The sequence below is a fragment of the Squalius cephalus genome, assembly GCF_949319135.1.
Source record: "Squalius cephalus genome assembly, chromosome: 14".
Taxonomy (NCBI): domain Eukaryota; kingdom Metazoa; phylum Chordata; class Actinopteri; order Cypriniformes; family Leuciscidae; genus Squalius; species Squalius cephalus.
Genome location: NC_137135.1, coordinates 6,991,833 through 7,127,266, shown reverse-complemented (window position 1 = coordinate 7,127,266; position 135,434 = coordinate 6,991,833). Strand labels below are relative to the sequence as shown.

Genomic DNA, 135,434 nt, shown 5'->3' with positions numbered 1-135,434 from the left:
TGGGAATTTCAGTGGAGATCGAGGGAATAGATTGGAGCCCCGCCCACACTCCTGCCTCTGTGAGTGAGTTGCTGTTGGACTCTATGAACAGTTGTTTTAATTTTGGAGAGGATATTTCACTACCCCCCTGTTCCCACCCGAATCTTCAGATCAACTCATCCCGCCCAAGCTCCCTCTCCCACCTATCTCTCCCTCGCTCGGCTCCACCAGGGACTATAGGGCTTATGGCTCTATTGGGCTCCCTCGGCCTACCGGCTTCGCCTCGGTCAGATGTTGCCCTGCCTACGCCACGGACCTACGCGTACCTGCGCTCCGTCTCTCTGTCTCTCTATGGCTCCGTCTGGCTTTGCCCAACCTACGGTTCTGCCTCAGGCCTCAGTCGCTCCGGTTCCACCTCAGCCCTCCCATAACCCGGTTCCACATTGGGGAGTTATCGCTGCAGCTTCGTCGCATCCTACTAAGCATACAGTGTCGTTCAGGTACAACAGCTCTCCATCTGTGCCTAGGGCTCCACCACCATCAGCTCTGTCAACATTTATTGTCGCCATTGCCTCGTCAAGGGAATCCTGCCATGGCTACTCCCTCCATCAAAGCTTCCGTGGGTTTCCATCCTGGCTGGACTCTGGGGTTCCACCTGGCTTCCCCTGCGCCAGGCTTCTCCCTGGCTCCTCCCACCATCTACACCACCTTGGTTTCGTCAGTTGTCACCTCACCTGGATTCCCATCCTCCACCAGAGCCTCCTCCTTCCTCTGTCGGTGAGAGGTCACACCTCTTTGGGAGGGGGCATACTGTCACGATTCTATTATATTTGGACTTTGTTTGCTGTTTTCCCACCTTAGTTTGTCACCATAATTACTGACTTGATTTCGTCCTTTTGTTTGGCTATTCGTCATTAATTATCTTGTTTGATCTGTGTATTTAAGTCATTGTGTTTAATTTGAGTTTTGTCTGGTCTCTTTTATACTACAGTTGTTACCTTGCCTGCCTTAAGTGTATTTTACCCGTGGATAGCATTAAAGACTGTTTGCATTTAATTCTTCATCGTCATGCTTCTTCCTGCAACCGTGGGTGACAAGTGTAGTCGAGGTGAAACAATATTGCTTTCTATGAAGTCTGCTTGCTAGATCTTTTAGACCTCTTCATCTTCATTGATCTATATTTGAGTGGCCATGGAAAGTACTTCAATATTGGGGACATTTGTGCAATATGTTTTACATTGCAATTTAAATGACAGCATATTGAGCAGGTATGCTGCAGCATGGCCTATTTGTTGCATCCAATCAACTAACAGGGTTTTATCATATGCCGGCCTTCTTGATTGTGTAATAACATTTCTTCTCCGCAGGGTACCCCACCCTAACTAGAACCAGATGAGGTGTATCATGTCATACTTGGAGAAGAACGAATCGAACATGACAAAAGTGGGTGGGTATTTTATATTTCTGATACAAAGAAGCAGGAACACATTTCTAAAGGGATATTCTCATGAAAATAAAGGTCTGCAGCTGTTGTGCAGATTGAAAAAGTGTTATGTTGGTAATGGGGTGATAAGCAAAAAGGAGAGCAAACTCCTGTAAGGATACTGCTATTAGGATATGTATGAGAGAGTGTATGAGACACTCTTATACTGATACAGGCAGTATAACTCTGAATACATGTTTCTTTCTTTCTTTTTTTTTCATGAAAACAATAGCAATAAATTGCATCACATATTACACAATTTGCAACTCAACAATATGATGGGGGGATGAGGGGGATCATTTTGAATATTGTCAAAAATCAAATTGTGAACTACTAAACAGTGGGCATAACCCCTTCTGCAGCAGCATATAGAGCCCATGTGCCATGAGTCAGAGAACACCTCTGATGGCTTGATTGGTCTCATGAATTTGAGTCTGACCACAATTCCCACATTTTAACAGCCTGGCATACGGCCACATTTATTACATTTGTGTGTACTTCAAAGTTCATTTGGATTCCTGAGCCTCTAGTACCCGTATTGCCTCAGTCATGCATTAGAGTCATGTGCAATACTAAAACAGGCCATAAACTTAAAGGCAGTCGTTATGTTTCATATATTTTCGGGTGTTTTCTGTTCAACATAAGCTTAATAATGTCTTTGATGGACATCAAGGCTGTAGTTTTGAGGCCAGCTGTATTTAAAGGACCACTGTGTGTTGCACAGCGTGTTCTGTTGCTTTTACATGTTTTAACTGTTAGCACTTCTTTCAGTTGGTTGGGAGAATATCAGCACATACTGTATGTGTGTTTAAAAGAACAGTTCACTCATAAATAATAATTCTGTCAAAACATGTACATTAGGTTTTCAGAAAACGAGTAGCTATGTATGATTATGTGTTTCCATGGCACCACTAGCTCCCAGTCTGATCAGCTGACAAGCAAAGATAAGACCAGGGGTCTCATTTATAACTGTGCGTAGGATCCTTACTAAAAGTGTACGTGCGCCCGAAAGCCAAAAATGGCGTACGCCAAAAAATATTCAGACTTATAAAACCGTTCGTACGCCAGAATTCACTTTATAAATCCCAGTCAGAGGAGGATTGTGCGCACATGCGTCTCCACCCCGAAATAACCATATATGGAGCTTACAACGCCTAGTTTTACTATGCATATCCTCATCTGCATATCATTTGCATATGATTATTCATCCACGTGATAACATTTAACGGTACAAGACATTAGGAAAATATGAAATACGGATGTGCCGTCACATTACATTAATGCAAATCATGTAGTAGCCTATCCTTGCCTTGTTTTTGAATACATAAATCAAATAGTGTAAAATACAATTTAAAGAGAACGTTTTTCTCAATCTTTTCCACTGGCCAAATTGTATTTTTAATTGATTTATATTTTTAATGGAAACAGACAGGCCTTGTGCATTATTTGCACGAAACTATTTTCTCAGACAAACTGGTATTACCATGATAAGCAATTATCTCTGTGGTTAAAACATTAAAGCAGCAAGCCAGAGGAAAAGTGTTCAAAAACATCGCATCCACAACAAATATTTCTATTGACTGAATATAAAAAATGTTGTAACTTGGTGAGTGACATTATATTTGTATTATCTTTCTGTATATGAATAATTTTCTTTAGATTTTCTGTCTAAAAGTGACCAAAAAGACATTTAACTCCCGCTCACCATCAGTGTCGCCAAACTGCTCCATCTCCAAAACGTTCGTACGCATGGGTCATAGTTTGCGTGCAGGTGCGCAAATTTTCCCGTCAAGTTTGTTTTTATAAATCACAACTTATGCGTCTGAAGTGGTGTACTCCTCTTTCAGGGCCTGTTTTGTGCGTACGCAACGGTTAAAAATGAGGCCCCAGAAAACCACATTAAGCTGGTTTGTGCTATTTGCTTCAAAGGAGTTGTTTAACAGAATGTTCAAGCTGGTGTTTTCCATACGATGAAAATGGATGATAACTATGACAGTAAAGTGTTACTCACCGGATATTTAATTTCTTAGCTGCCGCAATACATAAGCAGCATAATAAAACATTCCCTGATCCACATTCATCTATTTCGGATAAAGCTGAATGTGCTTTTAGCAAACACATTTTATCCATCCACTTCTATTCCTCTACTCTTAAAATCACATACAGTATGTACATAAACATGGAGATAGGCTATATCTTGAAATGTATTATATTATATAGCAAATCTCAGACTGCTTTATTACTATGTAAATAAAATAAAAAAATTTAATAAAAATAGATTTTTAAGACATGTGGGTAAGAAAGCAAGAGAGAATCCATCTTTGGCTATAACTTTATGTCTCACATGACCCAGGAAAGTGCTGGATTATACAGAATCAAACCATCAAGCTAATGATGAATCTAGCTATGATAACCCACCTGTTTCCCACATTTGCCAGAGATTATATGATTTTTTCCCCTACTGAAGTCTGTTAAAAATATTAGAGTTATTTCCACAGTTTTTGGAGGAGTTTATAGTGGCAGTCTGGGAATCACCATAAGTTCAGCCACCAGCTAATTTTCTACAAAACTCAGTTAGCTCTTAGCATGATTTCATCAATGTGTTGCCCCACTAACCCTGTGGCTTTCCATTTGAAGAGTTATTACTGATGTGTTCATCGCAGATGTATTCCCTCGAGAACTAAAGGAGTTGCACTGTCTCATGCAACATGATGGTTCATGTTGGAATTTATTGTTTGCATCGAATAACTAAAGGATATGCTGGGGTTTGACTATGACCAAGGAATAGCTTTACCTGCTAATAACAAATACTAAGTCTGCAACTTGTGTCATTGGTCTTAATGGTGACACCTGACACACAAACCTACTGTACACATTCACATACAAGAGACTTTCTTAGTGAAACAAACATTATAGCCATCAGACCACAAAGTCCTGGGACGAACTCCAGCTGGGTAGGGACGATGGAAGAGTGGATGCCAGGTGGGTGCTGGAGCTAAGAGAACAGTCCAGAGTATGCAGAGGGTCCAAGAGCGAACACACAGAGGGGGTCACAGCCAGGCAGGGGGATGTTATCAGAAATCAGGCTGAGCAGTCAATGAGTAGAAGAGGCTTAGGAAAGACAGGATGATTCAGGATGATGCTGGGAAGTTACAGTAGATACCAGGTAGGGCAGACATAAATAGAGGTGACACCAGCAAGTGGAACCTCAAGCTGGGCTGAAATGGACAGGCCAGGATGGAGATAAAACAAGTGAAAAAAAAAATAAAAAAAAATAAATACTGGGCAGGGTTCTGTAACAATAGACATGACAGGATAAAACAGAGCATGACTTGACTGGGCAGAGCGCTGAACCAATAGACACAACACGACAGGGTGAGCCAACACACATCAGATAACTAGAATAGCTAAGTGGTACACTTTAAAACATAAAATAATACATCATTTCCATTCAACTTTTGGCCAGAAACAATAAAATAATGGCAAAAAAAAGTTTAGCTTTTAACACCTTTTACATGACACTGTTTCTTTTTCTTAGCCATTGATTGAAAAAAAAAAAAAAAAAAAAAACCTCAGTTGCCAGAAAAAAAAAAAAAAAAAAAAAACACTTTTAGTAAAAAAAAAAATTCAGTCCTCATGATGTTCTCTTGTATACTTTCCTTATGTGGGCTTCTAGGTCGCTAGCACCTTTATTTAGCCTAACACTGACACGTACGTGTGCCAGCTTTGCAGATCATGCATTCTGCTTCACAAGTATCCCGACCGAGACGAAAACACAGGAATTTCCTCTATAAATCGTTTGTGAATTTACCGGGTTTTTTTTTTTTGTTTTTGTTTTTTTACGCTGATCAGGAGCCACGTGCCACTGTTGATAAGCAAGCCGTGGTGCTGTGGGTAATGATTGAGATGCAGTTTGACCAATGTTTGCGTTACATACATGACCGACCGGCCAATGGTGGCGTGCGAGGAGGCGGGACCTAAAGCACTTGTTTAGCATTCATGCAAACACTACATTCAGATTCATCAATCGGAATGAATTCGGTCCGATTGAAACAAAAGGTGTGCATGCAAACATAATGAATGGCGACTGTAGAAAGCAAAAGTCAAATCCCGATCTAGAAATCCCGGCCGGACACATTTTTTTAGGTCCAAAAAGAGGACGCATGGTCACCCTAACATATTTTTACTCCAAAGTCGTTTTATAGCGTCAATCCAGTGTTTGAAATAACTTCCTTCTGTGAACTGCTGTGGCTTCTTATCACAAAATGAGGCAGAAATTATATTATTTTATAGTATTCTATAAAGTTATAAATGTTATGTCAATTAGCAATGCATTATAATTATACATTATCCTTATGCAAAATACACAAGATGGCTTGAAGAACACAGATAAACCATATACCGTTGCAATCATGTTTTAATTCTCTTCATGTTTCAAAAGTCAAAACATTTCGATCTTTTTTTTATTCAGCTACAGCGATAGCTGCATGCCTTAGCATATCAGGGATTTCATGGGCTGAATCCGAAATTGCCCCCTATACCCTCAAATAGGGCGTTATTTGAGGGGACAGCCAATATTGAGTGCATTCATTCAATCCCACATTGCACTACATTAACGAGTGTACAACCGATGTACGCCCAACGGCTGTCCGAATTCACTCACTCGTTTTCATTCACTCCTTTAAAGGGTAACTAAACCCTAAACCAACTTTTTTTAGTTAATGATCTGTAAGAATGGGGCTTTATTAGTGCTGTTCATTGATTCGAGTAACTTTTTTGACATTTTGGTATAAAGTGTTTTAATTCTACAATATATGGTGTATAAACGTCTGAGTGCTGCCCTCTTCAGGTTGAACGGTGGCTGCTGCAGTTGAATTTTCCTATTGGATGTTTGCGGTACTACGTGACGTAAGCAGGTTCCAGCTCACCACGCCCTTGGTACGAGCTAGCGTATATTTATCTGTATTTAGTACAGTGGTCAGGAGTGTATGTAGGTGTAGTGTTGCTGGTTGCAACAGCACTGCTGGACTCAGTGCCGTCGCAGGTGGGGTGCGAGGCCCTGTGCGAACTTGAAATGCGAGGCCCTGCTCTTTGATGTGGATGCTCAGTTGCGCATGAATAACAGTCACACGGATGGATGTAGCTGTTCTAGTTCTATTGCACGCATAATCTCGCTGCAATACGTTTTATCAAGTAGAATAAAAAGCTATGACTTTTTGCTATTTATTTCAGAGGGAAAAAAATGGTCCAGTGGTAGAACTTTCCCCTATCGTGTCAGAAGTTCTTGGTTCTAGTCTGCCCTTGTATAGTATTTTTTTTATCGTATAGTTTTTTCCCTCATCAAAACCGATTATGTTCATCAGTGGTTGTATATCAAGCAGGGACACATCTGTGTGCATTATGTTTGGTGATTTCACCAGAACGAATAGAGTATCCGCAACGGATTGAAGCGAGCGTCTGAGTGAAGACAGTGCGGTGTGTGCGCGAGCCACACGAGAAAACACTGTATCCGCGCCACTGATCACAGCGGCAACGAGCTCTTTGATCTGATTAAAAAAACATTTCAGCGCTAGATTGTTTCTTTTTTAATAAATGAACGAAATGAATGCTCTGCCAGTTAACTGGAGATGTTTTATTTGTAGAATTGTTATATTCGTGCTGCGAGATGTTTTAAAAAGTGGTGGGGACAAAACAAACCAAAAAAAATGTAAAAAAACAAAAACAAAAACAAAAAAACAGCAGGATTGCGAGGCCCCCTAGTGGCGCGAGGCCCTGTGCGGTTGCACAGTTCGCACAGTGTATGCGACGGCTCTGGCTGGACTGCATAGCTTTCCAGCAGACTTGGAAATTAGGCGCCAGTGGTTGCATACACTTGGCCTGTAGGACCGTGAGTGTGAAACCTGCATTTTACGCGGGATTGCTTCTCCAACGCAATAGAGGTGGAAATAGGCTTCTCCACACAGCTCGCGCTGAAAAGCGACGCAATGCCAAACGCTGCTCCTCTTGCATGGACTCCACCACCGCAGCGGCGTCTTGATGTGAGTGATCATATATTTGAATCACAATTTATGGTTAGGCTAAAGTTAATCCTCTGGGGTCGGCAAACGCGCCGGCGCATTTTGCTGGATTTTTTCACATAGCGGCAAAATATGAATACGCCTATATAGAGAGCGCGCGCTATTGACATCAACTCGATAAAACTCATCAGATGCATGTACTTTACGTAGTCTTGCGACCCTGTGAGTCACTCTCCATTTTAGAGAGTCTGACAGCAGGTCTCAGGTGCACGCCCCCCCGCTCACGGTTCGTCCCCTCTATCTCCGCTGGGGTCTGCCCTCTTTTCTAGCATTTTTCAAATATTGCCAGTGGGTGGAGTCAGGCTCTGACCAGGGGTTTAGTTACCCTTTAAAGGAGAACTCCGGTCAATTTTAACATTGAGCTAATTTTTTTGTACATTTGGAGTGCTGTCAATACAGAGAACAACGACAAAAATCGGTGTTGCCTACACCGTGTTATCCTCTTTTTAAAATTTGCTCCCTGTCGACTTCAATGGGGCAAGTTTTAAACCTGCTTTTAGCCTCTTAACATCCTTGTGTCATTACAAGTGCACAGGTCATGTGAGTGATTCCTTCGGAGTGAACGCGGGTCAATCTGACTGCAGTAGATGTGAAAGATATGAATAAAAATGATGTTTATTCAGCCAGAGCACATACCTGTATTTACATCCTGTTTTCGATTGTCGATTGTCGAGTTCACGCGCATGATCATAGGTACTAAACCAATGCGCGTGAACTCGACAATCGATTACTATGGACTGACCGAAAACAGGATGTAAATACAGGTATGAGCGCTGGCTAAATAAATATCATTTTTATTCATATCTTTCACATCTACTGCAGTCAGATTGACCCGCGTTCACTCCGAAGGAATCACTCACATGACCTGTGCACTTGTAATGACACATCAAGGATGTTAAGAGGCTAAAAGCAGGTTTAAAACTTGCCCCATTGAAGTCAACAGGGTGCAAATTTTAAAAAGAGGATAACACGGTGTAGGCAACACCGATTTTTGTCGTTGTTCTCTGTACTGACAGCACTCCAAATGTACAAAAAAATTAGCTCAATGTTAAAATTGACCGGAGTTCTCCTTTAAGTGAACAGTATTAGTGGACTAACGTAAGGAATAGTGAATGAGGGTTTAGGGGGCGATTTTGGATTCAGCCCTGGAAAGTCATTTGTTTTATTACTTCTATGAGTCTTGTTTGTAGACTTTCTGCACGAGGGCACCCTCCAGCATCGAGTATGAATGAAACAAATTACATGTGAGAGTTTAAAGGTAAAAATGTTTTGTAATAAAATATTTAAAAAAAACAGCTTGCACAGTGTGATATATTTCATGCAGTTGTGTACTTACATTATCCCAAAAGTTCCCAAGGATTTGTAAATCCAGAGAAATTCCAGTTTTCAATAATGGCTCGTCCCTTGTCATTGTCGCATATCAATGACGTAATATCCGCTCTATCCTCGGTTCCCGCTTGTAGAAACTGTAATTCATAAACTCCTCAAATGGCCGTTTCAATGGGCCACTAATACATAAGCTGCTAATGAGGGATCTATGTATACATTCTATGATACAATATCTCGCACGCCGCTGTGTCGTTCAGTCATTATGGTTCACAATTACTGATTACACGAGTACAGAAAATAAAAAAAACGTAAACGTAGATTAACTGAGGCAAGCAGGCCGTGGGACAAACGGAAAGGTACAAAAAGGATCAATATCGGCATGGCGTTTTCGAGATGGAGAGGGGGCAACAATACATCCTGTTATGCTTTCGGATGCAGCTAAGGAGGCATATCAAGGGATCAAATTGGTCAAAGTTTGAATCTCAGATTAACATGCTGCATTGACCAATAGGGATCCGCTTTGGCAGCGAGCTCTGTGTGGACAATGCTTCGTACATATTTGCTAATGTTTCATATTTACATTTTGGGATTGTGCAGGCTCCAATGCGATCGGGAGCAGTAAAATAATCATAATGACACCACATAATTGAGGATTTTTTGGACAGAAGGTAAAAAATCGGGCCACATCCACCAGATCGTCGGGGGTTGTAAATCGGTCCCAAAATCAGGCTTAAAATCTTCAAGTGTGTGACCAATGTAAAGCATGAGATTCAAGAAAAATGCTAGAAAGGGACAAAGGGTCATAGGGTCATTTGTTTGAATCAATGGAAATTAGAAAGAGAGATTATTTAGTTGCACCATGTACACGTATGTTACCAGGAAAGAATCAAGTTATGGAAAATACATTAATCTCATTAGAGAGTCACTTGGCATTTCCCAACCTGACATTTGAGAGACGAGTAATTGTGGATCTTTTCACTCTGTCACCTAATGGTTGTATAAGGTTTATGACTGTAAGAGAACAAAGACTGTTGGCTGTTTCATAAACATGCCACATTTTTTGCCCTCTGTTTCACCCATTAACACGTCACATTAAGCAGATTATGATTTTACGGCACCATTCTGTTAAATCGTTTCTTAATACGCACCGAACAACCATAGCAATTGGGGGAACTGTCTCAGCGCTCTGGATCCTTTTTGATGTCCCCCAAAACCAATTTGCCTCAGTCCTTGCTTTGATTTGTTGGTTTCTATGGCCACAATTCATTAGAAACACTTTTCTTGTCAAAGCATTTACTGGTCTATCAATGGGGACCAGACCCTGCTTGGGAATAAATCAGCTGTCGGAGCCGAGCCGATGGAAAGAGAGTGTCGCTGCAATTAAACGCAGCTCGGACGGGCCCCCAACATGGGCGTCGGTGACATCAAGCAATATGGGTTGGATGCACACCTCTGGAGATCAACACATAGGATGGGGTGTACAGGTCCACCCCTGTATCACTCCTCCAGCAGGCTGTCAACTTTGGCACATCGTTGCTCGGGACCACTGTATTTGTTCTCCAAATTGCAGTCAAGCTTCAGAAATAAAGAGCCCCTGAGACCCATTTGCTACAGCAGGCGAACCCAGCTTCAGCAGTGCGTCACACACTACACATTGACACTTTCATGGCTGCCTTTTTTTTCTTCGAACCAGCGCTTTGACCTTTGGAGAATTTTCCCAATTGTTCCCTTCTTTGTGTTTCTTTTTTTTTTCTTTGTCCACTTTTTCCCTTCTGTGATGATTGCCCCTTTCTTGTTTTGTTTTACTGTTTCGTTCTCTTGATTTCTATGGTGACTGCAAGCTTCCCAGGAATAATGAAAGCCTAGGGATTAAGAAGCGTGAACAGTGATGGATTTTTCATAAATAGATAGGAAACTCCTGGAATAAATGGGATGGGTTCATATGATGGGCTTCACAGATGGGACATGAAGTCAGATAGGAGAGTTTTGGTCATTCAGTGAAACTGGAGAAAAATGATTGGACAAAAGGCTTAATTTGCAAGACCACACTGTCTGGATGCTGTAAGTCAGCATCTACCATAACACTAAGTTCTACTCTTTTATTGCTCTTCCATATCATGGGATGATTTGTGTAAAAAATTAACACATTGTTAGGCAGCCATAACTTGGTCTGCTGTACTAACTAGAAAGTTGCTGGTTTGTGCCCAGCAAGGAGTTATTTGCTGTATCCTTTAGTGATGCACATAACTTCAGGTTTTTTCATGGATGGATGGATGGATGGATGGGATCATTGGTATCCAGGTCTTAAATTACTGAGATTGCAGCGTTTTTTTGTGATGTATAAATTACTGTATCGCACACAGAAATGTTCTATTCATCAAAATGAAAAACCACACTCTCCAACCTCACACCCCACTCAAGGCTCGCTCATGTATTTGTCAATTTGGTGTGAGGCATTGTGTGAAGAAAGGAACCAGAAAATACATTTGCGTCAAAGCAGGTGAAGATCACTCCCACCTATTGTGCCTTCATCTTGGATCATGGTATGAAGGTCGCTGCACAAGCTGTTTCTAAACACAAAGACAAACTCAGAAATTCTGTGCTGGCCACACCTGTTCATTTTCAGATTTTGCTTGAAGTATATTAGGGCTTTAAATCACTGGTTATGTGCTGAGGTTTTAATTAACATAACACAGTCAACACAGCTAAAGTCAAGAGTGAATTAACTTGGACTTTTCACTCCAGTCCAGTAGTGGCTAGACACAGACAGACAGCTGACGAAAGCTAGTGTGCGCAACAAGTACCAGCAAAGACCTCTGGGAAATCAGCGGGACAGCTGGGTATTCCTAATCATACTGTATGTCTCGGGGGGGGAATACTGGGTTAACGTTAGTAGCAGTAGGCTTCTGCCACAGGGAGCTGGAGGGCTGTGCTTGCCGCTGCATAAACATCCTGCACAGCCAGCTGAACATACAGTCTCGTCCCCAGCAGCCCTGCACCACTGTGGAGCTAATAATGCACCGAACACAACTACACGCTCATGTGCTCCCTCACTGTGTCTGGAAATACTAGCAATTTTCTCACACAGTTCTGGTCCCTGTATATCCATTCAGTAATGTATACTGCAGGTGTGTGGGATGAGAAGGCATTGGTCCAGAGGAACTGAGTGATGTTATACTGATATACACCCTTGAACGACTGCTGCAGATTTGTGTGTGATTAAAACACTTTAAAAGGGTAATTTTTTACCTAATTTTTTTAATCTCTCTGCACCACCCCCCTTAATTTTTTGCAGTTGACTGTCACACCATCATTGTGCATTCAAGGCCCTGTATGCTGGGTTGGAAATCTTTTAAATTTAATTTAAAAACACTGGTCTCTCTCCAGAGATCCTTGTTTTAGAACATTGCTTACAGTAACATTTGACCAGACTATACCATCAACATCTGCATGAGGGCCTCCATGCACATCACTAAATAGACAGCTTAAGCCGGGGACACACTTAATGACTGTAAGGCCGATTATGAATGTAATTTGATGCTTACGACTGATCATGCCCAAGCGCGCCGAGTCAGAGACAGTTCAGATGGTGTTCACGGTCGGTGTTTAAAATCTGCTCCAGTCGTTGGAAACAGTCTGTAAGTGTGTTAAAGTTCAGTCTTAGAATGTTTCAGCTAGTGGTTAAATGTGTCCCTGGCATTAGTTGCGAAACAGTTTACTTGTCCAATGGGTTTATATGTGATGCATGGTTCAAAAGTAGTGTTCCTGCAGCTCAGACAGTGGAAATAAGTTTGATAATTTAATCAAGTTTGTCATAAGTTTGATTCATAATAATAATCTTCTTTCCTGGCGCATTCACATGTATACGGGTTCCGCCGCTTTGCTTCGTCATCTCCATTTCGCCTGCATCATGGACGTCATCTGGGTCGAGGTTGTCCTGGGGTTGCGTGTATGTCCTTGTGATGCTATCCATCCACAGCGTCTTTGGTCTTCCTCGTGGTCAACAGCCTCCTGGGTCGAAGCAAAGGGCTGTTCTTACAACCGAATTTTCCTCGCTGCATTGGACATATCAGTACCATCTGAGGCGCGCTTGCCTCATTTTTCCCATGATTGGGGCGACTCCCACTCTTCTTCGGACATCTTCATTCATCGGATGGTCAAGGCTGGTCAGTTGAGTGACCGCCGGAACATCTTAATGGCATGCAGGGCCTGTTCATGTTCATACTTCTTGGTTGTTTGCCAGCATCCCACCTCATATAGGGCAACTGGGTGCATAAGAGGCTTGTAGATCTTCCCCTTGAGCTATTCAGGCATTTTCTTGTTGCACAGAACCCCAGTGACCTGTCTTCACTTCAACCACGCTGTACTAATTCTTGCTCGGGTGTCTGGGATGGTATCGTTGTCCGATGTGATTGTTATCCCAGATATTTTAATTGGGTACTTTTATTGGGGCCACACTCCAAGTATTTGGTCTTTTGGATGTTGAGCCGCATTCCGTTGTCCTTGAGTCGGTCGTGCCACGCTTGCTTTTGATCTTGGAGCGCCAGGTGGGTCTTGTTTGCGAGCGCTACATCGTCCACTTACAGGAGGGTCTGAGGGTTTGGGGATTGCATAATAATAACGATACATTTTTATCTTTCTAATTTATATTAATCTACCTTAGTTTTACATGACCATTTTTAAATGTCCATGATCAGAGCACCATTTATAACTGGTGGGAAAATTTTCCAAACCGCTTGTCCTATGTATAGTGTCACGGGGATACTGGAGCAATAGTGTTTCAGGGGCAGAGGCTGGGAAACACCCTGGCCAGTCCATTGCAGGACTAACACACAGTGAACACTTTTGTTGTTGTTTTTGATTTTGAGGGGTGCTTTGGGTCATTGTCCAGCGGGGAAAATCTGACTACGGCCCAGTATAGGAGTTTATGATACCATGTACCCTGACAAGATGTCCAGAGTCTTTGGAAGAAATTAGCCACATTGCATCAAAGCTCCACCACCATTCTTCACAGCAGGGATCTTTCTCTCTACACCAAACCCACCTCTGGTGTTTGTTTCCAAAAAGCTCTATTTTGGTCTTATCTGTCCATAAAACTAAGTCCCACTGGAAGTTCCAGTGATGCCTGGCATCATTTGCAACATATGTTCTCTATATTGGAAGTGTCATGTAATAATATGGTAACTTGTTATTTCTACTGTATAACAAATTTTAGCTTATTGTACTCAATCCCCACTGAATGTGTGTCTAATCATAGCAGGTATTTGAACCCAGAGCCATGGTGTTCTTGAGTTGAGTCCTTTGCTTTGCCCAAGGCACTGTCAACACACTCTCTCAGTGACTACAAGAATATTTACCCAACCTCAATAGCATCAGCTGTCAAAAGAGAACAAAAGAGATAAAACAGTGAGAGAATACCTCCAAGTGGCTCACTGACAGATGATATTAGGCCTGTCTTGGAAAGCTAAGGAGACAGTATAAACACTGAGTAAGCAAAGAGGCCAGAACATAACAAGCTGTATCCTAGTGGAAGCAGTAAACTGACGCTGACACACACTCTCCCAGCATGCCTTTCATTTCTCTCAGAACATCCAACAGGGATACAAATAATTCTTCGCTGGTGCCTTTTTTATTCTTTTCTCTTTCTTATAGTTTTTAAAGGATTTGTTCACCCAAAAATTGTCTGTCATCATGTCATCCAAACCAGTGGGTCAAAAACTTGCAGAAGTGTAAAAATGAGATGTAAAAATCTAACCCACATTATAAGTGGACAATTAGGGAACAATATAAAATAATAAAATGCAATTCATGACCCCTTTAAGTGTTGTGATTTGACCAAACCTATCATTGTGCTATGAGCGAGAATGTTAGTAATTTTTCTTGACCTAAGGCTGTGTCTTGATTAATACACAATCATCATAGTTGTATTAAACTATTAAGGGTTGAAACCTTTATTTCTTTTGTTACTAGCCCAGGGGCCGTATTCACAAAGAATTTTAAGGCTAAAAGTAGCTCCTAACTGGCGAATTTAGGAGCAACTTCTAAAAATAATGGGTGTGTCACTCGTAACTTTAGGACTCCTAATTTTTTTGACTAAGAGTAATTCATGAAGCATTTTAGCCCTAAAAGTAGCACCTAAGCCTGGGACAGCTTAAAATAAGTCGAGAGGACTCCTAACTCACTAAGACCTATTCACAAACCGCTTTTTGTGGCATTTCACGTTGCGATGTTTTGAAATGCGTATGCGGCGGCTACAGGAGCTTCCAATCGCGAGAGAACAATTTTGCATTGTAGGCATAACTAGGGATGCAATAACGCCACCAACAACAACCAAAACTAGGCTACTCATTGCATGTAAACTAATTGTAACGTTTCATTGTGAATCAAATTAAAATGTTCTTCTCTTTGCAAACGTAGGCAGAGGCATATAGTGACAGATTAATTCAATAATGTTGCAAAGATATTGCATCAATCCATATGTTTCATTAGGCTACTAGGCTATTTGTTTTGCCTTACTCTTTATTCATTTAGGCTATTTATTCAGTTATTCATCATCTTCCGTCCTTCGCACTACTTGTGTAGCGCACGCATTCTCAGACCTGTCACCTGTCACTCATCATCGTAGGGGCGGTGTTTGTAATCATTCCCGCGTTACAATCATCAGCCAATCAAGGTGGTCACTTCAGTCAAGCTCGTGCATGAGTAATGACGTCATCCATAGCAACGAAGACAAACTCTTAGTTTAGGAGTTGTCATTTTTCTTTAGTAAGAGTAGGTCTGAAAGGCGTTGTGAATAACTTTTAAGAGAAAACTCCTAGCTAAAATCTTTTAGTGCGATTTAGGAGTACTCCTAGTGGTAAGATAAAATGCTTTGTGAATACAGCCCCAGATCTTTAACCACTACACTGAACACAGATAACTGCAGTTTACGTTCTGAGCAGTCAAAAATTCATCTAGTATTTCAGCCAGTCACATCTGCCTCATTCAGCAGATAACACGTGGTTTTAGACATGAATAACATGACTGATGACCACTGAATCATGCCAAGCAGCTAATTAATTTTTTACTAAGCATGATTCAAAGATTGAAAAGGATTTTTTCATTTGTATAAAAAAAAACATTATTTCAAAGGTACTACTGTTAGCACAATTGGTACAAGAATAGCTAAAAAACGATATGCTTTAGCTGTTCAGTGTTTTCTCTAAGATCAGAGTCTTGAAAATGGGTTGAATTTCAATACTCATGCAAGACGAAAAAAGACCACTTTCATGTCAGACACACGTCACATAAATAAAGGGACGTTTCTATGTCAACCAAACAATAGAGGCCCATATCTTGTTCAACCATCAGCCTGAATATTGGCTTATAAAATGGACCAAAGAATAATAAAACTCTATCCCACATCTATTACAATATACAAATAATCTTGGATCTCAACAACTACAAGACACACAATTACATAAATACACTCAGCATTCTTTCCAAATCAAGTCCACGGCTGATATTTATCCTTTTTGCCATCAAATGCCATTAAAATCTATTCCTGATGGCATTATTGGATCATATTTCGGAAAACCATTAGCATTAACAGGTGTTTCCAACACATGAACCCATTGCCAAGAAAACCCAACTGATCATTGTTCAGGATCTGATTTGATTGTGCTGTTAAAATAGCAACATGTGCAGAAGATCGTAACATGGCGAGGGTGTGGAGCCGTTTGAAAAGGTTGAGTTTAGTGATCGTAAAAGCTCTTCATCTAGCTGGTTTGCATGAATCCTGATAAGAGGAAAAGGCCATAATATTATTTGAGTGAAAGGTAGGGGAAATCCTGATGATGATGTCATTTATTTTTGTCAGAACACATGTTTTTCTAGACATAATTTGATCTTATGATTCTTATACTTACAAGTTATTACTCATAGAGAACCTTGCATCTTTCTTGCATCAGTTGATGAATGTGCAACTTCCCAATCGCAATGTTATCGAGGGATTTCACTGTTTCCTGGGAAAATAAAGACACTATAAAACAAGCTAGTAGACACATCGACAGTGGTTGAGGTAAAAGAAAGCAAATGGCTGTGGTCATCACATCATATTGTGTTCTGGGTGGAAAATTGAAGGTCAGCTCAGGTGAGACAGTGACTAAAAGTTAGCAAAGAAACAAAAGGATGTACAAATGAGCAAAGTTCTTTTATAAAAGTCATAAAAGAGCAAGAATGGAATGGAAGACATCATTTAATTTGACAGTCTGTGCACCACCAAAAACATCCTTAAGAATCAGAACTTCATGCATTGACAGTTTATGGTGACGCACATGCCAGTTTGAATATGCAGAATGGAGAATGAGGCTTTAAAGCTTAAATAGAAGGAAAGATTATTTGTTGACTATCATATGATTTTGGATGATTTAGGAATAAAGCACGAAAGTTGTATGGACTTCTACTTTTTTGGTATTTCTAAAGCACCTTTTGGTCCTTTATGGAGATTGACTAAAACTACAAACGGTCTTTGTGTGGAAAAGAGTTGTGTGAAAGTCCTTCAAAAGTTTTCTATTTGTGTTCCATAAAAAAAGGCAAGAAAAGAAAACATGAGGATGACTAAATAATGATAGAATGTTCATTCCTGGTTAAACAATTCTTTCAAGTCAAGTCATCTTCATTTATATAGCGCTTTTAACAATGTAGATTGCTTCAAAGCAGCTCCACAGAGACAAGCGTATAATTTAAGGCAACAGAGATTGTTTCGGCTTTACAGCAGAGTTAAGTTATTTCCATCTAAAGTTAGTTTTGATTGATTTGCTTCCGTCGCAATGATCATTTGTCATTAAATTAGGGGCCGCTAAGACGACACCATTCCCTCTACACAGACTTTAAACGCGAACCTGTGAGAAACACTGATGGCGTTCACATGAGCATTTAGAATGAGTTCTATAGTTATGTGCGTTTGAATATATGCAGGTTTGGAATTCCCTACAAGCCAAGCCCAAATAAACTTAATTGTTCAAACTGCAGATTAATGCCATTATGGATTATTCTCATCCTGCAAACAGCATTGCACAGTATTTTATATAAAGAGCAAAAGCAGTTTTCCAATTCCAGTGTAAAATGCTCAGGTGTTGCTCTTTCATAACTTGGGAGAGTGCTATGTCAACTTTTTAACTGGATTTGGTCTCAATGCAGGATGCCACCAAGGAGAATCAATAGATATTAAAGAAATGTTAATTTCTTTTGGGATCTGTCATATTATTGTGATATAGCGGGTGTTTTAGAAAAAGAACAGACCATAGATCCAGTAGAGCACATGTTCACAGGAAACAGTATATCAATAACACTATTGTCAACTGAGTGCCAAAACAACAGAAATCATGCAAGAATCTATGGGACATCCATGTCTAGCGACTTAAAAGTAAATGGCAAACTTCATTTCAGAAGTTGACCCAGACCCAGCCCTGTCATTCCTGGACATGCCCTGCTACAGGACACATTTCACTAGAATCCCCACAGTGTTACATGGAAGGAAGTGTTTGGGGGGTTATGTAAAGCCCAGACCTGCTCAATCTATTGAGCACTTGCTAGGAAACAGCTCTCCACATCTGCTCCGTCTTTCATGCCTTATCTGCCATTCTAGCCAACAGACAGCGCCGCAGACATGCACCTCACACCTCACTCAACACTTTATCTAAACATGAACCTTGAGTCTGAATTTATGTGATCTTGCACGCCAGTATGAAGTTTAATCACCCTTGAGCAAAACTGCAGACTCATTGTGATGTTAATAGATGTGTGGACCCATTCCAGACTATAACAACTTACACTTACACCCTTGTGAAAAAGAAGTGTGCTTAATTGCATTGATTGTGCACTTATAGTGTACATAAACCCTTAAACATATATATAAAAAATGACTTAGAGATAATGCAATATGAATGAAATAAAAGTCTTAAGAATGAAGTGTACGTATTATTATTATTATTATTATTATTATTATAATAATACATTTTATTTATTTGGCACCTTTCTGGACACTCAAGGTCGCCTTACAAGAAGGTACATTAGAACAAACTAAAAACTAACTATGTTAAAAACTAGCATAAAACATGTTAAAATACATCAGTTAAAAGCAGTACAGGAGGACAGTACAGTGTGGATTGGAAGTGTGTGAGAGAATCGGAGTTGCGGAGGTAAGGGGGGAGAGTTTTCCAGAGCTGGGAAGCAGAGCGACTGAAGGCCCTACTCCCCATAGTGATGAGGCAGGTGGGCGGGCGGGACAATGAGATGGAGAGAGGAGGAGGAGCGGAGAGAGCGGGCTGGTGTGGCTGGAATATGAAGGAGGTCAGTCAGGTATAAAGGGGCGAGGTTATGGATAGCTTTGAAAGTGAGGAGCAGGATTTTGTAGTGGATGCGGTGTGAGATGGGGAGCCAGTGGAGCTGTTGGAGGACTGGGGTGATGTGCTTTATGGAGGGTGTGTGAGTGATGATGCGTGCGGCAGAATTCTGAACAAGTTGGAGTTTATGGAGGGTTTTTTGAGGGAGACCAAACAGGAGAGAGTTACAGTAATCGATTTGGGAAGTGACGAGGCTATGGACAAGAATGGCAGTGGAGAGAGGAGTGAGAGCAGGGCGAAGACGGTGGATGTTTCTGAGGTAGAAGTAGGCTGAGCGAGTGATGTTATTGATGTGTGCAGTGAAGCTGAGGGTGCTGTCTAGGATGACACCCAGACTCTTTACCTGAGGGGAGGGGGAAATGGAGGAGCCGTCGATGAAAATTGAGAAATTGTTTATTTTACTTAAGGTGGATTTGGTGCCAGTGAGTAGAAGTTCAGTTTTATTGCTGTTAAGTTTGAGAAAGTTTGAGGTGAACCAGGACTTTATTTCATGAAGGCAGTTGGTTAGGGAAGAGGGTGGGAGTATGCTGTTGGGTTTACTGGAGATGTAGAGCTGGGTGTCATCCGCATAGCAATGAAAATGAATGTTGGGTTTCCTGAAGATGTGACCAAGGGGGAGAAGATAGATCAGAAAAAGCAAGGGGCCAAGGACAGAACCCTGCGGAACACCAGAAGTGACAGGGAAGGGATGAGAGGTGAAGGACTTTAGCTGAATAAACTGGGAGCGGTCGGAAAGGTAGGAACGGAACCAGGTGAGGGGAGTGCCAGTGATGCCAATGGAGGAAAGTCTGTCCAGAAGGATAGAGTGTGAGATGGTGTCAAAGGCTGCACTGAGATCAAGCAGAAGGAGGATGGTTAGTGAACCGGAGACAGCTGAAAGGAGAAGGTCATTGGTGATTTTGAGAAGGGCCGTTTCAGTAATATGGAGAGAGGGAAAGCCAGATTGAAAAAGTTCATAAAGGTTATTGGAGGAAAGGTGGGTGTGGAGTTGAGCAGCAACAGTTTTTTTCAAGAAGTTTGGAGATGAATGGAAGGTTCGAGATGGGGCGGAAGTTATTGAGGTCAGTGGGATCGGAGCCAGGTTTCTTGAGTATGAGAGTGACAGCAGCAGTTTTCAGAGAGGGGGGTACAGTACCAGAAGTGAGGGAGGCATGAATAATATTAGTGATGAGAGGGGAAAGAGCAGGAATGGAAGCTTTGACAAGAGAAGAGGGGAGAGGGTCTAGTTGACAGGAGGAGGTATTTGATTTCTGGATGAGGGTAGAAATCTGGTTTACAGAGGGAGGGGTAAATGTTGAAAATGGATGGGTTGGATTGAATGAGGGTGGAATGGGTGGGCTTAGGACTGACGGACAAAGTTGCTGGTGAATGTGTTGAATTTTTGTGGTGAAAAAAGATGCCAGTTTATTGCAAAAGTCAGAAGAATAGAGATGGTATGGAAGTGAATCAGGGGGTTTTGCGATGTTGGAAATGAGGGAGAAAAGAGCTTTTGAATTACCTTCATTGGAGCTGATTAACCGGGAGTAGTAGGTAGTTTTGGCTTTGGAGATGGAGTCTTTGTATTGGAGGATGTGAGTTGTGTACATGTCTTTGTGTATGGTGAGTCCAGTTTTCCTGTGGAGTCTTTCCAGCCGGCGACCTATTGCTTTTTGTTTTCTGAGGGTGGGAGTGAACCAGGGTGATGTGTGAGTGAAGGTGACAGATCTAGTTTTGAGTGGAGCCAGAGTGTTGAGAATGTTTTGGAGGTGTGTATTGTAATGTGTGAGAAACTCATCTGTTGTAGAAAGGCTATCTACACTGGGAAGGTTATTGATATGAGTTATGAAATTGTCCAGGTTGATGTCCTTGATTTTACGGAAATGAATAGTACGTGGTGGGTTAGATTTAGTGAAAGACTGATTGACATTAAATGAAAGAAGCAGATGATCAGTGTAAGGGAGGTGGTCAGTTTTGCAGTCCGTAGGTGTTATTCCTGAGCAGCAGATTAAGTCCAGAATATGTCCTTTATTGTGTGTGGGAAAGTTGACAAACTGTTGAAATCCAAGACTGTCGATACATGAGGTAAAATCTTTAGTGAGAGTGTTATTGAAGTTGTCCATGTGGATATTGAAATCTCCCAGTAGATGAAAGTGTAGCCAGATGAGACAAAAATGCAGAAAAATCAGAGATAAAATCCTTGTTTGGTTTTGGTGGTCTGTAGAGAGTCGTAAATAACAGTGGGAGTGGGTCCAGAGAGCTGACAGACAGTAGCCTCAAAGGAGAGGCAGGCAGGCAGATTCACAGGAACAACTTTCTAGTTCTCACGAAATATTACTGCGAGACCACCCCCTCTCCCAGACACACTAGGTGCAGATCGGTAAACAAACCCCAGTGGAGTGGCTTCGTTGAGGGGAGCGAAGTCGTTTGGCTGCTGCCAGGTCTCAGTCAGACAAAAGATGTCAAACTTACGGTCCGTCAGGAGATCCTGGACGAGGTGGCCCTTAAGAGAGCAGATGTTTAAAAGGCCAATGTTGAGCACAGTGCTGCAGAGACCGACAGCCGCGTTAGCATTAGCTGAGCTCTGGACATGGGCTAACAGCGAGTGATCAGCACGGCGTCCGGTGTTCTTCAAAGGCCGGCAGGCGGTAAACCAGAACGACTTGATGGAGCTGGAGTTGTCATATTGGAAATGTCGACGTGGTCCCCAGGGAGTGCCTCTCCGCTTCTGATGTTCCTTCATATTTATTCTGGCGCCGACTGTGTTTGTGGCTGAAAGTGAGCGCACGTTATCCCCACTTCTCACTGGGAATTGTTCGTTGGTCATCGTCCGTACCCACTGCAGTTCGGTGGAGGGTCGAGTGTGAATGTAACCTGTGTTTACCGCAGTGCTGGCGGGCTCCCCCGGGTCTCGCTGACGGTTATTCGGGCCAGTTCCTCCGGTAATTCAAAGTACACTTAAAGTACACTTTCATGCCTGTTTCTTTTGAACACACTTAAGTACACTTTTAAAAAGTGCACTGTGTAATAGTAATGTCAATTTTTACTTTTGGTTAGTTTTACTTCAAAGTGCATTTTAAATAATCATATTTTAATAACCTCTTGTCATGCATGTTGACTAACATATTAAAGCACATATAAAGTAATTATTCACTTTAAATGTAGTGTGTTAACTGTAGTATACCATAAATGCTTGTCAGTACAATCAGCAGTACACTTTAACCATATTTCAAAGACAATATTGTTCAAAAGACAATCGTAATTATGAAATTACATATACAGATGTACTTAAATAAGCCCTGATAGGCAAGGTGAAAACACGTCTCGGTTACTCATGTAAACCTCGTTCCCTGAAGAAAGGACAGAGACGTTACTTCATAACTGCCTGACATATTGGGATCTCGTCTGGGAGCCAGTTCAGTTTTGCGCTGAGGAGCTGATATGGGGTCCCGGCTGCTCATTGGTGGTACAGGGGTTGTGGCGATGGGACTTTATGTCTCTGTTTCCTCCTTTAGGGAACGAGGGTTACATTAGTAACCGAGGCGTTCCTTATCAGTCAGTCACGGTTGACGTTACATTATAACTGACTGTAAGTCGCATGGTCCTCCGTGCCTGGTAGGGCATAAAGGACAGGACTTTTCAAGGGAAATGTTGATCGCTGCTGTTTGTTTCTTATACCCTCTACAGCCACAAAAAGTTGGATACCACTTGGCAAGCGTGCCTGGTCCAGATGGAAAGGGACACTACAGAAACCACATCCTGCCTGCAGGTAGGTAACATGTGGAGTTACACATATGTACTGACCCTCAGGGCAGTGCTACATATGGAAGATCTCTGTGGTAGATCCTGCCTTGACAGGAGTTGACAGGATGGAATCAATACCATTACAGCACAGCACTGTTGTAATAAAACAACTAGCACTGAGACGATTCCGGAGAGTCGAACAGGTCCCCAAAAAGTCCCCAGATCAGCTGGGCCGCCCAGGGGTAAGTTTCCACTCTCCCTGGTATGTGGGCTGTTGTGAGAGCCCTTGGCTGCACCATTGAGCTCACCTGGGATGTGAGTGGCATGAAGAGACCTGAGTCACCCACCCTGATCATTGATGTACACGACGGTCGATGTATTGTCCGTCCTGACCAGCACATGCTTGTCTTGCAGCAATGGTCGAAACTGGCGTACAGCCAGCAGCACTGCTAGCAACTCAAGGCAATTGATATGGCACTGCAGTCGAGGCCCTGTCAAGGAGCCAGAATCTGCGTGCTTGTCGCATACAGCACCCCAGTTGTGCTGGAGGCAACTGTTGTCACAACAGCATGCCTGAACACTTGTTCTATGGGAAATTCGGCCCATAGAAAGGCAAGGTCTGACCACGGCTTGAAAGTACGGTGACAGATCAGCGTAATTACCATCCATGTGTGCTGCAGTGCCATGCCCATCTCGGGACCCGCCCGTGCTGAAGCTGTCTTATGTGGAGCAACCTGAGTGGTGTGACTGGATCTGCGATTATTTCAGTGGAAACACTGTCCTGTCCCTGAACGTATTCAAGCAGGTCAGCACTGACTGGTTGCACTCGTTAGTGAGACGTGCCGTCATGTTGATCAAGTCCAACTTCATATCGAGAAATTCGATTTTCTGCACAGGGGAGAGTTTGCTATTTTCCCAGTTGACCTGGAGCCCCAGATGGCTGAGGTGCCTGAGCACCAGGTCCCTGTGTTCGCATAACTGATGTTGAAAGTGGGCCAGAATGAGCCAGTCATCGAAGTAGTTGTGGATGTAAATACTAGTGGGGCAAGGGCAGCCTCATTGACCTTCGTGAAGACGTGGGGCGACAGGGACCTGAAGGGGAGGACCTTGTCCTGATATGCCTTCCACTTGAATGCAAAGCGTAGATACTGTCTGTGTCGAGGTAAGATCGAGACATGCAAGTATGCGTCCTTCAGGTCAATTGCTGAAAACTAATCTTGGGGGTGAAAAACCCTGACCGTATCTCAGCTGGCGGGACCAGCTCTATTGCGTACTTCGCCAGCAGGACCACAGTTTCTGCACGCAGGACAGGAGCATCCTTGTCTGCCACGGAGGTAAACCGGATGCTGCTCAACCGTGGGGGACATTGGGCGAACTGAATCGCATAGCCGAGTCTGATCGTGCGAATGATCCAGCGAGACTGGCTGCAAAGCACTAGCCAGGCTTCCAGATACTGTGCAAGTGGGACCAACGGGACTACAGATGTACCCGCAGTGGGACAGCATGGTGGAACACAGGAGCCTGATGCTGAAGGCATAGCGTCCCGGTGTGGGGGCCATGAGTGTGAGTCGGCCATGAGTGTGCCATGGGCAGCAGCCTCCCGCCAGGGGCAGGATGTGTTTGATAGCCTCCGTCTGCTTCTGTACTGCTGAAAACCTTGGAGATGGGGGAGTCAAGAAAGCAAACTTTGTCGACTTCCTTCGTCTTCCAGAGTTCATCCAGCCAAGTTCATCCAGAGCTGGTGTTCCTGGACCACTAACATGGACATAGACTGCCCAATGGACCACGCAGTGACTTTCGTCGCCTGGAGGGCAAGGTCCTTTTCTGTACGCAGATCCTGCATCAACCCTGGGTCAGAACTACCCTCGTGCAGCTCTTTTAGCACTTTGGCCTGGTACACTTGCAGGAGGGCCATCGTGTGCAGGGCGGAGGCAGCCTGTCCAGTGGCACTGTAAGCCTTGGCAGCAAGAGTGAGCATTCAGTGGAGGGTTCAACTCAATCCTAACGCTTGCTGCTGCCCTGGATGGTAGCCATCTCCAGGTCAGACTCGAAGAACGCTACTCTCCCCAAAGGGGGTGGTGCAGCCAAGTCATCATCCCCAGAGGGCTCAAGCCTGCCCTCCGATGCAGCGATCGACATCTGGTCCTCTGCTGGAGCCCCAAATGAGATGCTAGGTCTCCCATGGCCCATGGGAAGGATCAGCAGCCTCACCCTGAAGCTCCACAACTTGCGATGTAAAGAGGAGTGGGAGGGCCGCAGGAATTGACCCGGTGGGAGAGCTCCCACTGTAACTCGCAGATCACCCTTTGTATTAACCGAATTGGCTCTCTGTGGTGCAGAGAAACCAGATTGGGGAATATAAGGGGGGACTCCACCTTTTCCAAGGTATTGGAGTCTCAATCTCAACGAGATTGGTCACCTTCCAGCAGGAGGTACTAAGCTATGAATGCTACCCCAGCGTGCTTACGGCCCAGACACGATGCAGTGATTGTGGCTGTCAGAAGAGGCCAGGAAACGACCGCATCCAGAAACACACTGGTGGAATAGCATCTTAAAAAAGACGCAACATCACACCCGTTTTTACTCTTGTAAGGGAAAAATTGGTCTTTCAATGCTGAAGCACTCAGGGGTTCAGTTGCTGCACTTATTTGTGTAGTGCTCTTTTCTGAATGCGACCACCGCTGAATGCGTGGTCACGCCAATACTGGAACAGCTTCCTTCTTGTTCTAGTACTCAAATGATGATTGAAGAGCAAATTGAAATGGTGTCCGCTCGGCTCCGAAGCGAAAGCTTAACTGTCTGAGTGTTGCACGCTGCCTTATATACCCATATGGATGGGGATTGGCTTGCGATGCAAATCACACATTGGCTTGTTTTGTTACCAATCAAAGGAGATTGGGCTCTCAGGCGAGGTCCCAATACTTCAGTCAGTTATGATGAAATGTCGAACGTGACTAACTTTCAATTTAAATTTCCCCCAGTCATGGGCAATTACAAAAAAGGGCAATATAGTCAAACAATGTCAACCCCTAGTTATTAAAGCAGTAAGCCATGGTTAGCCTTGTGTCCTTATAATGTGTAATGCGGATCCTGATATACATAATCTATTTACAAGGAATTTGTCAGCCTAATGACATGGCTAATATGGAACATGATGTAAATTACCTCAGTAATTTTGGCAGTATCTCACGAGAAAGCAGAGCTCATGTGAAAATAAAGCTAGTGGACAAAGTTAGCAATGTTCTTTTACATAAGAAACATTTGCTGTCACACTTTATTTTAGTCAGTAGAATGTCTGTTGTGGAGCATCAAAATAAAGTGTTAGCAGATATTAAGCAGACAGTCTACTAAGACTTTAATGACTGCTAGTTGACATGTAGGTGCAAAGTTACTTATATCCAAATAAATGTCTAAAGGGGACTATCAAAATAAAGTGATACATTAACTTTTTAACTTGAGGTGAGAATTGATATAGCATCATGGACATTACCTAAAATCAGTGGCATCATAACATTAGCAGCGTTTTACTGTCAAAAGTTAGACAGCTAAGCCGAAATCATACGTACTGTAGCTCCTAAATACAACAAACTCAAGGTCTGAGAAGTGAGGATGTAACTGAATAACTAAACCTGGGAATGAAAACAAAGCAGTCTCTGCGATTCTGGCCGGAACAGAGAGAGAGAGAGAGAGAGAGAGAGAGAGCAGACATGAGCTTAAGGCATGGAAAGGTTACAGATGATGGCTATTAAGCTCACATGCCTGCTTTTTCTGTTCAGGTTGTTTTAATAAAAGTGACATCAGGCCACTCCAGAATTACAACAAAGGTTGACCTAAAAAAATAACACCAGGCTGTAAGACATAAGAAGTTAGTTTTTCACGTAATGGAGGGGATTGTTTCAAAAGAATTATGATGTTCACATCAATAGATCTGGACAGTTGCTAATCCGTTTTTGTAAGGAAAACACTAAATTAACCATATTTATAAAGTCATTCACGGGACACTGTTTAAGTTGGAGAAGTACACTAAGAATCTTTCAGAGGTTGATAATGGAGACACTTTATGAGTTGAATGAAGTGGTTCAGTAAAAGATCATCATTTTGGACAAGGTGCTAATGGTGATGGATTCAGCAGGTCTGGAGGTGGAGTGCAAAAACACAGTCTGTCTTTTAGACCAAAAAAGGTCAAAGCCATCTCATGGTGCATTATACTATAATGCTATTGGTCAAAGCCAGCATAATGCACTTTCCCTAAAAATATGTAGGAGTTTATAACAAAGGTGAAGTGGATAATTTCTGCATCTCTAGAAACACCAAATGAAATTGTCAAAATAATGATCAATTGTAATGACTGCACCTGATCTGTCATCGTCAATAAAACAGGTAGTTCCTCCCCAAATTTGGAACAGTGATTGAATCAGAAGTTGACATGTGAGACCACTTAGACAAATTGTTTGAAAGAATTGTTTGAAAGCTGCTCAGTGCTCAACACACATCAACTTAGTTTTAGTTTGAGATACTATAAACTTAGTTGTGCACACTGTTAATCTGACAAAAAGGTCACACTTTATATTAGGTGTCTTTTACTAATATGTACGTACACCAAAAAAAAAAAAAAAAAAAAAAAACTTATATATATATATATATATATATATATATATATATATATATATATATATATATATATATATACATTATTAGGTACAACGTACTTACTGCATTTATGTTTTATTGCAAAACACTTGTGCTGCTATTGAGGTGGAATAAGGTTAGGGACATGTTTGGTGGTATGGTTAGGTTTAAGAGTGGGTTAAAGAGTCAACAATGGTCAACAGTGAAATTACAGAAATGAATTAAAGACGCAATAACATGCAGGTTACTACACATTACGTCACCGTTATCAACGGAAAAAAAGAACAGGTGTAGAGATAATTAACAACCAAGGAAACTACCTAGGGATCAGAACTCAGGCAAAGCAGAACAAGGAACAGAATGAAAATGAAACCAAAACAGAACAGAACATACACGTTACATTGTGTTTTTTTTTTTTTTTTTCATTGACTGGTTATGGTTTACAGGTTGGTTTTCATCAGACACGTGTTCTTTGTTTTTGTTTCCCGCCAGTCAATCAGGATTTTCATGGACACTCATCAGATCATCACACCTGTTTGTTATCTTATCATTATCACTGTTTACTTAAGTTCCTCCTTTTCCTCTGTTTGTTATCTGGAGAGGTCTACGTTTAATGTGTGTTGCTCCTGCCTGTTTGCCTGCTTATTGTCATTAAACTTTGTGTTGGAATTATAATCTTCTTTTTTGTCTGCCTTACTGTGACCTGTGTAAACCTGTGACAGATGACCGGATCACAAAATGGATTTAAGAGCTCAGTTTATTTTGGTGGCTCAGAAGAACCCCAATTTATTGAGCTTCACAGTTAACTTCAGTCATCTTGCATTCACCAGCCCTTCCGAGGATGAGACACCTAAGAACCTGTTCTGGATCTGGGCCAATTACCATCAGCATGTTGTCCTCTTAGACAACTCTGGACAACACTGGAGGGATGCCGTCATTAGGTGTCTGGAGAGTGTCTTGCCCCGATCCAGGACACAGCCGGACACAGAGCTTGTTTCACCAGCTGAGAAATCATGCTACCACCCACCGCAACGCTTCAGCCAGAGCCCAAGGACAAATGGACAGCGCTGAACCTCGCCCCAGAAGAGGAGCCCCCCAGTGAGTCTGACCAGAGGTGTGAGCCCACGACATCAGTGGCGGAGGGTATACTGGTGGAATTTGAGAATGAGGACTGGCTGATTGACTTCAGTGTGGAGATATCGTCTCCCACCCTATCCAACCCCATTTCGGATTTTTTTATAGATGTCCTTAGATATGGTCCATGGGCAGTTTGAACGTTTTATCTGTTCCTTCTGAACCTTCATGTTTTTTAGACAGCACAAACATTTGCATGGACAGTGTTGTGTTACCTTCGATCCTGTCTTTCGGAGGTTGTCTCCTCCTCGATCCGTCGACCTGTCGGCTCCACTTTGGCTCCTCCCACCTTCGGCTCCACCAGACACCCTCAGGCTTTCGACTCCACTGGGTTCCCTCGTCCCACCGACTCCCCCTTGGTCAGTTGCCACACCACCTTCGCCACGGACTTGCGGATCTTCCACTATGCTCCGTTCCTCCACCCCTACGGCTGCAGCGGGCTCCTCCTTCCCTTCGGGTATCGCCTCGGTCCTCCATCACACGGGCATCGCCTCAGTCCTCGGGCGGTCTGGCTCCTCCTCAGACGATCGTCATCGCGGCATCGCCTAGGCCTTCCGTGCCAGCCGTCTGCACCCTGGGATCCATCGACTCTGCCTCCGTCGGTTGTCCCCCAGTTGACATCAGCCTCTACTCCACCTTGGCTCCTCCCTCCCTCGACTCTGCCGTGGGCTGTCTGTCACCATTCCTCCGCCACCTGCCATCACCATCCCTTCTCCATCTCCTGTTACCATCCCTTCGCCATCTCCTTTTATCATCCCTGCACCATCTCCACCCCCTCCTCCTAAGCCACCTCCTTCTCCTCACCAAGTTGCGAGGTCACGCCTTCTCGGGAGGGGCGTAATGTCACATTTATGTTCCTTTCAGTTGGTTTTCATCAGTCACATGTGTCCGTTGTCTTTGTTTCCCACCAGTCATCAATTGTCATGGACACTCATCAGATCATCACACCTATTCGTTATCTATTAATAAAAAGGAAATAAACAGTGTAACAAACAGGGCACTCAGTAATCTGGTAAATTTGTGGCACTGGGAATTTTATATATAAATAGTCTGAAACAACAACATGCAATTACCCAGGATTAATTGTTAACCTCGCGTAAATTATGAGCAGAATGAAAACTGAAGCAAGATAACCAAGGATTCCCTTTACCTGGTGTTTAGAATGACCCAGTAGTTCAAGTGTGAAAAGCCCTAATAAATGCATTGTATCAAATGATTGATTTAAATGTTCATACATATCCATGAAAGACACTTAATATAAAGTGGGTTTGATAAAAATGTTGATTTGTTATTTTTCGAAAAATATTTTCAAATAAATAAATGTTTATGCAGTCAACTCTAAAACTCAGGAACTGCAAAAGAGTCAGTCATTCATCACTTTGTACTAAGAAGACTCCGTACGCCCACCGCAGTGTCAGCTGATGCCCGTTTTACACTACTCCAGACAACTGACAGATGTGTAGACAAGGTATGCACAAACACAACGTAGAGCGTCTTGCACATGTGTGGGCCCAGGAACATTTCAAGAAATATTTTGGCTTAAGAAGTTCTAGACTTCTGACAGACCACAAACCACAAACTCCTGGTGTCACTCATCCATAGACAATACCTGGAGAATAGTCCTATCAGATGTTAGACGCTGTTGATTAGGCTGAAGTGATTTAGTGGAATGACACAGAACAGTGTTTCCTAACCCTGTTCCTAGAATCCATTAATTACATGGAAGCATTTTCAAAGAAAAGCCTTACATCAACAATCTATAACTGAAGTAAGAGAGAGAGAGAGGAGCATTCTGCAGGTAGTCAAACTGAGTGATGTTAGCTCAAGGTGAACAGTTCAGATGGACACCTGCTATGGGCACTCAAGGAAATTTTCCCCTGCAAAGCTTCACCAGACCATTTGCAGATGATACAGCTGGGGAAAATGAGCTCATTCGTAGTTTTGCAGAAACACTGTTGTTTCCCAGAGCAGTGAGGACAATCCAACTCACTCTAACTCTAGTTAGTCAGACAACTCATTAGTTTTGTAAGTATGCAATACACTTCAGAAAGAGGAAAATAAGGAACATATTGTAAAAAAAAAAAAAAAATGCTGTTAGTGTGTTTTGATTTTGTGGTGTAGTGGCTAATGTTCAGTGCTGGAAACCTAAATGGTTGTGAACTTTCTCCATCATGCCCTTGATCAAGACACCTCAGATTGCTCCTGGGGCCTCATTTATAAAACGTGCGTATGCACAGATTTGATTTGAGGGTGTGTATGCTAAAATTCATACGTTCATATTTATAATGTCTGTGGCGTGGAAAAGTGCTTAGCTCCAGATCAAGGTCTGATCAGACGTACGCACTTTTCCTTGTGGCAGAGAGTCGGAGAACTGTTTGAAAATCTAAGCAATTCTTGCTGCTTGCCGTTCTCAAGTAAAGCATGGGACGTTGACTGGTGCTCTTTTATGTGTAAGTGACATTTATTAGGCACAATTTACAAGGTGGAGAATTGAATTCATTCATCTTCGCACAATTTCAAGATCATTTGTGATTTATAAACTTAAAATCTGGAAGATCGTCGTACGCAGGTTTTGTGTGCGTACGTTCGTTCTCTGACTCACGTGCACATTTGAGAAATTATTGTATGATCACATGTAGGACGGTTTCTACTCAACATTTAGAGGCCCCTAGAATACCGTCCCTGTACTTGACATAATTTCTAGATGGCAGTGTGTGGTAAACAACTACTTACTGTGCAGAGATGTATATTTGTACAATAAATAAAAGAATTTGATTCTATGTGATGGACTGGCCATCTTTATAGGTTTTCCCCCCACCTGCGATGGATGTCTAGATGGGGTTTGATTCCTTTATTTGAATTGCTTAACAGTTCAACCGTATATTAATGCTGCCTTCACGTGCTATCAGAAATTTCCTTCTTCCCACTTCTAAAGTCGTGATTACGAACTTGTTGCGCTCAAGTGCTTTGTTGTCAGAAAGAACAGAAATCATGGAGGACACCAGGTTTATACTTGCCTATTTATTGGGAAAATCTTATTGAAGCCAAAATTATATTTAGCGTCCCATTCATTGACAAACATATAAACATTTGCCACACTATCTAGATAGTCAGCTTGCTGATGTTTCTGGAATTTCAGTGAAATACAGGCTATGTAAGTTGTGTATAAAACATACAATATGATTATTCATTTATGTAAATATGCACTATTTTAAAGACAATAAAAGGCGATGTAGCTGTTGTGGAAAAACTGATAAAGTATAGCAGTCACAGCAGCAATCGTTCTCCCCTCGTCATCTTGGAAACTTGGGTATCAAAATTATCCCCAAGCTTCCCAGTGGTAAATACGACATGAGAGGGTGTTCCTGTCCCATTTTTAACTAGTAAACTTGTATTTATGGGTCAATTACAAGTAAAAGTGTATGGAAAACAAATAAAAGAAATGGAAAATAGGATAAAGAAATACATGTCACGTTTTTAAAAATTCTAATTTGGATTCATTTTGGTTTTGTACGGTTTTGAAAAATGTTTACACCACTTTTAACAAGTTTAAATTCAATGATTTTTCAAGAATTGCATCCTTTTAATTGTATCCATCCCCTGGAAAATATCAACATGGATTTCAAATCAGAAATAAAAAAAGCATGTTCAACGTAGAAGATGTGTCTTCAAGTCATTGTGTGTATGAAGAAATATAAGATCTGGACCAAAGAAATAAAAGTCTTGTCATTGATCCTAAAAGCAGTTTACACCCAGCACTCTGTCAGAGCCACTTACACCACAGTACTCCTGAAGAGCAGCGGTTAGTTGAGAAGAGCCACTGCCGTTCTTGGCTGATGTTTTGTGGTGACCGTCTGCAGCGCACTATACCACTCCTTTCAGTGGAGACAGGGACATCATTAATAACTTTAGCACGAAACTCGCAAGCTGACAAGAGCACACTCCTACTAAAAATACATGTGTGGCCATGATAAACATTCCTCTTTTTCATCCATCAGGTCAGTGCTTTTTGACAAGCGAGAGTTAGAGCTGGCTGTGGACGTACTCACAGGGGTGGCTGGCAGCTTCCATTGTGTACTTTGTAACGCAGGCCTATTAATTTATTGCACCTTTCTGAAACAGCTGTGAAGCCGCAGCTATGAGCAGCAGGAGTGGATGATTTTGAGCAGATTTTGGCGGAGCTGGTGAACTTACGAAGGGTGAAGAGGATTGGAGAATCCTGCTTGGTGTTTTCTTATTTGTGTTGCACTTTCCTGTGGCATTATGGAGCTTGACACAAGAGTCTTTGACAAATCTTTAATTGTTGCTCACCAAATATGCAAGTGAAACTAGATGCTGAGGGTTTCCACTTGCCCTGTATAGACCTGGAGTGAATTAAATAGTTTAACTAGGCCTCCATTTAAACATATCTAAAAGCAGGTCTGGGCTTCTCAAAATAAAATGAAATGTAATGAACAGATGAAAAAAAAAATGAAAAAAAAAAGGGAACAGGTGGAAAAATGACAACAGCTCAACAATAAGGGGGAAAGGGGTTAGTTCAACTAAACATGACGACAGCATTTAAAAACTGCTGGTACGGCCACATGAAAGGTTGCTGACGGCATATAAACACTGATGAGAGCTCCTTACGCACATGGAAAGAGATATTAATAGACAGCAGACTGGAATACGCTGCATTCATGCAATAATAAACCAGACAAAAAGCAAATGGAATATTAATTATAGAACACATCATTGCTTGGCAGTTTATGGAAAATTAACCTTTCATCATAGCTGATTAATCACGGCATCTTTTTTGGTTTTTATAAAAAGACAAACTTAGATCAACAGACATCATTTGTTGTTTTTACAATCAACACTGGAAAGAAAGCACAATTTTTGATGCAGAGATATCCACATTTTCTATTTTGCGTGCAATCTGACGATATGAAAAATAAAAGGGCAAATATGCACCGATGTATGTTTGAACTTTGCGTAATAAAACTTGGATGGATGCCTCATGTGAGTCAATACTGTGCCACAGTGTGATTAGTGTCTAATTTTTACATTTTGTGAGAAGAGTCTGCATGTGTGTCCAAAAAAAAAAAAAGAGGCAACAGTTCCCTGGTTCACTAAGGTATCTTATCTCTTACTGCATCTTTATCTGAATTTTATAAACATCACCTCAAACATGGGAATGAAAATTTCTCCAGGATTCTATAAATCACTTTGGCAGTTAAACAAAGGCCATTCTCTGTTATTTCCAAATCATCCGTAGTGAGGGGAGGCTGCGGCTGATCATGTTACCCACTGTTACCGGACAGACAGAGCCAAAAGAGAATCCTGTCTATCCTCGGCTGAGATAGTCACTCTTAATTGTGCAGTGCTTTATAGCAGGAGTGTGAGGCAGAACTTTTGCATAACTCATTGCCCTTGATGCAGGGTTGCCAGGTCTACGCAACAAACAAATCGAACAAAACCAATCCAAAATAGCCCAAAAATAGTCCAATGGTATCTTCGAATCTGTGTTATATTTAAAACGGACGGAAAAAAATCAACCTGCTGCAACAATTTAAAAGTAGCCCAATTCCGCGGCAACTCGGCAACAGTGGCTTAATGTCAGATGACCCCAGCAAAAACTGTTGGGATTAAATGAATGTATCATATCAGGTGTCATCTTTCCTTTCTATTTATTTGAGCAAGTATGTTTTCGGTTGATGTACAATCAAATTTTTCATGTTTGCTTTTTTGCCCTGTCTGCTATTAGGCCAAGTCAACTTATTCATATATCACCTTTCAAAATTCACTAGTAATAAAAGTAATAAATGTACCTTTTAAACGTACTCTTAATAAAACAAAAAGAATTCAAACATCATAATGGGGAAGAAATAAATAACTTTCAAAACAAAAGCATCAGCCCTGTTACATTCAAAATATTTCAAGGTTGAACATTACAGGGTTGCAAAAATTGCTAAAAACGGGTTTGAGTAGGAAATATCACACCACACTGTTTCATTGTTTCATTTTGAAACTTCCTTTCCATTGCATACCAAACAAATGTGATAAATGTATTAAATAGTGTGACTAAGTTCAGTATCCTGTAGGTATATTGGTGCAGAGTCATTGCACCACTATTTAATAAGGCATGACACTGTTTTCTGAGAACCATTTGTTTCCTGTTAATTTTCAGTATTAGAATTGGTTTCACTTTATTTCACTAGTCCACTTTAGACATTCTACAAACTATAACTTTGCAACTACATGTGAACTAACTCTCATTAGTAGACTGTAGTAGGTTAGGGTTAGTTGAATAAGTTGACATGTAGTTCCAAAGTCACTTACAGTCAGTAGAATGTCTGTTGGGGAGCATCACAATAAAGTGTTAGCAGATATTAAGGAGACAGTCTACTAATTCTCTAATGACTGCTAGTTTACATGTAGTAGCAAAGTTACTTGTAGTCTAAATGTCTAAAGTGGAACATCAAAATAAAATGTTACCTTAGAATTTATCAGTCCAGTTATGAATTAAAATATTTTTATTACTCTTGTTATCAAAAGGCCACACTATCTTGCACCATTCTCTTACTATGCTGCACTTGAGAGCAGACAGCACAGAAGAGCACTGTGTGTCCTGAGGTGAAATATTTGTATTAAAAAACAACTTAGATGGGGGGAAAAAAACTGATTCGAGAGTCAAAAAGCTTCTTTTCTCTAATGTTCTATTGTTGACCACCCATTGATTGGCATTGAGGAATGCAGTTTTAGTCTAGTAAATATGAAGCTTATTAAGACACTATTGACAAAGCATGCACCACCATCCTTGTTATCACAAGCATTTATGTAAAAATATCCTAATCTTTTTGTTAGCGGTCTTGAAACAGGCCAGTCAATCCATCAGAGTCAAACAACAGGTGCCTTTGTCAAAATTTAAGGGCTAGAAAGAGGCAGCGGGGCTTAGAGTTTCACTCTTTGAAAGTGATACGGGCCGTACGTCTCCCCCTCTGAATGTAGTGCTGAAGGACAGACCACCCAACTCTCAGCACTTAAAGCGGGAGTAGACGGGCTTTCACAATACTTACTCCCGCACATCATGACCCCACTCTGAGGAAGTCATTCATTTGCAAATGACATACTCCCCTCTTGAGCTAGAGAAATAAAAATACACAAATCCAACGCAGAACAAATCATTGTAAATGCATGTATCCGCATGAGCATCTTAAATCAAAATTTTTCATCAAGACATTTTTTTATGGATATTTAAACAATGGCAGAGACTCTCGCCTCATCCACTGGCATGGATGATGTTTTTGGTGAGTGTTCACTGGGTTTGTCTGAGATGTGTGCTAGAGGGACTGTGGTGAGCTGAAGGGCGTGAGTCTATTGTCCCAGCCTGATTCTGCAGTCGGCCAAGATGCTCTCATTCCACTGGCTTGTAAAGTGAACTTCCATTGGTGACGAATGACTGTGGCATTTTCAACTCTGGCCCTAGAGGCTCCTAGGGGAACCTTTACACCATTTACAGTGAACCGTGCACAGGGCAGAGACCCATTATGTAGCTCCACCAAAAACACTGCATGTTAGAGAGCTCCCATTTATGTCCAGTATTTTCCATATGTAATCAAGTCACTATGTTGTATATATAGGAAATATGTGTTTGTATGAACAAAATGGTGCTAATATAAAAAAGTACAGTTGTGGTACTAGAAGCAACATTTTGGGAGCAATTATTTAGGGTTATGATTCATTAGAATTCATCTGGAATGTACTGTTTTAAAAAAAAGAATATGAATAAATACCATCGAAATAAATAAATAATGTATAACTTGCCATTCGGCAAAGTTAGATAGATAGCAAGCATGGTTCTCATGTCGATATATCGGCTGTTGTTTATTCAATGACAATTGCATTCATTTTCCCAGCAAATCAAATCTGATAGCTCCCATCCACACCCAGTCATCTTCCTTTCAGCCAATCCAACTCCTGGTGATTGGTCTAATTATCACCACACCTGACACCCATCACCTCATTAAGGATTCATTAAGGACTGCACTTATAAGGACTACACAAACTTATCTTCACTTTTCTGTAGAGTTATGACCTTTTCTCCAGTGTTGTTATACTCCAGTGGAGCTACTTCATTGTCTTCTCAATTTTTCTTCATCGTTTGGTTCTCCTCATCTCATGTATTTATCCTCAATAGTCCCAAGGCTGACATACCTGCAAGGACATTACCGTCACTCACCAGCTATGACTTTTTTGTTTTATGGAACTGTCACTTACCTGTGTATCACCATTCTGTAAATTAACTCCCAGATATTGGGTTCACAGGTTTGTTCTTCTGTAATGAATTACACAAAGAGACAGGAGGTCTATTTGTGTAATTCATTACAGAAGAACAAACCTTCAAAACAAACCTAGTGGGAGTTACTTTTCTCACTGAGTGGACACCCATTAGAGTGGTATGTGAGGGAGTTTCTGGAGATTTGTAACCTAACTACATAGACTGATGAGAGAATGGATATTCTGTAGGTGCATAAAAGGTGTGATCTGAATGATTCCCTTTTTATTCCTATGCCTATGGGAAATACCTCAGAATCCTTAGTCAATTACATTTCCTATGCCCTATATCGGAGCTCAGTCTGGAATCCACAACAGCCTCGGAGCTCAGTCTGGAGTCCGCAACAGCCTCGGAGCTCAGTCTGTAGTCCGCAACAGCCTCGGAGCTCAGTCTGGAGTCCGCAACAGCCTCTGAGCTCAGTCTGGAGTCCGCAACAGCCTCGGAGCTCAGTCTGGAGTCCGCAACAGCCTCTGAGCTCAGTCTGGAGTCTGCAACAGCCTCTGAGCTCAGTCTGGAGTCTGCAACAGCCTCGGAGCTCAGTCTGGAGTCCGCAACAGCCTCAGAGCTCAGTCTGGAGTCTGCAACAGCCTCGGAACTCAGTCTGGATTCCACAACAGCCTCGAGCTCATTCTGGAGTCCGCTCCAGCCTCGGAGCTCAGTCTGGAGTCCGCAACTGCCTCGGAGCTCAGTCTGGAGTCCGCAAACGCCTCGGAGCTCAGTCTGGATTCCACAACAGCCTCGAGCTCAGTCTGGAGTCCGCAACTGCCTCGGAGCTCAGTCTGGAGTCCGCAACCGCCTCGGAGCTCAGTCTGGAGTCCGCAACCGCCTCGGAGCTCAGTCTGGAGTCCGCAGCAGCCTCGGAGCTCAGTCTGGAGTCCGCAACTGCCTCGGAGCTCAGTCTGGAGTCCGCAACCGCCTCGGAGCTCAGTCTGGAGTCCGCAGCAGCCTCGGAGCTCAGTCTGGAGTCCGCAGCAGCCTCGGAGCTCAGTCTGGAGTCCGCAGCAGCCTCTGAGCTCAGTCTGGAGTCCGCTCCAGCCTCGGAGCTCAGTCTGGAGTCCGCAACCGCCTCGGAGCTCAGTCTGGAGTCCGCAACCGCCTCGGAGCTCAGTCTGGAGTCTGCAACTGCCTCGGAACTCAGTCTGGATTCCACAACAGCCTCGAGCTCATTCTGGAGTCCGCTCCAGCCTCGGAGCTCAGTCTGGAGTCCGCAACTGCCTCGGAGCTCAGTCTGGAGTCCGCAACCGCCTCGGAGCTCAGTCTGGAGTCCGCAGCAGCCTCGGAGCTCAGTCTGGAGTCCGCAGCAGCCTCTGAGCTCAGTCTGGAGTCCGCTCCAGCCTCGGAGCTCAGTCTGGAGTCCGCAACCGCCTCGGAGCTCAGTCTGGAGTCCGCAACCGCCTCGGAGCTCAGTCTGGAGTCTGCAACTGCCTCGGAACTCAGTCTGGATTCCACAACAGCCTCGAGCTCATTCTGGAGTCCGCTCCAGCCTCGGAGCTCAGTCTGGAGTCCGCAACTGCCTCGGAGCTCAGTCTGGAGTCCGCAACCGCCTCGGAGCTCAGTCTGGAGTCTGCAGCAGCCTCGGAGCTCAGTCTGGAGTCCGCAGCAGCCTCTGAGCTCAGTCTGGAGTCCGCTCCAGCCTCGGAGCTCAGTCTGGAGTCCGCAACCGCCTCGGAGCTCAGTCTGGAGTCCGCAACCGCCTCGGAGCTCAGTCTGGAGTCTGCAACTGCCTCGGAACTCAGTCTGGATTCCACAACAGCCTCGAGCTCATTCTGGAGTCCGCTCCAGCCTCGGAGCTCAGTCTGGAGTCCGCAACTGCCTCGGAGCTCAGTCTGGAGTCCGCAGCAGCCTCGGAGCTCAGTCTGGAGTCCGCAGCAGCCTCGGAGCTCAGTCTGGAGTCCGCAGCAGCCTCGGATCTCAGTCTGGAGTCCGCTCCAGCCTCGGAGCTCAGTCTGGAGTCCGCAACTGCCTCGGAGCTCAGTCTGGAGTCCGCAACCGCCTCGGAGCTCAGTCTGGAGTCCGCTCCAGCCTCGGAGCTCAGTCTGGAGTCCGCAACTGCCTCAGAGCTCAGTCTGGAGTCTGCAACAGCCTCGGAGCTCAGTCTGGAGTCCGCAACAGCCTCGGAGCTCAGTCTGGAGTCTGCAACAGCCTCGGAACTCAGTCTGGAGTCCGCAGCAGCCTCGAGCTCAGTCTGGAGTCCGCTCCAGCCTCGGAGCTCAGTCTGGAGTCTGCAACAGCCTCAAGCTCAGTCTGGAGTCCGCAGCAGCCTCTGAGCTCAGTCTGGAGTCCGCAGCAGCCTCGGAGCTCAGTCTGGAGTCCGCAACTGCCTCGAAGCTCAGTCTGGGGTCCGCAGCAGCCTCTGAGCTCAGTCTGGAGTCCGCAGCAGCCTCGGAGCTCAGTCTGGAGTCCGCAACTGCCTCGAAGCTCAGTCTGGGGTCCGCAGCAGCCTCTGAGCTCAGTCTGGAGTCCGCAGCAGCCTCGGAGCTCAGTCTGGATTCCACAACAGCCTCAAGCTCAGTCTGGAGTCCGCAGCAGCCTCTGAGCTCAGTCTGGAGTCCGCAGCAGCCTCGGAGCTCAGTCTGAAGTCCGCAACAGCCTCGGAGCTCAGTCTGGAGTCCGCAACTGCCTCGGAGCTCAGTCTGGAGTCCGCAACAGCCTCGGAGCTCAGTCTGGAGTCCGCAGCAGCCTCGGAGCTCAGTCTGGAGTCCGCAACCGCCTCGGAGCTCAGTATGGAGTCCGCAGCAGCCTCTGAGCTCAGTCTGGAGTCCGCAGCAGCCTCGGAGCTCAGTCTGGAGTCCGCAACCGCCTCGGAGCTCAGTCTGGAGTCCGCAGCAGTCTCGGAGCTCAGTCTGGAGTCCGCAGCAGCCTCGAGCTCAGTCTGGAGTCCGCTCCAGCCTCGGGGCTCAGTCTGGAGTCTGCAACAGCCTCAAGCTCAGTCTGGAGTCCGCAGCAGCCTCGGAGCTCAGTCTGGAGTCCGCAACCGCCTCGGAGCTCAGTCTGGAGTCCGCAGCAGCCTCTGAGCTCAGTCTGGAGTCCGCAGCAGCCTCGGAGCTCAGTCTGGAGTCTGCAGCAGCCTCGGAGCTCAGTCTGGAGTCCGCAGCAGCCTCGGAGCTCAGTCTGGAGTCCGCAACCGCCTCGGAGCTCAGTCTGGAGTCCGCAGCAGCCTCGGAGCTCAGTCTGGAGTCCGCAGCAGCCTCGAGCTCAGTCTGGAGTCCGCTCCAGCCTCGGAGCTCAGTCTGGATTCCGCAACAGCCTCAAGCTCAGTCTGGAGTCCGCAGCAGCCTCTGAGCTCAGTCAGGAGTCCGCAGCAGCCTCGGAGCTCAGTCTGGAGTCCGCAACAGCCTCGAGCTCAGTCTGGAGTCCGCAACAGCCTCGAGCTCAGTCTGGAGTCCGCAGCAGCCTCGGAGCTCAGTCTGGAGTCCGCAACAGCCTCGGAGCTCAGTCTGGAGTCCGCAACCGCCTCGGAGCTCAGTCTGGAGTCCGCAGCCGCCTCTGAGCTCAGTCTGGAGTCCGCAGCAGCCTCGGAGCTCAGTCTGGAGTCTGCAACCGCCTCGGAGCTCAGTCTGGAGTCCGCAGCAGCCTCGGAGCTCAGTCTGGAGTCCGCAGCAGCCTCGGAGCTCAGTCTGGAGTCCACAACCGCCTTGGAGCTCAGTCTGGAGTCCGCAGCAGCCTCGGAGCTCAGTCTGGAGTCTGCAACCGCCTCGGAGCTCAGTCTGGAGTCCGCAGCAGCCTCGGAGCTCAGTCTGGAGTCCGCAGCAGCCTCGGAGCTCAGTCTGGAGTCCGCAGCAGCCCTGGTGCCCGCAAACATGCCTGCCACGAACAGTGTTACGTCCTCTGACCTGTCATGGTCAGGGAGGCCGCTCCTTGCCCCTTCATCATGGCCATGGCAGCCGTTCCTCTATCCTTTGTCTCAGCTATGGCAGCCATTCCTCTCTTCTTCGTCACAACTACAGTAGTTGCTTCTCTTTCCCTCACCTCAGCCATGTAAGCCTTCCTTGCTCCCTCGTCTCAGCCACAGAGGCACCAGCTCCAGAGCTCAGTCCATTGTCTGCACCAGCCCCGGAGCTCACCAGCCCCAAGGCTGCTGCGGACAGTTCCTTTCTCCAGCATCTCAGCCACAGAGGCTGTTCCTCTCTCCTCCTTCATCGTGGCCAGGAGGGCCATCCCTTGGTTCCCCCGAATTCCCTGTCATGATTACGCTGCCACAGCCTGTCCCAACTTTGTCATTTCCAGCATTCCATCGGCTCCACCATGGTGGGTTCTCCACCGTGGTCTCCTGCTCGACCATGTTGGTCTAACGTTTTGCTGGTCCCCCCGAGGTCCTCAATGGTTTGATGTATTTTTGATTGAAGCAGGAAGGCAGGAAGTCGAAACGTACTGAAGATTTTGTCAATAACATTAAAGCCACACTAAAGATATTGCAACAGCTACAGATAAAATAATAATAATAATAAATTGTCTAATAGATATCTCCTATTACAGTGGTTCCCAAACTTTTTCTGCCGGGCCTCATAAAATAACCCAAATAAAGACACATGACCTTGCTTGAAAAATTATATAGGATTTTTTTGAAACATTGTAATTAATAAAGTACAACAACTTCTGCTTCACAATTTCAAAAAAAAAAAAAAAAAAAAAAAAGAATTCAAAAGTACTTCAAAATTTCTGCAGTGCACTGTGAGTCATCAATTTTATGATGGTATTATCATATATCATATTCACTGAATGCAGTTTATCATAATACACATGCTTATTTTCTAAAATCCAACATTTAGAATTACACTAACATGTCTGAGACATATGCTTGTGGTCAGCTGTTCAACATAGGGTTCAGTATAGCTTCAGAAAAACCTTATTTCAAGCTTAAGGTCCTTTACCAAACCTGTTCTCCTGTCTCTTCCAATTGCTTCCAGTCTCTTCTACACTGTTCTGACAAAAAAGGCAAAAGGTCAAAAATACAACTTAAAAAATACACTAACATAGAGATGAATTTGAAGATAATAGGATTAAATTAAAAGCAACAAACTTCTAAAACGTTCAAAACCCTGATTTCATCGGAAAATGTGTAAAATGCCCTTCCACTAGTTGATATAGCCAGTGACATTATTTCTTACAAGTCACATAACATAGCTATGTAACAAAAATAATCAGCTGCTATGCGAGCTGCGTAGTGATATGGTGAACAGGTGTTTTGTGTCATAACTGTTACTATATTGTGTTTTAGTGTGACTGGAACTGTTTTGGAATTGACTGACCAATGACAGTGATTGCACAAGCACAAATCAGGACAACAACTATTCCATTATTATATATGCTACCATTTTACAACTTGGTGTACTGTGTGATAATCATGAGTTAAATAGATTTGTAACATCTGCAATAAAAAGTAAAATGAATTATAGTAATTGGCCCAATTTTTGACAATGATATGGGCAAATGTGCATGTGTCTCTCTTTTTTAAAATGATGCGGACCTGTGTATAATTACAAGAAAAAATCTTTCATTCTTTATAACACAGAGGCCTAGTAATAAGACAAATTCAAAGAAAGATAGATTTTTACATTTGCTGCCATTTACCAGGTGTTGATATTGTAGAGGATATGCTAGTAAACCTATTTATGTTGTGAAAATATTTGCTTTCTAGATAGGCCTATATATAGTAAGCATCACATTATATATATGTGTCACTTATTGGTGAAGAGATGAGACACAATGTGAATGACTTTGAATAACTATGAGGTGCTTGATTTAGACAACAAATTAGGTGAAAACAGAAATCTCATTAATATGGTACTACTGAAAGGACACAAGTGAATAAACTGGGACATTAATCACTGGCATGAAAAACGATAGCTTTGGTCATGGAAAGTCATGTCCATGATTCATTTTTTTTTCTTTTTCGCTTACCTCACCATATACTTTGTTTCTTACAGCAAAAACATCTGGCTGACAGGTTTCTCTGGCTTTTAAAAAGTTTTTTAAAGAGTCATTTTATTCCACTAAACAGGGAGAGGAAGGTACAAGATCTGCCAGAAAGGACTACAATCAATGATTACATCACAGTTTCGAGCCTTTGTTAGACAAGAAGTCAGAAGAACAAGGTTAAGTCCTGAAGACAGTAAAGTAAAACTTTAAAAGCACTGAATCTTCTGAAAATCTGTTCCCATTAATCTTTTCACCTGATTAACCTTATTATCGCAACTTTCACATGGTGAAACCATCACATGGATGCCAGCTGTGACTGTTTGACCTTAGATGAGACTTGTGTGTAATACACTCAAACATGCTCCAGGGAATGAAGTGTGTAACATCAGATAAAAGTGACTTCAAACTGAAACTGTTGTAAGTATGTCTGCATGAAAAGAAGCAGTTTTCAAGCAAAACATTTTAAATGCGTTTTAAATGATATAATAGACCTATAGTTGAAAATGAAGACAAAACACGTTGTGACACCTTGTGGTTTTGAAACATTAGTGGAACATGTTCGCAATGAATGTGATGTACTACACCTGTGGTTACTTTGCCATCCGCAGATTTTTATGTGAAAGCATGGAATGCACAAAGCACAGACTCCAGACGTTTTTACAAACTGAAACAAGTGTCCATCGATTTATAGTCCCTCACTCACGACAACAAAGAAATTGCAATTACAAGATCATTTCCTCCTTATCTAACACTATGGAGTGTGAGTTTTCAGTTCCCTCGTGCAAATGTTAATGAGAACTACCAGTACACACAGAACAATGTTAATACCGCCTCATTTCTGCTCAACATCTGACATGCCGACACCTGCTGCAATGATCCGTGGCATCCATTACATAAGGAGCAACCTTTAATATCCACCACCTGCCTTTAAATGCTTGAACTCTTTTCATCTAAATAGCGATGCATTAACACTTCACTTTAATAACTCTCAATTAGCAAAGGTTGCAAAATAAGGAAATGCTTAGACTTACATAAGAGCATTATCAAGAAGCAACATGGTATGTTAAGTACAAACTATGAAGTAATGTCTGTTTTTGATGCTGAGTTTTATCATAATGCCCAGGTACAATGCTACAATGGGGGAAATAATGACTCTTATTGAATATATTCACCCTCACCTTAAGTTCATATTCATATTAAATCATTCAGTATCATGGTATATTAAACTACTATGATATATTGTCACTGTACTATGGTTTAACCACAGTACTTTTGTTAGGGATATAACATATATCAGCCAAAAAGACAATCATGTGGATGTGTCACATTTTCTATAAATGTACTTTCAACGAAAATGTAAGTTTTAACTTAATTTTTGCTTTTTCAAGAGAAAATAGGAGTGGTTCTGGCCTATACAAGGCCACCATGTTTTTTTTTTTTTTTTTTTTTTTTAGCGTATTGATTAAGGTTGATTGCAAGCATCAATTTGAAGTATGATTGCTTAGAAAAGAAATATCATCCAAAACCATGCTTTTCATAATTTATTTGCACTAGAAAAACAACACTAATAAACTTTAAAGTCCCCATGAAATCAAAATTGACTCTATTTACTTTGTTAGCGCATATTACTAGTCTGGTGGTGAACAATTAATCCGTGCAAGTAAATATATATATAAAACATTTTTTACCATGGTAAACTTTAATCAAAATCTGAAAAGTTTCTTCCGTGTTGCGTCTTTTTCTGATGACGTAGGTTTGACGGCTTGGGTTGGGAAACGCTTAACCACTCCCCTCAAACCGTTAGTCTGCTATGAGCAGAGATGGAGAGGAGGAGCGCTAGAGTAAAACCCTGCCCTCTGTTCAATATTCCGTTTCACTGGGAAATACGTCATAACACTGGAGAAAAGTCGTTTGCAACTTCCGGTTCACGCGGACTTTAACATTAAGCGTTTGTACTCAAAGAAATGAATCGCATGTGCGTTCAGCTCAGATAAGGAGATCATGGTGAGGAATCTACTTAGATCAATATCAAATGAAGAAACAGCTGTCTGAGTCAGGTTGTAGGCAGTGGTTAAAAATGCTGAAAGAGAAGTGATCCAGGAGAGGCAGGACGCCGCAGATTGACCTTGGCTCTGGTTCAGTATTGTGGAACTTTGAATTCTCTAAAAATAAAAGGCAACATGAAAAAAAAAACAGACTTACATCACCCTTAACCACACTGAACATTCAAGTGGAATTAACTAATGCGTCTCTATTTGTCAAATGTTGACAGTTCATGTTTTTTGGGCAGCTTGAGAATTTGATTTATTTTTGTACAAGTCCTGAGATAATTTGCACCCTCTAGTGTCTGAGAGTCAAGTGTCAGGCAGGTTGAGCCCATATAAGGTAGAGCGAGTGCTCAGAACAGATGCTATTACCTGGAACAATGAAAAGCTTACTATTTCAAGTCTACTTGGACTGAAGTCAATCACATTAAAAGAAAAACTTTTTAAATATGTATTTCATATCCATGCAGTAGGGTCATGCGAAATAGTTTTGCTGCATATTTTCATTCCCATTAGAAAACACAAATAAATTCTAGTTCAAAAACAGTCAAGATCCCACCACAACATGGACAGGAGGACAGAAATATTTTTTCAAGAATATGCAACATCAGGTTATTTTATTTATTTAGTTACAAATGTCTCAAAAAAATTGAAGGTGTGAACACTAAAGAGGTGCAAAATATTCCTGATTGTGTCAATATTGATACAGACATCACTAATCGTCATGCCTACAATCTACAATGTTCTACACATCAGCAATAAATATTTTGTCTTATTTAACTAAGCTTTTAGAATCCATCCAAATGAAATGCAAATTCGGCCATTATGTATGCAGCCTCGTGTCTTTTTCCCGTGGAACACAAAATGAGAATATCTGAAGGATTTTCATGCAGCTCTTCTGTATACATAAACAGTTCATACTGATCATGTCACAAGCTTCTAAAAGAGTAGGAAAATGTCAAAAGTAGTCTGTATGTTATATGATAGTATTGTATGAGGAACAGAACCAATATTTAAGTATCTCTGCTTATCAAATGCAGCTCTCTGGTCAACTGAACACGTCAGCTCTGATATCAAAGGTGTTTGTTCACTAGACATGCAAGAATAATGGCTGGTTCACATACACATGATTTTGGGCTGTCCCAGACGAAAGATGACCAATCATGGTGATTTCTGATTTCTGTGGTCGTGGCTCCTAAACAGTGACTAGTGACGTAAAGAAATAGTTAAAGCCAAAATGAAAATTCTGTCATTAATTACTCACCCTCGTTCCAAACCCTTAAGATTGTCACTGATCTTCAGAATACAAATAAAGAATTTTAAAGATTTCAGTTTCCACCAAAACTTTGACGTTTCAATCCATATGAATCAGGCGGTTTAATCCAAGTCTTCTGAAGGGACACGACTGCTTTATAAGACGAACAGATTTAATTTAGGCCAGTTTAAACAAATGAGGTTTGTTCCCGCATATCAAGCAAGCACATCAAGTATGGTGAACAGAAGCTCAACCGTGCTTGCTTGACACGTGTCTCTGTAGTAGACTGGGATTAAACCGCCCGATTCATAAGCTTTTTTGAACATCAAAATTTTGGAAGGACAGAAATTTCTCAGGTTTCATTAAAATATCTCAATTTGTGTCTCAAGTCTTAAGGGTTTGGAACAATATGATGGTGAGAAAATGAGGACAGAATTAGCCTTTTTGGGCTCTAGCATAAATTTCTCAGACAGTGTGAAGATTCTTGAAAGATTCTCCCTCTGAATGTTCCACAGAAGAAGAAAAAAATAGCACATAAGTTTTTAAACCACATGAGACTAAAAAAAATATATAATTTTAATCCAATCTACAGATTCTGTCCGGACCTAGTACTAATTATTGGATAATATGCTGATAGATTGATAGGGTTTGATGTAATATTTGACCATGTTCAAACAGAAATGTATTCCAATTGATGCAAGAGCCTGAATAAGACATATGCACAGAGAGAGAGAGAGAGAGAGAGAGAGAGAGAGAGAGAGAGAGAGAGAGAAACAGAGGGAGTGACCAGCTGGATTACCATGTAAATACTTGTGAAGATAGGTAGAGTCTGGACGTGTGCCAGGACTCTACAAAGGGCTCCTAACATCTGTTTGACGGCACATTTCTGCTCTGTGTTTGAGCAAGAAAAACACTCTTGCTTGGAATGAGTCGCTTGTACATGATCATGCATAGAGACGGTCGCATCAAAAATAAGCAACTCTGGAGTAACACAGTCACACGCTGGCTTGAATATTTTAAAGGACACGTTGGCTCTTCCAGGAACACTGTGGAGGAAAACTTTGAAGCCGATCCAGTCTGTTGTTTTTCACAACTCTGAATTTATCTGTTTTACCAGTCATTCCATGAATATTGAACATTCCTTGATGTGAGGCGTTGCTACGCCATGGAAAATGCAGACCTCATAATTTATCAACCTGATTGAAATACATTGTAATCATGAGGCCATCTATTTGCGAGGCTGGTGATCACTTAAATCTGCCAATCAGCTTCAGTGTCTGGTTCAATGTAAGTTCATTCGCTTAAATTTGACATTGAAGGAAATGGGGCAAACCGCAAGTTAGGCAGAGAAAAATTAACCTCCAAACCCAAATTGTTAAGCAGCCATAGCGTATAAAAAGGCTCAAGTGGATAAAAGAGCACGAGTGGTAACAGTGGTCGAGGGGCAGAAATATGCGGGGGGTGAATCCCCCCCTGTACCTGCAGCATATGAAACTAATTTGTATAACAAATGTTGGTTTTAGACGGCATTCCTCACCCACTGATGGCTCCTCAAGGCCTGGAGAGCCCCATTCGTTAGAGCTTAAGGCAAAGCAAACAAATTAATTAACACTATCTTTACTAGGGATGGCCAAGCCAAGCAAACCCTGAAACACAACACCATTACCTAAATTCGCATGCATCTGTCCATGTCTTCCCTCAGCTCCGGCTCTACGTGCCTCTCGCCCTTGACTGAAGCTTGAGGACCACCTGCATGAAAGAAGAGACCCAGCCTGTTATGTCTCAGTGATGGAAAAAAATAACACAGAATCCAGCTCTGCAAACAGCTCATTGCACGGATCATTTTTCTGCACTGCGCTGGACACAAGAGTAAAATAAGAACAGATGATATCATACGCGGGAACAGAGGTGCTTTCGCTTTGTCTGATTTAAACGCTATGCAAAGAGTCCGATATGGCGTCACCAGCCCAGAGTTGGTGTTAAGAGCGGACCCTCCAAAAGACAAAACCAGACCAACATCAGAGCCACTACATCCCAGACCAACACAAGACCACTTGACCACCTTGACCATTAACAGACCTCAACAGACCTCCTAACACCCCCCAAAAAACAAAATCAGACTAGTCCCCTGAAGGTCTAGACCCTGACCAAGACTAAACCCTATAATTATGTATGTTGTAAACCCTTAGTTATAAGTATATTTTTTAAAATAAAGGTGTTTGGGACCATTCCAGTTTAAAGCCCTGAATTCTGATAAAGTCTTGGCCACTTCTAAAAGGTGTCGAATTAGTTCTGACATTCCTGCAGAGACAAGCAACTGATTTATATCAATAACTTTAGATATACAAAGAGATATACAAAGAAGTGCACTCTTATTACCTATGAATGGGGAAAAGTGCACCTCGCAATATGGCGGAATAAGTCCCGCCTTCTAAATAAAAGAGCCAATCGGTGATTTATAAAGTAATTGCGTCTCTGCAGCTGTCATTAGAAGCTCCATTTGCTATAGAAGCAGTCAGTGTTCTGAGACACACTCCCACTTTATTTGAGCATAAGAAACAACATTTATGAGACAGTTCAGTAACACTTTATTTTACTGTTTCCTTGTTACACGTGTTACATGTACTGTAGTAATAACTATAAATAATGCATTATTACATGCAGCTAACCCTAAACCAACCCCATTCTTACATGGACACCTTAAAATAAAGTGTAACTGACAGTTGTTGTCAGATTTCATTTGTGATTTCAAATATGGTGAAGCGCTTTGAAGAATTTGATGTTTCCCCATTCAAAGAGAGAGAGGCTGTGACTGAAATAGCTGACCGAGAGGTGTTTCAAAGATGGCCGCCGAGTGAAATGACTTGCCTGAAACAGACTTTGTTTATATCTAACATGCCGAACAAATAAAAGATTAATAACATCTGGTGTATTATTCACAAGAGCATTGCGGTGCAACCTATGAGAGCGAGAGCTGCTGAATTGAAAATATCTGAAATGTCAAATCCCAAACGAACAGGTAAGATGCTGCCCCCAATTCAAGGCCCAAATTTGATTAACTTGCAAGGTTTTATTCTCTGTGGAGAGCGAGCGAGGCGCTGGAGCATGAGCCATGATCTTGAGGTCGTTATCTTCACTATATGTCCCCGGAGCATGTGGGAACATTTTCTACACTCACTCATAAATCAACCAATGTCAACTATAAAATATAGCTGACCAGCAACAGATGTTGTTATAGATTTTTTTTTTTAAAGGAAAGGGGGGAAAAATCTCATCTAAATTTTCACTAGTTCTAGATTTTACAGCTAACACCAAGAATGCAACCTGCTGAGTTCTCGCAAATGGTTCCTGTGCCAAATACTGGATGAGGTGTGCAAGTGAAAACCCATAGACCACCTTCAGTTATCACTCCCTCCAGACTGAAGATGAACTGAGATCTCTCTTACAGGGTTCAGTCACTACTAGCGGGGTTTTTTTTACTGTATGTGAGACTGGCACCACTTCTGAGAACTGACTTTTGATGAGCTAATGCATTCTCCATTATGTTTTCGACAGGATAACTAAGATTTGTTGAAAACAACATTTTGATTCAGGTGGAAATTGAGTGTAAATCAGTGAGAAATGTATAAGGAATATGTGCTTCATTCAAATAATGCACATGCAACTTTAATGTTTTAAGTGTTACGTATACTGTATGTGTTTCCATATCTATATTACACAATTTGAACATAGATGCTGCAAGAAAGTAAATGTTTTGCTGGGCTAGTAGTTAACTTTAAAGGGGTCCTATTATGAACTTTTATGAAGTCTTGATTTTGTTTTTGGGGTGCACTAGAATATGTTTTCATGCTTGATTGTTTAAAAAACACATTATTTTTCACATATTTTACATTATTACAGCTCCTCTCTCCTCAGTCTGGTTGAACGCGTCGTTTTCGATGAAGCCCCTTCTTTTGAAATACAAAATGTGCTGTGATTGGTTAGCTGGCCCAGTGTGTTGTGATTGGCAGCGTGTAGTGTGTGTTCGGGAAATGTCCCACCCCTTCAGAACTGCGATCTCTACTCAGGTGTAAATATTAACAATGGCGCCAATTTCAAACCATTTCGAGCCTGATTCAGACCCTGACAATGTTAACAAATAAGAGGATTGTGCTGAATGGAGATCTGTGCAAGCACAGTTTTCACAGGACATTTCAGATTATGTTTTTTTGCTGTTGTAATTTTCTTATAGATAGGATGTTATCCACCATTTAATCATATTTGTCGGAAAACTATGGCAATACAAAGATTAATCGATCACATAATAAATGATCATTTTCCTAAGGGGCATTGAACAGTCTTACAAAAGCAAGAGCTTACAAAAGCTACAGTAAAAACTACATCAATACTGTAATGTTAGTTAGCAGGCTAGCGGAGGCGAAGCTTTGCCCTTCGTTTGCATCTATCATAGCAACTACATAAAGCTTATATTTGGAACTGTTAATAGAAAACACAACTGCAAATAATACGACATACTTACAAGTTGTGATCCACAAACAACAGATTGTCTCGACAAAATGGGAATGGCTCCGTCTTTCAGGAGGAGCTTTTGTGCGTATAGCCTGCATTGTACGCTTTCTGTCTGCTGTTCTCCGTAAAGTGTGAAGCGCATAGACAAATGTTGAGGTAATAATGTTCAGGAAGAGTGTTAAAAATAAATTTTAGCCTAGTTCGTCAGCCCTAGGATAAACTTTTTCTGGGGTGGAAAAAAACAGTGACAACACTCTTCATCTTCTCTAGCGCAGATCAACCAGGTCTCGCCAACATTTTTCGCATTCCGTAGGCGGAGATTATTTAAATGAGGAACATTATGACTTCATAAGATCCGGAAAAATTGCGTTGTAGTCTTTTGTTGTAGTTCTTGAAAAGTGTATTCTGTTAAGTAAAATATATCCCTTTGGAGTGGACTTTGAGTTTTGTAACCTTGCAGATCTTTTTTATGCTCAAACAAGCAACATTAAACACTAACTAAAGTTGAAAAAGTGAAAAAGCAAAACATGACCTCTTTAAATTTGTATTTTTGTGTTAGACCGCACAATGCATTTTCCCCTTTTTTTCATATAAATAAATATATGTAAGGTATTTATTTAAACTAAGCGGAGGACAACAAGACATGCAAGAAACTAATTTTACATTTATCACAACAATATCAACAACAAAAAATCTTTTCACCTTTAGATTCAGTGTCTTTTTGAAGATCATGACATAGTAAGTGGCTATTGCTTACCAAAGTGTCCTTTATAAAATTCTGACTATCTTAAAAAAAAAAAAAAAAAAGGATGGCACAGGTTTCCTGTATATATTAAAAAGTGGGAATTCCTCAGATATAACAATGCTTCAAAACTGTAGTAGCAAATACACTGTAAATTAATCAAATAAAAGAGATAGCCATCAATAGTCCTTATGTTGTACCTATAGTATAAACAAACTTATCTATTGTGATGGAAACACCAAGCTTACATGTAGGATCAACACTGACCTTTAACTATTCAGACATGAAACAGAGAGCACATATTTGACAAGCTCTATCTTTATGAGTGTGTTGGACACATCAGAGATATGTTTTATAGATTTGTGAGGTGCACATTTGCTGGCCGCCTCTGGCAGCACTCAGCACGCATCATCATTTCCTATAAGAACCCATATGAAGTTTGTGGTCATCTGGTGTACTTCTCATTGCTGTTTCATGTGACGCATACATTTCACATTTTATGAAATTCCGCCTGCCGTGCATTCCCTGTACCGCTCAGCTTTAATAAAATACGTCATCAAACTTTTCTATTTCTTTGCTCCTTTAATTTCTGCAGTAGATGTCCACCAGCTGGTCTGGAGAGGAGGAGGAGGAAACACCTGCTTACACAGGGAAGGTGGAGAGATGAAATCTATGAAAACCTCAGTCTGAGGCTGTGTGTCAATATCTACAGTGCTGCCTACCTAGACAGCATTTTTTGGCATCAGTTGCATGCAGCAACTTCAAAATTTAGCGAGTTTACTAATTAGGAATCACAAACATGTGCAGCATTTTTTGGATGACACCCCCAAATTTTGCGGACTCAATATATGCATCTAATGTGCAAAAATGATACACACAAATGTGATGCCAAAATTATATTTAGGTAGGCAGTTATTTTGGTGTTGATACAGCTTTCAAAAAATTATTTAATTGCCATAAATGTTGGTGTACGCCAACTTATGATACCAAAAAAACAAAACAAATAAAATAAAAAATAAAAATCAAGGTTTAGGCGACTTTATGCATACATTTTTTTTTTTTTTTTGAAAAATCATGTAGTATCAAATCTAATAAATGGTATGTATGTATGTATGTATGAATGTATATATTATGCATTTTATTTAAGAAGTGTTAAATGTCTCATTGATTTACATTACAATCAGCATTTCATATTATTATTATTAATGACCATATAAATATCAGTAACTGCACCAAATTGCATACTTTTGCTCAGTTTGGGCCTCTGGAAAAAACAAGATGTTTTTTTTTTTTCCTCCTTGAGTGTGAGCTATTTATTCATATCATACTAACTCAGAAAGTGCCTGTAATGATAAAAAAAAATTGAATTAAATGCTGGGTTAGGGTTGTAAGAAATGTGGTACACACCCATAATATTCAGTTATGTTGTCTAGGTAGGCAGTTCACTAGATTTTAAATGTTATGATGCCCCAAACTGCTGGAACCACCAATCATTTACAAAAATGTTGCAGACACTTTGGTAGGCAGCTCACTGTTACAGGTTGCTGCACGCACCTGTGATACCCACAATAATGTCTAGGTACGCACTTCACTATGCTACAAGTTGCTGCAAGTGCCTGTGATGCCCAGAACTGCGGAACGGCCAGAAATGCAATCTAGAGAGGCAGCAGACGAGAGTTTGAGACGCAGCCTGAACTCCTCTAGTGACTCGCAGTGAGAGAGACCGATCCTCTGTCATATAACAGTCACTCAGCTCGTGCTGCGATTAGACCCATAAAACACACAGACTGTGTCAGAACTTTTCGCGCTGAGAGGGTTTGATATTTTGTCACTGATCCTCTCTTTAGGACTTTTTGCGGGCTGGGAGTTATTTTACGCGCACGCACGGACGGACAGACTTCAGACTCGCGTGCGCTCCGACAGACACCCAGCATCAGTTGTGAAAGTCTCAGCAGAAGCTCTCCGTTGACATGCTGAAGGTGAAGCAGCAGGGATGTCATCCAGGCGTGGCTCGGGGAGGATATGGATGTCTATATAAATGACTCGTTCAGTCTGATCACAGATGAAAAGAGCGTCTCTCTCCTCTCCGCTCTCTAAACACCCAAAAGTTTCCTCGTCATGGCAGAGGTGGCTGGATTTCTCGGGAGCATCGATCTGGATTTGCAGGCTTTTCCAGCATTGGGGAATGTGCCTCTGTCGGATGGTTTGAATGAGAGGTTGGGTCTGATTGAGGGCAGACTGCAGCGCGGATCGCTGACGGATTTTGGCCACCTGAAGGGCATCCTGCGCAGGAGACAGCTCTACTGCCGCACCGGCTTCCAGCTGGAGATATTCCCCAACGGGACGGTACACGGAACCAGACAGGACCACAGCAGATTCGGTGAGAACTCCATCCACCCTTTCATCCGTTCCTCTATTCAACCATCCGTCAGTCAGCAGTTTTGGGCATCATAGGTGTGTGTTAAAGTTTACCTGGGTCTCTCTGAGAAACTATTGACTTGTCCATTCCGATTTTTAGGGAGAGTCCTGAAGGATTAAAAAGTTTTCAAATTTTTTATAAATTGCATTGGGCCATCTCAAGCTACAATTAATAAACATTCGGTAACACTTTATTTTACAGTGTCCTTGTTACACATGTTACATGTACCACTACCTACCATAGTAATAACATTAAATTATGCATAATTACATGCAACTACCCCTCAACCAAATCCTAATTATTCCCAAACCATATAGTAAGTACATGTAGTTGCTTAATATTACTCAGTACTTAAATATATAATTACACTGTAACAACGACACCTTAAAATAAAGTGAAACCAAACAATCATATGTGTTTGGAATGGTAGACTATGTGCCGATTGACACTTAACAAGGATGAAAGTGCAGCATGACAAGACTTGCTACAAGATCAGGGCACATTAATGTGTTTATTAAGGAAATAATGCTGAAAAAATTTACTCACACGGGTTTCTGCTATATATATATATACAGCTATAGTTATAAATACTATAATCTAACCCTATCTGAAAACATTCTGCATTTTTACAATAAAAAAAAACTGTATTTACTTTATTTTTATATCATATTTACAAATGAGGTTTTGAGAGATTGTCAGGTTTAGCTCACTTCTGTGTACACATGGGCAAAATATGGTTAAGTATATACACACACACACACACACACACAAATGTACACAAAAATGCCAATATTATAACAATTAAACTTGGATTTGAAGTCCAAAATTTGTCATTGAAGACATTACTTAATTAGTGACATAACTGCACCTGTTTATAATGTCCAAAAATGCTGCATGTCCCTCCTGATTCAGTGAGCGAATAATCAGCCAATCAGTCAATCAAATGCTGTCAGTCATTGTGAAGGAAAGGACAACTCCACCTCATGAAAAATCTTAAAATGAACTGCTTCTTCACTATGAAGTTAAGAGCAAACATTTTGAAATGTTAAATTTAGCAGATCTGGCTGTCATGAGTTTTCTGTCATTTTGCATGCACAAGACAAAACTTGTATGCATAACTTGGGCAGAATTCAGCGGAGTAGATTTCAAGTGAAGCTGCAGATCTGCAGTTAGGGGAGTACAAGTAGGAAACTTTCTTTACAATATTGATAATGCTTTGGGGGTCACGCGTCCCATGTCAGAATCTGCACCCCATATACAGTGTCCCCTAAAAGTGCTTGAACAGTTAAGGCACACTTAATGTATAGGAATGCCAGAGCATTACATAACAAAATAACCAAGTGTCATTTATATTAAAGACATATAGCACAATAAACCTTTGAGCACGAATCCTTAAAAGCAGAAGAGGTTTGTTAGATTTAAAATAATAAAACAGATATAGTGTCGAAAACTGAGATGGAAATTTGTGATTGTGAAACCTCTAAAAATCACCAAAACACCAGATTAAAAAAGATTGCAAAAGGACTCAGAAATGCTATTGGAAGAGCATTTGAGAGCAGATGACACTTTGATATCTGTTTTGGGACCACTGTATATCAGTCCGCCTCTAGACGAGAGCAGCATATCTCAGTCTTACACTGGAATTGCCCTCGGCGAACTCCAGCGCAGGGTCAAGGGACGCAGGTGCTCCTCTGCAGTGGAAAACAAGCTCACAGCATGAGGCTGTTTTTCTCCGAAAACGTGTTCAAAGGACCCCGGCCGACGCAGGCACAGACACTACTAATTACAGCACTAATAAATCAGTCAAGGAGTTCTTGGTATTACAATGATAAACAAATGATAGCAGAGCCCAGACACGAGAATTTTTTGCATTGCTGTGATCCGTAATCATTGTGCAGGTGCAGCCCTCGCTTAGAAAACAGGAATAGCTCTAAATTAAAGCATGACCACTGTGGAATCCAGTTGTAATGCTTGTTTTTAGGCCGAGACAAGCTGCTTTACTGGATTGGGTGGTCCGCGGTCATGTTTCTGGCATCCTTCTGGCAAATGCGAGCCGTTTGTCGGTAATGTTGCAAGCTGGCAGTGTCTTTGATTAAACGCATATGAAATGTGCTTCTGCTTAACCCAGCTTCAGAGAGTTTTCTGTGTCGTCGTTTGGCATCCAAATCACAACATACTCGGTCCAGGTGGTGGTAAAAGGCCACAAAGGTGTAGTTTTTGCTTTAGTCTTTAATCAAGAGCGGCGTGTGAACAGCTGGTTTCGGCCAAGATTGGGCTCATATCCTGAAAATTGACACGAAGGCACCGTGGATGCAGATAACTTAAACAATATTGATTTGTATAAGAAAATGTATTTCAAAAGTCAGCAAAATAAAGTGAGATGCTAATCAAATTCAAGCAAGAGCTGCAACAAGCGCCTTAACCAAACATTGCAGAGACTATTGACTTTTGTGTTGTGCACACGCTCTATGATCAAAGTGTTTGTAACAAGACTTTAATTTCCTGTCCTTTAGGTTATTTTTAGATTGTGCCACATTTTTAAGATGGTAGTCTGCTGAAAGCTTACTTGTGAGGTGAGAAAACTGCCATCTTTTAAATACCAAATTCTCAAAGTAGACTCCTTTTATAGACCAAACACAGCATACAGAGAGGAGTTTAAAGATCAGTTTTTCTTGGTGGAAAACAATAAAAGCAAAAACACAAACCAGGCAAATGTGATAGCACAGCTGGTAGCCAGGCCAGGTTGGTTAGGCTGGTGTGCTTTGGTGGTTAAAGAGGGGTTTTGGACATTTGTCAGCTCGTCAGACTGAGAGACCAGTTGGCTAACCAGCTAACCACCAGCTTGGCCAGCGGCTACAACTTGCGAACCACCTTAGGCTGGTTTAAGTTGGGAAAAGCTCTCTGAAACATCTTGCTTAAAAGACTCTCGCATATACAGCACCGTTGACGTACAGCTGTGCTGCAGTTGTGAAGGTGTCTGGTCAATGTCTGACGAGTGTTGTTGTCTGGCAGGTATTCTGGAGTTTATCAGTCTGGCCGTCGGGCTGGTGAGCATACGAGGCGTGGATGCTGGTCTTTATCTGGGGATGAATGAGAAAGGTGAACTCTATGGGTCGGTAAGTCAAACCCCTGTAGTGCTCACACACACTCCAAACAACATCCACCAACAGAAGGTTCTGCTCTATGAAGTGTTTCAATAGGAATGCAGTCAAAGCTGGAATGAGAAGCGAACGACAACCCACCCACCAGCTCATAGTCTGTTCCCCATATGATGTAGATGTACAATAAAAAAAACACTTAACCAGACAAAACAAGCAGTGTTTCCACCGCTACAAGCCCTGACCTCTGATCAGTGGGTAACAGCGAGGTCTGTAGCCCGTGTGGCTCACCTTGTTTTTTGTCTTTGTAACTTTCCACATAAGAACAAGCTCTCAGACAGAGCGTTCAATCTCAGAGAAGAAAAACTGCCTCTTCATTTCGCTCCATACTTAAAATATTTACATATTTTCCAGGAACACATGAAGCGTGTAACGTATACACACCCACATATCGTGGATATACGAGCTGAGAGCTCTTGGTCTCTTGCATATCTGCGTGTTGCGTGAGGACCACGCTTTTCTCTGCTGGAGTGCTGATTGTAGCGGAGACCAGGAGATAAAAGCATGTAGCGGGATTTGACTGACTTTTTGCATGCTAGCATAGAGAACCATATATAGGAAAATGCGCCTTGGCCTCCCCCTCTGCAGACTTTGCCATGCATGCGGGAGAAACAAGCTATCAGATTTCCAGAGACAATAATCCGGGGCCCCAGTAAGTTTCTGTGGACCCTGAGTTAAAACAAACCTATTTAAAGCAAGAAGAGATGACTTCACATGTAATGCGATAACATCCCATTAAATCAGACTGTAAATGAATGTCAGCATGCAATCGCACGGCAAATCACCTGAAGACTCAGGCCTAGGTTTACAGTGGAGATTTAAATGCAGGTCCGTTTCTGTTGCAGTAAGATCAAGTGGACAGTTAGCATTAAACTTCAGAATTTAAATTTCATGATTATTTCCTCACCCCCACGTTATCCAATATTTTCATGTCTTTCCTTCTTCAGTCGAAAAGAAATTTAATTTGAGGAAAACATTCCATGATTTTTTTTCCCATATAGTGGACTTCAATAGGAACCATGGGTTGAAGGTCCGATTTGCAGTTTCAATGCAGTGCAAGACGAGCAGCATATCTCAGTCTTTTTTTTTAGAAAATGACTGATGGTTTGTCTAGATAAGTCTCTTATTCCTCGACTGGGATCGTGTCGAGCCTTTAAAGCTGCACTGAAACTGCAATTTGGACCTTCGAACCGTTGGACCGCATTGAAGTCACTAGATGGAGAAAAATCCTGGAATGTTTTCCTCAACCTTAATTTGTTTTCAACTGAAGAAAGAAAGACATGAACATCTTGGATGACGTGGGGGTGAGTAAATTATCAGGAAATTTTCATTCTGAAGTGAACTACTCCTTTAAGACATTTGGTAATCCCGTGCATGGAGCAGTATTTACTCCAAATTGCCTTACTTCTAAAATTAAGCAGCCATATATTCATTATTTGCATTTTTACCTTAGAACTTCTTATTCTATTCGCATGGCCAACTGTTTAAACGATTTAACAGAACTTTTAAAGTTGACTTTATCTTAAAAACTAATTTTAAATGTATTGTCTTGACACCAAGACTTGAACCTGGCCCATTCCATGACTGTTCTTTGGCAGGAAACATGATGTAGCCCCAGTGTCTTCTATTGTTCTCGGCAGTGTAGTCAGCCAGCAAATGTTCACCTGCTTAACCCGGAGTCATTGCTCATGGAGTTCTGTCAGTGGTGTAGTAGTAGCAGCCCACACAGACTCTCTCAAGCTGCCGTGTTTGTGCGAGAGAGCTTGTTGCATCATGGGGGAAGCAGACAAAAAGGTTTGCAGTTTTGAAGAATGATTTTGGGTGTAAACTGCAAAGCTTGCCCATAATGACTTTCCCTTCTCTGGTGCAGCGAGCACCTGCCGTCTGGCCTCAAGATAGTTTCCACTCCACACATTTTGCGATGGTGACAAGGGTAAACTGTGCACTGTGAGAAAGAAACAGTACCACGTCTTCACACCCTCATGCTTTCCAGCGCATCTGGAGGTCTGGAAATGGGAGGTGCATTTTAGTTCTTAAACATGTGGTCAAATGCACTTACACTGGTCTCTTGATGGACAGAGCATGGATTTCCAGCTAGATATCACACCATAGGATGTTTTGGTTAGGATGTTTCTGATTGGGTCAGGGCAGAAAAACTATTTTCCATTTAATTTCACATCTTAAACCTTGTCTCTAAAAGTTTTTGTTGCTCAGGGGTGTCCAATCCTGCTCCTTAATGAAACCAACCTTCCTGCAGTGTAGCTTCAACTTGCTGTAATCTTCTAGTAATCCTGAAGGTCTTGATTAGTTGGTTGAGGTGTGTTTAATTAGGGTTGAAGCAAAACTCTGTAGCCAGGTGGCCCTTCAGGACTGGACACCACTGGTTTAGGCTAAGCTTATTTATCATGTATCTTTTCAATAATGCTACTAGAGTTGTCAAAAAGTACCTACTTTGGTACCAAGTCAGTATTGAAATTTTAAAATTGTGATGCTTTGAGCGCTGTTGAGTTTCACCTCGTCAACACCTCTGATTGGCCATTGGATTTTTCTGTGATTGGCTACAATGATCAGCGCTTCAAAAACATGCTGTAAGTATAGACCTTATGTAGCCCCGCCCCTTTTCAGCGCTGCGCTCGTTGTCTTTTGTCTTCCGGTTTGTATTTTCACAGCGATCTCGCGTATTTATGAATTAACGGCTCGTTTTAAAATCTTCCCGGTCGACTGACATTTGTTAAGGCATCTACTTTAAACATTACAGTCCTCATGATAACTTTCGTTAACTTTACATTAAGTAAATCCACTTCAAAAGCTAATTATTCCTGGACAGCAATGTCAATATACAGAGCGACCGCAAAAACGGAAGTTAAAAGACAATATTCTAATATTCCAATATAGCCAATCACAGACTAATCTGATGAGTGCGTGAACACAGCGGCCAATCAGAGGTGTTGACGATTACACTCAACAGCGCTCAAAGCGTCACAATTTTAAAATTTCAATACCGACTTGGTACCGAAGTCGGTACTTTTTGACAACACTAAATGCTACTGTAAATGACCATATCCAGATAATCGAAACAATGTTTTTGTCTCTTTCCGGCTGCCTTGCAGAAGAAGCTGACAGCAGAGTGTGTGTTCCGTGAGCAATTCGAGGAGAACTGGTACAACACATATGCATCTACACTCTACAAGCACGCGGACACTGGGAGATACTATTACGTGGCTCTGAACAAGGACGGCTCGCCTCGAGAAGGCGGCAGGACTAAAAAGCATCAGAAGTTGACTCACTTCCTGCCCAGACCTGTTGAAATCGAGAAGATACCCCAAGCTTACAGAGACTTGTTCCAGCACAGGTGACCAGAGCATCCATCAGAGTTGCTGTGTTGGAGAGGTGTAGTAGAGTTGCTTGATGGGAAACACGGATTCTGTAGAACATTAAGAAATACAAGACCCTACTTCTCTCGCCTCACAGCTGTTTATATTTGGGTTCTGGTCCAAAATGAGGAGGCCCTCTCCAATGGTGATTGAGATAAACAGTACGTGTGTGTCCTGGATGGCTCCGTTTCCTCTTCTTAATGGGTTTTAAACCACAGAGAAGAGGGAACATTCCTGCATCCAAAGCTGGTGCCAAAAGATGTCTTGAGGAAGAGGTGTTGACTTCAGGGCCTCATCACATGTGTCATACAATCGACCTTTCTTCAGACAGTCATTGTGTGAGCCACACTTTTTGTAAAGTGAACCACATTTTTTGGCCATTTTCTCACTGGAAAAAAACTATGGTCCAAAACTAAATTTATTGAGCAACTGAGCATAGGAAGTAAAACCAACTGTGACTGTAAAGATAAAACTCAACATGCCAATTCTGGTGACCCTGGGGCGGATCTCATGTTGAAAGGTCATGACGCAGCACTTAGCAAGAAGATGGACACGGGGAGTTACCCGGACTTTCCTGTAGGACGAATGCAAAGCAAGAGCTTTTCAAATTAAATATACCTTTAAGGGCACTTAAAAGGAGAAAGACGCTTTGAAGAACAATGACCAGCTTCTACTGAAACAATAACAATTTTGAACAGATAAATTGTGAAATTGAGGAAAATAACTATTAAGGCTTTATAATAATGGAAACAAACACCATTTTCTTCATGTAAAACATTAGAGAGGCTTACATAGATCATTTTCTTTACATCTTCTGTCTGCTTCTTTTGAAGGTTCGGGAGAGGTCAAACCTTACACATTTTGTAGAAACAGCAAACACAACTAACCACTTTCAAAGCAAGCGGAGGAAATGTGTGGTGCTTCGGTAGAGGCTTTGGTCATTTGACAAAGGGTGACTTATAATGTTCAGGTTGTCAGGAACATTACTAAAATGTAAGTGAAAGACATGTAAATATGGACAAACCTATTTATAAGATGTACAATATATTTATTTTCAACATATAAAGTATAATTATAAATCTATATATAAATCTATTTATTTATTTCAAAGGCTCTATTTTGTAATGAACTTGAAGTTATTGGAACTGTAGATTCTACTGAAATATACAGAAGGGCTAAACCATTTGATCTGAGTGACTGACAATAAAATTGTCCTGCTATTGTTTATTGTCATTGACCATATTTGCAAGGATTCTCTGTACCAATTAAAATCTGAGAAACACTGAGCTGATTGAGTTTGACTTCTATGATAGTTTAGCTTCAGTTAAGAATTAAGCTACTGTTATAGCTTGAACAGTCGCATTTCTCACAGTCTTAAGGCACTGAAGGCAGTGAGATCACTAGTTATTTAAGTCAACATGATATGGCATTCACCAACCATTGTACTTCTATCTATTATGTCATCTATTTTGCAAGTAAAACTGTGTGTGGCATTTCATCAGAGGAGGAGCAAGTTATGTTTTGATGAAAGATTACAAAGACAAACATGTTGTCAAAGAGGGAAAAGGGAATTCTGATTTCATGTTGTCTTCAAAGTACAACACATTTGATACCTTCTTTCGGAAAATCTTCATGTCAGGGGTGTTCAGCACACTAGCGGGAGTCGATCAATCTGTGAAATGTTGTTTATCTAGTGCAGCGTAAATTCCAGAACATCACAGCAGCATTCACAGAATAATCCAGCTCTCCAGAGACGTGGATGTTAGCTGATGATGTAAAAAGACAGCTCTTGGCTCAGGAAACCTGTGGGAAAGTTCTCCCTAAGCAGTCTGTAGAGGCATAAATCAACGCCCTACAGAAAGCGAAACAATACAAGAGAATGTGTTGCATTGGTGGGCGTCAAACCTGTTCAAAAGTCGGCACCACAGCAATATTAATGATAACGTACCTAGAACTATTGTTTTTTTTATTTGTATTACTAATCTGATGCTTTGTAAATCACAGCAACACAAAACTCCCATGGTGATTGACTCCCATGAAGATTTGGACCAGCACTGATGTTGCCCTGAATGGACTCTATAGGGTTTCAGTCAACCCTTATAATCAGAAATGAACAATTTGGATGGAACAATCCAGATTTACAAACATTCACAACCCCACCCATCACCGATGCCTGACAACATCCTTGGCTCAGCTCCGTTCAGATGATCAATTGTTAGCCTCGCTGCCAACACGCTCTAATACTTTCAGATACGAAGTGTATGCTGCATATTCATGTGAACGGAAGGAGGTTTTCACATTGGGGGACAGATGAGGGAACAGCTGCCCGCATGGTGCTGCAAAGTTAGCCGAGTGGTAATCTGGGCATACCAAGGATGGGATCAACATTTCAACATCTGCAATAGTTGTAATGTTTCTCTTTTGGCAGCTTTCTGCAAGCTGTGAATGCAAGCTCCCCTCGGGAGGGAGACGTGGGCTTGAGGGGGCGAATGGAAAAGAGGGGGGAGAAAAACCCTGGCTGCTAAAGAAATGAAAATAATAGCGAGCAGTAGAAAAGACACAGCAGATGAAAGACTGAAGGGGTAGATTGGGGTGTACGAGAGGCGATGGATTCTCAGGGTGTGAAAACAGCCGTCTAGAGAAAGCACATCTGAAATGTGCTCTTGTGCTCATGGACATTAAGTACGGTCTCATCGGTTTACTCATTTACAGAAAATATTTGACCGTCAACTGCATTGCTGCAATCATGGGACGGGTGTGGCACATTTGAAAACGCATGAATATCTAGTGCAGGGCGTCTCCTCTCAAACTCACCTGCCTGTAACCGTCTAGTAATCCCGAAGACCTCGATTAGCTTGTTCAGGTGTGTTTAATTTGGGTTGGACATAAACTCTGCAGGACCGCAATTAAAGAGCCCTGTTCTAGCTAGTATACATCTGTCCCAAAAAGTTGTTCCTTTACTTTCCTTAAAACCAATGTCTAAAATTCAAGGTGGCCAATATACTGTGTACATATATATAGTATGTGTGTGTTAATTTTGATTATTACCACCCCAGCACCCAGTTTCCCAATTTTGCAGTCAATCCACTCCAGTGTCAGCTGCTACTATTGGCAACGTGTATATATATATATATACACACACTTGCTGCTATATGTTAGCTGTCCTCCATATTGGGACAGGCAAATCCAGTCTGTGACACTCAAGAGCAAGTTGACTGTGCATCTGCAACCCACATACATTTACATGTATGAATATCTCTATATATAGTGGAGCGGCTAAGTGCTTATGTTTGGCAGAATCGTTCAGTTTATGATACAAGCGTGAAAATTGGCATGAGCAGTCTCCATGGGTCACTTGACAAGAAAATTGTCCAAGCCACTTGAAATTTCAAGATGGCGGCCATTTTTCAAGATGGCCGACACCTTAGTGGAGCAGTTAAGTGATATAGTGGTTTATTTGGTGATACAAACATGAAAATTGGCATGAGCAGTCTCTGTGGGTCACTTGACAATAAGCCACCTACAGCTACTTGAAATTTCAAGATGGCGGCCATTTTTCAAGATGGCCACCACCTTAGTGGAGCAATTAGGCTTAAGAAATCATTTAGTTGGTGATACAAGCATGAAAATTGCCATGAGCCTAATTGCTCCACTAAGGTGGTGGCCATCTTGAAAAATGTGAGTTTAAAATGTTTAAAATGTTGCTGTCCCCCTGTACTCAATCATTGTATCCCTTAAAAACTCATCGTTGATCACCAAAATAAGTTTCCTGTAAAAAACAAATTCACACCTTAAAATAGCTTGAATGTAACCTCGACACCCTTGCTTCATTTAGTATAAGTGATCCATAAATATGCAAATGAGCCCCACCTCCACTCACCCATATAGGCTTGTCTACAAGGTAAAGCGTTTTATGTATCGCTCTCTACAACGTTGGGGACACAACTAATGTCACACAAACTATGTTCCCATTCACCATCTCCTGGACAAAGGCATATAGTTCATAACATAATATACACCATATACATAACTCGCCTGTTATATTGCTAAATGTACCTGATTTTTCATACAGTATCAACAGAAAAATGTATCGGGATAATCTGGCATCTCTCGAGACTCCTCTGCTAGTTCGCTGTTAATGATATGCTAAAGCCCGCCGGCACGTTCACCTGATTGGTTAAAGGTAGTTTGTGACGTCAGAAACGCCAGTGATTTCAAAGCGTGTTTTTGAGACTGTCTTTGGTTCACTGCAGTTTTAAGGAGAAAATACTCAGCAATGGTGTCGACTTATGCTTTAAGACAAACCATGTGCAAATTCATATTAAAAACACCACAGTCATATAAACAACATTAAAAGCTGGATTTTCACCACAGGGGGACTTTAAAATATTTCAGGGTTCCCACATCCACACCTACACATTTGTATGACTTCCGTTGTCGTCATGATCATTAGATACATTTTAATAATAGCTATTGAAATTGCAGATAATTTTTTTTTTCCTGACAAAAAAAAAACTTAAAACTGTGCATAACTAGAATGATTTATATTCAACCTTAGGAAATACTAAGTTTTCACAGAACATCATTTTTGCAAATTCATTGTGCCCAAGGTAGTGCAGAAACTGCACACCGCAGCAAAAAAATGACAACCCACAAGCAAGACCTGAATGTAACATCCTTTTGGTCACTTTATTTAAATGTGATATTAAATACTAAGTAGCAGATCATATTAATGGCAGAAACTGTTGGTGTATATGATAACATTTGAACATTTTCAGGAGGGGAAAAAGTTCCTCTACATTTCTGAACGACACCCTGTGGATTTCAAAGGGCTTATGTTTGCCAATGAAAAACATCTAATTTAGTGTCCGAAGTGGAGATGTGCCCAAGAACAGATCAATACAGCCCTAGCACTAACCTGATAAGGAAAGTGTTAGGCATCATCATTTAATCATCACCAGAACAGGTTGAACTTCGGGTTAAACCACACAAACATGTACCCAACACCTTCCAGACGCCAACTCAGGCACAAACCCAAATCAAGCGGGGAGAGAAACAGAAAAAAAATAAAATAAAATAAAACAGAAAAAAAAAAAAAAAAAAAAAAAACAGAAAGAGAAATTATGAACAGTACTCACAACAATATGCTAGGCAACACTACAACGAGAAATTTGATGTTACAAAAGTCCGGAGGAATTCAGCAAGCAGTTTTAACAACACAGACATTCCATAGCATGATTAGCAACAACGATTTTAAATACCTAAAAGCAGATTAGAAAAAGGGGTTTTAAAACGTTAGAAGAGATCTAGCTGCTTGATATAAGGCCATTTGATTTGACGTTACATTTAAGGTGTCCGCTGCAGTGTCTCTGGCGCACTGGCTATCACAGTACCGATGACAATCCACTACTAGGAAGATATTAACGCAGATAGTATTTACGGGGTGAAATCTTCTCTATGGTTATAGAACAGAAACTCTATGGTCCCTCTTCGATCACGCTGTTTTCCTTAATTATTCATATATGCACAGCCCTTATTTCAAGGGAAAAAACAAAAAAACAAAAAAACAAAAAAACTTGCAATGCCTAAAAGCATTTGGGGAGAATATCTTCTTTAATCTTTAAATACGCGAGAGAAAAAAAAAGATCTTGAATAACATTAAGGCTATATACACAAAATGACAAACTGCACTGCCAAAAACCCCTTAAACAAAGTCCCAGGATGCCCCTTTCTCATGGCCAGGGGGGGCTCACGTAGGTGTCCTGGCTGTGTCAGTCCAGCTGTGTGTTCAGCGAGGCGTCTACAGGCCCTTGGACGGGCCCGGGTTCTTGCCCAGCTGAGAGGAGGGCAGGCCCTGGAGCGCCCCGAGCTGCTGGTACAAGCCCAGCAGGTCCATCTGGTTCATGGGGGCCGAGAGGCCGTTCTGCATGGCCAGCTGGTTGAGGAGCATCCCCTGTCTCGCGAGGGCCATCTGCTGCTCCTGCACCTTACGGTTGGCCACCACCTTCTGCACGTACATCATCAGCTGGAGGGAGACCGGGACTGGATGTTACTCGTTTGTTATGAAAGTCATGCTATATCAAGAGCTCTGTTTTATGTATCGCGCTCTACAATGTCGGACACATAACTGTAAATAATATGATCAGGTTTTGGCTTGACTACGTTATCAAACAGCTAATAATGTGTTGCTAATGTTACAAATCATGTTCCTGTTCGCCATCTCAGAGTCAGGCAGCTGCCTTATAAAGATCAGCATTATTTTAAACACTCTGAACATCATAGAAAGTCAGTGGACAAGGGCATATGGTTCATCATAAGATCATATTATACACCATATCAAGATCTCTGTTTTCAAACAGAACTGGTGCTTTTCTTCTGAGCTGAACGAACGGTGACTATGCTACTACATTACCCGTCCACAAACAAAACGCGTTCTTTGATTACATTTGGGGTACATTTTAAGAGCTCGACATTAACACTTTTCCGGGACAAGTGGATATTTTTTGAAGGGGGCAAGTGAAAGAATTTTACTTGGCTATCCGGACAAGTAGCCTATTTAAAACGTCAATAAAATAAAATAAAAAAATAACTAGGGAATCACCAAAACAAGAGTATTACATTTAGTGTCAGCGGCGATTGGTGGTGGATAATAATGTATAATGTACAGATGGTTGCTCTGTTGAGGCTCACGCAGCCTCTCGAGGAGAAATGGAAACAAACGAGAGCAGCAACACTCACAGAAACTGTTAACATACTGCAGGAAAAATTAAAAATGGGGAGTTTTTAATATTTATAATATATGATTCAGTTAAGAAACATCAACCGAACAAGAGTGCTGCTTTCCAGAATACCATCATGATTGAAAATGTGACACTGATTTTATACAACGGTTCAATAAATAAGTAATATTAAGTAATTATTAGAGTTAATATTAAGTCATTCTTGAATGAATCGGCCATTTGAACGAATCGTTTGAATTAATGACCCAATGCCTCATTTAGACGGTCACCTGCCGCCACCTACTTGCGGTTTAGTGTCATGTTTAAAAGTATCATTATTTCCAACATTTCTTATTTCTATATCTAAAAAAAAATTATTTAAAACAATCTCATTACATTATTTAATGCATTTGTAATTTTTCCAGTGTAAGTGATTTAATTTAGCTTTCAGCCTTAGTGTCTTATTATTCTAATTAAATTTATTGATCAATTCTAAGAATTTGAAGTGAAAAATGAAGCATTCATTTTAATAAAGGTTAGAAAAAAAGCCCTTTATAAAAGGTAAAAATAAATAAATAATTATTAAAATGATTATATATAATTCAGGACTTGCTTGAAATAGAATGGGACTCTTATTTTGAAAGGCCTACGATTAAATACTGCCAGCTGCTCATTCAAAACGATGAGGGAGATCAAATACAACCATTTAGGATATATTGCAACACGATAATTTAGGCCCTTGTCCCAAATGGCACACTTCATGTGTCTCTGCACATCCTAAGACTGTTTATAGCCTTAAATTAGACCAAACATTGAGATTTTTCTCTGAATTTAAGACCGAGACTTTTTAAGGATTTGTAGGGACCCTAAATTAATTCACACCTCATATTTAACTCTTTTGGACGAATGGAGAAAACAAGTTGCCTCTGTGCAATGCGAAATATGCTGGGAAAGTGGTGCAACAGGGTTCCAGTAATAAAAGTCCCATTTCATTCTATTTAGGTTCAAACGTTCATGTCACTTAAACACAAGAAGAGCAGATGATGTCACGGAAACAGTGAGAAGTGAGCAAACGTACAGTTTGTTGCTTGCCGAGGACATCACGGTAAATAGCCTCCCTGTGTTTGACTTCCAGCTCGTAGCCGGCCTGCCTCCCAAGAGCCATGGACTGGACCTGGGCCTCCGGTAAACTCGGATTCTCCTTCCACTGCCAAAAACAACACACCTGTTACATCCTGTAGACCTCAACAAACAAACACTTACACGCTCATCACACACACAAACACATTTAGCAGTGGTTCAGAACTCAGTCCAACACAAGCTTAATACTGATGACACAGCAACCCACAGAGTCAATGAGCACAGCCTCAAAAGTGTAGGTTTTGCCCCTACAAGACTTACACCAAGTTGTGGCTCTTTGTAATGCAGTTGCTAAGGTGTTCTAAATGGTTGCTAGGTACAAAGAGTCCATCCACAAGTCTCTATAATAATCTGGTCTCCAAATATGACTCGAGTTCGTCCTTCAATGCAAGTCTATGGACTGATATGTTTTATCATATCAGTTTTTTTTTTGTTTGTTTTTTTTAACCACAAAAGTGGTTTTTGCCCCAGTGCAAACACATTATGTTTTTACAAATGTTAACATAAATTTTCACTATTGTCAGGGAAAGTGTGATAAGCAAACCTGGACCTGCACTGTCAAGGCCCCGATATACCTTGCGGAGTGATGTAATTTCGACCAAAATCAGGCCAAAACCAAGTGTGTCTGCAGTTCGTTTATGGAGTTTGAAACAGAACTTTCTAGAAATGTTCGCTCTGGCTGGTAAACAGCTTTGACCTACCATTGGTCAGTGGCGATTACATAATAAGTAGGTGTGGCTCTGAGGCTCCGCCTTCCATGACATAGAAAAAAACGTTGCGATTTATTTCTGTTCATTCTGTCGAGGTCAGACGCGAGTAAAAACACGAACACACTGGTGAGCCGCTTTATAGAAGAAATTGCACTTCAAACTGAGAGACACTGCCACTTTTTTTAAATGTTTAATTCTGTAAGGCTGCTTACTTTAAAGCAACCTGTTGTATAAAGTGCCGAATTGCCGAAAAATATCCACGTCGCTATGATCAGATGCTTTCTCATTGCTCATTGTGTTTGTAATTTGTTATTGAGAGGAAAGCACATATTTGCATCTAAACGGCACTGGGATGTTCGCTAAGGATATACCGCTGCTGAGGTACTTCAAACTTATTTTTACCCCTCGGTGAGGAACGAAAAATAACTTTGCTGTGAGTATATCGGAGCCTTTATGTGCAGTCTTTCGGGTGAAGTGCCTGAATGTAGGGACTCGCCCCCCTCCCGTCACTCACCACCTGCGCGATGATGTCCTCCAGCGGTTCCCTAGGCACTGACTTCAGAGCGCTAGTGGCCTCCAACACTTTCTGCCTGCCCTGGTTAATCAAATCCTTGAGCATAGAGGGAAAGAATCAAGTGTGAGAAGAAACAAAGAACACACTAGACAAGATTAAAACAAACGCTGAATTTGATATTTTCACAGAGATGACTAGCATACATGAATAGCTAGCAGCTGGCAGAGCACGACGCCAAATGTCGCTGCCTGAGGACGCATGTCACAATTAGCTGCCGGCTGAAGGAATGTGAAACGTGCATGTGGGGCTCATTACTTACCTCCAACTGTTGGTTGCTCATGGAGGCCAAGGCGGCCACGTTGAAGGGGAAGTAGGAGTTTGATGCTCCCACGCCCATTTGAGCATAGGCCGGCTGGTTGAAACGCATGGACAGACCCTGAAACAATAGCAGAGCGGGTCCATCAGCCCAACAGAACCAGACTAACTTAATTCAGGGTTCGTACAGACACTGTAAAATTAAATTCCAGGACTTTCAAGGACTACTTTTTTTGGTTTTCAAGGACTACAATCAGAGATCTCACTTAGCAAACCTATATCTTTATTATCTTTCAAATTCAAAAAAAAAGGTAAACCGATAAATAAAAATATACTAATAAAAACAAAATGGTACAAATAAAGTGCAGCCCATGCAAAGTATGCAATGACTGTGGCAACATTAACCATTGAAAGGATACTATGACAAAGATATTGCTTTCCTTATTCAAACTGATTTTTTTTTATGATGGACCTGATCAATGAAAGTTGTATCATATACTTGGATATTTATATGAGCAATATCACATTCGTAGTCATGCGAAATGTCTTTATATCTTTATCAGACAAACTGCAACATTAATTTTGAATGAAAATATTGTTTCATAGAAAAAATTAAACACTAATTTCATATATATTGTCTTTCGATAATTCAAGCACCTCTTCATAAATGTTTTTTTAAAAGGGTTTTCCAGGACTTAAATTTCAAAAAGTCAAGTACTTCAAGCACTTTAAGCACCTTGTACAAATTTAATAATTTAATGAGATGAGGTCACACAGAAGTATCCCAATTATAAATAATCTTCAAATCAGGTTCGGCCTGACAGATAAGTCAGTCTTCCATCACGCTAGTGCCTGCTGTACGGTAATCAAAGCATCACTTTTTGGGTATTTTCTACTCGATTTGCGACTTTAGACATGATCTGTCTTCGATCTGGCGAAGACACGCGGCGAACTATTATTCACAGCCAACAAATCACTGGAGGATCCAAAAAATCCTGATGTGCACCCATGTGAACCTCTGTTAGGGTCCTGCCCAAGCTGTGTTTGTCTTACGTCTCTAAACAGAGCGTTCCCCTCGCGAAGGTCAGCAGGATGGCTGTGTTTGTGTGTAAATGAACTACCGAGGCAGATGCGGCCGATCCCGCTCTCTAATTGGGTCTTTGGTGCACGCAGCTCGTAAACACACTCCACAGCTGAGTGTCCGGTGTTCAGACCTGGCACAAGCAGGTGTTCGGCAGAGAGGATCACAGCTGCGCCACAGACACTAAAACATCTAAACTGACGCTCTTTTAATCTGCTTTCAAAATGTGACGCTCACTGAATGGCCGTTTTCAACTAAATCATGAGCAGAACTCAATAGGGTTCTCTAATCACTGCAAGTGACTGCTTAAAATCCACCTTAATGGCTCTGACATTGTTAATGATTTTCAGTAACCAAATTAGACATAACTCTTCAATCTCAAAATACACCAATGACTGCAGCGAGATGATCAAAAGCGGGTGGATTCTTTTCGCTGCATACAATAGCTCTAGCCAAGTGATTCACTGATGAAATTACTCTGATTGAAGCATATTTAAAACATCTTGCCAAAAAATAACATGAAATTTAGGAGACAGATCACATGTAGAGCAGAATGTGCGTGTCAGTATGGTATAAATCACACACACACAAATCAAAACTCATGTCTGCACTGTCTCAATGCTCAGTACAACAGCTGAGAGCCAGCAGGTAAAACTGCTAAGCTCCCGTGTTGGGCACTAAAATTACAGTGATGTTTTCCATGTATGCGGTTTCCATGTGGTCTTTTTATTGCAATACTTGGGATGTGCATTTTGGTCATTTTTATTGCTTAAATACTCAGGAAAAGGAGCAGATTCAGTCTGTGGTTTTTAAACTGTAGGTCTATGTGCGTTTATGTCAGACGGACAATGTTTGCGATTACATCGCATCTCATCTTTTTTCAGCAGAAAGCTTTTTTTCCAGTTTGCAGTCGTTTTTGAAGATCTTTGAAGTAGCGTTTAGTTGACTGCGGGGTATCAGTCTATATGTTGTTCTGATTTTGAAAAGGAATCATTACAGTAAATCAGAAATGGAGAGAAGGCACTTGTGATACAATTCAACTAGAGTCAGAGTCCCACATGGCAAGTCATTTCTCTCCCACTAATGAGCTGCTGACCTGAGTCTCTGAACTGAAGACAATGACTCAGATTGTTTGAAACCTACAAAGGATTCCAGGACTGGATATAAAAGGACACAGACTCTCAGCCATCCGACGAGCAGGTTTCACTGTGTTTATGTAAGGGTTATGATTATGATTTGACCCTCTGAACTACTAGACACTTCAGAAAAGCTGTGATTCAATGGGTTCAGGTAGAACTGTTACCACTCTTGCAAGCAACAAGGCTTTTTGGTAGCTCTCAATGTCTTTATGTAGCTATAAAAATAGCTTTATTTTTACAAGGAGCAATACTTTTGAAGCTTTTGAAAACTTTTATGTAAGCACATATGTAAACAGTTAGACCTCTCTCATGGTAATGTGTCCATAACTACAATGGGCATTTTTTTGTTCATTTCTTATGATGATATAACTCCAAATTATTATTTGAGAGTTGCAGTCCATAACTAGAGAAATAATACCCCACCAAGAATTCTTAAACTGCTATCAGTAATGGACAGATACAGACAGACAAGTTTAAAAAAGAAACTTGTAACATGCCTAAAATCTAACACATTTGCTGACTGATATGCAGGTATTAGATGATATATTTATATAACAGTACAGGGTTTGTATGGCTACACACCTTCTTCTCGGCCTCGTATTCGGCCCACGCTGCCTTGCGATCTTCCTCACTCAGTGCCTCTTCCTCCTTGTGGTCCAGCAAAGAGTCATGCTCGTGGTAGCCGACGATCTGATCTTTGTAACTGTGAAGCAGTTCTGCAAGGACAGGATCCTGGGACAGGAGAAAGAGATGGGTCAACATCCTAAATCAATACACACAGATAATAATTTACCACGATTATTGATCTAAACAAACAATAATTAGTGGGTTAAACGTCTTGGCCAGCATTCACGCAAACACAGTGGGTTATTTGCTAAGTGAAAGTAAACAGTTGAGAAAGAAATCAGATGCGTATCATTATATTGGATCGGTGCATTCCCTCTTAAAGTGACAGCAGTGTATAAATACCTGCTGCTGTTTATGTCATTTATGTTAATCAAACAACAAGCTTTAACAAAGATCTACATTTAATGTATATAGTGAACACTATGCAGTGTTATTTTACATTTAATTATTACATTTCTCTACCTGAATACTACTGTTAAACTTAACTTTATTTGTAACTTTGTTATATTGTATTTATCTATGCTTGTAATTAGTGTTTGATCTTATTTTTTTACCCACTTTTCACTTGCCCTTGATAATGTGTGAACTATTTGCTGATCTGAAAAATGATCCTATCTGTGACTCAATCACCATGAGTTTTGTAATTCGTTGAACCACTAACAATAAATTAACATTTCTGAAAATTCACCCCATCTATTTTGTAAATGCAAGTTATAGATCTTATTGTGAACGATTCATCCATGTTTCTTTTTTTAAACTTCGTTTGACCGCGCAAGCTCATATTCATCTGCCTCCACTTTTGAATGCCATGCCAACATCCAATCAACAATCAAATCACAAGAACCATGTCCCACCCTACATTTTTTCTTTATCGATAATCCCTTACACTTATTTTTACACCACAATATGGAAGAAAATATATATCGCTACCTCACTGTAACTGGACGACCTAAGATTCTGATCACCTAACAGTACACGTGGACAGTCATGTGTGGACATATTCATTTACTCGATGACAAAAAGTTACAAAGGTTCAGAATGAGTCGTTTTTTTGCATCATATACACAAGTCCACGTTCTGAGTTCCGAAAGTTACAGTATGTTTTCATAACACACGCTCTTTAATATAAATAAACAGCAGTTCGTTTGCACTACAAAGCTAAAATTAAAAAAGAAACGGCCTCGAGCCAAATGTTCAAAATAGGACATTTATAATAACTGCAGACGCTTCCATGCAACTCTGGTATCCATGACTACACTGTTATTGAAAACAATACCTGAGTGGCGCATAATTCACATCCAGGCCTCTCACAAACATGGTTTAAAATGACTCTACAGCTATTGTTTGCTTTTCTTTGTCTTGCCTGCACTTTACATTAAAAAGGTCCTCAAGATCTGGAAACATCTCCAGGGTACTGCTGGATCCCAACCATATGAGTATATAAAACGCGTTGTAGTTACGTCATCACCCGACTGAGCAGCATCAACAAACAAAATAAAACAAAAACAAAATTAATCATAATCGCGACTAACGTTCAAAGGGAAAAAGCCTCACGTTTCCAAATATGGGACTGATTGCGAAATTGCACCAGAAAAGGTTTGGATAAACCGAATCTAAGGAATGAAGTGAGAAAACCTCAATCATCCTCTGAAGAGCGTATCATGAATAACCAGATCAAGGTTTATTTCAAGAAAAGAAAGATAACAGCAGTAAGACAGGTACCAATAACAGAGCCATGCTTTCTGCATTACAGCAGAGTGTAATGGAGAGCGCAGCTACAGATCCATCCACATCAAGGCTTTTCAGTAAATGGCTTCGATAGCTGGAAAATAAAAACATGTGGCGAAAGCCTGCATAATCACGCCAGGCCTGGCCTTTGATGGCCTATGATGGTGATGGTAATTTCTGGCTAAGTGGCTGAATTAAAACATGGCTGGATGCTGCCATGTGAGAAACCCCTTCTACATCACAACCGTGAAAAAGACTCCACGGAAAAGATGACCTCTTGCTGAAAGTGTGCAGAGCGAAAGACAACTCGATGATGAAGCTGTTGTTTGAGCACATTTCAAACACTCGCCGTCATGAGGGGTCCGACCCGGGCCTGAGCTTATCTGAACATTGTCCAATTTTGAGCCGCCGGGTAAATGGGTCACAGAGCCGCTGGGTCAAATGACAGTGAGAGCCGTCCAGGGGAGCAAGGAATTCTGGGATTCCTGATTAATCTCCAGGCTGGAGCTCCGCGGGTGGTCTCGCCCGTCTCCGTAACCTGCCCTACATGTGCATCTCGACCAAAGGCACTAATGACGGTAACAAGAACTCCTGCATTGTCATAATGTGAGCTAACCCCGCGCATAATGACGGCTTAGGAAAAGGATATCGTTTTACTCCATGCATGGATGTGGAATAGGTTGGGTGGGGGGAATGGGGGGGAATCAGCAGACTGCAGATTTTTTTCTTTTCTCAGGGAAATTGGGAGTTGGGATCCCACAGGAAGTGAAACGGGGGGAGGAAGCTTTTTTGCTTTTGATCAAAGCATGGAGGTGCTTGAGCCAGACTTCTGCAAGGATAAATACAGCCCCAGGTGAGGAGTCGATCTGCCCGTGTCTGAACACAGCGCCTTTTCACTTCACAACCACAGAAATCATTTCCTTGCGAGTCTTTGAATTTTTTTGTGCTGTTGTCCATGCATCCTTTTGAAAACAGATTGCTGACCCCCATAACTATAACAATAAAGCTTGAGTAAACTGACATGCAACTATTAAAGTGCATTTTCCCACTGTAATTCTCTCACTAGCTGGAAAAAGTGTTCATACACTGTGTCCTACCCAACTTTAAATGTGACAAAAGAAAGATTTTTAATGTAGATACACTGAGCAACTGAGTTAGAAGGTGCACCAATCACAGACATTTCCAGAAACACTCCCTAAGCAGCGCACATCAATATTACTGACAGAACTGGTTGTGTCTTGGCACTTTGAATCGTTCATTACTAAATTGTTCAAGAAAATTGACCTTTCGTTGCACGACTTGCATCATATGTCTAATTGTGCACCATTTCAATCGTTCATGTTGGCCAGTTCTACTCATAATCTATCAAGACTGCTATGCAAAGACCTTTCTGGCAAAATCGTCTTAAGTTTTGCCTGAACAGTGGCACTCTTAATGCATTACTTGACAGCTTGTTTGCTCTCAGCATGACATTTTTTAAATTGGCTTGAACAGCTATCAATTAAAGGCTGACAGGAGTACCGGTAAGTATGTTTCTCGCAAGTTTTCCTAAAATAGAAAACTGAAACAAAGACACGGCTCCCAAATCACTGCTGGTGAAACAGAACATTAAAATAAACTTGAAGAGCTCTGCTCAACTACATACATTTACGACTTGGCAAACAAAAGGCAATTTACTTAAGACACAGTCCCAGATCAATGCTGCTGGTGTGAAAAATGCAATCAGGTTCAAAGACGCAAGGCCCTTTTTCTTGCCATTTGGCTTCCTACTAAATCATTTTCAGCACATTTACAGCTATTTCAGCCCAATTGCCTCTCAAGGTTTTTGATCATGCCACCTTATATTAAATGCAATCCATATTCTCAAACACGGTTTTACTTCACTCATTACCACAGCTATATAAACTTCTGCTGTACGCTCTTTAGAAAGAAAGGGAAAATGGAAGTGTGACAGGCTACAAACATAAAAAAAGCTAAAGAAACGGGAAGTGTGGAAGATTTTTTTTGTCCTGTTCCGATTAAAAAAAATAATAATAAAAAAGTGATCTGTCACCTTTGTGATCTGAAAATGGGCATCCATGTGGACAAAAATCTTACCTAGCATTTCAAAATGAAGAGCCTAATGCGTGCCTCAGATTTCACAAGACACTATGTTTGACATGCAGGTGCACAAACCAAAGAAACCAAGGGGTCCGGGGCAAGAGACTCAAGGAATGTGAAGGATTGAGATATTTGTAATACCTAACCTTAGCCAGGCAAAACGTACTCTACAGCTGCACACAAATTATACACATAACCTCAGTGCCCTGATAAACAGTCTGCGTCTGCAGAGCTCTTGATGTTTGGCACAGGACCGTATGTCAGATGTCCATCAGGAATATCATTCTAGACAACTTTTCTACTGTTTATTAAATGGAGGACTTTAGGTGAGAACTTCTACGACGTACTGCAGTTCACACCTTCAAGTCTTTCATCCAAGTTGGGGCAAATATCTAAAAATGGAGGGTTGAAGGCAACCACTCATTTAAGGAACATCTGGGGGACTTATTAAGGCCGGTTCCTGCACCTAATTACCCCAAACTGAAGTCTGTTCCTTTGCTCAACGAGAGCCAGTCGGCAGGGGAGCCTGAGCGAAAGCAAATTACCACTTTCCCACCGATGGACCACTTTTGGGAAGTGTACACACTGACCCGACCGTGTCACTCGAGTCTGCCCAAGGGTCTCAGCTTTATAAAGGGCCTCCGAAGAGCCCGAGGCAGGGCCAGACCCCAAGCTGGGTGGCTCTTGTGTCTGGGCCAAAGCACTCTTCTTTGTCATTAGAGTGGAAGTCCACTAGCTTCCTTTGTCTCCAATTAGTTTCTCTGAAAAGCACAAGAACATCCTAAAAGGGGTTTGGAATAATGACTGTTCATCAGGTCGGGGGAGGTTTACAGCGTTCCTTTGAAAACTTCAGAGACTAAATAGTGAATCAGCGTAACAGATGGCCTTCATGATGGCATGATGTTTGGGTGAGCTGAAACGGCACACAGGTTCAGAAGCCGGGATGTGTGCTTTAGATGGAGAGGGGGTGGGGGAGTCTTCCCAGAAACACTAGGGAAAGTAACAGGGCAGTAACTTGGGGGGTGGGAGCTTTGCTATCGCTAGATCAGAGTAAGTTTATAGTGTACTATTACAGAGGGAATTGCTTGTACTCTGTATCCTGGAGGCTTTTAAGGAAATGTTAACTTAACTATCAGGTTTCATTTGAATTTTAATGTGTAATACTTATACAAACAAACAAAAATTAGTATTAGCAGTGGGCAAGTAAATGTCTACCTCAGGCAAGCTGAATATTATATGTGGTTAGACGTTTTATGTTTATTTCATGAGTTTTTTTTTCCCAGCCCTTTTACCAAATTTAGGACATGCCTGAATACTTTTAAAAACCATTAAATCAACAACTGAAATATATTAACAACATCCTAGGTTAAATTCTAAAGTTGTACACCGTTCGTTATTACGAACAATATTTGGTCGTGGCACTTTTCTTTTTCTTTTTTAAAAACTTTTTTGGTAATGGGCTTGAATGGTTGAGATTATATGCAGTAAACACTACAATGCATTTAAAATGTGGGAAAATTTAATGAATTTACCTCCCACAGTGCTTTAAGAAAGAATCCAAATGATGTGTTACAATTTTATTTATTATTCATTTAAATGGAGGGGGGAATAATGTAGTAACTGGGCTGCATATGCAAAGGCTGCAGCTAAATATTATGTTTTTGGTAATTAAAATGAGTTTTTGATGTACGATAAATTGAAAATTGTCAAAATTATGATGTCGCTGTAAGGTTTTAATAGTGTAATTGAGAAAGTACAAATTGAATTGTAGCCTAGCTATTCAAATTATATTAGCTAATAGTTCAACACATCTTAGTTCTCAGTCCAAAGTGGTTTTGTAACAGTGGTTACAAAAAAAAGTGCAAGTGTCATATTCTTTTGGCTTATTAAAAAAGGATCAAGGCATTGACAGACACATGCACAAGGTAAGGAAGAGGGCGAGGGGTAGAGGTCTGCCAAGTTGAGAAATATTTCCTGTGTTCCATAAACTTGGCGAGGGCATTGTGAGAAATAGAGATATGACTACAGGCTTTGAGGGATGACTGACTCATCTTCAGACGATTACAGGCAGCAGATTCCATCATAACAGCTGACTTGCTACATTCTGGTGCACATATGGCCAAATGTGGTCATCTGCAGTGTGCAAAGGTTGGGCTACATCTACGAATAAAAGCTTGATAAAGAACAACAAGCTTCTCAAACATCAACTACAGCTTATGATGGACCAGGGAGACTTCAGCAGAGAGATGAGGGGGTTGTATAGCCAACATGACCCTTCTGTGCTACGCTGCTGTGTGCTTTGGACACATTTGGTGCATTTAATTTAATTTATTTTTAATTCAACAATATTATTGATCTGCCTGCATTGACAGCATTATATGAGAACTGAACTTAGCTGGCCGATGAAATCACTGTTTTCTCCCGAGCGGAGATTCATTTATAAATGAACTAAATTTATTACTTTTGTTTACAACAAAAATGAACCATCACTGAACTTACTTAAGCTGAAATGTGACTATTTTCTCCTGGAAACAAACTTTGTTGCATTATATTCCTGTTATCACCGTAAAGCTGCTTTGAAACAATCTGTATTGTAAAAAGCGCTATATAAATAAAGGTGACTTGACGTGTACTAGATGGCTTTGCCTCCAATTACAGGATCCCAGCATCACCGGTTCTGCAATATAAAGCTCTTCAGTAAACAAGGGTCACGAGAGGTAGCTGTGTGCAGCTGCGAGCTGTTGTGAATGATTAGATGCACAATCGAAGGCCAATGTGGTCTTATAAAATCTTCAGGGGTTCTCTCCTGTTATTATCTCTGAGCGTTTGTAAGCACAGGTGCACAAAGGGGACAAAACTATTAAGACAAGAGCAGAGCACCTTTCTTCCAATCCTCATCCAACATAAAAATGCAGAATGGTTTGGAAGCCAGTAAATAACAGTGTCTCATCCATTGAGAACATCAAAAGGAAACGTGCGTGGAACAAAACAGGCCAGGAGCATTCGACTTCAGCCCGAGAGTGCACACATGATTCTGATTGTGGGGATCGTAGAAAGATTTATTTCGTCCCTAGTCTTGGATCAATCGTGCATCAAGCTCAAGACAGAGACTACAAGCTCAGACAACAGACTCATGAAGACCCAATAGGAGCACGGAAGTTGAAACAAAGGTGTGTGCGAAAGATGTTCAGATAAAACTGACACTTGCTTGTCTATGATATGCAAGAAAAACAGATTGTTTTCTAATGTTTCTGTCACATTTTAACCATACTACCAAATGTACCTAGAGTTTGCTCAGAATAAGCAGTCCTCTGTCCAGCTGCAAGTCTAATTTGAGATGTGCTGTATCCTTTAAATTTTTTGTCTAAATGGCGATGTCAGGGTGGATGCTCACTGATGACTTAAAACAGCCAAGACTTTGGTCACACTTTACAACAGTGACTGGCTAAGATGTATATAGCACAGAGACTGACATGAAAACCATTTTTCAACTCACTGGGGTTACAACAACTGTAAAGGAGAGATGCAAATTGCTTGATTGTTTACATTCTCGCAGAAGCTCTATGTACAAAGTTGGAGATTCAATCCAACTTTATTCACATTCATACAGTACACTCATGTAAAGTCATATAGCAACTGCTTGATTGCTTGTATTGTCACAAAATGTAAACTATATTATCAGCCAGCTATAATCTGCTAAACGTGACAAGGCATGAAGATATTAAGATATTATACACATTAACATCATGATTTTCTATTAACCTGCTTTGAAACAATGTGTCTTCTGAAAAGCTCTATACAAATAAATCTGACTTGACAAATTGAGACAAAACACCAAAATGTTTTCAGTTGGAGAAAGAGACAGACACAGGTGCAATGAAGTGGTTTTCACCTTGGGCAGCACGGGTGTGGTCCGCTTGCTCTTCTTCCCAGAGGGATCGTCCAGCTGGTCGGGCTCAAATGTGTAGAGCTCCGTCAGTTCGTTCATCGTAAAGTGACGTTCAATCTGCTGTTGGTCAACAACTCTGAAGGACAGCGACTGTTTGGTGACTTGCCGGTCATAGATCTTATCCTCCATGGTTCCCTTTAGAAACAAAAAAACATTACAGATCTGATCACTGACCTAGTAATGGGCCCAATTCTGCATTATAGATGCCATCATGCTTTGCAGATAAAGCAATCCCAGAATGTTGTATGCTCTCTTGGATGGCATTATTAGCAGAGCTTGTTGCAGAATCAGAAAACAAGTGCATATAAGCTAGCTTAGCAACATGTGTTATTATCCTATTGGTGCTAGTCGAGTCTCTCAACTAACTTTCTATTCAAAAGCACTGTCTGTAAATAAACGTGTGAATTTCTACATAGAAATGAACACAACAAATAAATTCATCCAAATATCGGAACCAAATTTCTCACCTGAGCCAAAAACCTGTAGACAAACACAGTCTTCACTTGACCAAAGCGATAGACTCTGAAAATACTCTGAACGTCGTAGGATGGGTTCCATGAGGCATCAAAAATGATGACCCTGTTTGCAGCTACCAAGTTGATCCCGAGAGAACCAGCTCTGGTTGAGATGAGGAACAATCGACCCCTGTGGAGAACAAGAACACGAGTGCTTGACACTAGTGGAAAACTGAGGAACGGCTTGCTACTCCAAAGGGAAAAAGTGTTTTTACCGAACATTACTGGTGTCATTGAACTCCTCTGCCCATTTCTTCCTGGTCAAGGCGTTTGTGGACCCATCCAGGCGGTAGTAGTCAATGTTTCTGAACCACTTGCCCTCACCTTGAAGAACAACAGCATAGCCAGTCAACAAGCCATTTCTAGCAAAGGTTTTCTGCAGCGGTCATGACCCTGCAGGGTTCCCACACCTTGGTTAACTTAAAATTCAAGGACCTTTCAAGGACTTTCCAGGTCCAATACCCTCAAATTAAAGGACTTAATGTGGGGACACGTTTCAAGTGAGAGCAAGGTTACATCGTGTTACCTTGTAAGATACATTGATACCTCACGCGGGAAACACTTAACGTAACGTGTAAATGCGCGTAACTAACGTAAATCAAGTAAGCTAGTGTGCATAGGCCACGAGGTGTTGGCGAAATAACACATTAGCGGATCGGAGGGAATAATATGGATTTTTTTCCAGAAAACGAACAGAAAAAGAATAAATTCAAGCACTTTCAAGGACCTGTATCTATGCATGTTTATTTTCAAAAACTTTCCAGGGTCTTGATTTCTTTTATTTTTTTTAGATTCACAAACTTTCAAGGATTTCAAGGACCCGTGGGAACCCTGGCCCTGGTAGGGTGTGTGCTGTGTATGAAGAGCTCTGGGGAAAGTATGCACCCTACATAGGTGGCAAAGTCTCGTGTTCAGCATCTAATATTGTGGCCTCCCAAACTCGTGTTCATACCTAACATTTCAATATGTTTCCAATTATGCCTCTGTGATCTTTTCATTACAAATTACAAAGCCTTAAGCAAACATTTTTTTGCAAAATAAAAAAGGCCTAATCATTTTCAAAATTAAAGTAAAAACAGCTGCGAGGGTTTAATTAGGACCATGACCTTATTCCAGAGGTTTTATATTTACATGCGCATATTTGCGCGTTTCTGCAGACACTTAACCCAGATCTGTGTCAGATGTGTGCGCAAATATAAGATGAGTTTTTGCATGTAACCACAGTTTGGTCACTCACTGGATCAGTGCTCACTTTGCTTTTTTATTTGCTAAAATCAATGTTAAATTTACAGCACATATAATTCAAATAAAAACGTCAGGATTGGCCATAAACATACAACAGAAAACTCCTAATAAACACATGGGCCACTGTACAAACCATATGAAGTCATAAATAAGGAACAAAAAAATATAAAAAATATTAGAAGGTTATATTATAATCCCACCAGCAAGACAAAGTCCAAAGGTGTTTGTTTTTTTACATCCATTACTGTATATTAATATATAAATCTATTAAATACTAGCATGCCTAAAATACTGGAATAATGCTTAAATGGCTATTTAATAACAGCTTAGCATGTGACATCAGTCAAAAGGCAAAGTCGTTACATTTTGTATATACAGCATACGACATTACATTTTGAAAGACTGAGATGCAAACCTGAGAATTGTTTTCTTTGGAAACATGGATTGACTCATTGACCATTTCTTGTTCATGACATGGTAAGAATTTAAAATGATGCACAAAATAGTAAATAAAATATGCTGTCATTAACTGCAAGAGAGTTTATTAAGAATGAGAAGCATGCAGACTTTGAGTGGCATAAATGTCAGACTAACCCTGAAAACAAAAGAGTTTATAAAGCAGTGTGCTCAAGGCTGAGGGAGAACATTGCTGAAAGAGCAATAATTAACTAAATACCAGCATGTCTAACCTTTGTACGGCGAAACTTTCCCTTCCTCTTTGGCTCTGCCTGCCAACTCCAGAAAATCCTCGATGAGGTCCAGAGAAATGAGAGACTGGCTGAACACCAACCTGAGCACACAATCATTACATACATGATCACATGACACTGAAGACAATGAGTCCTGAGCTGATGCGACTATGACAAAACATAACTCACACTTTATCTTCCACGTCTTCAGCCATGCGGAGGATCTCAAAAAGCACCACCATTTTCCCAGAATGCTCCAGCACCTCTGAATCCGGCTCGGTCACAAACTCTTTGTACCAGTCCGGTGACGGGCTGCCAGGACCGGAGTTTGACGAGGCCCGAACTGAGGAAAACACACATATACACACTGTTATGACTGTATTTGCAGAAGACATGCATGGCAGGGATCTTAGATCCAAACATTCAGTACAAAAAAATAAAATAAATAATAAATGTAAAAAGGGACCAGAAGTTATTGTGAAGTTATCGTCTTGTGTCAGGTCAAAAATCTACCAACATCTTATTAATGAATAATTTGTTTCCGCCTAAAAAATGTGAATTGTAAATAGTGTTGTGTTAATTTAATTTGTGGAATTGCACGTGTGTGAACTGTTATCAAACTGAATTCATTCCGGTTGATGAATCTTAATGCAGTGTTTACATGAACACTAAACAAAGTGATCGGGCTGATGTGCGCGTTTATATGTCACAAGCTTCGAAACGGATTTTTTGACATGCGCACACTGCACAAATATACAGTTCCCGATGTTTGCGCATAATAACTATTCTCCTATATTGGTTATTCATTTCAAACGGCACACTTAATATCCGTTTCTGGTCATAATTTGGAGACAATGAGCATATGAACCGTCGTCTGTGGATGAGAATCCGAAACAAGGACTGGTGGGCCATTTATATGACACTTTATTCAACAGGAACAACAGCTCGTTCATCACATCATACGTCCTTACGCCACTTCAACGTCATTGCACATGCGCAGTCCTTTCGGTTTCGGTTTTCAATCCGATCAAGTGTTTACATGTTCTCTCGATTGGATTAGAAAAGGAACAAACCACCTCTTTCAATCCGATCGAAGTTTAATTCAGATCGAGCTAAATCGGATCGAGTAAGGTGTTTACACGAAGGCTTTTCAGTCCGATTGAGCCGTCAATCCGATTACTAATGGATTATTTGGGTGCATTTGAACGTAGCCAGTGATAAAGTCAATCAACCACTATTAGTAATACTAACACTGCCTAAAGGTCCTTGCACACCGAAAAATAAATACGACCTCACATTTTGTCAATCACGTTTACTCCAAAACTTTCGTCCATCATAAAAAAATCTATTTTATGTGTTTTTAGCATCCGTAGCAAACCGTTTGAATGGCGTTTTGATAATTCAGAACGACCGAATGACGAATACGAAAAAACGCATACGAAATTTTCGGACTCAGCGTGCAAGGACCTTAACTCCTATCTGAGGAGGTGATGGTGTCAGTCATACCCTCCTCCACCGGCTCTGCTCGGTTCCTCCCCTCAGGGTTTCCTCCGCGAGAGCTGGTGTTCCACTCCTTAATCACTTCCAGGTCATCACTGTCAGACTTGTCTGAGCCTTTGTCTTTTCCTTTGCCTCGTTTCTTCTTCCTGTATGGGGGTTTAGGAAACCAGATTAGTCATAATAGAGGTAGGAAACGGGTCAATTGCTAAGGAAGAGTAAGGGCTCATTTCAAACCTTTTGGGCTTCTCATCTTCAGAGGTCAAACTCATGGAGGACTCCTCTGTCTCCGAGGCTATGAACTCCTCCATACTGTCCTCGTCGAAGTATCCCTGTTGGTATGGAGGGGGGAAAAAGCAGTAAAGAATTAAAGGGGTAGTTAATAAAAAATAAAATGTGTCAACATTTTACGTATCATCGTGTCATTCCAACTCATATGATTTTTGTTCATTTTCCAAACACATATTAAGGAAACCTGAGAGATTTCTGTCCCTGCACTGAAAGTCAAAGTAACCAAAACTTAGATCCAAAAAGGTGTTAAAATGAATCCGCATAAATCGAGCAGTTTAATCCAAGTCTTGTGAAGCGATATGATCATTTTATATGATGAACAAAAGTAATTTAGTCTTTTATTCACATATTAGCACATACATAGTGCAAATCACATATGGTAAACATTGGTGTTATTGCGTGTCATGCACCAGAACAAACATCACTGGTTCTCGCGCAACACACGCAAGTTTGAGCTTCTGTGTTCATCATGTTTGATGTGCTTTATGTAAGTGTGTTAATCCTTGTTTATGTAAATAAAAGCCTGATTAGGCTAAATCTGTTCATTATATAAAGCAATATTGCGTCTCTTCGTAAGACTTGGATTAAACTGCTCATTTTTCCAACACCTTTATGACCTTTTTGGATCTTCTATGTTTTAGTTATCTGGACTTTCAATGGCGAAACAGAAACAGTCCAGGTTTCATTAAAAAAAAAAAATCTTATATTGTGTAAATATCTTAACTTATGTTTCGAAGATTAGCCAAACTCTTATGGAATGAGGGCGAGTAATTTATGATGTTATTGGGTGAACAATCCCTTTAAATGCTGTAACTAATGGATTTTCTAGTTTTCTATGGCTTAGCACAATAAACCTGGGATAGATAATGTGAACGTGAGCATGTACAAAAGTGATTCTTTGGAAACTAAGGCCTTTACACTACAGGCCTTGATGCCCAATTCCGATATGTTGACTGGACGACCAGCTTACATATCCGACCAGCCCCATATCCAATATCTGCATTTACACAATACACTTGGTGAAACAACCCTAGATACTGTACTGAGCCGGAAAAGCTTAGGCTGAAAAGGAAGTAAAAATGACACGATTTGCAATGGACACAGAAGAAATGATAATACAAACTTCTGCTTTCCACACAATCTTTAAAATTCAGCAAAACATTGACGGAGAGAAAAAAAGGAAAGCACGTTGCAGCCTGGGCATTAAAAAGACGTCAATGGTTTTTCGCCACTGTCGTTTTTTTCAATGATGCAAGACTCGCATTGACGGGAATATCCGTGTATGTCCACTTACATGGCAGACGCACATGCATGCATCCGATTTATATCAGATTTATTTAACGTGAATGAGGCCTGAAATCGATCTGAGAATAACGGAATCCATGTGCTTTTGTCTTGCTTAAACGTTCGTGGGTCATATCCAATCTGTGCCACATGGGAGAACAAAAAAAAAAAAAATCGGGATTGGGTCACTTGAACCATGTAATGTGCGGCCTAAAGAACATCATGCAGCTTTCTAGCCATTTTTTGGGTCTGGAGTCCTGCATGTGCACAGAAAGTGATGATATTAGGGAAAGTTCTCCCTTAAGTAAATTCCCTCAGGTTGTGTTTCCAGAGAAGTCTGCAGTCCGCTCACCTTGTTTTCTTTACTGATATAGTCCAGCTGGAGGCACCACGGATGGGTCCAGATTCTGCTGAGCATCTGGAAATCCTGGAAGAGTTTGGTTCCCGCACGACCTCTTCCACTCTCCAAGGCAGAACCGACACCTGTTGAGAGGGTTCAGACGTTTAGTGCCCACAGCCTCTATCCCAGCATGCCAGAGCACCCCAAATCCTGCATTCAGATTAGCCCGGAGGATTAACTGAGCAGGTAAACAAGCTCTTAGGACTGTGAGAGGCTCATGCTGCCTGTTTTCACACTGATACTTAGAAAAAGCCCAACAATTCTTCACAAGAAAGGCTTTGCAACAAACAACTTAAAAAAAAAAAAAAAAGTGTCATTTCTGCAATTCACCAAGCAGATTTGCCAAACAAATGACTGCTATGTTCAAAAACAAACACTAGCATACTGCATAATGCACAGTGCCTGAAGCCCATGATCTAGAGATGAGCACGAGTACCAATCAGTGATTATCTTTCATGAAAATTAAAAAAAAAAAAATTTTTTTCTGATTGTCATAGCAGCACTTTGTGCGGTACTTTGAGATCTGATTGGTTACCGTCAGGACAGCATGACGGAGAACTAAAGTGAAGCAATGGCTTTGAAAGCATACAGTGATGCCTGGAATCACTATGATGATGAAAATACAGTAAAGTGCAAGAGATGCAGCACCAAACTGTCTTATACATCACATTATAATGAGAAAATCCTTTGTCTATATTTCAGTGTTGTTAGAGAAAGAGCGCATCCACAACAGGAGATACACATTCTGAGCATTTGAGTCATTTTGTGCAGCATATCTGATTATTCTTATATATATGATGTGTTCGGTTGAGTTAATTAACCTAAAAGCATGCAAAGTTTCAGTTTACTGGTGTTCATTAACTCTGCAAAGTAGAATGTACTTCTAAAAGTATTAATAATAAAAATGATAAAAAAATGTATCACAAGAATGTGTTCAATGTTTTAATATTCAAAGTGGACTTCTGTAGCATCCCATTGTTTGCCCAAAAAATAAACAGAATTGTTACATTTTAATTTGAATAAATGTAAAAGATTATTAAATTGTTCATGTTTTATGCCTGAACAATTTATGTTTTACGCCTATTATTTGATTACCACTGTTTTTCATTATAAATTTGTATTAAATAAAAAAAATCAAGAAGTTAACAACACAGAGTTTCTGAAAAAATTTATCGGAATAAAAATAATTTCATAGGGCCCTACTATTGTAAAAATGTTAGTAAAAATCTTTAATAAGTTTAAAGGATTCAATTTCCTAGACATGCTTTTTGACTATTAATATTTAATTAAATCATTAAAAACTGAATACAGAGAAATATTTAAAAAAAATAATAAAATAAAACAGATTTTATAGAGCCCTAAAGACGTAATAATTGCATAAGCTTTATATTTAAATTAATTCGATATATTTTTTGACAAATAAAATAGAATGTAAACATTCAAACAGAATCCAGAAGAATAAAATGGGGGAGAAATCGTGAAAAATGTAATGGAAAAAACGTAATTTATAGGGCTCTAATTACGTATGTTCTTTTAAAAAAGACAAATGCTTCGTAATTAATAATCTTATTTTTCTTTTCTCATTTTTGCATCCTAATACCAGGCAGACACAGGGCCAGAGTACAGTCATTGCTGTCAAATCTGGGATAGAAGAAATGTCACAGACTGTAGAGTTGTGAACACTGTAGTGTGTGTAAAACGCTGAATGCGAGTTCACCTAAATGCAGCATGAAATTGGATCAGGGTTTGGGTAAAGCAGGCCACCGGGACAAAAGCCCAAGCATTAAGGGAAAGACGGTGTCTGGTTGGTGGTCTCTGGGGGTCTGCACCCACAGTCACAACAGCAGCGCAGGAGCAAAGCAGCGGCTCAGAGGAAAGCCGGACTAATGAGCCTCCGGCTGGGAAACTCTCCCCAAGCTCTTCATTAGATAAGGACGTGGGAATTTGTTCAGATAGCCTCACGGCCTGGTGCCAGCTGCCTTTCTCCCTCTCCCAGATGCAGAACAATCACGGCCTGAGCTATAACACCACCAAACCACTTCATTGAAAAAAAGAAGAGCCGGTGGGGAAAAGCTGGTTTCACCTCAGGAGACTCCAGGGTTTAAGCTGACAGACTTTACGAGGTGGATCACACAAATGACTTGATTAAAACTTAACACGAAACACATTTAACTTTCGTAATGTGACATTTTTGAGTGAAACTGAATATTCAGCAGGAAACAGATGTAGGGCTGAGACACTTTTCCTTCATGTTCACGTGGTCTGTCACATCAGCAGAAACGTCATTTCAGAGCTGGGAAAATCATTTCATGATGATAACAGATTATGCATATTTACACTGACGAATGCAGAGACTTTTATTATGATAATAAAGAGGGGAAATTTTTAATTCAAGTTGCTTTTAACAACCAAGAGCAAACATGCAATAAACAGAATGACGTAGAGTCGTACCTGTAAAGTGATCCAGATAGTACCGATAAAGCTTGCACTGAATGGGTGTTAACCGGATCTCTAACACATACTCGTGTTTTGGTGGGAGGAATTTTGTAAGGGCAGTGTAATCTCTTCTCTGTGGGACAAAAACAACAACAGATTTTTAAAAGTCTGCTCATCTTAAACAAGCACTGAATATTTCACTCATTTATAGACCGGTACTGTGTAAAACCATGACTTAAGATATTTAAGATACATGACAGTACTCAAGCCCTCATTGGCTGTGGTGATTTGGCTTACTTGGACACATCCCGCCAGCATCTCGTAGAGGATGTGCGCTCGTTTCTTCATGACACGGACGTCAACGAGCGTGGAGTCGGCACACTGGCCGTTCTGGATGGGGTTGATGAAGCGGTTTCTGAACTCCTTCACTGATCCCAGCAGGTTCTCCTTAATGAAGGTCACCATGCAGTGATCTGAGGGCAGAAAGGGACACTTTTACACTCCCAGAAATGATTTCTGTCATAACTGAAGTGTTTAAAGAATCCTTTCCAAATTCAGAACGACATACTTTTCACCTTAAATAGCACAACCATGAACCGTCCACTGACTATGAGGCATAAATCACACTCAGGTACTGAAATCACCGGGTCCACTCTGATTGGCTTGTTGCAACAGAATTTATGGGAACTTTTAGGGCCATTTGGAAGCTCAATCTAGAAGCTATTAATGACTAATGATCTACCAATATGTTAGCTGATATTTGGCAATTTTGAGATAAAGGCATTGGCTGATAACCACGTTCACTTAAAAATAAATAAAAGTGTCAAATTTTCGGTATGGGCCTTTCAGGTTCGGCACATGTGTACCATACAAATAGAGCATTGTTTTAACTCTTCGGAGTCTTGGGCTATTTTGGCCGTTTTTGAGTACTTTTTATTTTTTCTATTTTGCGACATAAACAAATGTTTACCATACCAATGTTTGGTATTGTTTTTTTCAGCACAACATCACCTATATGAACAGACAATTATTTTTTCACTTTTATGTACTGTATCAACATACTGGACCCAAAATCACACAAAAAACACAAAATCCGAATAGAAAAATTATAGTTTTTTTACTACAAAAAACACAAACATGCTCAATGAAGCATTTTAAAAGGTTTAAAATGTAAACACAAGTTGTAAATGTCAACATATACAGGTAAAATTCAGATATAATCAAGCTATATACAAAAAAAAAATATGATTTACAAAAAAAAAAGCGAGTGTAGCCATAGGCTTTTTTTTCTCTTTTTAGCTTTGCCACTTTTTAAAAGTTTATGCACACAATACAGAGAGCTATATTTAAGGCCTTGCATTCCCAGAGTATGAGGGTTCCCAATTAGTGCAAATACAACATAAAAAAGGTAAAATTGATATAAAATCTAACTATATACAGCAAAAAGCAGGTGTGGCAATAGGCGTTTTTTCTTTTCTTTTTTGCTTAGAAACTCTACAAAACACTTCATGTACAATTACACAGACAGCTACATTACAGGGCTTTCCTTTCTTGAGTAAGAGGGGTTCCTAAAAAGTGCAAATATACTATACAAAAGGTAAAATTAACACAAAATCAAACTATATATACAACTATTTACAACGAGACAATGAGACCAAAAACATTCGCTTCATTTTCCTTCCACAAAAAAACTACCTAAACTACCTAAACTATCTACACTACTCCTAAACTACTCTCAAAATCTATTCAAACTTTTCCAAAAACTAGCAATAATATCTCTCTCTTTCTATATATATGTCTCTCTGTTGGCTCCTCCTCCACTCCCTAAAATGTGCAGCCTGAAGAGCAGAGTCAGCAGATTCACACATTTTTCTCCGTTTTGTTTTATGACAAAAACCGACGAAGTTATGAGAATAAATGCAACGCCTGTCGCATCCCATCTTGCGTTCCTTTACGAACGCGTCAATATTTTCAATATTTTTTTATATAAAGTTTAAATTATCATATCTCCGTTTTTACTTGGTCTATCAACACAAAACAAAAAGTAAAATAGAGTTTCAAGCCAGCACTTTCGACAGAAGTGGACAGCAGCGCTCAACGTGACTTTGTTTTTATGCTTCGACGTCTTAAACTGGTCATGTGATTTGATCACGCCGGCGTGATCGGCGACTCGGAAGAGTTAACCACTGCTTGTACGTAACTTCTGTGTGCGTTGAATGTCATTTGAAACTCCTGTTTCTCTCTAATGATGGAACGATAGTGTATATATGATATTGATAAACTGTGTCTTGTTATTTTTCAGATGTGTTTGCAGCAGAGTGAGCTTCTGTGAGAAAAGTGAATGATCAGAGATGTCCTTTATTATATTCAAATTCATATATTATACATCAAATTCAGTTTACAGTTTAAAGCGGCTTGCCCTCATGCAAGATGTGTGTGCCGTTTAATGCATTTGAGACTTGTTTTCCTCAGTGCATTACATTTACAATCCTTATCTGTAAACGTATGAATCTTTCACAGACTTCACTGGTTCACGCATGCGTGCAAAACATATGGAGTGCAATAATTCGGGCTAAAACACACATTTTGCTAAAATATTTAGCATCCAAAAGTGGAAGCACTTCCGCCATTTACAACAGCACTGCAGTACGACGAGTGTTGCAGCAGTATTGAGATTTTTATGTAAAGACAGGACCATAGTTTGTTCAGTAAACCACTGTTTAATAAAAAGTAAAAAAAAATCTGCTGTACTGAAAACATGCCAAATCGTGACTTCAAATCAAGGGTATGTACCGAACCGTCATTTTACCATCATTAAGCACAAGCAAAAAGAGTGACTTACACTCGATGAGGTTGTTCTGCAGAGGCGTTCCCGTCAGCACCACCCGCCGACGAGTCCTGATGGAGTTCATGGCTTTGGAGACGGCAGACGCTTCGTTCTTCAGGATGTGACCCTCATCACAGATGACAAAATCCGGACCTGTGCATCAAAACATGAAGAAAACTTTACAGTAAATTAAACATTTAACAGCAGCATGTCAGTTTTAATTAGGGATGGGCATTTTTCAAAAACATTGTATTCGAATATTTGGGGTCTTTGGTGTTTTATGCCCCCAACGTCGCCTTCCAGGCAGCGAGGGGATGGGTAGGTTTAAGGTTGAGGGTAGGGTTAGCTGCCTCTAAGGAGCCATTGGGGGCATAAAACACCATCGAGCAATATTTGGGCTCATAAAAATCGAATATTCAAATATTCGTTTATTAAAATTACGTTTAACGGGAAAGCCGTTATTTTTTTAAGTTACGTTTTTTTTTGTCACCATATTTCTGAGCAAGCTTACAAATAGGCAATATACACATCAAGCTTACTATATAGCCTATCTTAACGTTTTCTTTTAGTTGAAAACATTAAACAATGTGTAAACAAAAAATATAAAGAACAAAAGCAATTGAGCTCAAGCAGCGCGAACGAAAAAAAAAAAAAAACGCTAATAAAGCAGACTGCGCAGTTATCGTACAGATCGTATGCACTCGAGTCCGCATATGGTTATAGTGTTTATATTGTTTCACGTTCATGTTGAGAAAAACAATATCCACTTGCTCGAGTGAGAAAACGCGTTGCGCTGACAGACGTTGCAGAGACACAACGATAACGGTTTGATAAGCGAAGTTTCTAACAGCACTTTGGGTTTTCTGTTCTTAAACCTGTCTCTCTCAACGAAACTTAAAGGAAGTGTTTGTCTCAAAATCATTTTGCTATCAGAAGATATCATCTCTGATCACTCGCGCTACAGCTGAGTTTACCTGCAGTCGTGAATGCAGAGATGGACAGCTGTCTTTCCTCAGTCGACTGCTGTTTGGATTTCATGTGATTTCTCATTGTGGTGGTGATATAATGATAACTCCGTTTCATTAATTAATTTGATTAAAAGTAATTCCATTTTGTAAGATAATTTTCATCCAAGTAATTCCAAACTTCGCGAGGCAGACGACGACATTATGTGATCAAATACCATCCACTTGTTAAACACGGTCCACAGCGCCACCCAGTGCATTTAATTATAACTGCGAGTTAGTGATTGGGATTTATCATGGATTCACTGCATTCACAGCCAGCAAAGCAATTAACATATAATAATTTATAATTTATATTAATTTATTTATATAATAATAATAATAATTTATTTTTCGAATAATAATTACACATCGAATATTTGAAAATTCATGCACATCCCTAGTTTTAATTACGTCAATGTTATTTCCAGGACTGAAAATCCCAATTTCAACATTTTTACCAGCTGATATTTCCAGGTTTATCATAAATGCAGTAACTTCACCTGGATCAACTAGAGTTTTCTGAAAGGTTTCCTTCAGCTTCTTGCTCTTGATGTTGCGCCCTTGCGTGAGGTTGCGGTACATCTCGTATCCTATGATCATGACGCCGCCATCTTCCTGCCAGCGCTGTAAAGCGTAGGCTCTCTCCTGAGGTCTCTTCACTGTGGCCAGCTCTGTCACCTGAAACAGAGGGAAAGACACCGACATAGGGTGAGATTAAATGTCAACACTGAAGGACTCAGATTTAACATTGGACAAGTGGCAGAAAATATATCAACCCTTGCACTTGTTAAAGTCACACTATGCAGGGTTCCCACACCTTGTTTAACTTCAAATTCAAGGACCTTTCAAGGACTTTCCAGGTCCAATACCCACAAATTCAAGGACTTAATGTGGGGACACGTTTCAAGTGAGAGCAAGGTTACATCGTGTTACCATTTTCATATGTCAAACACAACTGTGCAAAAAAGCAGAGATCTGATATTCTATTTGTCGTATTTCTGTTTTGCATAAAACTGAAGAATATTCGGCACATCCTATACTATATTCTAAAATTATCTGATGTTAACTTTTGAATGAAACCATGAAATATTGAGGTACCATCGTAGTAGTTTTGTGTGTGCGTGAACATCATGGCAACGTACAACACAAAGTACCTCACGCGGGAAACACTTAACAACGCGTAAATGCGTGTAACTAACGTAAATCAAGCAAGCTAGTGCGCATAGGCCACGAGGTGTTGGCGAAATAACACATTAGCGGATCGGAGGGAATAATATGGATTTTTTTCCAGAAAACTTCTTGCACAAAATAAATTCATCTATGTATCTATGCATGTTTATTTTCAAAAACTTTCCAGGGCCTTGAATTTTTTTTCCACAAACTTTCAAGGATTTCAAGGATCAGTGGGAACCCCGACTATGAAGCTTTTTTTGTTCAAATAATTTTTTTTAATAACGAGTCAATACATAATCAATCCTTCCAAAATGTGTTTTTGTCTTACCCTGATTCGCTATGGTAAGCCTATTATAAGCATTTATATTTCAGACCTGACGGGATGGTTTTCATGGGAAATTGCATATAAGCGTCACTCGTCCGTGCGTGTCTTGTCTCGTTTTTTTTACACTTCTCTAAAGTCCACTACATACAATATGGCCACTTATATTTATTTGTAACATTCATAATACAATACTTCAACATACTTTGTGCGGAGTTTCAAATGGACCCGTGTGATTAACAGATAACGGTAAAGCGTAATGGAAAGATCTACATGATACAACACCAAATCTCTACCTCTAAACTCTCCTCGTCCTTCAGGCCTTCTTGCCACTTCTCAAACTCATTGAGCCAGTTGAGCACAGTGTTGAGAGGACACACCACCAGAGCCGTGGAGAAGTTCAGCTTCTCACACAGGAGAAGAGTGTGGAGAAACGTCACCACCTGCAGGACGCCGAGAGAACAGCAGAGTCACGCGCAGACCAGGCACAGCAGAATCACAAAACAATATCATTTACAGCTGTTCATAGCATGGCATTATAAAACAAGATGGTATAAATAAATAAATAAATAAATTACCTGGAGGGTTTTGCCCAGACCCATGCAGTGGGCCAGGATACAGCCGGAGCCACCAGACTTCTCTACCTTCTTCACCGACTCACAGCAGCAGTCCCACATGAACTGCACACCTGCAAACAGAACAAACACAAGACGTCACCGGGTGTCTGTGTCTTTCCACTTACAAAAGGACACTATGAGGGACTAAAACTAATTAAATATGATCAAATCCTGCACCAATAAGCTATGCAACAAACAGTGCTACAAACAAGTGTTTATGATCACGAAAACCCAATTAAAATAATATGATAAGTAAAAGTTTGCAATATCAAGCAAAATAACAGACTGTTTTTCCACAGCTAACATAACCGGAAGCGAATGAGAGCCCGGAGACCTCGGCACATTTAAGTTAAAATGGCTTTGTCTGCTCTTACGTTAAGAATAAGGGGGATTTCTGCACGCCAAACAAGTTAAAAAGTCCAAAATCCATTGAGAAAATAGATGTCTTTCCCATCCCGCTATTGTGGTTTGTTGCTGTAGCATGCAATAGATTACTCCACCCATGTGGAATTAGCATTATTCACTTATTGTCTTTTACTCATTTGGTCAATTATCTGGTGTCTCCAATTAGTGCCTTGAACTATGTATGCAGTTATTTAAGATAGTCCAAGATGGACTGAAATGTTTGTTTAGTTTTTTTTATCACGTTTGTACTTTGCTGAATCTTCATTAACTTTTTCTCAATGGATCTAGGACTTAGAACTTGTTTGGTGCACGGATTCCTTCTTTTGTTTTTTATATTTCGACAACTAATCAATGCTTGAAAAAATTTTACTCCAAAAAATTAAGTAAAATGAAAAGAAATAAAATAAAATTACTAGTTTACACATGACGCATTTCTGGGTAAAGATTTATGGAGATTTATTTAGCGACATTTACTAGTTTTAGAGATGGAGAAATGAATTTTCTTGTTAAAAATTGAACATTTAATAAAATTTAATAAATTTTTATTTGATGATGACTTTAAACATTGATTTACTTCAGCTAACCCTTTTCAGGGACATACTAGAAATGCTGAATAGTCACTATAACCAAAGCATTTAAAAAAAATACACGTGATGATTAACTCACCATCCACCTGATGGGGTTTGAGTTTGGTCACCAGGTTCCTGTGAACCTGCACTAGTGGCTCCTTGGTCTCCTCGTCCTCATCGAGCACCAGTTTTGTGGTGATGGGACACGCGATCTGCGACGACTCCTCCACCACGATAGTCTGAAACCAAAGAGCCCCGGCTTTGAGTTTTCTGTACAAGATGAAAACTATACACAGAGGAACAGTTTGTGAGCCCTCAATATGTGCCTCTTAGATTTGTACCTCTCGTAGTTTCTCCCTCAGGCGCTCCCTCTCAGCAATGCGTTTCCTCCTCTCCTCCTCCTCCTTCAGGGCATCTCGGGTCTCTGTCCGCAGAAGGTCATCTTTAATGATCTTGCGGATCTTCTTGCGATTTTTGGGTGTCCCTTTGTCATCCCCTTCCTCATCACCATCTCCATCCCCTTCCTCTCCACTCTGTAGAGCAGAAAAACAAACATACTTCCCATAAAGACATCAGCAGTTTGTTTATTCATCGGGCTGAAATAGATGTGTAATATACGGCACCTTGGCACTGGATGAGGAGTCTTGAACCTTAATGCGCCGTCGTTTTTTCTTTTCTTTCTGGTAACTTCTTTCACCGTCTTTGCCTGCTTTCTTGGACGATCTACAAGTGATATATGCATCACATATGATATATGTGATGAGTGATGCATGTTTGGTAAGTTTTGTTTACCTCAGTGAACAGTACTAGATTCATTAGTCATAAAAAATGCAATAATAAACCATGATTATTAATAATTCATAATAATTTCACTGAAGATTTTACTAAAGGAGAATGTGTCCAGAGAGACCATTTTTTTATTTGCACATTAGATTTGAGACTAGACACTTAAAACATACATTACCATTAAAAGTTTGGGGTCAATACGATTTTCTTTTAAGGCTGCAATTATTGGATCAAAAACACAATAAAAACCGTAATATAGGGAAATATTATTACAATTTAAAATATCTGTTTTCTATGTGAATTATATTAAACTGTGATTTATTCCTGTGATCAAAGCTGGATTTTCAGCATCATTACTCCAGTCTTCAGCGTCACACGATCCTTCAGAAATCATTCTAATATGATTCATGATACCACCCATACAGATATTTTTTATCATCTCATAATTGTTTGATAATTTGTGTAATTTTGAAGTAATAGCTTACATTTAGAAAAATTAAAAAAATTAAATTCTATTTTATATTATTATATATTTTATATTATTATTTAATGCTATTTTATATTATAAAATTGTTATTCTATACAATAGAATAAAGAGACAAATGAAATAAACACGGCTTCAGGTGTTTCAACAGTATATTCAGGCAAGAAATACTACAGAAATGAAAGTAATCGAATGTAAATAAAACTGGATAGCTATTGTAAAAATTAAATACAGATTAACGCTTAAAGTTATTTAGTTAAAGGAGAACTCTGGTCAATTTTAACATTGAGCTCATTTTTTTGTAAATTTGGAGTGCTGTCAATACAGAGAACAACGACAAAAATCGGTGTTGCCTACACCGTGTTATCCTCTTTTTAAAATTTGCACCCTGTTGACTTCAATGGGGCAAGTTTTAAACCTGCTTTTAGCCTCTTAACATCCTTGATGTGTCATTACAAGTGCCCAGCCATGTGAGTGATTCCTTCAGAGTGAACACGAGTGAATCTGACTGCAGTAGATGTGAAAGAAATGGATAAAAATTATGTTATTTAAGCCAGCGCAAATACCTGTATTTACATCCTGTTTTCGGTTGAAGTCCAAAGTAGTCGATTGTCGAGTTCACGCGCGTGATCATAGGTACTAAACCAATGCGCGTGAACTCGACAATCGACTACTATGGACTTCAACCGAAAACAGGATGTAAATACAGGTATTTGCGCTGGATGGCGCAATGACTCAATTTCTGAATGTCCAAAGTGGACTATCGAAATAGAGAGCTATCCACAACAACACTGCACCACTATGAGAAACAAAAAATGTAGATGGGAATATGTCAGTAGAATTTCAAATCCATAATGATCATGTATGTATTTATTTTAGTATAGGCCTAACTATGCACCACAATAAATGCATTCAGTGATTGTATCTCGGTCTGGGTGGTAAATCTTATGCACTATCTGACTGTAACACATAGATGTTGTCGAAACGGGAGCGTTTCCCTCGTGATGCTCTGCCTGGCGAGCAGAAACACTGAGTTGCTCTTTGTTTCAGCTGCATTGGGGTCAACTGACTGACATTAAAGGGATAGTTCAGCCAAAACTTAAAATTCTGTCATCATTTACTCTCCCTCAAGTTGTTCCAAACTCGTCTAAATTTCTTTCTTCTACTTCTACTGAACACAGAATAAGAACTTTTGACGAGTGTATAAATATTATGGAAGTCAATGGCTACCGTCAACTGTTTGGTTACCCAACTAAAGTAAAATGATGATAGAAGAGTAAAATGACAGATTTTATATTTTTGAGTGAATATCTTTTTTACATCCAGATGATGCTGCTTATGATTTTTGCATTAGTTCTTAAGTAAGGGACAGTACAGTGGATCAGGGACTCAAACTCGCGAACCAATGTGTCGATAGCTACGCCATGGCATGGAACTACAGAACTGCTGCCATCCTTACCGTGTTTTGCGTTTATTGCTCTTGTTTTCATCCTCTTCTTCACTCACAGCCTCACTGAGCGCTGACGCATCACTGGAGCCCGAGACCGACTGCTCAAAGTCTGAGTCTGCCGAATCGTCACTGTCCACTGCACAAACGCACATCAATAAAACCATTCAACAACACATCAGATGAGTCACATGTCCCGGCTTATGTTTAGACTCGACACTGACCTTTCCGCCTGCCTCTCTTTTTGGTTTCTTTCTTTTTTTTGACTGGGGTCTCTTCATCAGAGTCACCCTCACTTAGACTCAACTTCTTACGCAGCAAACGGTGCCTGCGTCCACCTTTCTTCACGTCAACATCTGAGCCCGAGTCTGAAGTTTCGTCCTCGTCCTCTTTATCTGCACGAACATCAATGCATTATACATGACAGGAACACATCTGCTTTAAACTGCATTCAAATCTGAATTAATTCTTAACTCACCGCTTTCTTCTTGCTCCTTTGCACCATCTTTTCCTTTCTTACGTGAATCCCTATCCTCTTTATCTGCGTTTTCATCATCCGATGAACTATCAGCTCCAGACGAATAGTTGGCTTTGATCTGCGCCAAAAGCATCCTCTTGGCAATTCTTTTAAGAAGAGATAGAAACAAAATTAGGCCATAAAAATACGACTTATTTTAACATCTGAATATCCAGTCTGGGATGTTTTTAAGGTAACTAGTTTGATCATCTTAATCAAATGCAGAATGACGTGCCTCAATGTAACTACAAACAATCAAGATCTGGGGTTCGATCCCCAGGGAACGATAAAAACTGAGTGGATTCTGCTTATTAACAGGAAGTCCAACAGTTACGGTCTTGAAATGCAGAAGGGCAGAAACCTTACATGTCCAAAACAGCTACTTTTCAGGAATTAAAAAACTCTGTATTTTTTAAATAACACCAATTTGTCAAAGTTGGTACTGTAGCTTTATATTGTCAGAAACTTGCTAATCACATCATATTATTAAAGGAGAACTCCGGTCAATTTTAACATTGAGCTAATTTTTTTGTACATTTGGAGTGCTGTCAATACAGAGAACAACGACAAAAATCGGTGTTGCCTACACCGTGTTATACTCTTTTTAAAATTTGCACCCTGTTGACTTCAATGGGGCAAGTTTTAAACCTGCTTTTAGCCTCTTAACATCCTTGATGTGTCATTACAAGTGCACAGAAAATGTGAGTGATTCCTTCAGAGTGAACGCGGGTCAATCTGACTGCAGTAGATGTGCAAGATATTAATAAAAATTATGTTTATTCAGCCAGCGCACATACCTGTATTTACACCCTGTTTTCGGTCGAAGTCCATAGTAATCGATTGTCGAGTTCACGCGCATTGGTTTAGTACCTATGATCACGCGCATGAACTCGACAATCGACAATCGAAAACAGGATGTAAATACAGGTATGAGCGCTGGCTGAATAAACATCATTTTTATTCATATCTTTCACATCTACTGCAGTCAGATTCACTCGTGTTCACTCTGAAGGAATCACTCACATGACCTGTGCACTTGTAATGACACATCAAGGATGTTAAGAGGCTAAAAGCAGGTTTAAAACTTGCCCCATTGAAGTCAACAGGGCGCAAATTTTAAAAAGAGGATAACACGGTGTAGGCAACACCGATTTTTGTCGTTGTTCTCTGTATTGACAGCACTCCAAATGTACAAAAAAATGAGCTCAATGTTAAAATTGACCGGAGTTCTCCTTTAACATTTTACCAAAAACAATCTCAAATAGAGCAAATACCAGAGATATGCGTTTTGTCCGCACCTGGAGGTTTAAGTTTACAGTGTCTCTGTGTGTACTTTTATATGAAACATTTTGATCTTTGAAACTTTGCAGATCTTTAACATTTACAAAGAGCTATATAGCACAGCACACTACATGTAATGTCATATCCGAAAAAGCATAATACAGACACTTAAATAACTTTCACTGGATAATATTATAGAGTTTAAACAGACAGAAACTTAAAAAAAAAAATATTCACAGCAAGTATAAATGATACCTATTTTCAGGGTCATCGTCATCATCCACCACCTGGGAGGATTCAGCCTTTAATTCAACTTCATCACCTTGAAGAACAAGAAAAAGCCATGAAATTCAATAAACAAGTCCAAAATCGTATAGTTTTATAGAGCGCTGATGATGAACTGTCTGATCTGAGAGACTGTATATCAGTGCTTCTCAAACTTTTACAGTGTTCAGTGTCTTAGTTAGTTATAATAGTTAATTCAGTTTTTTTTAGCTAGTCTGCCCTATATAATTTGAGTAAGCGACTACATCTGTCCAAAACGGGTTTATATTAACTGCTCTCAAATGTTCTATCAGTCCGTAGCTAGCGATATATCGACTTGCGTCTCCGTCTAGTGATGTTTCACATATAGTGTGTGCGCAGGGCGTGAGCAGTTCGTTTTCAGTTAGGGACCCTTATTAACAGGAGAGCTACAAGGTGTCAGAAGTGACAGGAAGTAGATAGTAAATAGGTGACAGTGCGTCTATTTTTGCCACACAGCTCACGCTCAAGGCAGCAGCTCCGACTGCTTCAGAAAACTAAAACATCAGGAGACCAAAAAAGACATGAAAACAGGTCAAAAACATTTGAACTCTGATTGCAGATAATGTTAGCCAACAGGCTGCAGGTTGGGGGTCTAAGTCAATTTGTTTTAATTGTGATGTAAATTAGGTCCTCATATTTACCGTATTTTTCATTATTTTAATAAGTCACTTCTTTGCCATATGAAACTTGCTGTGATTTATCTCTGTTTTCCATGTTTGTGGAGGGGGCAGGCGTTTTGTAAGGCACGCGTTCAGCCAATCAACGCACACTTACGTCACTGGTAGATCCTATTGTGATGGGTTTGACCCTGGCCTGAAGTAGGAGGTAATTTAGTTTCCCAAAAGGCGTTCCTATAACTTAAATACTTCCCAGTTTCTGCGGTGCGAACATGCCAAAAAGCAGGCACTTCTGCCAAACGTTACGGGAACTATGAATCTGTTCCTCCAGTGATAAAAGCCCCTTTAGTGTGCTGAGAGTTATTTACCATTTTTATGCACGCCATTGTTTCCTGTTTTATGTATATATTTTACATTTTACAATTGTTATGTGGTCCACCTGTTAGTTTGAAAGCTGCTGCTAAATTTGGCAGGACATGTTTCCCAAAATCAAGATCAATTATTTTTATTATAAAGGGACAGTGGTTAATTTAGTACGTTTTTCTACCACTTACTTATTCCGAATTTAAAATCAATAAAATATAGGCAAGCGAATACTTTATGCCATAAAATGTAGCTTAACTCAAGCATTTTGTTGACTGACCTGATGACTGATGGAAACCATCAATACTGGCCATAACGGACTCGAGTATTGGTTTAATCTTCTGCTGATCACTGTCCTCTCCAGAGTTATCAGCCTGCTTCTCCTCCTCTTTCTCCTCCTCCTCCTCTTCGTCACTGGAGGAAGACTCTTCCTTGGTTTTAGCCTTTTCTCTCTGAGACCTTCGTTTCCGCTCGAATGACCTTTTAGGCGCTTTTTTGCCCTCTTTACTGCATTCCTCCTCTTCCTTTTTGACGCCTTTGGATTTTTTTTTCCCAGTACCCATCTTGGCCAGGCTTTTCATCTGCTTCTCAAGATCGGAGTTGTGGTTTGAGGAGTCCGATTCCCTGCCTTTCTTCCTTTTGGATCTTCTTTTTTTTGCCGTTGACGACTTGTCACTCTGGTCCGAATCCGAGGAGCCCATGTCGAGTTTGCGCTTCGGCTTCCCTTTCGCAGTTGAGCGGGTAGACACTTTCTTCGTCTTGGTCCGTTTTCCAGAAGCCTTCCCGCTGTTTTCGGCTTCACTCTCATCAGAGCTGGCCTTCAAAGCCGCCGTCTGCAGGACCTCAGGGACCTCATCCGAGTCCGAATCACACTGCTCCTCGACTGGCTCACTGCGCTCTTCTTTTGCCTTTGACGATCTTGGTTTACGTTTGCTCTTTGCCTCCGGTGACTTGCGTAAGGGTGTGGTCTTCATCCTGGGGGAGCGTCGGCTATCCTGACCCTCCTTTGGTAACGTCTCCCCATCCATGTCTTCTGAAGGTGACCGTTCACTGCTCTTATCTCGCTTTATGGTAATTTTAAGAGGAACGGGTGTTAGCTTGACGACGAGTTTTTTACCCAGTTTTGTAAGGCTCTTATTGGACTCCACAACCTCAGCGTTGGACGTCGATTTCCCATCACTGGAATCGGTCGAGTTGCCAGCATCATCTTCTTTCTTTACAGCGAGACTCTCGACCATCTCAAAGAGTTCCTCTGGGACAGACGGTGGAATAGACACAATGTCTTTATCCAGAGACGTTTCACCCGCTGGCACAGAGCTTTCCTCAAAGTCGGGATTATCTGCCATTTCCTGATCTTTAGCTTCACTTTCTTCAGACCGGTCTCTTTCTTCAGGGTCTTTCTCCTCAGACCGTTCTCCTTCTTCAGACCAGTCCTGAGCTTCTTCTGGCGAGAGTGGAAGGCTCTCCTTCATCTCAACATCAGCTGAGTTACTGTCCTGTTGGTTTTCCTCTTCTACCACAGGATTATGGTCCTTAGTAGGGCAATCTGAACTTTCCTCCCTGACAGTTGTGGGGTCAGCATGGTTTGAGTTCACAACCGTTTTACCTGCAGTTTGACTGTCTGGTGGTCTTTGCTCCTCTCCATTCTGAAACTTGAGGCCTTTCTCTTCAAATTCTTTTTCAAGCGACTCCTCAAGAGCTGTATGAGCCTTTTTCAGATCCGCCAAAACTGATTTGAAGGCCTTTAAGTGTCTATAACTTACCGCCTTGGCATCAGGGCCATTTGATGTGTGCTGGAGGAATTGCACAAAAGTACGGTTCAAACCGTTCGTGGTCTCGATTAGTTTTTTGGTCTTTTTGACTAGCTCTTTGGGAACCTTCAACGTCTTACAGGAAAAGGTTACGGTTCCCGCTCCGTCTGAAGCATAATCCTGTCCGTTTACTGCAGGTTTTTCTCGTTTGGTATGCTTGTGTTTGCGATCTTCGCGCTTTGTCTTGTCACTTTCTCCCCTGGGCTTTTTATAACGAGATTCCAAACTGAGCAAAACCTTTTCACAGGTTTTAACATAGTCTTTCAGCGGCTCTGGGCAGCACACAAAGCAGTGCCATTTGCTTTCTTCATTCATGATTTCAGACAGCTCTTTTCGTCCAAGGTTGCGCAAAATGCATTTTTTGCAGAAGGCATTGCTGCAGTAGTCACAGCAAATCAGATTGCCACCCTCTGCACACCACCTGAAAAGAAAATACATCCAATCATTAAATTCATTTGGGGAAAATACAATTGCGATTTCTAATGATTTTAAAACCACCAGGACTTTCAAGTTAATAGGAAAATGTTACAAATTTTTTTACATTAGCAATTCTTCTACAGTAGTATACACTGTTTGAATCAGTGCAGTAAAAACAGCAACACTTATTTATTTATTTAGTCAGATTTCTGACTGTTAACTTGATACTGCTTTTATAAACCTGAAAAACACTGTTAACTTAACCTGTATCATTGCTCTGTGGTTTTAATTAATTCATTTTTTCAATTTTATTACAAAATGTTTACTTGAGTAATTACATTGAAGCAATATTGATTTAAGTGAAAAATTCTTAAAGTAGCACAACACTGTATTCATTTAATTTAACTTTTTTTTGTTAATTTAGCAGTGCATTCTTTAGGATAAGTTTTTGCTGTGGTAAACGTGAAATTACACAAATATTGATATTGTCTACTAAATATGTTGCTATCGTATAATGTTATAAACAAATAAAAATATATGTTATGCACCAACCTGCACTGTTCATCCATCCCTTCATCATCCTTGCTGATATCGTCACTCATATAATACTTGAAACATGACTGTAGGAAAAAGGCATGCATGTTAATGAGAGATAGAAGCGCATAATTGGCTGTAACAAGTGAATCTGGCTTCTACCTTGCAGATAAGAACATGCAGTGCAGGATGTTGAAAGATGGAATCCCTCTGAAAATGATTGACTTGTTGTCCACATGCTGTGCAATTAAATATCTCCTGGAGCTTCTCGTCTGTCAGAGATTAAAAAATAAATGAAGATGATAAAACAGTAATACTGCACCGCTGCCTTAGAATCTTTAATATTCTAGCAGTTTCTCTCAATCCTGGTCCTGGAGCAGCCCCAAAACGGCACATGTTGTATGCATTTGTTAGTTGAAACACTATTACGTTCTTAAGTAGTGCACTACTGATGATCAGGTCGATTTAATTGGGTGTGTTTAGGGTGTTTCACACATGGTCCTTTTCAGTTCTTTTGAAGAGGACTCAAGTGTGAAAACACCCTAAGATTAGATGTACTTCAGGACCAGGGGCCTGATGTATAAATGTTGCGTACACACAAAAAAAGCATAGAAATGTGTGTACGCAATTTTCCACTCACATATCGGGATTTATAAAAAATAAACCTAGACTTTCTTTTACTAGAGTGAGCGAAGTAATGAAGTAAACAGAATGATTTAAACTCTGTTTTACATCTGATATGCACATTTAGATTAAATATGCCACTCTCGTTAAGAATTAAGTACTGAAACTTCAATCATTATCCACAAGTTGCAACATTTTTTTTAAATAATTTAAATAAAATATTTGTAGTGAATGTGCTGCTTTTGAACACTTCTCCTGTGGAATGCAGCGTTTTAATGTTTCAACTACAGTGAGGATTAATGGACACATGATAATTCCGCTTTGAAATGTGCTGAATGTTCTGAGAAAATATTTTTGCACGAATAATAATCAGTGATGCGAACTTAACTCCGGTCTAAGCAGATGGCTTTGCAACATAAACTGTATAACAGACACCAAAGCACATATAGCCATCAAAATAAGTGAAATTTTGCAAAAATTGAAAGGCAATGCAATAAATTCCAGAGGTGAAGGTGTCATGATCACAAAACAAAACTGCTTTCAAAATCCTCCCATTTTTCGGCCAAACAGGTTACACTACTCTACTAAATGACATCATTGGATGCTGTTCTGGACTGCAATCTTTAGATTCAAGGGAATCTTTCTTAGGACTAGCCTATTACATTCACGTTATTCAAATACGTGCAATAGGTGTTACATAACAAATAAATCGACAGCCAAAATTTCATAACTGATTTCTGATAATTCAATAAACTTTACTGGCGCTTGAGATCATTTACAGTAGACATGAGCTCACTCACCCGAACGTTTCCGTGGTCCATCCTCTTTCACTTTACTTCCTCGGTTACGAAACTCTGGACCTCTGAATTCATCTTTAGCTTCATTAGCAACCGGCTCCGGCTTCACCACCACTGTGCCTGAGAGACGAGAAGCCAGGAGGTTCAGTGTGGCTCTTAAACTACACGCTTCAGTAGACACTCAATCATCTTAACAGAGGACTTACCTTGTGGTAACTTGTTAATATCCAGGCCGCTCTGCATGCTGTCATCTGTGCAGTGTTCACCTCCACTCTCATTTGCACATTCAGGTTCATCTACGGCAGTGTGCTTGGTCACAAATGAAGGTTTTCTTCAATTAAAAAAAGGGGGGAAAAAGGTCAACAGGTTTGTTCTGATAAACAGTATCAATATATATCCTTTTCCCTCCCAAACACATTTCTAACTCAAAATACTACCATTCCTCCCAAAGCACAATTCCCACATGAATATGCAATTCAAAGAGCATGGCACTTAATATGCACTTAAAGCACCAAAGAGCATGGCCATAAATTGTGTAAAACTACAGAAGCATTGTAATATCTCAATTGTTATAAAAGGTAATGTGCAAGCAACAACTGCAGTTGATATAGAGGAATACAACACCAACAAGTAGGGCTGTGCGATTAATCGTAATTGATTTTCTGATTTCGATTTTGGCTTCCAACGATTATGAAAACAAAATAATCAATGTAAAATGACATTTTCCAGCGCACCTTCCTTTCCTTCACAGCGGTGCACTTTCGTTCCCCAAACTTGAAATCCAAATCAGCCAAATAATTGAGTGTTGTAAAATGCAGTCTACTGATGCTAAACTGCAGGACGTGCTTAATATTAAACAGTGTTATTAGAAGCGCTTTAAGCCATGAAAGAGATGCTGTTCCCCAGGCGGCTTTATGTGCGGGGCAGATAAACTATGGGCTTCAGATACTCGCCTAAACGATCAAACAGCCTACACACAAATATGTCAAACTGCCAGTTTGGTTAAGTATCCTTGTAAACACAGTTGGTTATGTCTTCAGTGAATGTAAACACTGAGAAAGAGCATGTGTGTATCAGTATATTGGATCCGTGAAGCTCTTAAAGAGACAGCAGCCTAATAAATCTGCAGCAGTCTGTCATGTTAATCAAACAACAGGACAAAGATAAAATCACTTGCTGCTCTTGAATGAATAAACTTTAGTTTTAATAAGGATTAGTCTATATTTAATGTATTTTAGACTTGATTACTCTATTCAACTTTGATTACTTTATTCAATTTATTACTTGTCTTCTGTAAGTGTTCTGAGGACATTTTACTTACATTAATTAACCTAGTATTATTTTTTGCTGAAGTATTAATAATTGTGAAATTTCACTAACATTTAACATGACCCATATCATGAAATAAGACTTTGGTTATATCGCCCACCAATAATCGTGATTTCAATATTGACTTTACCCATAATCGAGCAGCCCTAGTCTAAAGGGAACTTCTCAACATTCTCAACACAAATTGACTCTTGTCATGCTTGTCAGCTTGGTTTGTCTTTGCCTACCTTGGTATTATCCTTGGTATTATTTATAAAACAATACACATGAAGTCATGTTGCTAATCAGAGCTGTGTTCCTTTCAAACTCAGGAAGTAAGAATTTCCTATTTGGAAAAGTGCAATAGAAAAATCATAAATCATGTCAGACTTGGAAACTTGTGTGGAAATCCATAGATGAAGGCAGGGATGTAACGGATCGTAGTTGATCCGTGATCCGTACGGAACAGGCCCCACTGTTCGGAAAACGTGATTCACGTACTAATTAACCATCATAGAGTGAAAGTTCAGAAGTCTTGTCAATTTAAACAATCAATCGATTTTAAACCATCAAGCTCAAGAAGACGTGAACCAGAACTCAATTCAGTTTTTTGTGCACACACCCAAGCGTGCACATACAGCCATTTTGCATTCCTTGTTTTTTTTTGTCTGAAAAATGAACTGTTCTGTGACCCAAAACCTTAATATGATCCAAAGCCTGAGTTTTGTGATCCGTTGCACCCCTAGATGAAGGTATGACAACACCTGTACATGACATGTACACACAAGGGGTTGAATAGAGATTTATGTGATGAAAGTTGAGTCGACTAGTCGCTGATGACGTCATTGATGAGCAAATAAGCCTGAACCTCGAGCTGAGACTTGAACGCGGGTCGCCTTGTGCACAGCTATGGCGTATGACACAGCGAAGGCTATTGCTGCTACATAACAGCTCATTTTTTTCAGTACTTTAGTCTTTGGGTCATTATATTTCTCACAGATTTTCTCGTTCTAAATCATTTACAGATAAAGTAGCACAGTAATGATTACATTTATATGAATGCATTAGTGAGCGATTGCTTGTGAATTAAATCTACCTGGCAGTGTCTCTCTACTAATAGTGAAGCTGTGGGTTTTAGTTACTAAGAAATATGCTAGAAATTTTCAGTTTCTAAGCTATTTTATTGATAAATCACAGAACAGTTGTTGACAATACATTTCTGCGCAACTGAATAATTGTGTGCGCGATCTTCACTCAACTGTGTGTGTGTGTGTGCGCGTTACAATGCAGCAGTGCTAATGTTAAAACAGCGATAAACTTACCTGTACAATAAGCTGTGTAAAACGTATTTTCACCTAATAAATTGAGCATCCAGATGGTATAATCAAACATATTGTGTGGAGCGCTCTCTGAGAATGCATTTATTTATTATTTTAACTGTTTGGAAACTAGGGATGTGCACGAATATTCGAATTTTCGAATATTCGATCTGTAATTATTATTCGAAAAATAAAATACTATTCGAATTTTATCGAATTTATGAAGCCGTAAATACTTTGCGGGTTGTAAATGCAGTGAATCCCTGATAAATCCCAAGCACTAACTCGCAGTTATAATTAAATGCACTGGGTGGCACTGTGGCGAGTGTTTAACCAGTTGTTTGTATTTGATCATAATGTCGTCGTCTGCCTCGCGAAGTTTGGAATTACTAGTCGAAAATGAGGTTACTAAATGATTTTACAAAATGGAGTTACATTTGATCAAATTAATTAATTAATCTGGAGTTATAATATCATCACCACAATGAGAAATCACATGAAATCCAAACAGCAGTCGGAAAGACAGCTGTCTATCACTGCACGACTGCAGGTAAGCGCAGCTGTAGCGCGAGTGATCAGAGATGATAACTTATCTAATAGCAAATTGATTTTGAGACATATTCTTCCTTTAACTTTCGTTGAGAGAGAGGTTTAAGAACAGAAAACGCAAAGTGTTGTTAGAAACTTAGAACTAGAACACCGTTATCTTTGTTTCTCTGAAATGTCTGTCAGCGCAGCGAGCATAAATTGCTGGCAGCACACCTGCATGTGGATATTATTGTTTTTCTCAACATAAACGTGAAACAATATAAACACGATAATCATATGCTGATTCGAGTGTATGTGTACGTTCTGTACGATAACTGTTACTGGCGCAATCTGCTAGGCTACTCTGCTTTATTAGGCGTTTTTTCCGTTCACGCTGCTTGAGATTATATCCTTTTGTTCTTTATATTTTTTTGTTTACACATAGGCCTACTGTTTAATGTTTTCAATTAAAAGAAAACTTTAACATATATTGTAAGCTTGTTGTGTATATTGCCTAATCGTAAGCTTCTTCAGAAATGGTGAAAAAAAAAAAAAAAAAAAACACTTAAAAAATAACGTCTTTTTCGTTAAATGTCATTTAAATAAACGAATATTCGAATTTTATGAGCCCGAATATTCGAATGCAATATTTTTGAAAAATGCCCATCCCTATTGGAAACGGAGCATAAAAGTGTTTTACAAAGATTTCATATGCTGTTGCGCCCTCTAAAGGCCATGAATGATCAGCGACTAGTCTGTGCAACCCCTAGTACTACACAATTATGAAACATGCACTTATAAGCAATTAAATGTATAATGCAGAAATGAGGCCAAGTTCATACTGTGATAAAATCTATTTCAAAACTGTCTGCCAGAGACAGAGGAGTAACACAGAAAATACATTTCTCTACTATCATTTATAATAATTCTCCTGCGAAAGAAACAAAAGCTTTCATTTCTTTTCACGTAATCATCCAAATATTGGACAATAGAAAACTTGAGTCATAATTTGGCAATGTCAAGTAGAGAACAGGGTTGCAGCATTGACATTTTTAAGACCTGAAGAAATAATTAATTAATACTGTACGCTAGGGGTGGGCAATATTGACAACAATTATATCTAGATATTTTCTGTCATTTTGTCGACAGTATTTTACGGAGGGTGTTTCTGGGCTGGTACCTCCAGCTGACATTTCTTTCAGTTAAACACGTTTAAATGCATAAAAAGTTATAATATACTGTATATGTAGTACCTCTCCCATCTATGTACTCAGTTATTAAATAATAACTTCTCATTAATTATTTTTTATTTTTCTGTTATTTAAAGTGTCAAAATATCATGTGGTGCGACCATCCGGCCATTTTTGTGGAAACTGTGATGCATTTTATTTTTCAGAATTCTTTGATGAATAGAAAGTTCAGTATGCGGGGAAATCGCTCTTGAATGTGGGTTCGCTTTTCACTTTCGCCTTCGAATTCACACGTACATGGAGATATTTGTCAATGTCAGTCGTCTCTCATTACTCTCGTCTCGTAAATGAACTGTAAATCTGACTCCTGCTGCGACGCTTTCAGTTTATTACTGTAAACACCGAAAACACAGACTACAGCAAGCCTAGTAAACAAGACTAAGTAACAATGTTGATTTTAATGTTGATTAAAATCAGATGATCAAATTCCCTGGGGAATATCCCACATCTGATGTTGAACTGAACCCAGCATAAGACAACATAGAAGGTATCAGTTCAGTCGAGCTATTTCACTGGATAAGAGCCAGAGCCAGAACAATGAGCGCAACCCAACTCACCTCTTTGAGCGTGAAGATGAGGGTTTGGTCATTTCGGAGGAGCAACCGGGCTGAAAAAAAGAAAAGAGTTTCATTTTCAGTGATTTTAAATCCACGTCACTAACTCAACTCACCACACTGCAAAACATGCTTTTCTTACTTCGTATTTTTCGTCTTGTTTCCAGTCCAACTACCAAAAAATGCTTAAATCAAGATGCATTTACTAGAGGAGTAAAATGCCATAAGATATGTCTTGTTTTCTAGGGAAATAAATCAAAATTAAATGAGTTGTTGCTTAAAAAAAGCAAAATGACCTGCCAATGGGGTGAGAAAAATGATCTTAATTCAAACAGAAACGAGATTATTTTTCTTAACCCATTGGCAGGTAATTTTGTTTAAGAATTTTTAGATCTCTGGACTGGAAACAAGACAAAAATACTAAGTAAGAAAAGCATTTTTTTTACAGTGCAAATGTTTTAAAGATAGATTTGCAGATCACAGAAATAACATCTGAATAAACATTAGCCTCATATATTAGTGTTGCATAAAAGGGTCCAAACCACAATGCCCACAGGGACATCTCAATACCTGTATATTTTAACACCAATTCAGAAATCATTACAATGGTGTGATGGGCGTTCAGGAGATTTTAGACTTAGCATTGTTGGAATAAAATGTATGTGCTGGATTTCAATTTAACATGCCCATGTCTTTTATACACTTACTGAAAGAAAAAAGAAAGAAAGACAGGAAGCCCCAGTCCAACAAACTGAAAATCAAGTATGTGCATCAGTTGTGTAATGGATGCTTTATCTATGCAGAGAATGATGGGAAAAGCTGTTTTTTCCCACGAAAGCCTGTTGCCAAATGCCAAGCATTATCACCATTCTTTAACACATGAAACTTGTCACAATAGGACAGAGTGTTACAGTAAACAGCAGAGAAACACAGAAAACACAGGCTCTGTAGACACACACCTCATTCATTTTCTCATCAGGGATGTTTAAGTCACTGGATGCCATTTTACCTGCAATGTGAGAAAAGCAAAATTTACAATATATCAGTATCATTTTCAAAATACAATCGCAAATTAAATGCAAACAATTATTGGGAAATATTCTGTCAGCTCGCCCACCACAAGAGTTGATACAATCGGCTCCATTTACTTTACATCAAAACAGGCACAGGATTAATACAAGATTGCAGTTATTACACACTAACCTTTTTCTTTCTTTTTTCTCAACACAAAGCCTTAAATTCCCCTTATTAAGACAACACAGTTTTAGCGTGACTGTCCAAATTATACAAACGTATTGATGACATTTTATCCTTGAAATGATAAACCCATCAACGTCGTTACCTAGCTGTTCTGATACCTAATTTCACAGCGGTAAGAGTCACAAGAAACAGCCGTGATCGAATATTATATCAGAATTAAATAAATGAGAAAGAAGGTAGTGTATTTTAACAAATTAATCTTTTTATAATGCTAAATGATGGTGCTAAATGGCCATGATCATCTCTAGGCTAAAAGGACAGGAGAGTTAAAGTTACTAAAAAATAATAAATACAAAAAATTTACACTTATTGATGTATTTATGCTTGATGTGGTTTTTGTTAATGATTTATGGTTATAAACGATTATGAACATTTACTCTACAATAATTACAAACTAAAGTGACTATGACTGGTATTTCTAAAATAATCTCCATGCAGGATAAAAGTATGTGACAGTTGTTTCTGCAACAGCTCCTCTCGCACTGTGTAATACGTCAGAGACTGAATTCCTCGCTTTATTTCCTTCCTCGCTGATATAGTGCACTCAACTGCCACGCACTAGATAGGGATTAGAGAATCAGTGAGCGATTTCAGACGAAGCAAGAGTCAACAAGAGTTGATTCTAGGGCTGCCCCCTAATAGTCAATGAACCGTTAGTCGACTAGATGAGGTTTTGTCGACCAAAATTTTATTAGTCTGTTCATCTCAGGGAAAAAAAACTTGTTCGCTCTAATGTTTTGAATAATATGTAATAAATTGTAAATTTCCTGAAGACAATGTGAGAGGTGCTTGCAGGGATAAAACTCTTTCTATATTCAAAACTCGGCTACATAGATTATTTGCGCTATTATTAGCCGCATATTCCAGTGTTTGTGTGGAGAGCGCGCTTATACTGCATGACATACAGGCGCCGATGCGATCACTTACATTTAACTTAAAATCATTTTTGGTCATGCAGATAAGAGTAGTGTAAAGGGTCTACCTTTATTTTTGTTAAACTCACAACAACAACAAAACGTTGTGCTTTTGTTAAAAAAAAAAAAAAAAACAGGACGCACTTTCTGCCATCTTTGGTCTCAGTCCCGTAACAAAACGAACCGAAACTCAGTGTATACTTGCCTCACAGACATGAGAAATATATCTAAAGAGAGCTTGAAATGTCTACTTTTGAATGAACAAATTCAAAAGGAAAATAAATATTATCAGATTATGTAATCCGCATGAAACGTGCATATATGCTACTGCCGAGATGACGAGTTCAGCATCGTTGACTAAATCTTTGCAGCCGAAAACACAGAAAGCATTACCAATAGATTATTAAAATGTTTAGAAAGTCTCCTGTTTTTTCATGACACATTCATAATCATTAGGTTTGCAGATGAGCTGTGGCAAGCTTTATGTGTGCGTTTGAGCGCTGATTAGGCTATGTATTATATATAGGCAATTAAAGTCTCATTATTATGATTTATGGCTTATTAATATAAACGCGTGATTAGTCGAGTAATCGCTTAAATGAACGACAACTAGTCGACTAGAAAAATCTTTAGTCGAGGGCAGCCCTAGTTCACTCCTGTGCTGAGTCGACCTCTACTCCAGGGCTATTCAACAGAATCGACTGATAATCGGTTTTACAGATATTTAAGCATTTCTCCATAATCGGGTATTGGTTTTGTAATATCGGATTAGCCGATAAAGGACGGCATCTTGTAAGAATTGTGCGTAAGACCGCCATTAAACCATTGCATCTGAGGGGAGACACGAGTCAACGACGGTGTTCACAGGTAAAGCAACTTACTTTGCTTTGATTAATAAACTTTAACATAACAACCATTAAAGCACAAATAAGATATGTTACATAAATGTTTGATAGGCCTATGTAATTTAAACTTGGTGCTAAAAATAGAGACGAACTCACAGAGTCGTGTAATTCGAAAAGTCCTGTCCTAATAAAACGTATCTTTTCATGAATTAAATAAAACAGCCATGAATGAGTGCATGTTGGAAATAAAAGCACTCGTCGTCAGTCTTGTTAAGTCGCGTTCACAGTGCCGTTCATTCAGGCTGATGATCAGAAAATGCTCCAGCACAGCCACCGTACGCAGCTTTTAACAAGATCCACTCGTTTAAAACTCCTTAAATTATATTAACATCTACTATATAACCTTTATTTCACTAATAAACATCTAAATAATTACAGCTCTGTGGAAAATTATGATCTATGCGAGAGAAGTTCTGTGTAAACGCAGATAAAAACAGCATTCTGTCAGCAGGTATTTTATAATCTAGACCAGAAAAAACATCATTAATAATTCTGATAACATGATAACAGTAGATGGACTCTGTAATTGCAATGATGTATTCATTATTGTTTACTTTTCTGACAATGTTTGCATATTCCAGCAAATGCATGCGTAATGTAGGCCTATGCTTATTCCATTCTCCTCACTTTTAGCCTATCAAACACATAAACCTTTTAAAACTGTAGTTTAAAACAAAAGTTTATTCAAGCAAAGTTGAAAAGACTCGCCTGTCTTTTATGTTCTCTGTTTGAAAACATAAGACTTTGTACATTTATTTAGCCTAATGTTAATTTTACTGCTGTTGTAATAAAATTAAAATATGCAACTGGGATTACTAAGCAACACTAAAGAAACAAAGTTTTATTTATTCATGCTGTTTCGAATGATTTATGCTTTTTAAAAAAATGTTAGAATTATTTTTACCTGATCAAAGTTTAGCTTTTATTTTAAAAGACCCTTTAGTTACAGTGCTCTTTATTTTTTAGGCACTCTTTCACACTCCTCTATTAGAAGTGTGTGTTTTGTATGCAAGGAGGGAATGAAATAACAGAAATGGTAAATTAACCGGATATGGTTCTGTAGGCTATATCAGTTGTGGGCCACATAAACATGCAAATAATCGATATTGGTTAAAACAAAAATCTATATTAGTCGATCTCTACAATTCAGTGTCCAGGAACTTCCCATCACTTATCCTCACCATTAGAAATGTCTTGAGAATCAATACTTTCGTCGTCCGGAGAATTACCCAAGAACTCATGAAGTTTAGTCACCAATGTATTCAGCTTACTGGACCTGAAAGAAACACAAGATATAGTATGCATCAAGAAACAAAGACAATAGGCCACATTTACAAACAATAGTACCACAGACTGAACTGAATAAGGAATATCAGTGTAAGAAAAGCTCAATTTTATTACACAAAAAAGGACATCACAGTGGAGGATAATACTATAGTACCTACTATATTGAGACAGAAACTACAGTACATATTATAAAGATAACTACTACTAAAACAACAACAAAATGAAAGTACAGGAAGCTGAATTTACACTGTCCATTGATTTATTAAATGTGTGCTCAACATGCTAAAAAAACTCGGAAATAAACCGTAAACAAAAGTGACTTAGCAGACCGTAAAAACGTCAATTTAGGTCTAAATAAACATGTTAGGCTGAAATGAAAACGAAACACTAACAATGACCGAAAAGGAAAGCCGTTGTTAACGTGAGGAGAGTTTTAGCGGTCTCTGTTGATTGGCAGGTGGCGTCATCACTGAGCCCGTCTCCTATTAGCGCGAAACACAACCGCCGGTAACAGGACGGAAGACACGCACTGATAACAGCGAACATAAACAAACCGAGCAGCTCGTGTGCCTCACTTTAAGAGCAAGAAACACGCCACCAAACCAAACACATGAATAAGACAAGAGAGCGGAAAAAAACAAATCGTCTCGCTACAGATGATGTTTTGGCTACTTGTTTTACACTGACTCTTATCCACTGATTCATTTTCAATACACGAGCTGATGTTGCAAGAAAACACAAGAGAGAAAGACACAACAATAATACACAAATCCCCCAAATCTACGCCAAAACAGCCATTTTAATGAAGTACTGAGAATTTGGTGGAGAAAGGCCTAGTTTTTGCACATGACCAATGCAGCTATATCTGCACAATAGGGTGATTAATGAAAACTACTTGTTAAACAAAAGCAAGGCACTTCATTATGATTTCATTCATCATAAAATATCCTTATGTCGCCCCCTAACTATTCACAACACTTGGGCATAGATGTAAAGTGCACAAATGCACGCGCGTAATACCCGGCTGCATCCCTACACCTACCTGGAGATCTCAATGCTCAGCTCACGCGCAGATCTTCGAGATGTCACTGTTGAGGCCGCGCGAGGAAAGCTGATTTTTCATTCGATCCGGTCAATTTTCACGTGTGTGGTAAAAGTAAATTGTGTTTTACGCCGATCAGGACAGACAAAGCGAGAGCGCCATCTTGCCGGATGGCTCGAGACGCGCTAAAATGGCGCACGCGAGACTCCTCGCATTCTGCGCGCGCGCTCTGTGAACACACTGGACGCGAGTGGTCACATGCAGTTCACTTTTGACACGACAGTCCCGCGTCCTCTTTGCGTGCGCACTGAATGCATTTTTAAAATGCACAGAAAGATAATATATAATGCATGTAATGCAAAGAAAGTGCAGCATGGAAGGGGGAACTAGGGCATGAGTTATATGATGCATTCCGGACAAATGCTTGCTGTTATACCGGCGCGTGCTATAATAATAAATGTGCAGAAATCACGGCATGCATTTTGTTTCATGATATTATGTTATGACCCCAATATGCCTAGCATCCGTGCTATTGCAGTTTGTTATGCAAGCATCACAATGCAGACTTTGCACTTTAGACAGACTCGTAGTTCATGCTACATACAGACTGCATGCATGTGGAGGAGAGGAGTGTGTGTTCTCCGCCACATGTGTGCATGATCGCATCCTCAGTAGCTAGTGCACATACATACCTGCAGATGTCGGTGGTCATTTCGTCCCCTTTTTAAACCTGCGACCTCCTTTAAAATATAATGCTTTTTATTCTTATTTTACTTTTTGAAATTATTTTCCCCCATAGACGCAGACTTGGATTGCTTGATATTAAACAATGCCAGGATCCATGTTGCTATGGTGGAGCTCATGCAGCTGATTGGCTCGTTTTATCTCATAAGTGTAAACCAGGAAGAGAAGCTCCCTGCTTTACAGATGCAGTCTTCATTTTACATTTAAAATATAATAATACTACGCTGGTCTGCCATTGCAATGACTTTGATCCCTAATCTGTGTGAAAATTAATCATTTTGCAAAACTGCATCAACATGAATACAAAGAAACTTGAGAGCGAATCAGGTAAAAGAAATGATTTTATTTTTAAGCAAATAACAAAAACAATGACATTCATTTACATCTGATTGAAAATCATATTTTATGCATGTTCACTGGAAGTTTAAACGAAAGCTCTTCTCCTGTTCCTTGCTGCGGCTTTCACACACCTTTGAGACCTCCTCCACTCGCCTCTGGAGTAACACTGCACAGAAAAAGTGCACGTTAAACATGATGCAAAGTAACATTTCATAATGGACTGGCAATTTATTATTTGTGTCTATGGGTGTGTTCACACTTGTAGTTCGGTTCGCTTGGTTCATTTGGTCCAGAAAAAAAAAAAAAAAAAAGCGTCCTGTTCTGCTGAGTGTTCACATTGGCATTTTAACACCAAAAAAAGGCATATGGATATGTTCACAACCTTATTGGTCGGCTTTTATTACGTATATTTTGCAATGGAACTTACCGAACATCCAAAACAATGCTGTGTTCTGGGATAATCGCACTCGTTGTATAAGCCTAGCCTACATATGATGGTATTTTGACCAGCTGAGAAATTGTGAAGAGCTTAAAAAATATGTAAATGAGTCAAAACAGCAACAGGAATCCCTCAGTCAAACACACACAGATCTGCTGTAAGGAGTACACGTACTGAACTGTGATGGGCAACATCGCGACTATGACAAGAAAAAATAGCTTAAGCATTCTTGAGTTTCTAGGGCCATATCTTCCTGTTTTTGGTTCGTTTACATGTCTTTGGTCAGTGTAGAATTCATATTTCATTCGAAACCGCACCAGAGTTTCCATCAGTCTCGGCCCGCTTGTTTGGTGGCACCAGGGTTCAGATGGCAGCGTTCACACTTATTCACATGAACCGCACTAACAGAGCAATTGCACCAGGGCTCATTTTAATCCAACCAAACATGCCAAGTGTGAACAGAAGACTCCATGAAAAGACTCCTCTAAATCCAAGAAGATACTAACCAGAGTTTTGTTCTACCCACTGTAGGGAGTCCATGTGTGCATTCAGGATTTTGCAGATCTGCTGAAGCTGAAAAAGAAGGAAACACACCCTTCATTCTTTGCCCAGATCACATGACAATTCATAAAAAGCGTTTCTCGATCAAATATGGATCATGTTTTGCATACCGGGTCAGTGGTGTCTCCAGGTCCGCTGGATGTGTTGAGGTGTTCAATAATCTCTTTCAGATCTTGGGACATTCTCTTGAGTTGGGCATCCACATTTTCTGCCAACTTGTACCTGGATAAAGAGATCATTCAAATACTCAGTGACGTCACAGTGCATGCAGAAGAAACATGAGCGGACTGCTTTTGTTCTTACGTTCTTTCTCGCTCTTCATCTGCGTTCTGCATGTAAATGGTTCCACTCTGCTCTTTCACTGACTCCTCTAGCGGACTGAGAAGATCCTCCAGCTCTTTCTGCTGGGACAGGATGAAGTCCAGCTCTTGATCCAGCCTGTGGTACAAGCACCGAAATATGAGTAAAACACAGCAAATGACAGTATGCATGCTGTCTGGTGATATCTTAGACGGTTCGTTTCATGCAACTTACTGAGCACGACTTATTACTCGGCTCTCTGGAATACTTGACTGTGACTGGTCAAGTGCTGTATTTTTTTCAATATTTTTGTATAATGAGCACTAAACTGTATAACTGTTGCCCTCTGGTCGGCACTACAGAGCACCAGAACAGCCAGACACAATCTCCCACAAGCAATAGGATACTGCCAACAGGGTCTCTTCATTGTGCGATTAATCGTGATTGATTTTCGATATGAGGTTTGGTTTCCAAAGATTATGAAAACAAGATAATCAAGGTAAAATGATTATTGTGCTGCTGCCGTATTCAGTCCAGCGCACCTTCCTTTGCTTCACAGCGGTGCACATCCGCTCTTCCCTGAGCCAAACTCAGCATTCAAATCAGCCAAATAAGTGAGTGTTGTAAAATGCAGTCTACTGTTGATAAACTGCAGGACGTTTTTGATATTAAACAGTGTTATTAAAAGCACATTAAGCCACAAAAGAGACACTGTTCCCCAAAATGCCCTTTTGAACAGTATTCACATAAATCCAGTCAGTTCTGTCTTAAGTAAACGTACACAGTGTAACAGTAAATTAGATCCGTGCATTAGGTCTTAAAGTGACAGCAGCCTAATAAACAACAAATGACAAAGGAAAATCCCTCACTGATCTTGCCAAAATGACTGAAGTAGCTTTAATAAGGACTGATCTATATTTAATGTGTACAGTAAGACTATGCAGTGTTATTTTACATTTGATTATTCTATTTTGTGTTGTAAGCTATTACTTAAAGACCATTGTTAGTACATCTTCATGAAAAACTTAAAACACTGTTTATTTTCATTCAGTTGTATTTCTTTGTGTTTTGTTTGTAAAAGCCCTACAATAATATCATATTTTTATATGATTTCTTATTATATACCTCATGTACATTAATACATTTAAATTAGCATAACTGTACATCTGTAAATAGAATGTATACATACGTTATTCTGTCTTGTGGTTTCTATATTTTGTATTACTGTATTGTATAGTATTATATTTAATTGTATTGTCTATTCTTTATTATTGTGTTATATTCTTTTTACTGCCTTATCTAGATCTCTGTCTGTACTTTATTCTGCACTGGAAGCTCAACCTATCACCAAAACAAATTCCTTGTGTGTGTGAACATACTTGGCATTAAAGTTTATTCTGATTTCCTGCTGTGCTAGTTTCTCTTATATCACTCTGTGCCATCTCACAATAAATGATCTCAACTATAAGTAGAATAATGTACAGTAAGCCAGTCACTGCAAAAAATAAATAAAATAAACACCTTCATTTGACTCCTTGCATTTAGCTTTGTGTTATGGTCCTGATCACACTTTTGGGATTTGTTTTGTAATAAGGACTGGATGATGGCACATTATCTCTTGCCTATTAATGCTCTTCCACCACCAAACCAAGCTTTGGTGAATTAGTCAATATACATTGAACCTTTTAATCCAAGTAAAACATTGATTACCTTCGTTGATCCAGTTTCACTTTCTCCATATCTTTATGTAAAGACGTTATCTAAAAGAAAAAGAAAAGAAAATAGACTGACTTGTCACTGGAAACCTGTCCAGGCAGTGTCTCATCAACAGGTTTGGGTTTACAGTTGGTCGAGTTAACTACATGTATCTCTAGACCAGTCACTTCATTCATGCCAAAGAAAACAGCCACCTGTACATGCATGAACACCTGCAACTCACTGATGAATACACTGGCAGTCAATAGTTTGGATTTATCAAGATTGTTTAATGTTTTTCAAATGAGTCTCTAATCCTCACCAAGGCTGCATTTATTTGATGAAAAACTATCTTCTCATAAATTATAATAAACGTAACAGGCCTATCTAAATTCCCTGTAAGCATATATTCAAGGCAGCCTTTCACGATCTCTCATTCGTCGAGGTGTCTGGGCATCAAGTCGATGCTTGTTCTGTGTTTTCTTATAGTCTGCACTGAAATCTTTTTTCCCTACTTTCACCAGGTCATCAGTATATCAAGGGTTTTTTCCCTACTTTCACTAGGTCATCAGTATATCAAGGGTTTTTTCCCTACTTTCACCAGGTCATCAGTATATCAAGGGTTTTTTCCCTACTTTCACCAGGTCATCAGTATATCAAGGGTTTTTTCCCTACTTTCACCAGGTCATCAGTATATCAAGGGTTTTTTCCCTACTTTCACCAGGTCATCAGTATATCAAGGGTTTTTCTCGGCTGCTCTGATCAAACATCTTGTTCCCCTTGATGAAATTCTTTGCCCTGGAAGTTTTTGTATGGTACCATATGATTTAAACGTACAAACGATGCTGCCAAGTGGGTCTGCAGGAACTTTGAGCGTCTTGGAAATGTTCATGTAGCCATAGCCTTTTTGATGTAATAAAACAACACATTCTCGTAGCTTCTGTGAGAGCTCTTCTGTCTTGGCTATATCTGCAACTAACATTTTTGAATACACAAAGCCGTCTGGGCCTTTTTGAGCGTCGGCCGACTTATTTTTTTTCGGTGTGTTCTGCACCATTGGCTCTAGTCGGACGTTGTTGTTTTGGGTTTTTTTCTCGTCGGGCCATTGATGAGAGAGAAAACTCTGATCGGCTGTTCAGTTTAGCATACGAGTCAGTGCACGAGAATAACAGCGAAAGTATGAAAGCGAGCCAAGACGGTACAGACAGAAAGCTTTTAGAATTTTACGTCAACTTACTTGAGCAACACTGCGCGAAAATTTTCAGAACAACATGAGTGGAGTGGAACAGAGACGGTGATCAGCAAGATTTATATTGAAAACTTTAAGCAAGCGCAGTTTTGTTGATAGTTTGTATTCCTGCAGTCTTAGTTTCGCTTTCCCTTTAAAATGACTAATAAAGACAAATATATCTGCAGAATGCGCATGCTAATTGACAGTCGGCTGTGGTCCTTTCGGTGTGTTCAGGTGTAGCTTTTTTTCCCAGATGCGAGGAGACAACACAGTCGGCTTTGATTAGTGCAAGTTCTGTGGCGTCGGACTCCCTACCTTAAAATGTTATAAATGCTTTTTTTTTTAAACTGGATCTTTAGAAAAGCTTACATTTGTAAATTGTTACAATCTCTGTGGGGTTGAATAAGTTTGATTGCCTGTGTGTGTTATATATATATATATCTATATATATATATATATATATTATATATATTAGAGGTGGGCATAGATTAATTTTTTTAATCTAGATTAATCTAGATTAATTTTGAAATTAATCTAGATTAATCTAGATTAAAATGGCTCATTTGAATCCTGCCGAAGGCATTCAGAATATGTGTGCTACCCAAATAATGACTATAAAAGTAAGTCTTTGAGAACGGGTTTCTCAAGCCAGGTGGCACATTAGACCAGGGGCTCATCTCCTGTTTCCAAAATGCATCACAAAATGCTTGAGAAAGCTGTTCTACTCATAGACTGTAAAAGGTTACTACTGTACTGTTACCGTCCGTAGGCAACATTAGGTAGGCCTATGTTATTATCAACTACTATAGGCTATCAATTAGGGATGGGCGATATGGCCTAAAATCCATATTGTGATATACATTGCAGCCTCTTGCGATAACGATATTATAATAAAACCATTTCAGAACAGGTTACACAGACCCTGCTAAACAACTGCTAAATGTATTGTTTTTTTTTGTTTTGTTTTTTTGGTTTTTTTTTTGAAAGGGTGTATGTAGTTTTGAGAACATATATTGTGCAAAACTGTAAGTATACAACATAATTTTGCAGATAAATCAAATTTAAGTACACTAGCTGCAGAGACTTAAGTAGGTCTAATGTTTATTATGGCTTGGAGCTTATGAAACCCCAAATTTAAAATGAGAATATTGTCTAACTGATGTCTTTTCAGTTAAAAAGAAACACAACAATGATTCTTAAAATCGGGCGCTTTTAATAAAAAGAGATTATGTGCTACACCACTCACTAAGATATATTGGGAATAATACGCGCGCGCTGGTATTCAGTGATATGTTTCGTTTTGAATTTGAGGTGGTAGAACGGATCACACTGGATCGTGTGTTAACTTACCGAACTGTTACACCACACAGTCTACGTCGGACGGCTTAAATCCGAACCAAGTCCAAATAATGGATGTTGCACCGATCTTTTACACCAGCTTTCACTTTCAGCCGTGTTTACTTAAGATGACGACGAATATGATGAGTTGCAGCCGTGTCTTCCTCGCGGCCGCGGGTAGATTGCGTCATCATAGCTTGTGTAGTATAGAGCAGCTCCCAACCCAACTTGGAGAATAGATTAACGGCGATATTTTTTTTATCGCGCGATAAGAGTCTCGCGTTAACGCAGCGCGTTAACGCCGATAACGGCCCACCACTAATATATATATATAAAAGAGAGAAAGAGAGAGAGAGAGATCCTTTCACAAGTTCAGAGAAGGCTCTGGTCTCTTTATTGTTCATGTAATCATTTGGTGTTGCTGTAACTGTCCCAGTGTAAAGATGGCGTATGCAGTAAGAGAAAACAGTGTATGTCTCTACCTTCTCTCCGTTCTCCACCAGCATACGGTCCCAGGCGTTGACCTGAGTGGCCTGCTGAAGAAAGTGTCGTTCTTGGTCTTCCAACTCTGAGCTCCACTTGTTAATCAAAGCCTCCAGCTGAGCATATGACATCACGGGAGCAGTGCTGACAGAAGACAACACAAGAATGCCATTCTGCGACTTGACAGAAGAAAACATGTGGTATGACACACGTGAAAAGCTTTGTACCTGGTTGTGATGGCAGCAGTCGAGGTGGTGGTGGCTGGAGCAGTAGATGCTATCGTCTTCAGCCCCAGAGAAAAGCCAGTAGTAACTCCAGTGCTAGCAATAGCTACAAAAGACACACACACAGTCACACACACAACAGAGGAAAATATCAACAACGAGAGCTCTTTTAATAGTTGTACATTGGCCTGAATTATTTGTTGAGCGTGCATTAATGAGTGTGAGTGAGGGCACCTGAGGTCACAGCAGGAGCCGCTCCCAGAGGCTTCAGGGACAGGCTTGTGGGAGCGATGGATGCTGAGGTCATCACCGGAGCCACGGAGGCCATGGACGAGCCCACTGACAGAGCACAGAGAAAAGCCTGTGTTATCTCATGCTGATTCCTCAAGAACAATACGAATGATAGCAACAGAGCTCCCACACCTTGTCCAATGAACTTGCACTACTTTTACAATTGTTTGTGGTTAATGGACAAGTTTAAAAAGAAAAAAAGAAATTGGTAACACTTTACAACAAGGTCTCATTTGTCAACATGAACTAACAACGAGCAATATGCATTTTAGAGCATTTATCAATCTTTTTTCATGTTGGTTAATAAAAATATTATTGTTCATTGTTTGCTCATGTAAGTTCACAGTGCAATAAGTCATGTTTACAGATATAGTTTTTTATATTTCAAATGTATTAAATGTGTTATTAATGTTGAAATTAACATTAACCAAGGTAATTAAAGGCTGTAAACGTATTGTTCAATTACTAATATTAGGAAATAAAAACTTACTGTGTGGAACTTTATAAGTGTTACAAAGTCATTTTAACTGATTTAACTGAAATGATTGAACTGATATTGTAGACCTTACCATTGGAAAAATCAGGTTCTCTAAGAGATTTTACAAAAGCAGATGTGCTTTATATTGTTTTGCTTTGTCTGAGCCAACAGACTCACATTCAGTGTGGAAAATGTGATGCAGCGCTGCAATAGGAAATCACGCTCGCCTATGTTAGACTACATTAACTTTTAGCAGAAGCTTTTATCCAAGGAGACTCATCACAAGAACCAAAGATACATATATGGTTTGTGTGTGTATATATACAGTATATAAGAAAGCTTGGCTTGGGAATTTGACTGAAGTAGAAGTTTCTTCATGACTCACATGTGAATCCTGTGGCTGTTGTTGAGGCTATAGGATTCGCAAACAGAGAGGATATTGGACCCGCCATGGACTGACTCGTTAGAGCCGAGCTGGTGGGAGCTGGGGTGGCTGAGCAAGAACAAACATGTTATACAACTATTTTTTTGTCTTTTGCCAGTTTTTCTAATATTTGAATATCCACACAACATATTACATACCTGAAGTTTTAATTCCAAAGTTAATCGCAGTTGTTGAAGCTGTGGAGGCAGTTGAAGCACCAAGAGTCAGACCTATAAATCAGCAGCACAACAAATTATTACATATACATAAAAAACATTTGTAGATTTCCTTCATAGGGACCAGTATGTTAGTGTAACAAACTACATTGGGGGGGGGGGGGGGGACCCCACTATATGGTTTTACAACTGAAACAGGAAGTTTGGGGGAAGCATATGACTGGGCTTGTCCTTTTGCTTAGGCATTAGTTTAAAGGGGACCTATTATGATGTAATGTAATCTTAGGTCTCTGCAGAATGTGTCTGAAGATTCAGCTCAAAATACCCCTCAGATCATTTATTATAGCATGTCGAATTTGCCCCTATTTGAGTGTGAGCAAAAACATGCTATTTTAGCGTGTGTACGTTTAAATGCAAATGAGCTGCTGCTCCCCTCCCTCTTTCCAGAAGCCTTTACAGCTCGTGCTTCAGATACTCCTGCAATAACAACACTGGAGAATCTCACGCAGACAAAATGTCCAAAATGGTCAGTCGCTGTGTTCAGCCTTACATGTTTGAACCGGAGTTGGACAATGATGCAGAGACTCAGGAAAAAGTTACTTTTCTGAATGGTTAGTTGATGAATTTATGTACTTCTTGTGGAGTCAACTTTATTCAACTTATCAATTAGCAAGTTCCATCATGATCATCTATAAATGGTTGCACAGGTGTTCGTGTGGGAACCGTAGGATGGTGGTATCGACCTATCTTTCAGATTCAACTTTTGTGTAAATTGTGCAAAATTGATTTGCACAAACATATAAGACTTTACCTAATTTCTCTGGCATATTTCCTTCACAAATGAAATTCATCCACCGTGTCCTCAGTAGCACAGATGCCGGTAGTCTATGGAGACTTATGTTCATTGGTACATCCAAAAACACATTTGTAATGTTTATGAGGTGCAGACATTATATCAATAGGTGCTATAGAGAGGATATAAACATGGCGAACTATATGCGGCTCACTCAGGGCGGGATCTATGCTAATAGAGCAGATCGTCAGCAATCATGGCGGGGCTTCTGGGGGACATCTGGAAGAGCGTATTTTCAGACACTGCTTCTAAATTATGGGGAGTGGATGGATTTTAACCATTATATGCTGTTTGTTTACACACACTGTAGACACACATCAGTGTATAAACACCTTATAAAAGTGAATTTTGCATAATAGGAAAAAGGCAAAGCCCACATTGGTGTCCACATGACAGGTTGTTCAATTATTTATGTATAATTCTGTATTATTGTTCATTGTCATTTCTAAAATGTCCCTTGAGCAGGAGATGATGTCGAAGTGTCAGCTTTCAGGAGCGTGGGGGAAAAATAGACTCTCTCAAAGCTAACAGACAAGGGGCCAGATTTACTAACAGCTTGCAAACCCTCTTTTGCCGTTAAAAAAAAACTACTATCAGGATGTACTAAAGACACGCAGTGAAGAATTAGCGCAGAAAAGGCGTGGACAGAGTTATTTTTGCAGCTGATGTTATTGCATATGCATTTGTAGGAGTTTCCCTTTCAGAGGCAAAATTAATGGGAGGAAAGAATTTAAATGAATCATGCAAGGTGATTTATAAAGGTCTGCGTTTGTCAATTTAATGGTGTTTGCGCCATTATTTACAACCCAAAGAAAGCATGTCTTAAACCTAACGCTAATTTGCGCAAATTTGTGTGTCGTCAGTAGCCTGACTACGTCAGACTTCTTACTTCCGCTCAATTTCATTTAGCTTCTGTAGTCAGTCTGATACAGCTTAATAGCTTTCCGTTTTCCTCCGGCCTGAAAACAGCCGGCCAATCAACGAACAGAGGGCGGGCTGAGAGCCGTGACGTAGACTCTGATTGTACCGTGGATGCGTAGATTTACTTCACATAATCTGCAAAAGTCGTTCACACCCATGTTCACTCCGGTATTTCGCTCGATGGTTTTGTTTTCGCATCATACATGTGTTTACAGTGGAAGTTAGATGCGGCTGAGCATGCGCATAACACACGCCATAACCAAACGTTATGTGATTGGCTTACGGGTAACCAATGATTTTAAACTTCAGACAAGCACCCCCCCCCCCCCCCCCGCTAGAAAGAAAACGCTTTTCAATTATGCCATGCCAATTATGCCAGACTCTGTCTACGAAGCAAAGCGAAGGAGCAGAGTTTGGTATTACCAGGCTATGTCGTCAGTAGATCACGCACTGAACTTTCCACTCCCATCGGCGCTTTTTTGGAATTGCACTCTCACGCTAATTTGCCCTGTTTAGTAACCAGAGCTTCTCTGTGATTTTAGTCCCGTCCGAATGTGCATCTCAGTCATCATTACAGACAATGTCAGTAAAGATTACGGCGACTTTTACCTTCTGGTAAAAGGTCCAGAAAAATTACCTCAGGTAATACTAATCCCATGCGAATAGATCTACTCGTAAATATTTAGTCATTTCCTGTTTAAAAGTAGTTTTCCGCTGTATGGAGATGCTTGGAAAAGCATTCAGTTGCGTTCTAGACGCTGAGACGAGTCTCTGGCAAAACTCAAGTGTTTTCCACACACCATTCAGATCAGAGAGAAGATAGACAGCACTTGTTAGAGGCACGAAACATCTTTTAGCGTTAGGTAATCCAATCTGAAGTTAATTAATACATCGTTCGACCGGACATAAATGTTTTATAAATATCGGTTATATGTGTTTGTGCACGTGATCTCACGAAGCAACGTAATACACACATGACGACAGGTGGAGGACGGCGATGCGCAAATCGAGTTACTCTCCCACTTCTGCTAGTTTTACTGAGATATCTTATCCTGTGTGAACTGGCCATTAATATTACAGACGTCCTGTGGTAAAATTACATTACTCCATCTACCCTGTAAAGTTAATCCCGTCCGGATAGGGCTTAAAACGAACAAAGCTGATATTATGAACTGGATGTCAGAACATATGTAACTCTGTATGACCTGTGGGTTGAACCCCCAGTGAGAGCGCAGGGGTGGGCTGTGTCGGGGCAACTGAGGCTGCCTGAACTTTGGGCGTCCCAAAGCTGAATCCCCCCATAGGCTGCTGGGCCGCTGTAGTCTGAGGAGCCAGACCTCCGAGAGTGAAGCCCGTCCCGGCAGGTGAAGCCCCCAGAGTCATGCCTGTGGTCGCAGGTTGAGGTGCTGCAGGTGTGCTGAGTTTAGGAAGGGACGCGCTGGATGCAAAGACATAAACAGACTTTAAATAAATAAATATTACATATATCAGTTACTTTAAATATTACAGACATGTAATTCTTTTAAATCCTGTTGTTCAACTATCATTTTCCAACTCAAAAATCTGACTGGATGAGGCACGTCCAAAGTCGTGATGGATAATCACAATTTTGAGGGTTTAGAGCCAGTTTACTTTGAAATCAAGCAGGAATACAGGAAAAATTCCTAATGCGTCATGTTGCTACATAGATGACATTCAGGTTAATTATAGAGTGAAACTGCTCACTTTTATAGCCTTGGTTTCAGAAGAATCTCTCTTATTTTTCTCCAAGGAATTTTTAAAAAAGTCTTCATTAAAGCATTATAAGCCATGAACAAGCCAACTAGCTACAAGGTGAATCACAGCATTACAAACTTTGATCTGAATCAAAAGTATTTGAAATCATCTAAAAAGACAAAGGTACAAGACTGTGTACTCAGTGAGGGAAGGAACTACAATCCCATGAAGCACCGAGAATGAAATGGAATTATAAAAATGATGTAGAAATAAAAAAAGCTATGCAGTGTTCAACAGGAATTCTGCTTTTTAACAATTCTTTTTTAATTAGTTGAAATAATGCTAACAGATGGCTTTAACAGAACCATATACCATCGATTTACAATAGTGTATCTCACAGTAAGTCAGTCTTCAAAGGTTTTAAAGTTAAAATAATTCCCTTTTGGAGAAAATTATTAATTATAAAATTATTTATTTTTATTTCCTGAACCCGGCTTCTCCACCCTCATCCATGGAATAACAGTTTATTGTTGCTTTATTAAAGGGATAGTTAAAAAAAAAAAAAAAAAAAAAAAACAGGACAACACACACACTTCGCCCTAGATAAAGTCTCACCCAAAAGAGAAGCCTCCCCCAGGGGTGCTGCTCTGAGTCTGCGCTCCGAAGCTGAATCCACCTTGTGTGCTTCCATTGTTCTGCGTGGGCTGTGCGAGCAGTCCTGCGATCTGAGACTGCGGCGGGGGGTTTCCGAAGGTCTGGGTCTGGGGTTGGCCAAAGGTCTGAGTCTGGGGTTGGCTAAATGTTTGAGTCTGGGGTTGGCCAAAGGTCTGAGTCTGGGGTTGGCTAAATGTTTGAGTCTGGGGTTGGCTAAAGGTCTGAGTCTGGGGCTGGCTAAAGGTCTGGGTCTGGGGTTGGGTAAAGGTCTGGGTCTGGGGTTGGGTAAAGGTCTGAGTCTGGGGTTGGGTAAAGGTCTGAGTCTGGGGTTGGGTAAAGGTCTGGGTCTGGGGCTGGCTGGCCCCGAAAGAGAAGCCCCCCCCTGTTGCAGGAGCGCTGGTCTGCAGCCCGAAGCCCGTCGGGGCCGCAGCCGTAGTTTTGGGGGGTCCAAAGCTGAAGCCCCCAGTGCCCGCTTGTCCGAAGTTAAACGCCATAGTGCCTCAAAAGACCCTGTAAATGACGACAGGAGGGGAAAAATGTGTGAAATAACAGTAGCTATGTTTCCATCCACCTATTTTTATGCGCATTTTGGAATATCTCATAAAATAAAGTTGGATGGAAACACCAAGATTCACAATTGTGCATAAATTATAAAAGCGGACCGATCTCGTTGCACAGCATCTGAGACGAAATTATTATATAGTGGCTTCTCCTACTGCAGCAATTTCCTTTTTTCGTGGTGATATTTAGTGCCAGTTTAACAGGAAGTGACAATCTTGTTCTCCTTGGCTCACTGGATGGAAACGATTTGCAAATGTTTTATGCGATATTCCAATTTTGCACATATGTTAATTTAGCAACTTTGGAAGGAAACATAGCTAGTGTTAGACGACTTTTATGGTCCTTGCTTTTCTGACAGTGGACCTGTAAATGACTATAATATGTGCAGGGAATCAAAGTCTCTGTTGCTACAATGAATTCCCCTCAATTTGATAGCAGAGAAGATATGTATGAGATCAGTGCTGATCGGGGGCATGGGGCAAAAATGCCACAAAAAAAAGAATTTATGCTTTAATGCCCATTTATGTCCAAAAAATCCACCAGTTTAGATTCTAAATCTTCAATTCTTCAATTTTAAGAATAGAGGTTAAACACAACTGTGTGATAATCAGCGAAGACAGTATAAACATATGTAAGTCAAATGGAAAGCTAAATGTGAACTATATTATGAAATCTTAGACAGAGTTGCTGAGTCTCAAAACATACTTTAGCTGCCTATCTTTACCTAGACCGAATGTTTGCACTGGCCATAGTAGTGTAGATGTGTGCTGGGTCAACTATTAGCTCATTAACTTAGACTATGATGCCCAAAAATGTTATCTATGTAGTCAGCTCATTACATTACACACCAACATACATGTAGATAGGCAGCCTGACACTAACGGCACGAAAACGCTGCCCAAGTAGGCAGTTCACAAGGTTTTGCGTCCAAAAAAATGTATTTTAGGTTCACTAGGCTTTGAGACAAAGATGAATCTTACTGTCTATGAAGGCAAATCACTAGGTTTGGAGAAAGCCAGTGTTTTGGTGTCCAACTAGCCTCTCTTTTATATTCAGTGATAACATGCTATTAAAATCAAATGATAACAAACTAAAGCATTAGATCAGCTTATGTGCTTCTTTGGAGATACATATGTATAGAGTTTAATATTGTTGGTTCTTTAAAACTGATGAATGCGATAAAAGAACCGATGTTGTTTAACATCAGTGATAATACAGCTAACGTTAGCTGACAGTTCACGTTCACTGAACACCCTCTGACTTCTGCACACTCACATCGCCAACGTTCTTATTTTAAAACTATGACAGACTCACTAAATTATGTATTATAAGGTGGAATAAAACACTTTATATCAGGGGGAAATACACATAAAACTTACGTACAGTACTTCACTGCAGCTCACGCGCGCAATATTCGTCGTCACATTACATGCGCTTCCGCTCTGAGGACCTCACTTCAACTGTCTAAAATACTGCCTGATCGAAATTACAGATCTCCAGTTCTCTCACACATACCACTGGCAAGTTGGCCCTATCAAACTATAAAGACAAAATAAACTGGCGCACCAAATATATTTTTTAGTCTTTTTACTTATTGCAGTATTTCAGTTACGATTACATCAAAAAGAGCCTAAAGTAGCTACCATGATAATACTATGTTGTTGTTGTTGTTTTACAAGTCAGTTTCTACACACAATTGAAGTCAATATTAAAAATGACGGATTTGAATGGATTCATACATTTTATAGACAATAATGACTGTTGGCATCAAAGATTATGAAGCAATAACAACTAATATAACTGAACTTATAATAAAAGCCTAAATTAGGTTAAAGTTTTAAAACGTAAAACTTTAAATAAAAAAAAAAAATAAAAAAAAAAAGTTATAATCAGTGTTTAGACAGCTCATAAGCATTAGGGACTCCCTAAGGACCGGAACAAATAATTATATAATATTATAAAATAATAACATAACTATAAAATAATAATACTAATGCCTATGATGTTCTTTTATTTTATGCTACAGACTCTGATTCTTTATTAAGTTCATAAGTCCAGAGTTTGCTTGAAAGCACAAATAAAAATATATATATAAATATAGCTGCGAGCAGCGATTACGGGCCCAAGCCGGTGGCACTGCAACCCCAGTGCCTTTAGTTACTTAAAGGCACCGGGGTGGCGGTGCCGCCGGCTTTGGCGCTTCATCGCTGCTCGCAGCTATATTTATATATATATTTTTATTTGTGCTTTCAAGCAAACTCTGGACTTATGAACTTATATAAGCTATATATATACACAGTATATATAAAAGACAGAAAATATTACTTTACTTACCTTATTCTGATTTTATGATACACTCAAAATATTCCACAACAAATCCTTTAAATTTAATGTAAAAATAAAAACGAAGGTTAGCAGTGTTGGGCTCATGTAATCCTCTCATTAGAATCAAAATATTTCAACCTTTGCGATGTATTTGGATGCTAAACTATTCTTTATTATAGGATTTGTACTTTACTCGTGTTCCTTAGGAGGAGTAGGTAAAAACTCAGAGTCTGAAATATCCAAAAAATCAACATTTAGACCTAAATATCTGACTTCCTGTTGGTCGGAGCTAATGACTGTAAATTAGAAAGTTGTCCGGCTTGATGAGAACAATATAGGTACTGATTTTTGTAACTGTGGGTAAAAGTAACCCCCCCACTTTTGACAAAAACATTTTGAAAGTGACACACTTCCTGCTGCCAGTTGGTGGCGCTATAACTTTGACTCACAATAGTTACATCCATCTGATCAGCCTCTTACCACAAACACACTGCTGAAGTTTCATCAAGATCAGTTAATGTGTGCAGAAGTTATACCACTTCGTGCTTCTCTTTTCTCGCCATAAATTCGTGTCCTTGCCACGGCCAAACCGTTCGAGATATCAAAAATCCGTCCGCAATTTAGCATCCTCAATGTCTTGACTTCATGCTGACCGAGTTTGGAGGTGATTGGATGAATTCTCTAGGAGGAGTACATCAAATTCCACAGCATGCGTTTCAAAACAACCCATAATAGCCGACTTCCTGTTGGGCGGAGCTAATAACTTAGAGTGTGGAAGTTGTTCGGCCCGATGAGATCTATATGTGTACCTAGTTTCATATTAATTCATGCAAGCGTGTTTGATATATGGACCAAGTTTTCAGACCGTGTCCAAGGGGGCGCTGTTGAGCCCCCCTGCCACGCCCGGGTACCAGCTTCAGCCCGGCTCTGATGACCGTGGGTTCTGACCTGTGTGGAAAGTTTCAAGAGTTTTTGAGCACGTTAAGGGCCCCAAAAGCCCCTGAAACCTTGAAAAACAAAGATTAAATGGAATAGACAAAATCCCCCCCCCCACACACACACAGACACACACAGAGAGAGAGAAAATTCTCCAGAAAATCCACATTCAAACCAAAATATCTGACTTCCTGTGGGTCTGAGGTTATGACTGTAAATTAGAAAGGTGTCCTGCTTGATGAGAACAATACACCTACCAAGTTTTGTGATTCTAGGAAAAACTAAGCCCCCATTTTTGACATACTGAGCCATTCCACCACGCCCGTTTCTGAAACTTTGCACATGTCTACTGTATAATAAATGTGATGTGTCTGTCGAGTTTCATGCATTTTCAAGCATGTGAAGAGTCTCAAAAGAATCCGAAAAGAATATTAAAGTTTGATGCGTTGCCACGGCAACAGTATCTAAGATATCAATAATCCTTTCACAGGTCTACATCTGCCGTGTGTTTACATTATACACATAAAGTTTTAAGCAAATCGGGTAAAAATAAGAAAGTGATTTCAAAGCATTTTGAAAGTGACACACTTCCTGTTGCCAGTTGGTGGCGCTATAACTTTGACTCATAAAGGTCACATCCATGTGATCGGCCTCTTACAACGAACACACTGCTGAAGTTTCAGCAAGATCAGATAATGTATGCAGAAGTTATAACACACTTCCTGTGTCCCATTATTCGCCATAAATTCGTTTCCTCGCCACGGCCAAACCGTTCGAGATATCAAAAATCTGTTCGCAAGAATTCATCCTCAATGTCTTGACTTTATTCTCACCGAGTTTGGCGGCGATCGGATGAATTCCCTAGGAGGAGTATTTCACATTCCATTGTATGCGTTTTCCAAACAACGTATAATAACCGACTTCCTGTTGGGCTTTTGTAAAACTCAGAGCACGAAAGTTGTACGGCCCGATGAGATCTATATGTGTACTGAGTTTCATATTATTACATGCAAGCGTGTTTGATATATGGACCAAGATTTCGGACCCCATTCCAGGGGGCGCTGTCGAGTCCCCCTGCCATGCCCAGGTACCAGCTTCAGTCCGGCCCTGATGGCCGCGGGTTCTGACCTGTGTGCAAAGTTTCAAGAGTTTTTGAGCATGTTAAGGGCCCCAAAAGTGGCAAAAAGGCAAAAAAAAAATAATGAAGAAAAAAAAAAAAAAAAAAAAAAATCCTTACGAAAACAATAGGGCCTTCGCCCTTTCAGGGCTTGGGCCCTAATAATATGAGTATCCAGTAAGTCTTCAGAAACTCCACCCTTTTACAGAACCTAATAAACAAAACTAAAATAAACAAATGCAAGAAAATGCTTTTTGAATAGCTGTCGACTGTAGTGACCACTATGCATGAAAGGGTTAAAGAAAAAATGTGATAGCTTGTAAGACTAGATTCAGCAGTTTATGCAACTGACACCAGAAGGTCCAAAATATCATCAGAAGCTCCACCCTCTTACAAAACCTTCCAGACACTGACTAGTCATTATTTCTACCTTTCATTTTTACTGAAAGCTAAAACGAGTTGTGAAGAACAGAGGAGGACACATTATATTAGGATTGTTGTGTATTTCTGAATGAACCCAGATTAGATTTTGATTGTAATAGTTATTTACTTTTCAAACCAACGTTCAGAAAGTGAAAGTAAATTGTAGATCATTGGATCCTTTTCAAGACGAGGAAATGGATTCAAAATCTGTGGAAGAGCTTTCTTGTCCCGTTTGCTGTGAAATCTTCAAGACTCCCGTTTTTCTGTCCTGTAGTCACAGTATTTGTAAAGAGTGTCTACAACAGTTCTGGAAAAAAAAGGAAACTCAGGAGTGTCCTGTCTGCAGGAAAAGATCCTCAAATGAACATCCTCCAGTTAATCTCGTGTTAAAAAACTTGTGTGATTCATTGATAAAGGAGAGAAATGAGAAACGTTCATCAGGATCTGAGGAGATCTGCAGTTTACACAGTGAGAAACTCAAACTCTTCTGTCTGGAGGACAAACAGCATGTGTGTTTCGTGTGCAGAGACTCAGAGAAACACACCAATCACACATTCAGACCCATCAGTGAAGTGCTTTCATCTTACAAGGTAAGACAAAATGTCTCTCATGCCATATGCTAAATACAGTGCTAAAAACATAAACAGTTCCCTTTCGATTCAGTTCACTTCGACATTGCATTTGCTAACGCTTATTCCAAATACTATTGAAGCCTTTGTAATTCGTTGTTATTGGAAGAAGGAGGCGAGAACTGGTGAACTTTAATAAATAAATAAACACGGATAACTGCCACCACACATAATAAAACAAAATATCAAATAAAACAGTCCAGGCCTGGTCCTCTCTCACCCTTCACGATCGTCGCTCCTCCTTTTATGCCTCCGCTCCTCCGTGAGAGATACAAGACCGGTGCGGTCCGCAGGTGTCACTCATCAGCAATCACACCACTGGCCTTGCACCGTTCTCGGCCTCGTCCTCGTCCTGCTCACCACAGCTTTATTTAATCACTGCAGTAACACAGGCCAATGATGTTCAATCGTGCAAAATATGTGGGGCTTCCTTTTCTATAGGGCGCCGTTTG

At 40.4% G+C, this 135,434-nt stretch overlaps 4 protein-coding genes across 7 annotated transcripts in view; 2 read left to right on the top strand and 2 right to left on the bottom strand.

Moving 5' to 3' along the window:
- The first annotated feature begins 53,239 nt into the window (after nt 1-53,239).
- On the top strand, nt 53,240-61,686 carry fgf16 (fibroblast growth factor 16). Its single transcript, XM_079891801.1, has 3 exons — nt 53,240-53,903; nt 56,955-57,058; nt 60,211-61,686. The coding sequence occupies exons 1-3, from the start codon at nt 53,642-53,644 to the stop codon at nt 60,454-60,456; spliced, it is 612 nt and encodes a 203-aa protein (XP_079747927.1). The 5' UTR covers nt 53,240-53,641; the 3' UTR covers nt 60,457-61,686.
- A 3,312-nt stretch (nt 61,687-64,998) lies between these two features.
- On the bottom strand, nt 64,999-117,020 carry atrx (ATRX chromatin remodeler). 3 transcript variants are annotated; one of them, XM_079892295.1, is made up of 35 exons: nt 116,817-117,020; nt 114,977-115,071; nt 111,676-111,725; nt 110,720-110,769; nt 105,964-106,088; nt 105,761-105,877; nt 104,499-104,608; nt 104,355-104,422; nt 101,855-103,806; nt 100,544-100,610; nt 98,969-99,114; nt 98,715-98,885; nt 98,503-98,629; nt 96,397-96,496; nt 96,115-96,306; nt 95,871-96,012; nt 94,761-94,870; nt 94,479-94,625; nt 93,188-93,365; nt 91,696-91,833; nt 89,151-89,326; nt 88,869-88,986; nt 86,370-86,500; nt 84,680-84,774; nt 84,452-84,591; nt 83,135-83,288; nt 82,946-83,046; nt 81,227-81,335; nt 80,964-81,141; nt 80,440-80,631; nt 72,675-72,824; nt 69,877-69,993; nt 69,558-69,653; nt 68,272-68,400; nt 64,999-66,499 (listed from the first exon to the last, which is right to left on the bottom strand). In XM_079892295.1, exons 1-35 carry the CDS (start codon nt 116,834-116,836, stop codon nt 66,275-66,277), a joined length of 6,216 nt encoding a protein of 2,071 aa, XP_079748421.1. In that variant the 5' UTR covers nt 116,837-117,020; the 3' UTR covers nt 64,999-66,274. The 3 variants fall into 3 exon arrangements, with proteins under 3 accessions (XP_079748421.1, XP_079748422.1, XP_079748420.1); XM_079892296.1 differs by lacking the exon at nt 116,817-117,020 and adding an exon at nt 116,125-116,375; XM_079892294.1 differs by lacking the exon at nt 116,817-117,020 and adding an exon at nt 116,150-116,375.
- A 171-nt stretch (nt 117,021-117,191) lies between these two features.
- Nucleotides 117,192-131,025, bottom strand: nup62l (nucleoporin 62 like). Of its 2 annotated transcripts, none has more exons than XM_079892309.1 (13): nt 130,936-131,025; nt 128,953-129,501; nt 127,827-128,059; nt 124,830-124,901; nt 124,633-124,740; nt 123,713-123,817; nt 123,482-123,584; nt 123,254-123,398; nt 120,218-120,267; nt 118,511-118,645; nt 118,318-118,429; nt 118,153-118,219; nt 117,192-117,373 (listed from the first exon to the last, which is right to left on the bottom strand). In XM_079892309.1, the coding sequence occupies exons 2-13, from the start codon at nt 129,483-129,485 to the stop codon at nt 117,282-117,284; spliced, it is 1,755 nt and encodes a 584-aa protein (XP_079748435.1). In that variant the 5' UTR covers nt 129,486-129,501; nt 130,936-131,025; the 3' UTR covers nt 117,192-117,281. The 2 variants fall into 2 exon arrangements, with proteins under 2 accessions (XP_079748435.1, XP_079748436.1); XM_079892310.1 differs by having other exon boundaries at nt 130,932-131,019.
- A 3,522-nt stretch (nt 131,026-134,547) lies between these two features.
- The window catches only part of LOC307170982 (E3 ubiquitin-protein ligase TRIM35-like), a gene marked incomplete at its 5' end in the record, with an annotated part of 6,094 nt that continues 5,207 nt past the window's right edge, over nt 134,548-135,434 (top strand). Inside the window, one exon of the mRNA XM_079892320.1 lies at nt 134,548-134,943. Within this exon, the coding sequence (XP_079748446.1) occupies nt 134,548-134,943 (396 nt within the window). The remainder of the gene's footprint in view (nt 134,944-135,434) is intronic.

Coding starts and splice junctions, on each gene's coding strand:
- fgf16 (XM_079891801.1), top strand. CDS start 53,642: ATGGCAGAGGTGGCTGGATTTCTCGGGAGCATCGATCTGGATTTGCAG. Junction 53,904..56,954: donor ACAGGACCACAGCAGATTCG/GTGAGAACTCCA, acceptor GTTGTCTGGCAG/GTATTCTGGAGTTTATCAGT. Junction 57,059..60,210: donor AAGGTGAACTCTATGGGTCG/GTAAGTCAAACC, acceptor GCTGCCTTGCAG/AAGAAGCTGACAGCAGAGTG.
- atrx (XM_079892294.1), bottom strand. CDS start 116,205: ATGAAAAATCAGCTTTCCTCGCGCGGCCTCAACAGTGACATCTCGAAG. Junction 83,289..84,451: donor AGCAGAGCCGGTGGAGGAGG/GTATGACTGACA, acceptor TGTTTTCCTCAG/TTCGGGCCTCGTCAAACTCC. Junction 72,825..80,439: donor CCACACCCGTGCTGCCCAAG/GTGAAAACCACT, acceptor CTCCTGTCCCAG/GATCCTGTCCTTGCAGAACT.
- nup62l (XM_079892309.1), bottom strand. CDS start 129,485: ATGGCGTTTAACTTCGGACAAGCGGGCACTGGGGGCTTCAGCTTTGGA. Junction 124,741..124,829: donor CTTTGGAATTAAAACTTCAG/GTATGTAATATG, acceptor GTTCTTGCTCAG/CCACCCCAGCTCCCACCAGC. Junction 123,399..123,481: donor ACTGCTGCCATCACAACCAG/GTACAAAGCTTT, acceptor GTCTTCTGTCAG/CACTGCTCCCGTGATGTCAT.